Genomic DNA, 142,485 nt, shown 5'->3' with positions numbered 1-142,485 from the left:
AAGAGTCTTCTCTGCTCTCCCAGTCAATCCTAGCTCTGCCTCCGAAGCCTATGGGGACAATGATGAGTCACAGTGGGCTGAGGTCTGCCTGAGAAGGCTTCTTGGAGGAGCTGAGCTTTGAACTTGGGGTTTTCACTTGGTGCCAAGGCAAGGCCCAACTCCTAGAATCACCCTAGCCCCGGTTCAAATCCCAGGTCTGCTCCTTCCTAGCTGTGTGACCTTGGGCAGGTCCCCTCACCTCTCCAAACCTGGGTTTTCTTTTTTTTTTTTTTGCGGTACACGGGCCTCTCACTGCCGTGGCCTCTCCCGCTGCAGAGCCCAGGCTCTGTACACGCAGGCCCAGCAGCCATGGCTCACGGGCCCAGCCACTCCGCGGCATGTGGGATCTTCCCGGACCGGGGCATGAACCCGTGTCCACTGCATCGGCAGGTGGACTCTCAACCACTGCGCCACCAGGGGAGCCCTAAACCTGGGTTTTCTTATCTGTAAAGTGGGGATCAAAAGAGAACCCACCTCAGAGCATGGTGGTGAAGATCAGGTGAGACAGTGTCCATGCAGTGCTCCCGGTACACCTTTATCTTGAAAAATAAGATCTGGACTAATGTTCCTTGTCTGGTTGTTGTAACTACTTTCGTTGAGGCTTTGAGGGAACAAAGGATTGGGATGGTTATGCAGGGGGCAGCAGGACTCTCACAGCAGGATAGGGGTGGGAGGGAGTGCAAAGGTATATATGTAAAAGGGGTGGGGTCATCTTCCTGGCCGCCCAAGGGGATTTGGTACCCCAGGGCTGGGCTTGGTGTCGTGGGTGACCTGGTTGGGGATGGATCAGGGCCAGCAGGACCCCGAAGGCCGGCAGCACTGTCCATCCTCTTGTCCCCAAGCCCCTGCCCCTCGGTACCCCCTCACTCAGTTCAGTATGCCTCTGGTTCCCACGGCCCGCTGCGTCCTAGCCCACCATAGCCACGGCCACGGCCACGCTGTGGAATTTCCAATTTTCAGCTAATGTGCAGGTCGTGACAGAGGCTCAGAGGCCCTGGTTGGACATAATGGCAGAAGAATTGTAAATGTCGCCCCAGTGAATGGCAATGAGGAAGGGCGGGAAGGAGACATTTTCCATCGGCCACGCGCAGAGCCCGGGAATACATTTGCTCTCCGAGTGTGTCGCATTAGATTTCCAGAGGTGCTGGGGCTCCAGGTACATGTCATTAGTAACAGTTTGGTTGATAATGAATCCTTTTATTTCTTTTCCTCACAGCTCATGAATACATAACGAGGCCCCGCTCAGGCGCATCTGGCCTGGGCCCCGAGCCTCTGCCACCTAATCTCGTCCTGCTCCAATATCCAAGAAGCCCAGCTGGGGCCTGCCTTAAAGGAGCCATGTGCCCTTTCCTGCCTGGGGAGGACCAGCCAGGCCGGCCGAGGGGCTGAGCCCTAGCTGAGAGTTTAGCACCATTGAATCCCAGGACGTGGAGGAGAGCCGAGCAAGGAAGGGACCCCCAGATCCTGACTCAGCTGTGAGCGTCACACAGTGCATCTAGCAGGCACTCAGCAGTGCTGCTTAGTGCAGTGCCTGCCTGGCTAGGGGTGAACTGTATGAAAGCTTTCTAGAGATCCCCTTGTTGAGCCTGGCCAGCTGTTCTATCAGGTGAGGTTGTGCGGGGGTGACCCCATTTTATAGCTAAAGAAACTGAGGCTTAGAAGTGTGGGTGCTTCATCTTGGGCTTAGCAAGGCAGGCCAAAGCAGAGCCCAGCTCCTCCCCAGCTGGCCATAATTTAGGGAGGTTCCCAGGGAAGGACATTTTATCAAGTGATTCTTGGTTTTATAAAATGTTCCCTACCAAGAATTTGGTTTCTGTATTCATTGTAAATCTGTGTAGTTTTATCACTTAACTGAGCAAATGCTTCAAGGAGGAACAAAGCGTTAGTTTTTGTTTGTTTGTTTGTTTGTTTTGCTGTGCGCAGGCCTCTCACTGTTGTGGCCTCTCCCGTTGCGGGGCACGGGCTCCGGACGCGCAGGCTCAGCGGCCATGGTTCACGGGTCCAGCCGCTCCGTGGCATGTGGGATCTTCCCGGACTGGGGCACGATCCCGTGTCCCCTGCATCGACAGGCAGACTCTCAACCACTGTGCCACCAGGGAAGCCAAGGGTTGGTTTTTTAAAATTGTTTTCCGAGATGTCTACAACGTTCTTTTCCAAAAAACTCCATCCTCCCTCCTCCCCTCTTTGGCCCACCCTATTTCCTTCACTGCACCCCGTCAGGTCCTCACATGCTCTCTTACATCTCACATTATATTTGTTTACTGTCCCATGGGGATGTGAGCCCTGTAAGAGCAGGGACTTTGTTCTCAACTGGATCTTCAGGACCAAGGACAGTGCCCACCACACAGTAGGTGATCAGCCTACAGACACAGAACAACTAACCAATTTGCACCCCAGTCATGTCACCCCAAGGCTGGGCTCTGGACTCCATTGGCTCCAGGAGGAAAGACCTCCATTGTGGCAGGCCTCCAGGTGAGTGTGTGGCCTCGCATCTGAGGCTCTCTGGGACTTTCAGGTGTGGTCAGACCTGGGTGGCCTGGACACTGTGGAGGGTGGAGAGGCAGCAGGCAAGCATGTCTCCTGGGTGCGAGGGTGTGGAGGGAAGGTTCAGACGCTGAGATGACAATGCTTTGTGATGGCCTGGGTCTCAGCTCTCTGATGGTCCCTCCTCAGGCAGGAGGCACCCGCCCCCAGAGCCACAGGGATCTGATAATGTGAAGGTCACCCTGATGCTGGGACCCAGGCCAGGACATCCATCTACTGAGGGCTTGTTTTCTGCCAGGCAAAATTACAAACACATTAAAAAGATTAAAAAACACTTTACAGCTTAACTCTTCTGAGAGGCAAGTAGGTATTATCATGCATCCCATTTCCTCGTGTAAGGAAACAGAGGAAATGGGGTGTGTGAGAAACTTAGGCAACTCGCCCAAGGACACACAGCAGTAAACGGCAGAGGTAGGATCTGAACCCAAACCGTTTGGATTCTGCACGCAGGTTCTTAACGACAAGACCATTCTGCTCTTCTGATATGACGTTATCAAAAGGCAGATAGCATCATGAGGACCCTCTCTGCACAGCCAGCCAACCCGTCTTTCTGGATCCACTGAACGCTGAGAAACTCTCTACTATTCCACTCGTAAATCTGAGCTGTGTTGGTGTGAAGTCCCTAGTGGACCAGGGCCTGGGAGGCAGTGTTACAGTGTTAGGTGTGTGGGCCCTGCAGTCAGACAGACCTGGGCTGGGACCTTGGATCTGCTACTTAGTGCTCTGTGACCTTGAGCAAGCCACTTTGCCTCTCTGTGCCTCAGCTTCCTCATCTGTAAAATGGGGGCGATACAGCACCACCTCGTAGGGATTCTGGGGGGATCAACGTGCCAATACATGTAACACTTTTGGAACAGTGCCCGTGACGCTCAAGGAGTGTTAGGGTTTTCTAGAAAAAGCTTGAGGGGGTGCACTCTGGTTAGGGCTCCACCATGGCGTCCTCGTGGCGATCACCTGTCATGACCTCTCATCTCACCTTTCTTCCATCTTCCCATCTCTGCCTTCTGCCCCTGAACTTCCGCCCCGGCTAAGAAGCCTTCCCAGATTAAAGGACAGAGGGAGAATAAATGCCACCCCCTTGCCATCATCTGTACGCACTTGCCCATGGTCTGAGGTTTCTCTTGCTCAGACTTTGTGCCATAGCTTTCAGGGACATGCCTTAGGGCTGAGTGTCTGCTGGGCAGGCTCGGCCCAGGGAGGCTCAGGAAGGCAGGACACCGAGTGTCAGAGCCTTGGTATCCAGCCCTGCTTCTTATGGTGCCGGAGCCCTTGACCTAAACCTCACCACCCCAGCTTTGCCATCTCCACCATGCACTTGTGGGGAGGCAGTGTGATCTGGGGAAACTATACCCTGAGTGGAGGGAGAAGGCCTCGATCCCAGCCCCAGCTCAGCCACTTACTAGCTTTGTGACCTTCTGGCCAATGGCCCCTCTGATACTCCGTTTCCTCATTTATAAAATAGGCGCAATGATGCTACTTCCTGTGTAGATATTGCCTGTGCTCGAAACCGTGGTCGGCACTTGGAAGTGCTCGGTAAACGTCAAGCTATAATTATAAGGATTATTTTATTTCCTTCTCTTGGGATGTCTCTGTCCTGGGGCCCATTCATTCAGGGCCCTGCCTACACAGCCCTTGCTTGCCTCCCTTGCTGTGTTCAACTCTTTAACCCGTTTTGTGAGAGTTGCCCTGATGAGTCTTCTGAGAACCCCTCTCTGATCATGGCAATGCCACGCCCAGGAATCTTCAGTGGCTCCCTATTGCCTCCAAGACATTCACAGCCCTTCACACACAGTCCTCAGCCTCGCTCACAGGGCCCCAGGCAAAGCCTTCACTCCCCACAGGCACCCACCCCACATGTGGCCGGCGCTGCCTCGTTCGTTGCTGTATCCTCCTCCTGGAACGCATTCCCCCTTCCAGCTCGAGTTTCACCTCCTGCAGTAAGCGGTCCCTTCACCTGACCTCACTGAGCCTCCGTTTCCTCATCCGTCAAGTGGATGTCCACCGTGCCCATTTTGGTGGAGTTTCCATGACAACCGAATGTTCTAAAAGCACAGTAAGGGCTTTGAAAACTGTCACTATGGGACACCTTCTCGTGATCCCCCCCGGCCCCCTCTCCCGATTCCCCGGTACCCGGCAGGGCGTGCCGAAGCCCGAACAGCAGTGCTGCCCCTCGGGTGCTGTCTGGTGAGGACGGCCACCCGTGCCCTGCGCAACCTCTCCCGGCCTTGCTGTTGACTTTGGCACACAGCCCTCACCTGAGCTGCCGTGACCAGCCTGGAATTTCAAGCTGAGTTTGATTTGACCTGTTCCGCGGGTCTGGCCCCTAAACCAAACCATATTCCTGCTGAGGCCCCAGTGCCCAGTGTTCCCTAGGGAGCTGGGGATGGAGCCTGGCTGGGCTACCGCCTGGGGCCGCCTTCACCAACCCCTGCCCAGCGCTACCTCCTGAACTAATTCCATAATCCTACCTCCTGCCTGGCCCCGGCGGCTCAGGAAGGCTTCTCTGGCAGGCTCTGATCCCACCTTCCTGCTCAGCCTGGGCTTGCAGCCCCTCGGCCCCTCGCCAGCCCACACGAGGGCCCTGCTGGGGCTCTGAAACTCATTTAGGCCCTGTGCTCTGCTGCCTTAGCACCCCGCCCTGGACCCCCAGCCAGGCCTTGTAACAGGATCCAGATGTTCCTTCCCCTGTCCCCAGGGTCCCTGGGATAATCCGTGACAGTCGGGGGGCCAGTGGGGGCAGGCACAGCTGCTGGGATAGAGGACAGAAACCGGGTATGAGGCCCAGGGCCCAGGGTCAGTGGAGGGATAAACACACACCCCAACCCAGGCACCCTCGGTCTACACAGCTCCACCCTCCTCCAGAAAGCATCCTCATCTCCCCAGCCGAGGGTGGAAGTGCTGTGTGACCTTGGGTGGCTGGTGGACCTCTCTGTGCCGCATCTGCCTCACCTGTTTGACCAGCTCTGCCCTCACAGCATTGCTCTGCGTAGGTGAAGGGCTGATTTGGTGCAGGAGCCTGGTACATAGTAGGTGCTCACCAAACGGCCTCGGGGAAGTCACCTCATCACTTGGAACTTCTTTCCTTGCATTTCAGTGTTTCAGGGAGAACTGGCACAGAGCAGGGGTTCAGCAAATGGCAGGTGTTCCCCTCTCGCCTTCCAGGGTCTCCGGCCAGCACACATGTGGCAGAAGGAGGGGCCAGACATCTCCTGGAGTCTGCCTCAGAGGCTTAGACTAGCTCGGGGAGCCCCTCATCCAATGGGGAATCCAGGTCAGGACGACCCGGCTTCCAGTCCGAGGTCCACCCCCAGGTGAGTCCCTTCCCCTGAAGGCCTCAGTTTTCCCATCTGAAACATAAGTCCTTTTCCAAACATCTTCGAAACACAGTTGATGCTCCATGAATATCTGTTGAATATCTGTTCCATCCTTTTCTCTCTTCCACAATTTCTGTGCCCACTGCTGCCCCCGCCCCCGCAAATGGCTGAGGCACCCCTGGGCCTGACCACATTTCTCAGACTCTTACAGCCACCCCCGCTCAGCAGAGGAAGGATTGAGGTCCAGGTGATGGGCCAAGAGAACAGGCCCTGGAGGGACCTCCTGGCCTTCCCAGGCTCCCTATGGAAGACGCTGGGGGGGACAGAGTGGGAGACCAAGCTTTGGGTCGAGGTTGCGGTCTCAGCAAGTCATTCAGCCCTTTTGTGCCACAAATTCTTCCTTGGAAATATAATAAGAGCAGTTACCATGACCTGAGGCATCACAGGGGTCAGGCACCGAATCAGGGCCTTTATGAGTCTGTTCTCCTCCATCCTTATCTGGATCAGCGATGCTCAAAGTTGTTGGCAGCAGCTGGGAGCTGGTTAGAAATGCAAATTTTCTGGCTCCATTCTAGACCCGCTGAATCTCCAACTCTGGAGGTAGGGCACAGCAGTCTGTGTTTAACAAGCTCTCCCGATGATGCTTGTTGGGGACTCAGGCAGGAGAGCCACAGATCCACATCCTCCTCCTCTTCCTCGCCCCAGGCCCTTCTTGTCCACAGTTCCTCTGAGGCATCCTTTAACAAGCCCACCCCTTCCCCAACAGGCCACAGGGAACTTCCCCTACTTCTCAGGGGCTCCAGTGTTACGAGCTGTGATCTTCTCTGGTCCGGAATCAGCGGCTTTTTGCCACACACCTGTGAGGTCCCTGCAGGCAGATGCCCTGCTCCTCCCCCAGTGCATCCCCAGCTGCACAGGTACTCCGGTCTTTGAGGTGGGTCCGCTGCCAGCCTACCTCTTTACAATCTTTTTTTTTTTTTTTTTTTGGTGGTACGTGGGCCTCTCACTGTTGTGTCCTCTCCCGTTGTGGAGCGGAGCACAGGCTCCAGATGCGCAGGCTCAGCGGCCATGGCTCACGGGCCCCGCCGCTCCGCGGCATGTGGGATCTTCCCAGACCGGGGCACGAACCCGTGTCCGCTGCATCGGCAGGCGGACTCTCAACCACTGCGTCACGAGGGAAGCCCTTGGCCTACCTCTTTATACATGGACAAATGCCTGGCAGCCATCAACAGACCACTCACCCTGTCTCCCTGCCCCATCACTGTGACCTAGTGAAATGAAGTGATTTAAAGCACTCACAGCCTGGGTTTGAACCCTGACTCCTTTACTTACTAGCAGTGTGTCCTCAAATTAGTTTCTTAACCTCTCTGTGTCTCATTTTCTCATATTTAAGCAGAGATAAGAATACCTATTTCTAGGATGGTTGCAAGAATTAAAGATGATAATATGGGTAACGCTTAGGACAACACCTATCATGTAGCATGTACAGTATACGTGCTAGAAATTATGGTTCACTGGGTCCTGTCCGCACCCGTCCCCCCAGGCTTACCTGCTTGTCCTTCCCTCCATGTACCAGGTTCACCAGCCAGACTGAGCTACTGTGACTCCCTGAACCTGCCGTTCTTTTCCATGCCTCCCTCTGTATACACTGTGATCTCTGTCTGGAGCGTTTCTTCCTCTTCACCTGGAATACTCCTGCTTGCCCACCCTTCCTGTTCCTGGGACCGATGCTTCTCCTTTCACAGCCTGATTGGCTTAGCTGCCTGCCCCACACCACCCCGCACCTCGGCCCCATCAACATACACTCTGATCCTTCCCTCCAAGCCCTCAGTTCCCGGATGCCTAAATGCCTAATTTGATGTTTGGCTTTTCTCCTACCATGTAAGTTCCTTGACAGCAGAGTCTGGGTCTTATTTATCTCCATATTCTGGCTGGCTTTTAGTGGGTATTTAATAAATGTTTATGGAGTAAAAATTAGAGGTGAATTTACAAAGATGAATTAGAGTTACAGGGACTGACAAAGAAAGATCTTCAAGATATAGCAAGTGAAACTGGCGGAAAAATAACGAACGATATGATCCCATGTGATCACCCACCCCAAACTGCATATCTGTGTATATATTGAATGCCTAGAAAGGAATCTGGAAGAGTGAACACCAAAGTGACAACAGACATGGACTTGGACAAGGAGACTAATTTCAGTGGTGGGTGAAGGGGTCTCTGTCACCTTGTCTTATCTGAACTATTACAGAGAGAATAAATTGAAGTGTTATCTGTGTCTTAAAAACAAATTAAATAGTTCTCCTCCTGTAAAATGTTGACGGAACCCTTGCCTCACTCTGCTCTAGAGTCAAACTGGACATGCCAAGCCTTTTCTGCCACAGGGCATTTGCACTTGCTGTTCCTTCTGCCCGGAATGCCCTTCCCTAGCTTCTGGGTGGTTGCCTTTTCTGGATCATTCAGGTACCTGTAAATATAGCATCCTCAGAGGCATCTAATTCAGCCTGTCACCCTCTGCTCTTTCACCATGCTTAGTACACCTGCAATTATTATTTTCAATCTTTATTTGTTCAGTTGCTTACTATCTGTCGCCTCTTACTAGAACATAAGCCCTCTGAGGTCAGGAACTGTGACCATGTTGTCCCTGCCACACCCCAGTGCCCAACACAGCTCTGGGATATAGTAGGAGCTCATGTAATATTTGTTGAATGAATAAAATCCTCTTTGTCTTTTTTTTTTTTGGTCCAGTGTTCTTGAGCTTTTGGGGGGCGTGTGCATGTCTCTCTCTCTCTCTCTTTGTGTGTGTGATATGTGTCTCTTTTTTCTTAGCTTCTCTAGTTCAAACCTTGACCATCTAATACATTCCCTGCCCTTGGAATTCTGGGGCTCTCACTAACTTAGGCTCCCTTAAAGAACTGCCCAATGGTCCAAATAAGCTTTTCAAGCAACGACAGCGAGGAAATGCAAGCCTAATGCTGTGAAACCCCAAAGCTTCTCAGAAGAGATGGTTCAGAGACTGTTCTGATGAGCACATGGTTGATGATGACAGCATATCTGGCTTTCAAGACCAATGTGTCCTTTGTTTTCCTTAAGTGTCAAAATTTTTAGCTATTGACTCATACATCCACATGATTCAAAAGGACAAAGGCATCTCTCCCTGTCCCCCTTTCCACACGACGACCCATGTAACCAGCTTCTCATGGAGCTGCCAGAGGTTTTATATATGTTCAAGCAAGCACATGTATACATGTTCTGTTTTCCCTCTTTCATACACATACACATGGTGATATACTATACACGCAGTTCTGCATTTTTTTAACCTAACTGTATCTCTTGGAGACCTTTCCGTGATTAATAACTAAAGGGCATCCACATATTTCCTCTGTATTGTTCCAATTTTAGTATATGTGCTGCCGAAGCGAGCACCACACATTTCCTTATGGCAGCAGAGAGACAAATGCTTTCTTACATGCAGGGGTCCAGCTGATGCTCACCAGGCTCCTGCCTAGTGAGCCGAGCCTGGTGGTAAAGGTCAAGAAACCAGGGTTTGGGGCTTCCCTGGTGGCGCAGTGGTTGAGAGTCCGCCTGCCGATGCAGGGGACACGGGTTCGTGCCCCGGTCTGAGAGGATCCCACATGCCGCGGAGCGGCTGGGCCCGTGAGCCATGGCCACTGAGCCTGCGCATCCGGAGCCTGTGCTCCGCAGCGGGAGAGGCCACAACAGTGAGAGGCCCGCGTACCACAAAAAAAAGAAACCAGGGTTTGAGTCCCAGCTCTGCCATTGGCCCTTGAGTGAGCAGCTTAAGTGGAACCTCCGTGCAGATCTGCAAAGGGGACAATCCCAGCACCTGCCTCATGAGTAGTGGCCAGGATTAAGTAAGGTCATGCGTGTCGGAGTCTTAGTTCTTACACATAAGGTGCTCAATAAATGGGGGCTGCTTTGACAAGTATTATTAATTATAAAATAAGTATTATTGTTCAGTCCCAATTGCTCAGCCAGGGGGTGAGGACTGTGCAGACTGTGGCATGAGTGTCCTGTTGAAACTGGAACCCTCTATTACTATTTTTTTAAATAAATTATTTATTTATTTATGGCTGTGTTGGGTCTTCGTTTCTGTGCGAGGGCTTTCTCTAGTTGTGGCAAGTGGGGGCCACTCTTCATCGTGGTGCACGGGCCTCTCACTGTCGCCTCTCTTGTTGCAGAGCACAGGCTCCAGACGTGCAGGCTCAGTAATTGTGGCTCACGGGGCTAGTTGCTCCGCGGCATGTGGGATCTTCCCAGACCAGGGCTCGAACCCGTGTCCCCTGCATTGGCAGGCAGATTCTCAACCACTGCGCCATGAGGGAAACCCTGTTACTATTTTTTTAATTGAAGTGTAGTTGATTTACAATGTTCTGTTAGTTTCTGGTGTACAGCAAAGTGATTCAGTTATACACACACACACACACACACACACACACACACACATATATTCTTTTTTCATATTCTTTTCCATTGCCGTTTATTACAAGATATCAAATATAGCTCTCTGTGCTATATAGTAGGACATTGTTGTTTATCTATTTAATATTTTATATATACTTGTGTGTATCTGCTAATCCCAAACTTCTAATTTATCCCTCCTCCACCCCCTTGCCCCTTTGGTAACCATAAATTTGTTTTCTATGTCTGTGAGTCTGTTTCTGTTTTGTAAATAAGTTCATTTGCGTCATATTTTAGATTCCATGTATAAGTGATATCACATGGTATTTGTCTTTCTCTGTCTGGCTTACTTCACTTAGTATGATCATCTCTAGGTCCATCCATGCTGCTGCAAATGGCATTATTTCGTTCTTTTTTGCAGCTGAGTACCATGGACTCCTCTGTTTGGAAGAAGCCATGCTGATGGCTCATGGGAGGTGGCCTTGGTGCATCTGGGCAAGAAGGGCCCTGGGAGGCCATCCACACTCCACCCCTTTCATGCGAGAATGGGACGAGGAGCAGAGGCCACCAGCCCAGGAGTCCTCCTTGTGTATCGGGAGACAAAGGGCTGAGAGCTTTCCTCTGCAGCCTCGCAGCCTTTTTTGTTTCTTGGTCACTGGACACATTTAGGCTTGAAGCTTTTTGGATTTTGTTAAATTCCTTCACTCCATTTTCCTTTCCCGTGTAGAGGCAACTTCTGCTCATTAACAAGAGGTGATAACCAGGAAGAGGGCATTTTTTTCCTCCTTTCTCCCACTTACTCGTCTGTCTTTTGTTTTATGAATTTCTAGTTATCAGAGTAATAGAGCGTCTTTTGGAGAGTAAAAAGCGACTCCCCGCAATCCTGTCCTCCATGGCAATTTCTATGAACACGTTCATACTGTCCCTTCCGGTCTACCTTCTACGCCCTTCAACACACTCGAGATCACATCAGAAAAGCCAGTTTTCTATTCTAAATTATGTGGATCATTGTTGGGGCATCACCTTTCCCCGTGTGGTTAAAAATGTCATAAATGTCCATTGTAATGGCTACAGGATAGCTTATTGAGTGGAAATACCATATTTCCCATAATTATCTTCCTATTGTTGGACCTTTGCGTTGTTCTCGTTTTATTTCAGTTTCCTGAGCATTCACTTAAAAGAGCTTTGCCCCCATCACAGGTTTTTTTCTCTGAGGCTTGGATTCCCGGGGGTGGAATCCCTTGGCCAATGATTATGAAGGAGTTTAAGGATCTTGATTCTCCCCCATTATCCCCAATCAGTTTTATTTTAATATGTGGCTTAGCAATTCCTGCTTCCATAACAGACAGGGCTCTGATCTGAGTGACATAAATTTCACATTTGTCTCCCCGAAAGCATCTCTGAGGTCCCTGAATCCAAAACCATTAGAACTTGGTGGAAACGACTTTCCAAGGCATCCATGATGGCCCTGCCCAACTGTCAAAGCAGCTGAGTTAAGGACAGAAAATTCTGCCACGTGCAGCAGACCTGTGTTCCAACCATTCCCACCTACCACCCCATCCCTGTCACTTTGTAGCTGTGTGATTTTGCAAAAAAGCTTAGCCACTCTGAGCACCTGTCATCTTTAAAACAGAGTTAATCCTCCACTCATCTGAGTCTTGGTTGGTGATTTCCTAAGGTCGCTACAGTTCTAAGAGGACTGAACATTCACTCATTCGTTTACTCAATACGTATTTAATTAATGTTGTGTCAGGCTCTGGATTTGATTCCTCATTCCCCACAGTTCCATCTATACTCATTGGGTCAACAGAGGCATGAGCTGAGGTCAGACAGTCAGCGGTGTGGTACTTGGGCAAGTCATTGAACTTCTCTGAGTATCCATTTTCTTACCTGTGAACTGGGAACAATAATGGTACCTGTAAGGTGGTTGTGAGGATTAAATGATGTACTGCATGGACTTAGAAAGCATCCAGCGAATGTTAGCTATAATAACAATTGTTAACCTGCTATTACATTGCGTAAGAGGGTTTCAAACAACTTATAAGATAGTCACTTTGCTCCATATTCAGGATGACCAATTGTTTTGTTTTTTGCTGTACGCGGGCCTCTCACTGTTGTGACCTCTCCCGTTGCGGAGCACAGGCTCCGGACGCGCAGGCTCAGCGGCCATGGCTCACGGGCCCAGCCGCTCCGCGGCATGTGGGATCTTCCTGGACCGGGGCACGAACCCGTGTCCCCTGCATCGGCAGGCGGACTCTCAACCACTGCGCCACCAGGGAAGTCCCAGGATGACCAATTGCCTTAACTCTGTTCCACTTGTGTGGCAGAAGAGGGAGGGGAGAGGCTGATATTGCCTGGGTACCTACCAGAAGGTTCTCCAGGGCTTGATCATGGGGCTTGTTTGCACCGTCCCACCGAGGGTCTGGCCACCACCCTGTCCATGACAGAATCAGATACAGGTGAATTGAGGATTAGAGGGCTTCAGTGGAGACCAGACAGATTGAATGTTTGAACGAGGCAGCGCCTGCATTTTAGAATAATGTTATAATCAAGGGTGACGGTGTCATAACGTTAGGATGTTAAAATGACTCAATGTGTGGATATTATAATAACCGATAGAACGTTATACTAGAAGAACTTTGTCTTTGGAAGGGCTTATTGAAGAGGATCTTGTCTTTTGCTGAATCTGTAGATAGGCAAAGCCATAGCAAAAAGGCAGTATAACTTTTTGGGGGCTTGGTAGTAGTAATTATAGACAGAATTGTGAGGGGAAAATTCAGAAGTGAACTGGCACCATCTTTACGTTACAGCATGCACGTGGGAACAGAATGCAAAATTAGAATGCATTTTTAAAATTAGTTCTTTATTTGGTTTCACTGTGTCTTAGTTGCGGCTCACTGGCTCCTTAGTTGAGGCACTCGGGCTCCTTAGTAGTGGCATGCGAAATCTTAGCTGCAGCATGCATGTGGGATCTAGTTCCCTGACAAGGGATTGAACCCAGGCCCCTTGCATTGGGAGTGTGGAGTCTTATCCACTGTGCCACCAGAGAGGTCCCTAGAATGCATTTTTAAGATTAAAAAATGTGACCATTTAAACGAATGTTGGTTTGGGGTGGGCTGTTTGGGGTTATTCGCCTTCTCCAAATGCCCTGGGCACAGCACCCATGGTCCCTCTTCTGTACCTTGGGAGGCTTGTGGAAATATGGGCAGACCATTGATTTCAGGTCAGACCTTCATTTTACAGATGAAGATGAAGAGGCCTAGAGATACCCTGTGATCTGGTCAAGCCACATGGGAGGCTGTGCAGAACCACAAGTGGAATCTGATCTCCTCCTAACTATGCATCCCCTATCCCCCCACACCTACTGCCTCAGCTGCTCCCTAGGTCATGGTCTGACCAGAGTGCCGCAGGGGTGCTTGGTAACACTGCCTCCTATACTTGGCATCAGTGAATTCTGTCTTGGAATAAAGCTAATTGTGCACATGTCATTCTCAACCCACTAGCTGTTGACATGCCTTTGTTTCCTGGGACAACCACAATGTTCATTGCAGCTCTATTTACAATAGCCAGGACATGGAAGCACCCTAAGTGTCCATCGACAGATGAATGGATAAAGAAGATGTGGCACATATATACAATGGAATATTACTCAGCCATAAAAAGAAACGAAACTGAGTTGTTTGTGGTGAGGTGGATAGACCTAGAGTCTGTCATACAGAGTGAAGTAAGTCAGAAAGAGAAAAACAAATACCGTATGCTAACACATATATCTGGAATCTAAAAAAAAAACAAAGGATATTTGCTCATATCTTTTTACTGACAAAAATAAATAGTTGGGAAAATACAGTCATCTGGTCTACCTAGAACACTTGACTATGGCAGTTTTCAAGAGCCAGGTCTCCAGTTCTGCCACTTCCTAGCTGTGTGATCTTAGGCAAGTAACATAACCTCTCTGTGACTCAGTTTTTCCATTTTGTTAAATGGGGCTAAAAGTAGCCTCATAATATTTTTGTGCAGATTAAATGAGAAAATGACCCTTGCGCAGTGCCTGTAACAGAGAGCAGATACTTAATAAACATTATTCTATTTATAGCAATAACTTGTAATAATTTAAAATAATAATCTTTCCTTTCTGCTTCCCCTCAGCTCCTACCACCCCTCCCTGGACCTTCACACATTCATCTTTCAATACCCTGGTGTCTGCTTCACGCATAGTAACTTGACTCACTCCCAAATTCCAACATGTTTCTAAGTGTTAGACATTATGGGGCTTGGGGTTTCTTGATGAACTGGAAAGATTTTTTTTAATATCTCAAAATCCCTTAGCAAGCTGGGAGCCACTGCATGAGGGGAGGAAGTTCACACCTGCTGAAAGCCTGCCACATGCTCTCAAAGTTAGTTCTCACGGCCTCCATGTAGAAGTATCATTACCTCCATCTTCTGGGTGAGAAAACAGAGGCACAGAAACCAATTTCTTTGGCCAAGGTCAGAGAGCAAGAAACAGATGGAGGTTAGATTCTGAGACTCTGAATGCTTGACCCTAAAACCCATTCTGTTTCCACTAGGACAGCCCATTCTGCTTTCTGAGCTGGAGTATGACCCAGTTTTCATCTGGCCCTGGGGTCAGAAGGTAGGTGAGTGAGTGGAGCATAAGATAGGAGGGAGTCAGAGGAAGAGGATATGGTCCAAGTTCGCAAAGCTCCATGAAGTATCTTCCAGAAAAACAGCTGGGAGCCATGGCAATGGGTATGGAATTGCTTTGGCAATTTCCCGCAGGGGTCTAGAATACCTGGTTACTTCCTCGGTAACACGCTCTGTGTGTTCCTTGTGGGTGAGGTCCTCCACGCAGGGCAGTTGCAAGATGGGATGGAGCTGAAGCAAGCGAAAGTGCTTGGAAAACAAAAGCAAACACGCTAAGAAAAAGCCAGGGGCTCTAAGCCCGGCATCTTATGATCTGGGTTTCTCCTCAGGCTCCTTTTACATCTCAAAGAGAAGGTAGAAGGCTGACCATGCTGAATGGAGGACACCCGGGCCAGGCTCTTGACTAGCCCAGGATGGACTGCTGCTGAGCCAGAATTACCATCAAGGAGGGAAAGGCAGGACGCAGCTGGCAGAGAGAGTGAAGTGAGAACACACAACTGATAGGAACCAAGTCTTGAGGGCGGCGGCGGGGGGTTTGGGGGTGCTGAGGCCCCCACAGCAGACGATGGGTCAGGGCAGGAGGCTCAGAACCAAGACCGAGAACCAGGTGAAAGGTTGGAGGTCTGCTCTTAGGTGATTTGGATGGTCCAAGAGGTCCATCCACCCAAAGCTCAGACCAAAGGGATGGGTTGTTCAAGATGGCGGGCTTACAGACACAGGGAAAAGACGGATTAGCGTAGGAATGACCTTCATCAAAGTTACCCAGCTTGGGCATGGAACAGAGAGCCCCACCCAGGAACTAAGACCCACTGGCCGCCTGCTTCCCCCACCCCTGCTGAACCCCACAGTTCTTTATCTAAACCATGGGGGCTGGAGCAAGCCACAGGCAGCGGCTGCTCATCCTTTCGTCTTCAGCCATAAAGAGACAACAGGATGGAAAAATAATTAAAAAATAAGACTGGAGGTTGCAGAGGGGGGTGCATTGGTAGGGGAGAGCAGGGGGCTGGGGAAGCGATTTCCAGAGAAGAGAGAGATGGCGGGTCGGAGTGGCTGGCGTTGAGATAACCAACAGATGCGATTCTTCAGATAAGCGTAGCAATTTAGATAAATCTCAGGCTTTGGAGCGGGTCGCCTGCGTCCCCTCTCCTCCGTCTGCCTTTTTTCAATTTTATCTCTGAGCCAAGGCAGGGGGAGGGGGAGGGCAGGGAACTCTGAGGGGTGAGGAGATGGGAGATGGGGGGGCAGCGAGGGGGGCCAACTTCATCTTCGGGGACTTTGGCTTTTCTTTTTAATGTGTTTTTCCCAGAAGGTGGGAAATGCCAACACACACTCGGAGACCTAGAAGGCGGCCTATGTTTTTTAAAAAGCGGCGGACGAAAATCAAAATATTTGAAAATGTATTTCATGGTAATTATGTCATATTTCATGGGCTGGTGCCACTACTGAAAGAGAGGCTGAATGCCTTAATTTGTATAGAAATTGTAATCATTTGTTCATTTCAAGGTGAAAATTGCATTTTTTAATTTAAATTGTATCCTGCATGATAGTCTATTATCTAGTAAAATTGTCTCCATGTCTGAATGCCTTATATGCAGCTGCAATGCTTGTTACAAATCCACTTATATTCATAAAAGCAGGTGGACATCTCAGGAAATGGAAGCCGTTGTGTGTGTGTGCGTGTGGATGTGTGTGCGTGCGTGTGGATGTGTGTGGATGCGTGTGGATGCCGTAGCGCCTCTTGCCCATCTCACTTCTGCCCCCTCCCGCCCCCCCGCCCCCACCTACGACTCTCATGTCAGCATTTCCAGATCTGCTTAATAAATGATCATTAATTGGAATAAATGAGGAAGCTACACAGTGTGGAGGAACAAGCCCGGGACTGAGTCAGGGGGCCGGGCAGGGCTCTCTCTCCACCTAACTTTGCACCCCTGAGCAGGTTGCAGCCTTGATCCCCACTCCGGGCCTCAGTTTCCCCGTCTGTAAAATCGGAAGCTTGACTTCCCCCGAGGGAAGTTTCTGTGCTCACATGGCAGCAGGGTGGTTAAGAGTCTGGTTGTCTTTGCCGGACTGTCTTTGTCACTAGCAAGCTGTGTGATCTGACACAAATTCTTTAACCGCTCTGAAACTCAGTTTCCTTATTTTGAAAATGGGATAAAAACCAAATCTACTTCATCTGGTTGTTATCAACAAACGATGGCCGGTGGACCAAATCCGTCCATCGCTTGTCTACACAGCCTGCCGGCTTAGAATGGTTTCTGCATTTTTTAATGGTTGAAAAATAAATCAAAAACAGAATAATATATTGTGACATAAGATTATATAGATTCAGATTTTTGTCTATAAATAAAGTTTTACTGGAACACAGACACGCTCCTGGGTTTATGTATGGCTGCTGTCACCCTTCGTCAGATTGAGTAGTTGCGACAAAGCCCACAGGGCCTGCAAAGGCTAAAATATTTACTGTTGGCCCTTTATAGGAAAAGTTTGCCAACCCTTGAAACAGCATAGGTTAAGTGCTCAGCCCAGTGTCTGGGATGTCAGAAGCATCAATTCTTGGTAGCAGTTACTACAGGGTGGGAGATTTAAGGAAGTTTGGGTGTCAGGAAGAAAATCAATCAACCAGTATTTACACAATAGTTACCAACAGTTTGCCATCTGCCTTATAGACACAGAATTTCTCATTGGGGCCAAAACCATAACTGGGGCCTTGTTTTTTCAGAGGAATTTTACCCAGAGTTACCAAAAAAAAAAAAAATTATATAACATTTAAAATAAAAAACGGAAGTGTCAGAAGGGGCTCTGGACAAGAAGTTAGGTGCTCTTTTCCATTCACCTACCCTGGGCCTTAATTTTCCACGTAAAATGGATCCCTTCTAGCAAAGGTACAACTTCAAGTGCCCCATGTCACGTGTAAAGGGTTAGCATGTTCCTGGGCATATAGTAGTTGCCCAGGTGGTTAATTCCTTGCTCTCCTTTCACTGGGACATATTCCTTGGTCATTGGAGGACCCTGTTTAGAAGCACCTACTCCCATCTTTTAGCCCAGCTCCTTCCCTCCCTCCCTCCTACCCTCCCACCTTCTCTATTTTCCTCCCTCCTTCCCTTCCTTCCTTCCTTCCTTCCTTCCTTCCATCCTTCATCCGACAATTTCCAAGCATCTCTATGTTCCAGGCACTGTCTTGGAGGAGACTATATGTGGTTCCTCTTAATTCCAGGCTCCCTTTGGCAAAGGAGAAAGACACCTGCACTCAAACCCAAGCTGAGTGTCCTTTGGTGAGTGACTTTGTCTCTGAACCTTGTTTCCCCAACCAGAAAATGGAACTAATAATTTCCCTCTCCCTCACAGGATTATGGGGGAGAATTCAAGGAGATTGTGTGTCAAAATGCCTTGTCAACTGTAAAGAGTCATGCAATTGCTATTTAAGGATTTACCTTTTCTAGGACTCAAGTTGGGGATGACTTGCCCAAGCCACACAGCTAAAAATTAACCTAGTTTGGTTTTTCATCAATGCTTCAGTTACGGACTGAACGTTTTTGTGTCCCCCCAAATTCATATGCTGAAGTCCTAACTCCCAATGTGATGGTATTTGGAGATGGGGTCTTTGGATAATTAAGGTTAGATGAGGTCATGAGGGTGGGGTCCCATGATGGGATTAGTGCCCTTATAAGTAGAGGAAGAGACCAGAGCTCCAAGTGCACAGGGGACAGGCCATGTGAGCACACAGTCAGGAGGCAGCCATCTGCAAGCCAGGAAGAGAGTCCTCACCAGAACCTGACCATGCTGGCACCCTGACCTCAGACTCCCAACTTTCGGAACTGCGTGCAAGTAAATGTCTATTGTTAAAGCCCCAGTCTATAGTAATTTGTTATAGCAGCCTGAGCAAATGAAGTCTCTTGGGCTCTCACCACCCAGCACACTTCTTCCCTGGACATTAATTTATGAAGGGAAGAGAATGCCATCCTTCTGTTTGTAGCCTGGGGGAATTTCAGGTAGGAGAGATTTAGGGTTAGAGTTCCAGGGTCTCAGTTTCCCCATTGATTGTCAATATTGGCTGTGTGACAGAATCAACTGGGGAGCTAAAAAAAAAAATCATAATAACAGCAGCAGTAGTAGTGGTAATAACGATGCCTGAGCTTCATTCCCAGAGGTCCTGATTTAATGGGTCTGGGGGGGCCTAGACATTGGTATGTTTTGTCACCCCACCCCACTCACCCATCCCTCTGTGATCCACACAGAATAGTTGTTGGGTGGAGGCCCTTCCCCAAGCAGCAGCCGTCTGAACATGTGATGATCCTCATACTCTCTCATCGGCCCAGGGGAAGTGAACAGGTGCTGGGGTGGTGGGACCTGTTCGCATGGCAAGTCCATCCATGCCTCATACACACCCAGAATTCCTGTAGGGCTCCCAACGCTCTGTGCCAACTCCTGGGAGTCCGAGAATGTTGAAATGATTCAACCAGAGTGGATCCTGGGGCTGGAGGGGTGGAGCCTCAAGCCTGCCTGCCTGGCTGGGGAGAATCTGCATCGTTGAAGAGGGGCTAATAGTGGACTGATGGGCAGTGGCGAGGAGTTTGCATGTGGGGTGCTTTCTTGGCAATCTTCCAAGCATGTTTAAGCATTAATGATGGTATTTACCAATTACTGCTGGCCTAGAATCTTCTAGACGCTTTGCTTATGTCATCTCACTGAGGACCTACTATGTGCCAGTGTGTTGCCTCATCCCCTGCCTCTCCTCTTGGCTTCCCGCACCATCCTCCCCTGCTTGTCCTCTTGTCCCCAGCTGCTCCTTCACGGATTCTTTCCCTGAATTCTTCTTCTTCTTTTTTTTTTTTTTGAACTCTAAAGGCTGGAGTAACTGCAGCCCAGTCCTTGGCTCTCTTTTCTTTTCTTTTCTACCTCACTCAGTTTGGTCTCAGACAAACTTTAATACCAACCAAACTTCCATAGTCACCCGTGGAGCATCACCCTCCCCTCCAGATACAGGATTGTCAAGCGGCGTTTTCTCCACCTGGGAATTCTCGGCTCTAGCGTGGCTGAACAGGCCTGTTGAATCTCTACTCCATAATTTATTAAAATAAAATCCAAACTCTTTGCCAGAGTCTACAAGGCCTCCCATTATCTGGCCCCAGCCCATTTCACCCAATTGGCGGACTGAACAAATGAATGAACGAATTTTTTGGGAAGGGCCTGGACTGAGATTTAAGACACGGACTCAAGCTCTGGTTACTCTGGAACTTTGGAGAACCACCCTTGTCCTCTCTGGGCCTTTGCTTTTGATATTTGTTGGAATAAATTCTCCTATGAAGTAGGTATTGTCACACCTATTTTATACATGGAAACAAATCATCTTGGAGGGGTTAAGTCCCATTTCAAGGTCACCCAGTGGTAACTGAGAGGGCTAGGATTTGAACACAGGTCCATCTGGTTCCAAAGCCCATGCACAATTTTCACCGCGCTTCTGCTCTGATTGTGCCTCCCATCCCAGACCCCTCCCTTGGTCTCCAGGTTGGGACCAGAGACACATACGGCTGCTAATGGAACTTCTCCTCCCCCTTCCTTCCGGCTGGGAGCTGGGGCCCCTCATTTTGCAGCATCCTCCATCCTCCAGGACCTGGCCACTCCCAGGCCAGCTGCACAAGCGTGGAGAAGACACTTTGTAAGCCACAGCATACCCGACTGAAAACAGACACGTAGCCCCATCCATCTGCCTCCCGGAAAGGACCAGATCAGCTGCTACTCTGTCTGATAAAGATGGGAAAATTCCGTTAATTTAGTGAGTCTGGACACAGTGTGGGACGACTGAAGTCTCAGTCTCCCAGCCTCTGTGTGATGGAGCTAACCCCCTCTTGATCCTCCTCTAATCCTGAATTTCTCAACTTTGGCACTATTGACATTTGGGTCAGATAATTCTTTGCTGCAGGGGCTGTGTGCGCATTGTAGGAGGTTTAGCAACCTCCCTGGTCTCCACTCGCTAGATGCCAGGAACAGGCCACTCACCCAATTGTGGCAACCAAAATGATCTCCAGGCTGCTAAACGCCTCCTGGGCGGACCCAAATTGCCCCTGGTTGAGAATCACTAATCCTCAGCATAGCCTGTTCCTTATCTGTTCTATCTTACAGCATGAAAACCATTATCCTAAATGGTTATTGTCCATGCATCAGGCTTCTAATGCTTAATAGCTCATGTTGAGCACCTACTAAGTGCTAGGCATAGACAAACTCAATCCTCACAGCAGCCCTTTGGAATGGGTATTATTATTATCCCATTTCACAGATGACGAGACAGGCGCAGAGAAATTAGGTGAGTCACTTGACCTCTGTTCCTGCAGACCACCCGCTTCAGCTAGGCTGTCTGCTGGGCATGTGCCCATATTCATGTTCTCGTTCACGCCTTGCAACTTTGCAAGTCACGGTGTCATGATGCTCAGATTCCGAGGAGGAAACTGAAGTTCACGTGGTGTCCGTGAGCTCACCCAGTGTCCCACAGCCATTGCAATGGACAGAGCCGGGTCTGAACCCAAACTTTATGGTAAAGCCCATTATCTTCCCACCTCTCCCGGCTGCCTTTTAGAGACTTGTAGATATATTTTCAGCTTGATGGGCCCTTAGATATCATTCACTTACTCAACAAATATTTATTGATGCCCATTCCGTGCCAGGCCCTGTGGTTAAGAATGTGGGCTCTTCCTCATCTATTAGAGACACTTCCTGAAATATCTAAGGATAAGATGAGGTGGGATCTGGGATTTGCTCCAAAGCATGGATGTGGAGGGGAAGTGGGCGAGGGTACAGATGAATGAGCTTGGTGGTGAGTTGATAATTATTGAAGCCAGGTGATGGCTACATCTTTACTCTTGTAGGATTTCCCATCATACAATGCGTTTAGAAGTGTGGATACTGATTCGTTGTCTGGGTTCAAATCCCAGCTTCACTACCTTTGGTATGATCTTGGGTAATTTTCTTTGCCTCTCTAGACCTCAGTTTCCTCATCTGCAAAGTGAGGGGATAATAATTTGTAGCTTGCAGGGTTGTTGTGTGGATTGAATGAGATAATACCGAGTATATGCGATAGTTCCTGAACAGAGTAAGGACCTGGCTGAGAGCAGGGCTCCTCTGGGGTCATAGCAGCTTGTCTTTCTTCACTGCAAGGACCTCAGTGTCTGCAAGGGGATGGGGAGACCCAGCTTCACCACAGAACTCCTCCTAGCAGTATCCTTTGTCCACCTCCAGCCCTGGTCACCAACGAAGCTCTATGCCCTATGGTGGCCCTGGAGGGACTCTAACCCCAGGTTTCCCACAGAGCTAGGTGAGGACAAAACTCCTAATCCCCATGAAGGACTCTGAGTCCATGCAAGTCCCCTCTTGGCCTCAGCTGTGACAAAGCCTCATCTGGAGTTCCTAATGGCCAAACTGCTAGCAAGATCCTTGCAGAAGCCACAGTTGAAAGGCCGCTCCTGCCCATTCAGCCCTCTCCCTCACTCCCTCTGTTCTCCTGGGGGGACAGCCCCGTTCCTTCATCATCAGCTGTCTGCGCTGGTTGAATTATTTCGATGTTCTCAGCCTCTCAGGAGTTGGCATGGGGTGTTGGGAGCTCTCCAGGAATTCTGGCCAGTTACAGGGCATGGATGGACTGACTCCATTAGAACTGTTTCCCAATCAGTGCCCATCTACTTCCCCTGGGTTGATGGGAAAGGATGGGGATCATCTCATGCTCAGAAGGCTGCTGCTGGGGGAAGGGCCTCCACTCAACAAATATCCCACGGGTGGCCCTACATCTCCCAGACTGCCTTACAGCAGTGAGTTGGAGCCATGCGGCCAATTCCAGGAGAGGAGACGATGGGTAGCTTCTGGGCTGAGGCAATTAAGAGCCAGTGTGCCTTAGCCCCACTTCCCTTCTCAGCTACAGTGACCTGGGGGCCCAGGCATTCCAAATGGTGTAGGAACACGAAGGAGAAAACAAACCTTTATTGTGTAGGGCCACCAACCTTTGGGGACTGTCTGCCTCTGCACAGAGCCACGTCTCTCCTGGCAGATATAACAGGGGCTGTCTAAAGGATCAGCCTTTAGTGTCTGGAGACTGCAGGTAAGCCACGTGGGCAGTCAACCTCGGCTTCCCCAAAAATCTCTGCACAGCAAGGCTCAGGTGAGCTTTCCTGGTTGGCAATAGCCTGTGTGCACAGGTATTGTCATACCTATTTTCCAGAAGGAGGTAGCATGATCTGTGACTCCACAGGGCAAGAAGCTCTGTGTTTGGAGCCCTCCTGGATTCTGTCCGAGCATCTCTTTTCTAGGCTGTTTTTAATCTGCATCCTTGAGCTGTCCTAAACCATAACCGTGGGTGGAACCACTTTCAATGAGTTCTGTGAGTCCTTCCAGCAAATTATTGAACCTAAGCATGGTCTTGACCCCCAAAGACTGAAAGAAGTGAGAGTCAAAAGCAAGGGTGATCTTGGGGACTATACCCCTACCTTCACAGTGTTTGTTCTTCTGTCATGGAGGAACTATAGTTGAATGTGACACTGTGTGAATGGACTTTGTGTGCTCTGGAGATGGGATTCATGGGCCAATCTGTCCTCCTGGGACAAAACCACCAATGTGGAAAATGGTGATGAGATCCCTCTAGGACAGCCTTGGGCTATCCGGCCGTACCTGATGGCCTCACAGTTCCACTGCTGGGTGCTAGGCCAGGTCTGCAAGGGGGCTGGCGCTGCGATGTTCATTTAGCACTGTCTGTGGAGTTGTGGGGTGTGTGGAGCTGGAGGCCACCCGGGCGTGCACCCCTCAGGGGTTGGAGAGGTAACATCTGATGGAAGGCTATATAGCACACAGAGCTGATGCTCCAGCACAGTCACGTGGATGAAGTTCAGTGTCACCTGAGGACGGAAGAAACGGAAGACAATCCGCAGCACAAAGATATTTATGTAAATTCGTAGCGCACACAGAGCCGTTTTTCAAAACTCTGCTGAAGGATGTACATTCAACATGGAGGATGCTAATGGATGAAGAAAATGATAAAATAAGACAATGAGAATTAACATCTGATTGGAGATTATAGAGCTATCAACCATCGTTTATAAAATTACTCTTGCAACTTTGTGGCTTATTTGTCTTGGCCTCTTTGGGGGTCTTTGCATGTGCACTGCCCCCTTTTTCTTGACTTTCATTTCAAGCACGCATGGCAGCCAGCATGGATTTCAATAAAGTTCCTATGTCTTATGTTTCCCTGGTTTCCCACCTTCCTTCAGCACCCCATGAGCCTAGATACACTGTTGGGTAGACCTCAAGCCTCCTCCCAGAGAGTCAGGGGGTCTCAGTCCTGATCGCAACTTCAGAATCGCTTGGGACACTTCGAAAATTAGCCACCCCACCCCACCACAATGTTGATGTAATTGGCTGGGGTGGGGTCTGGTATTGGCCCTTTAAATGGCCTCCAGGTGGCATCCAGGCATGGGAACCACTCATCCCCGGGCTTCCCTCGGTCAGAGCCCCACTCATTGCCAGTGAAGTTTTCTATGTGTCTCTTCCCAACTTCCCAACTGTTTCTGAACCACCTTGAACAGGACCTGCCATAGACCAGCCTCTCAGGAAAATGTTTCTTTGAGATGAATTATTTTTAAGTTGCTCAAACAGATGGGACACATATGTCCTTCTTCAGTTCAGCCTGGCACTGCACTCATAATTTTTTTCAGCCACCCCAGATTCAGCTTCTAATTCCCACTGGGATCCTGGTCCTCTTTCTGACAGAGAAAGAAATGTCTTCTCTTTTGTTTTAAAAGTTTTAAACAGCTGGGATCCACTGCCTTGTCAGTCCGCTGCTTCATGGGGAGGTTATGGCTTTGAAGTGGTAAACCCAGTGGTTCAGGGCAGGCTCTGGGATCCTTTGGGCCTGGGCTTAACTCTGCTCCACTACTCCCTAGGGATGAGACTCAGAGCAGCACCCCAACCTCTCATCATAAAACGGGCTGCCTCGAGAAGGAAGAGCGATAGTATATGCAGAATGCTTAGTGCAGTATCCAACGCATATAAATGTGTCATTAGCACAATTCATTAAAATATTGAGTCACTATGTTGTACACCTGAACCTAATACAATATTTTAAATCAACTATACTTCAATTTAAAAAAAGCTATATGAGCCCCCAATCCCCCCCCCCCAAAAGCATCATTAAAAACCCACTATTTTTAGCAGCTTCTTTTGGTGATGTTAGGCACTTCCAAGCATTAAAACTGCCTGCAGAACTTGAGGTCCAAGAAGGCACAGAAGCCTGGGGTCCATGGGCAGAAAGGTTATGGACCAGTGGCCACCCGGACCCCATTCACCTGCAGGTGGGAAGCTCTAAAACCTTGTCTTTCTGGCCATAGGACCAGGAAAAAATGTCCCTGTGAGCCAGAGGTTATGAGAAAAATCTCTATTTTCTTCTTATTGTTTTAAAAAGCTATGCCCTGAGGCCAACCCTTGCAGAGTTGCTGCACCACCATGAGGGCAGTGGTGGCAAGTGGATGCCTAAGAGTAGGGAAAATCTACCCCTCTGGACAGAGAAAGCAGGCAAAGGGGCCTCATGTTGCGAAGAGTGTGGAAAAATCCCAGGGTTTTATTATTTTAAAATCTTTTGTGCTGTCTCCCTGAAGGTGGGTGAAGTCACATGCAGCTATGTGACATCCTGGGAGGCTAAAACACTGAGAGAACCCTGTTTTTCTGGCCGGAAGGACCAGAAAAGCGGGCCCCTGGGAGTTAGAAGATATGGCGGAAATCTCCAAGAGGAGAGAAATGGGGACGGGGAAAACCTAATTCTGCGTGTGAACTGACGCAAACACCTGTTCAGGCTGCGTGTGCATGGAACACAGATGAAAACACAAAACAACATGAAAACACACAAAACAACAAGGACCTACTGTATAGCACAAGGAACTATATTCAATATCTTGTAATAACTTATAATGGAAAAGAATCTGAAAAAGAATATATGTATATCTAGATAGATAGATACTTATAGATATATCTGAATCACTTTTCTGTACACCTGAAACTAACACAACTTGTAAATTAACAATACTTCAATTTAAAAAATGGTTAAAAAACCTACAAAAAGGTATGCTTTTCAATTTGTTCAAATCTTATTCTGTCTTCCAGTAAGACTTCAGTTTTCTTCACATAACTTCTGTGGCTTTCTTTTAAAATTTATTCCTAAATAATTTTTTTCATTACTGTGAATGGAATATGTGTTCCTACTTCTGCTTTTAGGCAATCACTGCTTAGAATAAAGAAAATCTACTGTCTGTTGTATAGTTACCTTATACGTAGCCACCTTAACAAATTGTTTTTAAGTCTAGTTGATTTTTTATTAGACTCTGACTTTTTAGATTTTTCTATCAGCAACCAAAATACAGTTTTATGTTCAATTTTCTCATCTTTATAGTAAGTCGTTTCTCAGTGCTTTCATTAGCGTTTGCTTAATAATAAAAAACATAGTTCTGACTTTAAAAATAAACAAAATATAGCAAAGGCTTTGAAGACTGATATAAACCACTATTCAAGACCCAGACCCACCCCTGAATGGCACGTGAACAGGGCAGACCCAAACAACATAGCAAAGGCTTCGGAGTGAGGTTGAAACCACCATTCACAGAAGACAAGACAGACATTGAGATCTGAATTTAAATGGGTTGATTGTCTGCTAAATTAAAACAGCAAAACAAACAAACAAACAATTCTTCAGAGGATTTTTAACAGATCCAGAGACTCAGAATGTAATATTCAGAAAGTTCAAAATTACTTGGTATATCAAGAACTGGAAAACTCTAAACCAGTTCTCAAGGGAAAAGACGTCAGATGCTAACTTCTAGATGACCCAGATATTGGAATTATTGAAGACTTTGTATTTATTATCGTACCTCATGAGGTAAAGTAAACATTCTTGAAATAAAGGGAAAGGTACAATAGAAATTCTAAGCAGAGAAATAGAAACTACAAAAACAACCAAGTGGAAATTTTATAAAATACAATATCAGAAAAAAAGTCACTGGGTGAGTTTAATAGCAGAATAAAGATAACAGAGAAAACAGTCATTGAGGTTGAGAACAGATCAATAGAAATTATCTAATCCAAAGAACAGAGAAAAAAATTTTTAAAAATTAACAGAGCCTCAAAGACCTGTGGGACTAAGAAAGAAAGGATCTAATATCTATCTAACTAAGGATCTAACTAAGAAAGGATCTAATATCTATCATTGGAATCCCTGAATGAGAGGAGTAAGAGACAATAGGAAAAATATGAAATAAAATTTAATGGCTGAAAATTTCCCAAACTTAAGTGAAAAACATACACTTACAGGTTCAAGAGGTTAGTGAGTCCCAAAGAGGATAAGCCCAAAGAAAACCATGCCCAAATACAACCTAATCAAACTTCTGCAAGTAAAAGATAAAGTCATTAAAACAGTCATAGAAAAACTACATGGTACGTAAAAGAGAACAGCAGTTCAAGGAACTGTGAGTGTTCCATCAGAAATCATAGGGACCAGAAGACATTGAGACAACATCTTTACAGAAAGAAAATAACCATCAATCCAGAAGTCTATATCTAGCAAAAATATCCTTCAGATATGAAGATGAATTAAAGATATTAGATGAAGGAAAACTAAGAGAATTCTTAACCAGCAGACATGCGCTAGAAGAAAGACTAAAGGAAGTCCTGGCTGAAGGAAACTGATAGAAGAGGGAAACCTGGAACTTCAGGAATAAAGGAAGAGCAGCAGACATGGTAGATATCTGGGTAAATATAACAGACCATTTTTTTCCGCTTAAGTTCTTTAAAATATATGCTTGTTTTTAAAAAGTAGTACATTATTTGGGAAGGTTCGATGTATGTACACGTAACACATACAACTATAATATCAAGGGTTGTAGGCATCTATGTTTTATAAGAAGTTGTGAGGGGCTTCCCTGGTGGCGCAGTGGTTGGGAGTCCGCCTGCCAATGCAGGGGACACAGGTTCGTGCCCCGGTCCGGGAAGATCCCACATGCCGCGGAGCGGCTGGGCCCGTGAGCCATGGCCGCTGAGCCTGCGCGTCCGGAGCCTGTGCTCTGCAATGGGAGAGGCCACAACAGTGAGAGGCCCGCGTACTGCCAAAAAAAAAAAAAAAAAAATGAGGTTACAAGCAGAAAAATAATGAAATAGCAGACCTAAATCCAACTACATCAATCATTACATTAAATGCATTTCAGGAGTTTATTCTTGAGTTGTTATTTATATCACCCTGTCCTATTTAGGAAGATACCAGGGAGCACCTTCCTTTAGCAAGTTTCTTAGTTCTCATTGACATTGGTACTTGGGTAACTTACCGGGTTTCCCATGTTACATTGGATGTTAGGAAGCTACAGGAACCTCCCCATAATGTTAATAAGCACTCCTACAATAAAAGATTCTGTGGTCACATACGTCTGTGAAACACAGGGCTAAAGAAATTAAATACATTTCTTTATTCTGTCTCATTTAATCTTCGTAACTACCTTGGGAGTTGATATCATCATCATGCCAGTTTTATAAATGACAAGAAAACTGAGTCTTCAGAGAAGTTTAGACTACTTGCCCAAGATTAGCTGGTTGTGACATTAGGATGGGAACATAGGATGTCTGACTTCAGAGTCTGCCCTCTTAAAAATGTAGAAAAAAAATGATGTATGTAAAGTCCCTGGCACGTAGGAAATGCTTATCCTTATGGCATGGGTAGCTCAAGGGCTGGCCTCAAGCCTGACTTCACAAGAGGAGGAAGTTCTATAGGGTCAGACAGGTGTGGCCCAGCCCAGAGAATCAAGGAATCCAGCCATCCCTGCCCCACCACTTACCTAAGTCCTTCTGCTTGGGGATGCTCGTGCCAACACCAGTCTTATCCAAAGCTGCTCCTGATACACACAAACCTCATACTGATCCCCTAATCCTCACCCTAACTTCTCCTAGATCCCACTTGCCTCTCTTTGAGCCTTTCTTCAAGAGATAGATTTGCAGGGCTGGGGAAGGGGGCTTCACGGACTTCAAATACGTGGAGGTAACTGCTTATTGGTCACCTGTGTACCCATGGAAGTAGAGGAGGTAGAACTAAGCAGACAATTTTTTTATTTTGCTAAATTTCTTGGATAACGGGTCCCAGTCCTTAACTCCCCTGTGATAGAATTTGACATCCATACCCTTTCTGTGCTTCAAGATGTGTGGAATGGACCTCCCCAGCCCTTGACTTTGGGCTTGCCCATGAAACTTGCCGTGGCCAGTGGGTTGTTAGTAGATCTGATAAGAAAGAAGCTTGAAGTGGGGCTTGAAACGGGACCACCGCACACCCACAATGCCCTTAGAACTCTGGTGATCTGTAATCATGGCCCAGTATCTTCCTTCTTCATGGTCCTCTCAGAAAAGTTGTTGTCAGACTTAGAGCCTAAAGCCCAGCTGCCCATCTGTATTATTTTTCTATTGTTGCATAAAAAATTACTACAAACTTAATGGCTTAAGGCAACTCATTTATTATCTCATAGTTTCTGTAGGTGAGAAATTTGGGCACAGCATAGCTGGGTCCTCTGCTTAGGATCTCACCAGGCTGAAGTCGAGGTGTTGACAGGGGCTGTGATCTCAGCTGAAGGCTTGATGGGAAAGAATCTGTTTTCAAGCCCATTCAGGGTTTTGGCAGAATTCAGTTCCTTGTGTAGGACTGAAGTCCCCACTTTCTTTTTGGCCGTCAGTCAAGGGTCACTCTCAGCTCCTAGAGGGTGACCTCATATCCTAGCAATGGCCCTCTCATAACATAGCATCTCATTTCTTTAAAGGCAGTAGGAAAAAATCACTCCACTCTGCTGTGATGGAGTCTTATGTAATGTAGTGTAACCACATGAGTGACTATCCCATCACCTTTGCCAGATAACATGACCATGTCATGATAGTGACCATCTCATCATCTTCACAGATCCCAGCCACACTCAAGGGCAGGGGACTATATAGGGCATGTACAAAAAGGGGCAGGAGTCTTGGTGGAGAACAGAGAGTTATGCCTACCACACCATCCAAGCCAAAATTAGCCAGACCATGGTCAACCTCCCCACAGGTGAAGGTGAGAATGAATGCTTGTTGCAAGCCACTGGATTCTGAGGCAGCTCATTATGCAGCATTATTGTGGCAATGGCTAGCTGATACACTTCTTTTCAAGAAGCATTGCCCTCCTAGGTCATATTTCCATTCTGGGGTGGCAATGGCTAGCTGATACACTTCTTTTCAAGAAGCGTTGCCCTCCTAGGTCATATTTCCATTCTGGGGAGGCAGCTGGCTATGACGGGCAGGGCACTGGACCAGAGAGGTCTGGGCTTGAATCTATGCTCCTCCCCCTCCTGGTTGGGGGGCTTTGAGACAGTTGCTTCACTTCTGTGGATTCATTTCCTTACCTGAATAGTGGGACCCACAGTGCCTACCTCATCTGGATGCTGGGAGGGTTAACTAGAACAATAGATGAAGATCACCTGGCACATAGTAGGCACCATAATTGTTAGTGTCTCATCTCTCTAAAGCTCATAGCCAACATGCCCCTATTTTCAGAGGATGAATATGATACGGATTCTGGGAGGGGCCACTGCATTGCTGATACCTGTGCATTGCCTGGGTGCTGTCTCATCACCAGATGAGGGGCTGACCTGCAGGGCTCTTTGACCTTGAAAGGACTCTCCGTTTGAGCCAGATTGTAGAAGGCAGCTCTCCCTGGTTTCTGTGGGGTAGGGACCCTGGGCATCCACCCTCAGACGAGACCCCACATTTATTTTGAAATGTGACATGGAAGCCTTCTTTTGGAGAGCTCGGTTTCTTCCACTAACAAACAGTGTGAGCTTGGGCAAGTGATCTTAACTTTCTGACACTTGGTTTCTTCTCCAAACATTAAGGGTGAGATCCCCACCTCACAAGGTTTTTATGCTGATGATATGACAAAAATTGTGTGCCTGGGCACATCACAGAAGCTTCGTAGACTGTGTACCCATTCCCACAGAGCAGAGACTGTCTATGTCTGTCCTTTTAGTGTTACTCCCTGGCCCTCCCTACTTGCAGGAGAAGAGCACAGAGCAGGTGCTTAAGGAGATGTTTGCTTTCATTTTCTCATCTTTAGCCTCATGTGATCCTAGTGTAAACCCTCTGTGGCAGGTGGAGGTGGTGGTCCTGAGGGTTGCTTCCAGTAGTTCCGCTTCCCACCTCCCAGGCACAGGGTGGACTAGGTTTCCCTGCTCCCTTTCAAGTCCATGTGGACATAGGACTTGCTTCATCAATGGAGGGTGAGCAGAAGTGTCCTGTGTCACTTGGGTGGAAGCTTTAGGAGGCAGAGCATGATTCAATACCTCTCTCTTTCCTTCTGGTGCCAGCCCCAAGTAACACTCAGGATAATGCCCATTCTCTAGCAGGCTGACTCATCAGAGTCTTGAACGTGAATATGAACAAGAAAAAAAGTAAACCTTTGGTATTTTAAGCCACCGAGATTTGGGGTCCTTGGTTACTGCCTTCCAACCTGATACAGTGGGACAGACTTTATCTCTGTTCAAAGGATGATGGGAAGTGGCTTGCCTACAGTCACACAGAGGGCATCTGGGACCAAGGGCAGGGCTTTACCTGAGAAAGCACATTTGACTCATTCCAGGGGAGAGAGTGGAGGTGACAGGAGGCTTGAATGCTCTCTCCCTGGTGCCTCTGGGAAGTGACTCTCTGCTCCCTGCCATAGCTGTTTACATGATCAGAAGCAGGAGTGATCCTCTGCTCAGAGTGAGTCAATGACAGCCTGGGGAGTGGACAGGACAGAGTTCTGGAAGCTGAATTCTTGGAAGGACTAGACGTTCTAGACTTAACTTTGTAACAGACAGGACTATACCCAGAAGCCCCAGTCTCTGTTCTGTTTCCCTCCTCATCTCAATGGCTCCATTTATCTCCTGTCTCAGGAGACTCTTTCCTTCATAGTAAATTTTCTCAAGGAAAGGCAGTGAAACTCACCCACCATAAGGTGTGCCTGACAAATGAGACCAGGAACAGAGATGGCTATGTTATGTGGCATTGCTGTGGCAGTAGCTGACTGATACACTTATCTGATTAATATCCATTCTTCTCTTTTCTCTTAGGTACAGAAACCTGACTTGATTCTGGATAGTAGTGTGGCTGGGCAGGGGGCTACGTTTCTCAGTTTTCCTTGGAGTTATAAACAAAGGTTGTTGAGTGGGATCCATAGGAAAGCTCCCTAAGAGGGGGTCAGAGAACTCTCTGGGGGTCCCCAAGGGCAGGTCTGTGTCTGGAGCAACTTGGCGTCCTACATTCAGCACTCAGCACATTGTGTTTCTTCCCTAGCACCGGTGATGGACAGCTCCAAGCCACTCTCTGGACACTCTCTGGGCTGCTCCAAGACCAGCCTTTGGCTCAGTTTATTGTCTTGGTAAACTGGAAGATCCTTAGATATCATCTAGCCTGCTTTTTTTTTTTTTTTTTTTTGCGGTACGCGGGCCTCTCACTGCTGTGGCCTCTTCCGTTGCGGAGCACAGGCTCCGGACGCGCAGGTTCAGCGGCCATGGCTCACAGGCCCAGCCTCTCCGCGGCATGTGGGATCTTCCCGGACCGGGGCACGAACCCGTGTCCCCTGCATCGGCAGGCGGACTCTCAACCACTGCACCACCAGGGAAGCCCCCTAGCCTGTTTTTTAAAAAGTATACTGAAATAAGGCCTGAGAAGGGAAGAAAATTGTCTCAGGACCCACAGAGAGTCATATGCAGAGGTCAGGATGGAACTTGACTAGTTCTTGACTCTCCCCCATCTCTTCCTGATTTACTGAATGACAATTGCTTGGTCGGGGTGGTAGGTAGGGAGACAGACCTGGGTGAAACGTAGTTGGGAGCCCTGGTTCTGACATAAACTGTCTGGATTCCATAGGGGGCTGCTACAGAGCTCATCACACTGCAGGGATTCTATGTGGAGAAGGATGCGTGGCAGCCTTCCGATCGGTCTGAACTTGGGAAGAGAACTTGGCTGGACTGGATGGACTCAGGTCCTTCCTTCCCATCCACCTTACCAATGTTTCATCTACACTTTCTCCCCAAAACTCTTCCACCTCACTGCTGCCCCGTTCAGATTACCCACTGGAATGACACAGGTGCCCTGGCGTAGAGCCAGGGGAACACCTGTGGAGTAGATGGTGCTGGCCCTGCCCAGAGGCCCTTTTACTGGGCCAGCGCACCTGTCCCCTAACTGATATGAATGTTGTTGCTGAGGGCTCATTTCCACACCTTTCTCTGGAGAACTGCCCTCAGCCCATAGGAGCCACTTTAACCAGAGGTGCTTAGCCACATGAGCCCTTTACCCACCATCCACATCCCCAGGGACAGCCAGCAGCCAATGAAAGACTGACTTGTGCAACAAGAGTCCCCTGGTCTTAAGGTGAGACTGACTCCATGCTACGATTCACACTCCAGCGTTCCCTGCAGTATCAGGTGGGGCTAGACGCCAAGTAAGACCTCCTCTTTGCCAGCTCCTTCCCCAGCCCTATCTTGCTTCCTTTACTCCCTTACGGATTCCTCTTGAGGGCTTTCCCTCAATAATTCACCTGCCCAGAATCTCCACATCAGGCCCTGTTTCTACGGCAACAGGTAAGCTTCTGAGCTCTCTCCCACCTTCCAAATTTTATATACTGGGACATGACCACAGAGGGTTCTAAGTTTAGTGGCAGGAAAATTTTTCCTGGTGAAGAGAACTGAGGTTTTCCCAGAGAGATACTTGAGAATGGCATCCATTAATGAAATACTGCTGAGGCTTTCGCTACATGTCCAGCATCTGCTTAGCACTGGGGGGCCAGGTGGGGTGCAAGAGAAATGCAGTTCTAACTCCTCCACACCCAATAAACTAGGTCAAAGCTCTTGACGGCCCCCAGCCCCTTTTAAGGGCAGCCGCACCATGACGATCAATTGAGTACACGGAGTCTCGGAGATGCTTTTAATTTCTCTTTAATGTATATGGAACAGTTACGCCTGAGTTACAGAGGAAGCGCTTACAAGCAGGTAGTTAAAGCGAATGCCAGTTTCTCTTTCTAGTCTACTACTTCATATAGCTGAATAAATTATGGTGCGATTATATTTAAACACACACCTTCGCGCCCACACACGCCCACGCGGACACACCACTCACACGCTCATGCACACACACTCACTCCCACATGGAGGAAAATGGCTGTGAGTCAAACACGGAAGCAACCAGTTACTAGGAAGAAGGAATGATCTAGAGTGCTATGCAGATAGTTCCCAGGTAGGGGATTGGCCTCGTTAGAGCTGGCAGAGAAAGCATTCGATATACAGATGTCTTTGAGCATTTCAAGACGGCAGCTGAAGGACCCCCATTTGGCCTCGGTTCGGTGCCTCTGCAGGAGGGGAGAAGATCTGTCAACCTCAGAAAGCATCCAATAGTGAAGGGCAAATTCGGGAGCCTGAGGAGAATATCAGCCTGAGAGAGGCCCCAGAGCGTGTCTTTTTGGGGCCATCACGGAGTTTCCCAAGTCCCAGGATCCGAATCTCAGAATTCTTCACCCGTTCCATCGCAAACAGCATAGAATTTCGGTGGAGTGCTCGATGTCTGGGACCCACGGTGTTCTCAAGCCATTGTCAGATTGGAAACCTGACCTTCTCGTTTTTCTTCTGGGCAAACCTCTCTCGATTCTTCTCTCATTCCTCTAGCCCTCTTCTCCTTCATGTTCCTCTGGCAAAAGAACGGCAAATGTAAATCAAGGAAAACGTAAGAGTATAAAAGCATAGCTTGGTTCTTACATATCACTTCTTTTTTTTTTTTTTTTCCCAATAGCAAGAGAGAAATACCAAATGAAAAACAAAGCAATAAAAATGAAAGAACCCAAGAGAGCCCGGAATGTATAATTTGAAACACACGATATGCAGATATATCCCTACAGATGGTCCCTGGCACTAGCATACACGCACTGTGGGGGGTTTCGTTCCATTTTTAGTGTGTGTGTGTGTGTGTGTGTGTGTATATATATATATATATATATATATATATATATATATATATAAAGTCAACTTCCTATAAACGAATAGCACATCACCACATTTCCAACTAATGTACAATGAGTTCAGAAGAGGGGGCCCCCATTGGTAGGACCAACAGCTACTTGTGATAAGTTGGGGGAAATATCTTTTATTTTGCTATGGAATCTATTTACAGGGATGGATGGGGATTGTTCCGGGCTGGCCTAGCCACTGGGATTCAGGCCTTCTTCCTCAGCCTGTGATCAACCCGCAAGCGTTTGAGGCCTTGTAACTCTCACCCAATATCATCTTTCTGGTGAAGTTGCAAGCTGCCAACACAAGACTGAATTGTATAGACCGAGTTGGCTAGACACATTAATACGCTGGGTTTTAGGAAAACCTGTCAGGGTCAGGGTCTATTTCTGAGGAGCGTGGAGCCCCTGGGGGAGTAAGACCCATTTTCTACCAAGATGGTGGCTTGGGAGAACTCCAGAGACAGTGGACGTAATGGGAAATCATTTGGTTTATTCCCATTTCGCCATGGGGGGCAGATACTTGTCATTGGTCCTAGCATTGGAATGTCACTTCCTGGGGGTAGGGCTGGGTGGTTTTGATGTCACCTGCCTGAGATCCCTGCTCCTGGGTAACCTAAGGCGGCTCAAAGGATTTCTGAGACAGGCCTCCCGGGGGAAAAGATTGACCACTTAAGGAATGTGGATGAAGATTGCGGTTGATCTTAAGGAAGAACTGCTTCCTGGCCGTGACAGCTACAAAAGCCTGGACCGGGTCACCAACACACAACACGCCCTTCCTTTTTGTCCAGAGCGTGAAGAAGCCGAAGTCTCCTGCCGTGGAGGCTCCCCTGAAACCTTGGCTCAACTTGATGGGCCACATGTCTGGGTGTCCACGGCTACCAGAGTCTGTTCGTCCCCAATTAATAATAGGTTCCTCAGAACCAGAGATACAAGCCACCTTGGTCACGGTCCAGGACAGGCTTGGTATTACTGAGTCTGAAGATGAGAAGCAGGTGAGCATTTGTCACAGAGGTGATGTCCATGCAGGAAAGTGTCCTAGTATCTTGCCAACCCAGCTCCCCAGTAGGGAGGAACTCAGGTTGATTCTCAAAGCAGCAGCCCTTCCCTCTGGGAGTGTCTTGTTGGCTGAGGGCAAGAGGCATGGGTTGAGCAAAGAGGTGGCCTCAGGTGCCCAGGTAGGGCCAAGCAATTTGGTCCGGTCTTCATGGATTCAGTGCTGTGTCTCCCATCTCAAGTGCCTTTGACCCAGCAACACTTGATACAGGTGATCTAAGTGTAGATTATAATGATGGCGATGGAGAAGATGAATATAATTTTGCTCAACAGGTGAAGGTGGTGAAAAGTTCAAGGGAGGCCACAGTCAGGGGCTGGAACCATTCCCCAAAGGTCTCAACTTGTAAAGAGAGGGGAGCTTGGGAGAGCAACCGGAGTGGCCAAGGAAGGCAACTTTGCCCTCTTCTCCGGAACCTTTGGTGTCCCCCTCTGCCCAGGGGTGGTGGCTCAAAGATTGGCCACATCTCTTCACCCAGCTGTGCTGGCTCAGAAGACAGAGGCATCTTGGCTGAGAATGTGTCAACACTGAAAGATGCACCTCTGGGTGGGACAGGGACATGCCTCCCCCGCAAATGCCAAGGAGAATCTGTGGTCTTGTCTGGGGGGCAGCCAGTCCCTGATGATCCAAGAACCCTCCTCCAGAGCCCCAAGGGAAGCTCTCTGCACCCCCAGCAGCTTAAAGGGATTCCCAGACCAATGGAGGCCCCGTTCCTAGAGGGTAGGGCATGCAGGGGATAGGCCTGGGTCTCTGAGGGAGGCTCTGTGAGAAATCGAAGCTCCATGGGCTGTGGACTTGGAGGCATAGAGCTGAAGCCTTTGGCAACAAAGGTTTGCTGCCCACAAGCAGAGGGACCGCAGTTACAAAAACCCCTTCTGAGCCTGCCTCTTCACTTATGTGTCCTCAAGACTTGATCCCCTCCCCCCGCCATCTGATTCAGTGAATGAGAAAACTGGAGGTTCTGTGGGCTCCCCAGGCCCTAAGTGGGGTGGGCAAAGTTGGAACTGGGGCTTCAGTCTAAGAGCCCAAAGCTGCTTCCGGATGCCTGGCTTGGGTCCTGGTACCCTGGGCTGGCCCACTGCCGACAAGCCCCACCCACATGGCCCCGCCCCCGGCTAAGGCTGTTCCTGGTGGTCCCAGTCCCCCTGCCTGGGCTGGATTCCCCCCTCCACCCAGCAGAGGTGTGTGGAGAGGCTCCTGAAGTCCTCAGAATTCCTAGGTGATTCCCTGGGAATGCCTCAGGGCCGGGGTCCCCCCTTCTGCTAAAGTCCCAGTGTTCAGAGGAGGAATGGCCGCGGTTCTGGCCCTGAGCCGGACACCCACCCGGGAGGGCCGGCTCCCAGCACTCCCAGAGTGGCCCTGTGAGCTCCACCTCCTCCTCTGGCCAGGGGACCAACTGGAGTTGGGGCCAAAGGGCTCCAGGACGTCATCCCAGACACCATCCTCCTTTGGGCGCTCAAGGTACTCTATTCAGGGTGAGCTGTGATCTCTGTGTCTGAAATGGCACAGAGGCCACGACAGGATTTGGCTGGGGGAAGACTGCAGGCTGACCAGAGACCCTCCTGGGGGGACAGTGAGGGGGCAGACTCCAAGGGGGTCGCTCCAGGTCCCTAATCACAGGCAAATGGTGGATGGGCTGTTCGTCTCCAGAGCGCTGGCCATGAGAAGGGAATGGGCTCCTTTCCTGGCCTCCTGGGACCCCAGGGCAATGAAGGGACTGAGGCTGGGAGGCTCAGGGATCAGTAAGGGTTAGGCTGGGACTTGGGCTGGGGCAAGTCGCCCCAGGGGCCCTAGTAGGCCTGGCCAGTTTCCACAGGCAGGAGTCCCAGCACAGCCGAATGCTCCCCAAGCTTCATGCGACGCTGTGTGGAGAGGCTCACGTTTTTGGCCAGGTAATCAACAGCAGCTGGAAAAAAAAAAAAAAGATAAACTCCTAGAAATTGAGGTTCTTTTTGCCTATTATTCAATCTGCCCCACATCTGTTCACCCATCCATCCATCCATCCATCCATATATCCATCTATCCATCCATTTATTCCTTCATTAATTTATCCATCCATCCTTCTGTCCATCTATCCATCTCTTCTTCCATCCATCCATCCATCCATCCATCCAATCATATATTTATCCATCTATGCATTGTCCATTTATCCATTCATCAGTTTGTCCATCCACTCCTTGCCTCTCCATCTGTTCATCCACACATCCACCCATCCACCCATCCATCCATCCATTTCTTCATGAAGCTCTTTCTCTCACTTCCTCTCCAATCATTCAGCACATATTTGCTTAACACATTATTTACCCAGCTCTTTCGTGGATTCTGTAGGGAAGTACAGAGGGTATCACATTGTTTAGTGAAGAATTAGTTCCTCTTTCCACTTATCCCTGCTCTGAGGGACATCCAGTGAGTCCCATGGCATCCAGGTAGTAATGAGGACAAGGTCCTTCTGCCTTTTTTGGACCCTAAGCCCAGCTCATGGATGAGGCAAAGCAAGACCTCGTACTCAAAAATCAAAGGAGATTTTTCCGGGGAGCTGAGGGGTCCACGCAGAAGGAGGAGCTAGAAGCCTGTAATGCAGGGAGTTGAGACGTTCAGCCTTGTCATTTCCGGTCACCCAGAGGAGAAGAATGAGAGTTTGAGGGTGTGTACTTGCGTGTGGTGAACCGTGGAAACGAGAATCTCCGGGATGTAGTAATGGGCACGAACAACACTAGTACATGTACGTGTGCACCGATGTGGGTGAGTGGTGTGCACCTACATGTGTAGAAAAACAGTGGGAACACCTGTGCATGTACAGGTAACTGCGCAGGTGAGCTCTACCTGAGCCAGGTCCATGTGTCCGGGTGAGTGCGTATGTGTGTGCAGGTATGTCTACGTGTGTTCTGTCCTCACTGTCCTAATTGTGCCTGCCTGGGGCTGCAGCAGAAATCATCCCTGACCAAATGACGACTGGCATGTGACCAAGGCCTCCTGAAAGGCACAGAGACGCCACCTCCCAAACCAGAATCTGTGGCTGTGATCAATCCAACGCCCTGGACCCCTCGGATCCAGAGGCGAGAGGAAGATGGAGAGGGGACTATGGTAGGAATCACGAGGCCTGGCCCAACACCCTCTCTGTCACTTGCCCGCTGAGGGGCCCTGTAACACTCTACATGTCTCCTCAAAGTTGGGGGCTCCTGCCTAGGATGGGTGGGTAGAGCCAGGAGGTGATGGGCATGGCTGGAGTGCAACTGGGGAGGTGAGATGGGCTGTATCAATAATTGAGCTCCAGTGGGACTTCCCTGGCAGTCCAGTGGTTAAGACTCCACGCTTCCACTGCAGGGGGCTCAGGTTCAATCCCTGGCTGGGGAACTAAGACCCCGCATGCCACCCGACATGGCCAAAAAAAAAAAAAAAAAAAATTCTAAAAAAGAATTTGAGCTCCAGGAGGCTGTATTGCCCAGGGGCTCAAATGACCTAGATGCAAACTCCGCTCCTGTCAACTCTCAGCGTGTGATTTGGGGCATACCAACTCACCTGTCCAAGCCTCAGTTTCCTTGGGAGATAATAATAGCACCTAGGCTGAAGGGTAATTGGGATTAAATGAGAAAATGTATATAAAGTGGTTAGCTAGCACTGTGCCTGGCACATAGTGAGTTGGATAGATGTGGGCTCCCGGGATTGGGGCTTAGTAAGCAGACATGTCCTTTGATGGTGGCAAGAAGGAAAGGAACAGTGAATGGCGCAATTCAGAGGCCCAGTTACCTCCTGCTCACGTGGCTTTGGGCAAATCACTTTGCCTCTCCAGCCCTGTTTCGTTGACTGTAAAATGGGGAGAACAAATTCCAGACTCCTCAAGGGCTGTTACGAGAATCAAATGAGATAATGGGCTTTAAGATGCCAGGCACAGAGTGTTCAGGGCATGGCCTCCTAGATTCCTAAAGGATGTACAAGAGCCCTGGGGTCTTTCTGGAGTGTGTGGACCCTGTGCCCCTCAGCTTCCCAGGCTCTAGGGACTGAACTGGGCCCCTTGGGTGCTGCCTCTGAGGTCATTCAGCCTCCAGGCTCCCAGCAGGTAGGACAGAGTGGTGGTGGCCTGCCTTGTATCTAGCCCTTGCTCTGAGTGAGGGTGGGAAAATCTCCCATCTCTGGCCTCAGGGGGACCCGGCAGCTGTGGCCACACCATCTCAGCTACTTGGAGCCAGTTCCATCTGGGCTCCAGGTCCTGCCCACGAGAAGGCCTCACTGTCAGGGTGATAATAGGAAGGGGAAGAGGGGAAGCTAACGTTTCCCCAGAGCTGGCTCTCTGCCAGTCCTGTTTTAAGCACTTCATGTGCATCATCTCATTTAAAATTCTTGCAACAACTCTGTGAGGTTGGTATTATTACTATCATCCCCATTTTGCATATGACAAAACTGAGGCCCTGCCCTGAGAGACTGCATAACTTGAAAGATCCCAGGGCTCCTAAATTATGGAATCGTAATTCAAATGCAGGCAGTCTGATGCCAGCTGCTACTCAGCCCCGACCAACCCCACCCAGCAGCCTCCTATAGCATCACCCTTGTTCGTGTACAGCACTTCAGAGTGTACGGAACACTCTATACCCCAAAGCCTGCAATGGCCCCATTTTCTACTTCAGGAAATGTACGTGACTCGTCTAAGGGCACAGCTCTTCCTGCAGGTGGGGCAGAAAGTCCTGGCTTTGAATAACAATGATGGATGGGAACCACTAGGTACTAGGCGGACAAAATCTCATCTGATTCTTTCAACAGTCCCATGCTTTAGATACGGTTGTTCCCATTTTACAAACATGGAAACCGAGGCTCAGAAAGATGGCTGGCCCAGAGGCACGCGCACGGCAGTGAGCTGGAGGAGCCTGAATTTGTCCTGCTTGTGCCTCTGGGCACTCTGTCTCTTCCTCTTTAGCCTCTCCCTGTCACCAGCCACAGCCCTGCGCACAGTAGGTGCTTGTTGTCAAGATGAGCGAGGAAACACCAAGCCAAAATTTACCTACGACCCAGCCTACTTCAAGGGCACCCGTCATCCCGCAGAGTCTGCCTCTCCCTGGGGTCAGGCCGGGGTCCAGCGAGGGGCAGGGCTGTGACATTTCTCATTATGGCGTCTGTCAATGGCCCTTCCTGTCCTCCTGTCTCTCTGCGTCTCCCCTCTTTTGCCTCGCGCCTGAGCCTGGGCTCTAAATGTCTCAAATTAGATTAATCGGGAGTTGGCAGGAGAGGTGGCAGCGATGCCAACCAGTAAACAGATCTCAGCCGTCAGCGTCTCGTCAGCCCACGGCCCCAGAGGAGGGCCCTTCTAGACACAAATTCTTATTAGACTTGTCAGATCTATTAAAATTCTTTTCACACTTCTGCGTTCTATCAGCCCCATCATTAGTACGGCCCTGGCCTCTGGGAACACCAGAGCCGTATTAATCTGCCGTGTGCCCCGTCCCTGCCCCCCTGCCCCCACCCCCTTTAGGGACGGAGAGAGACGGATGGATGGACGATGGCAGGGAGCAGGAAGGGAAGGTGTGAAGGTGTCCCTGGGAAGATGAGAGGCCCGGGAAGAGGAGGTGGACTCTGCTGCTTAAGAGTTTGGCCCACGTGACTCCAGGCACACCTGAAAGTCATGCTTTCCGTGGCTAAAGGTGTGGCCGTGTGCACGTCGATACGTACCACCGGGTGATCTCAGGCAGCCAATCTCTCTGGGATCCTATTTCCTCATCTGCCCAATGAGAATAATCCTGCACCCTGCACAGGGTGGCCGTCAGGATGGAATGCCAGACCCATAGTAGATGCTCAAGAAACCATCATTTCACCTTTCTTTATACACATACATCTTGAATAGTTCTACCTTGAAGCTATGTATAGACACACATTAGTGAATACCCACAGAGAAAGAAATCTCTGTCCATGCACAGGTGCATGTGAAGCTGTGCACATGAACCCACACCCAGGTGGGTCAAGGTGTGCATCGTTACTCAGGATCTTATACAGGTTTGTGGTTTGGCCCAAAGAGAACTAGGTTTGAAGTTAGGCGACCTGGAGTCCATCACTCACTTTCTGTGTGACCTTGGGGAAAGTTCCTCGTCTCTCTGAGCCATAGCTTTTGCATCTGTAACCTGAGAGCAAATAACCTGGGATTTTTGAGGATTACACGAAATGAGGAACATGCATTTCGCCCAGTGCCCAGTGGGCTAACCTCATGCATGGGACGGATGTGAGAAGATGACAGGTGGCCCTGGGCATACACAGCACGGCTTGGAACATGAGGCTCTCACACATGAGCTGTGGGAGCCCAGTCATAGGTGGGTCTGGCCACCCATGAACATGGGGCAGTGGTCAGTGGGAAAACCGTGTGTCCCTGGGCTGTCCCAGGATGTCAAAGGTGAGGGGGATGGTACCAGGGGAAAACATCAAGACGATGGAGTCTAATCCCTGGGCCCCCAATTCACAGATGGCAAAACTGAGGCTCAGAGAGGCAGGTGACTTGCCCACACCGTGGTGGTGGAGGGGCAGACTCTCCCTCAGGCCCCTCCCAGCCTGCCCCTGGAGCCTCTGTGGGGTGGGTGGAGGGGTATGGGGTCTGAGTTGGGAGGGCAGGAGAAGGTGGCCCAGGAGGTGCTCTGAGAGACCCTGGAGGAGCCAGGGGAGCAAGGGTGAAGCTAGAGGGGGAGTGAGTGGGAGGAGGGGGAGCCAGAGGGAGGAGGGAGGAGGGAGGATGGGGGGGTGAGTGGGAGGGTGAGTGGGGACAGGGGAGGAAATCACTGGCCAGCTTTTCCCCAGCAAAGGGGAACAAAACTCCTTTCTCGCCTCCTGGGCCCTTTTCCTTTTGATCCCCCCTCCTTCGCAGCCCCCGTGCTGACTTTGGGGTTAATTTTATTTCCGAGTTGGGCAGGCGCCCCTGGAGTGGGGCACAGGGCTCCGGGTGTGACTAACGCCTGCCCCAGGCCAGGGCTGCCGCCGCCGCCACTGGAGCTGCTCTAAACTCTTTATCAAGAGCATGTGTGTCCCGCTCCGTGCCCGGGAACACGGGCTGGGGCAGGGGGTCACCCTGGCCCCTCTGGAAACACTCCCGTGCACATGTAGGCACCCTGCTCGCAGATATACACGCACACGTGTGTTCTATGACCCTATGCACACACATTCACACAGACACAGTTATACACACAGACAGCATCATGTGTTCACACCCAGATGCACAACTGGACACCAGTACACACAGCCACACCTATGCACACACTCAAGCAGACCCACAGCCATATGTACACTCTGCACACACACATACTCCCCAATACACACACTTACACACTCCAGCGTATGTACATGCTGAACACACATGTACATACTGCAACACATATTCGTACACTTACACACACCCCTACGCACATGCACACAGATTTGTTATACATTCCACATAGCGACGTAGGTCAAACACAGGCACCTACATAGACACTGAGCCACAGGTACACACTTCAACACGCGTGCATATGTGTCATAGCCACATATACTCACATGACCAAACGTGTGCAGGAGTGTTAACATACAAACCCACATGCAACCACGTGCACACGATATGCTCATTTATACTCACACGCGTGTGTCATATACACATATACCCACATGTGCCACTCACACATTCACATGTATACATATAAACATACTCACCTACACGCAAGATGTGTGCACTTACACGTGCATGCCGAAACACACACACACACACACACACACACACACAAACTGTAAGGTATCCATGACGCATGTATTCGCACTCGCCCAGATACACGTATGTGAACACGCACATATACAGGGAAGGGGCTGCGAACACGGCTGGGAGGCGGAGGCCGGCACGGCTGGCCCTCATTTAGCCGTGGAGGCCAAGGCTGCGTGAGGATGGGTGGGTGGGTGTGGGCTTAGGAAGCAGAGGTCAGTGGGGCTGGGTCAGGGCTACACTGAGGGCAGAGAAGCACAGAAAAGCCCTGGGGCTGGAAGGTCACACCCTCTTGTCACATGCCCTTCTGATTGGTTTGACACCAGCAGGTGATGCCTTTGCCGGGGGCGGGGCAGGAGGGGCAGCCTGTGACCTTGGCTCCCCGGGCTGTCTTGACTGGCCCTGTTGCTGCCCCGTCCGTCTGTCCGTCCATCCCCGTCCAGCTGGAGGCTGTGGCCCAGCCCGCCTTTTGCAGCCTTTGGTCTGAGGGTCTGCCGTCTCTAACCCCAGGCCAGGTGCCAAGGGTGTGGCAGCTGGGATGGGCGCCTGAGACCAGCTCACGGTTTGGGGAAACCAAGGCTGAGGATGGGCGCCGGGGAGATAACTCAAGATACTGCCTTGCCCTATAGCGGAGGTGGGGCGGGGAGAAAGGGGCAGGATCTCTCACGCAGGCGCGGGCGTTGTCTGACACCAGCACACGCGGCTCTCCGGAGCACTTGAAATGTGCCTGGGGCAACCGGGGAACTGAATGTTACCTTCTGATTTCATTTTATCCAACTTAAATTTAAAAACTGAAATTCGCTTTAATTTAGTGGTTGGGAAACTTTTCAGTATATTTGGAACAACTTGGGTGTGTAAATCTACTTCCTCAGTTGTAAATTTGATGCAACTTAAATGCAGATCAAGTATTTCCAATGAAAACAGCATCTGAATGAAAATAGGCTGGATTTCAAAGACAGCGTACGAAAAAAAGAATGTAAAAAAAACCTTATTACTAATTTTGTACGGATTACACATCGAGATGATCACCTCTTGGATATACTGGGTTACATAAAAAATGTTAGTAAAAATCATTCCACTTGTAAAATGTGGCTACTAGGGAATTTGAATGACACTGGTGGTTCGTATTATGTTCCTATGGGGCAGCGCGGCTCTAAGACAGTAGTAGTGTCTCAGCATCATCTTAGGACAGCCGTTCCGCCTTCTTGGAGCTCCATTTCCTCACCTGTGAAATGGGCAACAGCACCCCAGCACCACCTTGCTGTTCTCTACACATAAGCGGGAGGTCCTTGGAGGTGGGCGGGGCAGGGAGAGGGAGGGGGACGCCCAGGGCGCCAGGCACTCACTCTGGCCATACTGGCCGTACTGGTAGCCAGCCACGGGGTCCACGCTGTAGCCGGGGGTGCTGTAGGTGGGCGGGCAGTAGGACTGGGAGGTGGGCAGGCTGTCTCCCGGCTTGATGGAGTCAGCCCGCTGGCTGCAGCTGGCCGAGATGGAGGTGGCAGAGTCCAGGCCGCCGTGCAGCGGAGAGATGGAGAAGTCGGCCTGGGGCTGCGGTGGCACTGCGCTGGGGTTGCTCAGAATGCTCATCACCTGCGGGGGAGAGACCGTCAGTGCTGGCGCCATGGCAGGCGGGCGGGGCTCGGAGGAAGAACCTGGCAGACGCGAGGGTGAGCAGGGGAGATGCCAGGCTGGCCTTGGACAGGCCTTTGCTGGAGTTGCTCCCTTGAGGCCCCTGCAGCCTTGAGATCCTCCATTTACGTGGCTTGCTTGCCTTTGTGGGCAAGACGGTTAGCAGTTTCTCTGGTCAAGTCCTGGCCCATGGAGCCTCCCTCCACTGAGAGCTTTTGGGGGCAGAGGGCAGGCATAGTTCCCCTCTCTATTCCTAGGCCTGGCTCTGAGGGGCACCTTATTTCTGTCTGCTGAATGAATGAATGCATACATGCATAAACAAATGACTGACTGAATGAATGAATGAACCAGCTAATTATGCCTCTCCCATCAGACTGGGATGCCCCCATCTTCCAACACAAAGGTTAAAGACTCTGGATCTGTCCAGCTTTACTCCCCCATCTTGTGCTACTATGCTCTTGACTTTGAGCTTCTGCCCCTACATGGCCAATGCTTTCAAATAGCATTGATTCTGGCAGCTCCCGGATGTCTGTGACCATCACCCCCTTCCTGCTTGGCCTGGTTTAGCAAACAGGAACTCACCATCAGTGCTGGCAACCCCAGCTGACAGGGTGAGGCTTGTCTCTAGAAACTCAGCTTAAAAACCTGGTGTTGGTTCATTGGTGTGTTCACTTATTCATTCAACAAACATGCATTGATGATGACTATGGCTCTAGGCCTCAGGCCGGGCCCTGGGACGTCAGAGGACGAAGAGCCATGGTCCCTAACCTTGACCGGAGGAGTCTCTGGGTCTGGTGAGGGTGGCAACTAGCAACAGATCATCAGAATATGGAGTGATGAGGGGCATGGTAGAGGCAGCAGAGGGGGCTGTGGGAGCCCAGAGGAGGGCGCCCAGGCATCCCGGTGGCCCAGCTACTGGAGATAGAGTGGGAAAGGTGGTGCAGGCAGCAGGTGCGGGCGGGGGGAGGTGCAGGTGGGGTGTCCTGGTCAATCCAGGAGAGATGACGGGGAGGGGGATAAAGAGGCAGCCCTTGTGGACCTGACCTGCAGGGCCCAGGATCCTGATGGCCTCCTGGTAATGCCACCCTTTATGGGGAGGGAGGCCCCAGGGCCGGGGTGGTCAGTCTGGCTGATACTCTGCTCAGCACGGAGCTGAAGGGCCATGCTGCAATCCATGCTGGGCACACGGTGTGCTCTCTGATGTCCCCACGCACCCCCCTGGGGAGAAAGCAGGCTTCGGGCATTGGAGCAATGATCTTTTTGCCAACTAGACACCTTGTGAAAATTTTCACCTGCCCATTTTTGACCCATCCCTGCCACAGGCATGAGGCATGGGCGGGGTGGAGGGCATGGATGTGGAATCCTCAGGCCAGGGGCAGACACTGAGCTCCTCCACTTACTGGCTGTGCAGCCGCCAGGGGTCCCTTAACCCCTGTGACCGCCCCCATCCTTAGAGTGTGGCTGGGAGGTTGAGACAGGCTCTGTGTGTGGAAAGTGCTCAGGTATCAGCAGCCCCAGATCCTCTAATGCTCCTCTTCCCCTTCTCCTTACCTTTCCCTCCTCTTAGCAACAGACTCGTGTGACTCTCCCGGTGCAGAGCCCTGCAGAGAGGTGTGAGGTGGAGCCATAAGGCCCATTTCTCGGATGGAGAAACTGAGGCCTGCGAAGGGCTGTGGCTTCCCCAGATCTCATAGCAGGTCTGCCAGGGAGCAGTCCAGGCCTGGCCCCACTCCCCCGATAATGGCAAGTCTGACTCTCCAAGATGGGTTTTAACCACGGTAGGGGTTCTCACCCCAGATGTTTGTTCCCTGGCAGCTGTTGATGGGGGTGTGCAGTGGGGTCCCTCACCCCTGGGGGGCCTGGTTCCTCCGGAATGCCATGAGCACAGCCTCCCCCTGACTCTTCGCACAATGTACCCAGAACGTTCCCCTCAGCCCTGGGGGTCACCCCCCTGTGTCCTTTCTTTCTCACCCTCTCCCAGAGCCAAAGTCAAGGGCACCAGGCCCACTGGGGCTGGACTTTGTCTCCACCGCAGCTGGGGGGGTTTAGCTGGGACTTCATGGGGTGTCAACCCAGTGAGATGGCAAAGACACACGGGGATGGGTCTGGGAGAAGGAGACACCTGGACTAGTTTGGGTGTCTTTAGGGAGCTGAGTTCTCCCAAACTCACTCTTTGTTGAACATACTTCCGAGGCCTCTCTCATGGCAGGGTCCACCCAGGGGTGCTGGTGAGAGGGGCCCGGTGAAGGGGGTGGTGTGTGAGGACGTCTGACACCGCTGAGCTGGGTTTGTTGTGTTGAGATGGGGTCCTGGGTCTGAGGAATTTGCTGGTGTGTGTGTTTGGTAGGCCTGGCGGGGGGTGGGCGCCGTACTCAGGAATCTCACACTGCCCTGGGGTTAGGAGACCCGATTCTCTTCCAGGTTGCCTGTCAGGTTCCCACCTTCCATCTAAATTAAGAAAATCACCATCATCTCATTCCCTACCCCATATCAACACTAACCCTGCTCTTCCCTTCAAGGAGGCCTGGGCCCCAGGAATAAACTTAGAGGTTTGGGGAAAACACACAGGCCCCCATTTCTTTTCCTTCAAAACGACAAGTGTGGGGCTGGGAGACTCTTGTGAGGGTTTGTCAGCTCTGGTGAGACCCCAGTTTAATCCTTACCTCCTGCACAGCACCCAGATGCCACCCCCAGAAAGGATGGGATGGAGGGGACAAAGCGGTTGTGGTTAGGGAGAGGAGGTGGGTGCTTTGGGGGATGGGCTGGGAGCTGTGCATAGACCCAGCACTCATCCTGCAAGGCAGAGCCCTGTAGACAACCACCACCAAATCTGACGACATGGCTTGAATTATCTGTGGCTCCTCGTACCTCCCAGATAAACAGGGCAAAGTCTTCTTGTGACTGGACCTCTACCTGCCTGTCCCAACTCCTCCCACCCACTCCTACCTTGCACTTTATGGCCCAGCTATCCCAAACCATATAGTGTTTCCTGAAGACATCCTTCATTCATTCACTTATTCATTGATCAAACGTTTCACAGACTGCTACTATGTGCCAGGCTAGAGATAGGGCTGGACTGCGAGCTCTTTGAGGGCAGGATGGAACTGTGTTTCATCCATCATTGCAGCCTCAGTGCCTACATTGTACCTGCTACATACTATGAGCTCAGAAAATCCCATTGAATTCATGCATATTCACTTAGCAAATATTTATTGAGCACCCAATACGTGCCAGACACTAAGCCAGGCGCTGAGATGCAGTAAATGAACAGCAGCAGCTCCACGGCCTCCTGGAGCTGCCAGTCGAGTGAAGGAGGCTGACAACAAATAAAGGAACAAATAATATAATTTATGATACTGATAAACGCTCTGGAAGGAAAATAGAGTATGTGGAGTAGTCAGGCAAGACCTCCCCAGAGAGGTGAGATTCAGCAAGACCAAAAAGAACCAGCCAAGGGAAGACAGAGCAGAGAGTTTTCCAGGCAGAAGAGTCAGCAAGTGCAAAGGCCCTGAGGTTGGAACACCTCAGGTTTGAGACATAGCAAGAAGGTCAACGAGAAGACTGAAGGTCCTCGGAGCTGCAAGCCTTCCTGGAATGCTTTGTCAGAGGAGCTCATGTGGTGCCCAGGGGCTTGGGGGGCTTGGACCCTGGGTCATTAAGAGACAGCTCAGTCAGCTCAGGCCCAGGGAGCGCTCCTTGTAATGGCACTTGTTCAATGGGATTTGCCCTGGGACATCAAATCAAATCCACGTCTGGGGTAGGTGTGAATGGGGATGTGCAGCATGTGCCCGCTCTCTTCCAGAGTGCCTGGAGGCCTGGGGATCAAAGGGTTTCCCTTGCATCCAACCCCTGTCTCAAGGCATGACCACTTCCAAGCTGATGGGATTGGACCCATCGAAAGAGCGGTGGGAGCTTCCCTGGTGGCGCAGTGGTTGAGAGTCCGCCTGCCGATGCAGGGGACGCGGGTTCGTGCCCCGGTCCGGGAAGATCCCACATGCCGCGGAGCGGCTGGGCCCGTGAGCCATGGCCGCTGAGCCTGCGTGTCCGGAGCCTGTGCTCCGCAACGGGAGAGGCCACAGCAGTGAGAGGCCCGCGTACCGCAAAAAGTAAATAAATAACTAAAGAGAGGTGAGAGAGGGGAGCACTGAATGACTTCTCCAGCAAATGGGCTATTACCCCCATTCTGCAGATGGGGAAATCGAAGCACAGGAACGTGAAAAGGAGTGCCTGAGATCACACTGCCAGTAAGTGGCAGAGCTGGGATTTGAACCCGTGTCTCCCTGACCCCTAGCTTTGTTCCTTCCCCACAGCAAGCTGTGTTGGAGAGCATGAGAGAGAGAGGCCCTCGGCAACCGCACTGCACAGAGCCCCGCAGGCCTGCGTGGCCCTCGCCGGCCTGTGGCTGGCCCATGGGCCCCCGGGAGTCCCTCTTTGCCCGCGGAAGCAGGAAGCGTTTGCCCAGAGTTAGGGGCCCAGCTGAGGTCTGGGGCCTGCAAACTTTTGAACTTGAGGAAGTCCTGGTCTGATGCGGTAATCCACCCCCCTCAAGTATGCTAAGGCCTCTCCCCCGGTGGGTTTTACTTTTTTCCCCGGTGACCTTGCTTTCACTAATGTATCACTTCTTGGTACGTTACCGTTACTAACTCAAAATCAATACCGACCTCCACATCTGTAAGGTTTTATCTGAAGGCAAATCTCTGGGCTGTCTGTCAGGCTGAGTGACAGCCATCCCTTCCTCTCCCCCTCTACCCGCATGCCCCCCCCAAGCCCCTTCCTCTCCCTCTGCTCTAAATCAGTCCCAGCCTCCACCAGACTAAATCAATAAGGGGCCGGTCTCACCCCGCCACCTTCTGCCGCCGGGGAGAGGCTTCTAGGTTTTGGGGGGTGGGGGCTGCGGGAGCCAAGCACCAGCCCCCCTCCCACATCCTCTGCTCACCGCCCCCTCCCCCGGGACGTGCCGGCGCTCCCCTACTTTAAAAGAAGGGGATGGGAAAAATGTAATTAATTCCCTCCGTTCCTGAGCTGGCCCCGAGGGCCTGGGACAGAGGAGGCTGAGCTGTGAGATCTGCACCCTCTGTGATAACCGAACGTGGCTTTGGGAGCGAGGCTGCAATTAGAAGGGGTGATCACCGTCATCGGGGCTCCACGGCCAGGTTCAGGGTGGGTGAGTGGGCCCATGGCAGGATGCAGGGGGGGAGGGAGGGGCAGGGGCCGAGACTGGTGAGGTCGGGACAGTGGACCTGGAGATGAGACTGGGGTTAGAATGAGGCCAAGGACCACGGAACCAGTGACCAGGCAGCAGGTGGGGAGCCCCTCTCTGCAATGCCAGAAGGGGACCCTGAGGCCTCAGAGGGACAGCGGTTTCACCAGAGACACTCGGCCAGTGAGTGCTCTGAGGGGCTTCCCTGCAGCATTGGGGGCCAGGATATCTGCATGAGCATCCCTGCTCTGCCGCTGACTAGCTGTGACCATGGGCAATTTCTTTAACTTTTTGGACCTCAGTTTTCTCATCTGTATAATGGGAATGATAGTAATTGTAGCTACCTATAGGGTTATTGGAAAGATTAAATGAGTCAATGCACATAGGATGCTTACGCAGTGCCGGGCGTGTTATTTGTTCTCGGTAAATGTAAGCTCTCCCCCTCCTCTTCCTCTCCCCCTACATTCCACCTGGGTTAGATGGGACATGGCTTGAGACGAGGCAGACACAGGGCCCTCCTCCCCGTCAGGGACCTCCTCCCTGTCAGGGACCCTGTCTTTTCTATCTCTTCTCCCCCAGGGGGCCTGGCACACAGTGGGTGCTTTCTGCAAGGAGCATCACTCTGCCTGCACTCTGGAAAGGGAGCAAGGCATGTGTCACGTGGACACATCATACCCCTCCGGGGGATGGTCTGGGGAGGCCCAGTTCATGGCTTGCCTTGGTCCCCAAGGGTCCCTGAATGTGCTCATTTGTAGAGAGTGGCGAATCTATGAAGTCTCGAGCTGAGAACTAGCGAGGCCCAGAATTCACACACCCACACAACACACACACTGCACAGAGCAGCCCACACTGCACCTCCAGAGGGACACAGATCTGCATCCCAGAAGGTGAGACAACTCAAAACACCTCTTCTCCAGACCACCACATGGCTTTTCAGCAAAACTCCGATAAACTGTCATGATAAACTTCACGTCCACCCACCTACCCTTCTTAAACTCATCAATGCACTTTTGTGCACACACCTGCACGTAAGCACATCTAAATACACACATGAAAGCTGGGAGGCACCTCGGAGATTCGCACATCTTCAGAGATGGGGAAACGGAGGCTCAAAGAGGGGCAATGGTTTGCACTCGGGCAGAGTTGTCCCCGCAAACTAGCGGCAGTGTAGCCGGTCCTGGGGCTCACGACGGCCACCCCTCCTGCCGGTAGGCTCCGGTTTGGCCCCAAAATGACCAGCTGGCTTGGCACACAGCGCTTGGCACACAAGTGCTTTGATCTCCAAGCCTTAGGTCTGATTGCAGCCCTGCCTGGTCCACCCGCTTACTAACTCATCCTCCTGACTTCCACAAGAGCTGAGAGGGGCATGTTTGGGGAGCAGCCTGTTCCCATTGTCAGGGAGAGAAGGTAAGGGCACAGCTTGCCAGGAATGGAACACAATTTCCGTCTGCATTACATGAAATATGTCTCTTTGGACCACAGACTGTCCCAGGCTGAGGATGAGCCGGGGAAGCCCAGCTCAGGACTTGCCCTGGTCTCTCAGGGTCTGGGGTCCGAAGTCCACCTCTGTGTCCAGATAAACCCCATAAGGGCAGGCTAAGAGCTGGGGAGAAGCCACAGGGCGGCTCCCCTGGGGTTTCTCCGCCCGGAGACCGCTTCTCCATGTTGGTTGCCCAGTGCAATCACCTGGAGAGTCTTTTAAAATGTTGATGCCAGGACCCCACCCCTTAGAGCTGCTGATTAGTTGGTCTGAGGGTCTGGGAATCGAGATTTTGAAAAGCTCATTTCTCCAATGATTCTAGTATGCTGCCAACTACGAGAACCACTGCTCTCAGATCATCACTATTATTGCTACACACACAGTATGACTACACTCCACACCCATGTGGGTGAAATCACGGGCACGCACACAGAGTACACACAGACACTCATACCGGGATAAGCACGGCATTACACAGACAAGCCAACACGGACACACAAAGAATGAGACACATGAACAACTGCCCGCCCCTACGCCATCCACACACTTCGCAGATGCACACAGGCAAACAGACCTACACACACCACACAGCGCAGGCACACATCACACAAACGCACACCCGCCCATCCCGCTGCCTGTTCCCAGCTCCATGCTGGGATTAGTGCAAGCGAGAAATCACCCACCCGGATAGCCGCCCACCACCGCTGCTCCCCCTCTCTCGCGCTCAATTCTCCGCTAAGAGGATCTGGGCCCCCTCCCCTCTCCCTGCCTCCTGTGGACAGCGGTAATGGGCTTCGGGTGCTGACTTGGAGTATCCGAACAAGATTTCCCGCAGGCCCCCCTGTCGCCGCCCCCCACTTCGCCTTCCATCTTTCTGCTTGTGGCCCTCGCCTGCCACACCCTCCACCAGCCACATCTCACACAGCAGCCCCCCGCCAACCAGGAGAGCTGGTGCCCAAGCAAGGATCCCTCCCCTGCCCGACCCCAGCCCCAGCCCCCTGGCTCCTGTTCCCCTCACGCTTGTCCCCACCCAGTCTTCCATGAAGGCCATTCTCTTGCACGAGCACCGCACCTTACAGTTTCGAAAGCCATCTCCCTTTAAGCCTCAGAACCATTCTGTGAAGCGCTGTTACCTCATTTCTCAGATAAAGAAACTGAGGCTTAGGAGGGGCTCACCCAGAATCACCTAGGGGATGAGCACCGGGGCAAGAACCCTCGACCCCTGACTTTTAGTCCGGTATTCTTGCCCTGCAATGGCTGTGGTCTTCACTTACCATATGTGGCTCTGGGTCATTCTTAACACTGTGTATGTGTGTGTGTTGTGTGTGTGTGTATTATACGGGAGCATATGGGGGATACTGCATGTGTGAGACTAGCGTGGGTGTGTACGCACGCAGGTGCACGTGAAAGTACTGTGTGTATGTATATTTGAATTTTGTATGTGTGTTTGTGAGTCTGTGTGTGCATGTCTCGTACGTGCACACATGTACCCATGAGAGTACGTCTGCAGATGTGAGTTCTGTATGTGTGCTCCTGAGTTCGTGTGATAGTATTGTGTGTTCATGTGTGTGAGTATCGTTTTTGATTCTCACGTGTGAGTGTTGCTAATGGGTACAGCACGTGTGTCTGGGCACATGTCCAGTCTGCCCCTCTGGCTGATCTCACCAAGGGCACACACTGGGGCTTGGGGACCTCAGAAGCTCAGAGGGCGCTCGGGGAACAGGTTGTCCCTGAATGTCACCTCTGGCCAGGAGGGCCCTCCCCACCGCCAGGGTCCACCAGCTTCTCTCCTCCCTCCACGTGGGAGTTCCACAGACCGCACCCAAAAAGACTCAGGAGTCAGGCTCTGTTTGATGGGAGAGGAAAGCAGGGAGGATCATTTCTGCAGAGGAAGGATTCAGCCAAGACTGTGGTAAGAACCTCCTGGTGTGTGAAGGGAGATACTCTGAGAGACAAAGCCAAAAAAGGGCATCACTGAGAGAAAACTTTCCGCCCTGCCATGGTCCCCCTTTCTCCCCTGGGCACAGACTGACCTTGACCTTGGATTGGACCAAGAGCCGCTAGGGGCACATTTGCTGTCCTATTTACTCCCTGGGCCCATCACACAGTAGATGTCTAACAAATATTTATTGAGTGAGTGAATCCGTGAATGAATGAATTTACTTATCTTTTATCCCCAGCACAGGGCCTGGCACAGAGTTGGGTGGATGAAAATAAACAGAAGGTCCCTCCTCTCCCCAGGGGTCCCTGCCGGCTTAGCTAAAGGCTGTTTCGAAAATGGCGGGATGCACAGAACGACTTCCCACTCATTGTCCAAGAAGCTAAGACTCTCTCTCTCTCTCTCACACACACACACAAATTTCCAGTGTTTGGTCTACAAGATGTCAACCTCCAAATATGTGGAAACTTCTAGAAGCATCTAGAAACACTGGTGGGGTGGGGGCAGACTTTGGCTTCCCCCTCCCTAGGTGGATCCTGGGTTGGCCCCAGTCTGAAGGGGTCTGTGCCAGGATGGGTCCAAGGGCTCCTGGTCCCTGGTGGGTGCTGGAGCTGATGGGGTGCGGTGGGATTCAGAGACCATTTCTGATGGCGTGATAATGGCGGATGGGGATTAGCGCAACTCCGCTCTCAGAGCGGTGGTGGGGTTGGAGAAGGAAGGGGCCGATCGCCGGGAAAGATATGACTATTTAAAGATAATGATTGCATAAATTTAATTAGCACACTTTCACGCGGCAAATGGCCGTTTTGTAATTAATGTATCTGGCCTTACTAAGCATGAAAGATCCCATCTCCTCCCCCTCCCCTCCAGCTCCCCCTCCTCTGCGGCCCTAATGAAAGACAGAGAGCAAGTGACAGAAACAGTTTGTCAGAGGCTCCAGGTGTCAGGGGCCTAATTGGCTGAGCTGAAGGGAGGAGGGGGAGCCGGGAGGGCTGAGTGGGGAGGGGGGGCCTCCTTGACTTTGGCCGGGCCCAGGTTGGGAGAGGAGGAGGGGGACAGGGTGGCCCCCTGGCGTGGTGGGAGTTCTCCCCCTCAGTAATTACCAGAGACGAGGACGCAGATTGGCCATGGCAGGGAGTGAGTGGTGGCAGGGAGGCCTCGTTAGTACCTGGGCAGACAAGCTGGCACGTATCACAACGCGTTAGGGACTCACGGCCATGATGGCTCAGGCCCTGCTGGTCCTCTCCAAGGAGCAAAGTCCCTTAAGTGGAAAGAACGAGTGAAAAAAGGAACAAACCTCAGTGTCCTCTTGTATAAAACAGCCCCTGGTTATCAAGAGGCTCACAAGGAAACCTGATCGTAGCCTTCCGTAATTAAGCACCTACTATGGGCGGGCGGCACAGCCATTCACTCCTTACCACAGCTGTCAGAACAACGTGGACGTTCATCTTTCTAGAACTGGAATGCCTTTCACCATCCATTGCACCTTGCTACGGCTGTGGTAGCAATGACACCAGCTGTGTGCAAAGGTTTTGTTGAGGTCTTCTGAGAAGATCAAGAAAGGGCCAGCCTTAGGTTCAATGAACTATGGGTATTGGCTGTTCCAATACAGATCAGGAAACTGAGGCTCAGGGGAGCTAAAAAAAACTCACCCAGGTCTGTACAATCAGGAGGTGGTGGACTGGGGCTTGAACTCAGAAGGTGTAACTCCAAAGTCGATTCTCTTTCCAGCATCTATCTCCGGGACCCACCGCAGGGCCAGCTCGGCACCTTTCCTACACGCATGGTACCACGCCCTGCAGGCTGCCTAAGGTGCTTGCCGGGCCCCAGAGGGAAGTCTCTTTGTTAGGTGGGTATAGCAGTCAATTGCAATAACGTCCCCCAAAGTTAGAGCTGCCTGGTTTTCTTGTAGGGTGAGCCGGTAATGGGGTCGAGAGGGTTCCAGCCGCCGTGCCTGACCCTTATGCCTTGGCCGCCTTGGCGGCTGTGTTCTCTCCCACCTCTCTGACAATGACCCTCCACCGTCTTCACCAGCTGCCCTCTGCCAGCCTCAGCCACCAGCCCCTGCCCTGGACAGCCCAGCCCCTGCCCAGTTTTCTTGGAGGAAGGCAGGGCGGGGAGGCCTTGAGCCAGCCTCGGCTGGGTGGAGCAGGGCCCAGCCGGCCCTTTCCCAGACCAAATTCAATTTCGAAGTTTAATGAGTTTGCGGAGGAGCCGGGTGAGCTCACTGACGCCACTCCTTGCCGGCTGGGTGGTTCCGGCCCGGCCACCGAGCGAGCAGCGGCCCGGGCTGGGAGAGCCCTGGGCTCCATCGAGAGTGGCGGGGGCACTGAGTGAGTGAAAAATGTCAGAGCAAATTGCTCTTGACAGCGTTAATATCTGCACCTCATAGCAATAATTACATGTAAATAAATAGCAAAATCACACTCAGCTGGAGGCAGCTTGGCGAGGACAGACGCTGCTAAGGACCAGCTGGGGACCCGGGATGCTCTGCTCCATCCTTTTCTCTCCTTCTTAGAGTCTCTGCTCCCCCCTCACCCTCAACCAGATTCTTGCTGCAGCACAGAGCAGGGACCTCAACATCCCGGCCACCCATAGAAGAAGTGAAGGGGGAAAAGAAAACATGTGGGTCCCCCGTGTTCTCATCCAGCCTAGAGGAACAGCTGGACCAAGCATCCTCCCAGCCGCTTTCTCTCCTCTCCCCTCTGAGCATATCATTCCGTCTCCGAGTCTCTATAGAGAGAGGCCTCTGAAATCCACATCTCCGCCCTGAGCTCCCTCCTGGGCAGCCCCCTGGCCTTGACCTCCATACATCTACCCTGATCCAACCCTCCTCCTGCACTCCCTGTATCTGTCTACGATTACATCAGCCTCTTGGTCACCCAAACTCCACACATCCAGTCATCTCTGCCTCTCCCTCAGTCTCAACATCCATGATGTTGCATGGCGTCATGTACCATATACCAAGTCACGAGAGAACGTGGCACAACTTCCTGGAGTGTCGACTCGCCCTGACGCTAATTAATTTTATTGTGATGGTCAACAAGTATAGCTCCACAGTGGCAAAGCATGCAAAATGAGCCTGCATTTTAAAGCGAATACATACAAATCTGTTACAGCCCACCTCCGGGGCCTCGGGGGAACACACTTTGGACTTCGGAGAGAACTTTGAGAAGCCCAGTGTGCAACCAGAGTTGCCTCTTGCTGCCATGTTTGGAGGCTTCTGGGTTTGGTTTTGTTCTTCTGTCTGTAAAAGCAAGGACCACGTCTCATCCGTGTCTGGGTTCACAATACTTAGCAAAAAGCCTTCGGAGGTATTTGAGGGAGGAAAGAAAAGAAACAAAAGGGAAGCAAAAGGCTAGGAGGAAGGGGAGGAGGGAAGACAAGGGCATCAGAAGGTAGGAGATAGGGAGGAAGCTGCCGCCCAGGGACGTGACACTCCAGATGAGCCCAGGGATGACAGGTAGCTGGATTGAACCCGGGGTTCCACTCTCTCCTCCCCAAAGGGACCCTGTTCTCCGGGGACCCAGCCTCCCTCCCATTTCCTGCTTGCCCTGTAGGGAGTTCCCAAGAGTTAGGGCTCCCCTGCCCCGGGAGAAGGAGCTCAGAGGGCCGGCCCTCCAGCTACTCCACCGCCCTGCCTGCCTCGCCTGCACAGGGAAGGCAACGCGGGCTCCATTCTTTGCGAAACAAATATCTTCTCCGGAGCAGCCCCTGCGTCCCACACCATCTTGTTTAGCTCACCGACTAATCCACTTATCGAGGATAAAGCGCCTGTGAATCCCCATTTGATAAAGGCAGCCACAAAATTAGCAGAAACGTGCCCACGGCTCCGATGTACCAAACAACAAGAGTCTGGGGACGGTCACGGAGAGATGCTGTCTCTTTGCAGGCCCCGGGCTGGGAGAGATGCGGGAGGAGACAGAAGCTTTCTGATGGTGCAGCGGGCTGGGAAGGCGGTGCCCTGGGTTATCTGAGAAGGGGGCTGGGCAAGGTGGGCTAGGAACCAGAATGGAGTGCCCACCCCATCCTCTACCACATGCACCCCAATGCAGCCGGTTTCCCAACTCCCAATACAATCCAACTCCATGACCCTGCGCTGATGGCACTTCCAAAGGTAACCATCTGCAATCCCAGCTAACAGGCTTCAGTGCTTGCTCCATGCCAAGCAGGGTCCTAAGCATTTCCCGTGTTAACCTATTTTCTCCTCACAACAACCCTGTGAAACAGGTACTGCTGTCATCCACATTTTATAGATGAAGACACCAAGGCCCAGAGAGGTCAAGTCATTTGCTCAAGATCACACAGCTCGTAACCACCCATCCCAGCTGGAGAGGTATTATCTAAAATAAAGCTCTCCCATTCGACCACGACCAATTTGAACTCAACCTGCATCTCCAACTGTGGTCCCCAACTCCGACAGAAGTCCCCAACGCCACCTGGCAGTACCCCCAACGATCCATGGTCCCCTCCCCTGCCACTATGTATAAGATCCTTCAAATGGGTGAAGCCTGTATGCCCCCTACATGGTTTGATGACTGTCTAATTCACCTCCCGGGGTCACTGTCAGAGCCAAAGTTGTTCTTCTATGCCCTATGTCCACCTTTAGTGCTTCTGTTATCAGGGCTGTAGGGTCCTCCCAGCAGGCTCCCAGAGGTCTCTCTGCTTTGCCCCAAGGGATTCCGGGCCCTTTGCTGACACAGCCTCCTAACCGTGGCTGCAGATTATGAATGTCACACAGATGAGAAAACGGGGACTTGGATGAAAACTCAGCTCATCTGAGTTTAACTGGCTCCTCTGAGGGTGGCTTTGAGGAAGGGTCAAGGAAGAGGGAAAACCAGGCGGTGATTCTGGAAGGTTCGGTCCCTAAGCTGCCCACACACCCACCAGCTCTGGCTTGGGGAAGAGGGGCAGGTCCCAGGCCTTGGGGGTGGGGACATTAATCACAGGGGAGCCCCTGTCAGGGTGGCATCTGGAACTAAAGGGAAACACTCATCAAAAGGCCAAGACTTTTCACCCTGGGCTCTGGGGGCTTGGAGACCAACCACTGCCACACGAGGAGGCCAGGGCTGGGAGGAGGGCATCTGGGGTTCAGGCCTGGCCTTGAGGAAAGGCCCCTGCCATGGACACCTGGACCATAGGGGAGAGAAGGAGCATGGAGAGGAGCTGGGCTCTGGCAGGTTCCCATGTCCCACTGGTGCTTGGCAGGAACCCCAGGTAAAGTTCCTTCCCTCCCCAAGGCCACACAGCTAGGAGGAGGTGGGGCTGGCATTCACACTTGAGTCTGACTGCAGAGCTGGGTATGTGTCTCCCTCAAGTCCTCTGCCCCTTCTCTCCTCCAGCTTTGGGGTCCTCCCTCCTGTCTGGGCTCCCTTCCCCATCCCACTTCTGTGCGTTCATCTCCCTCCAACTGTGCCTCTGACCTCCATCACTGCCGTCACCCCGGTGTCTCCCTGTTTCTGCCTTTTGCTCCCCATCCCAGTCCCTGTCTGCACACTCTCTCTCCTTTTCTTTCTCCCTGTCTTTCTTCCCATTTCTGTCTCTTGGTCTCTGGGTGTCTCTCTATTTCTCTCTGTCTCTTCTGTCGTCCTGCCTCTCTCCCTCTGCCTCCGCCGCTTCTCCATCCCTCCCTTTCCCTGACCATTCTGCACATCTGTCTGGACTGACCTCCCTTCTCTCCACCAGCATCTCACACCCTGATTCTCTCTATGGGTCTGTGGGTCTGTCTGTCCACGTTCATGCCCCTCTGCCCTCCGCTCCTACACACCTCCAACAGGGGGGCCTCCCAAATCAGCCCTGGAGCCTAGTGTGCCAGGATTGAGGCCCCCAGGCCGGGAGGCCAGGCCAGCACCCTGGTCGAGCTGGTTGTCAGCCCAGCACTGGCCTCCAGGCTGGAGGAACCCTCAGCCCATCTCCTCTGCTCCCCTGCTTCTTCCTCTGAGGGATTTCGGCGGCTTCCCTCCAAGGCCCCTTCCTTTCCCCTTCCTCTGCTGCCCAGGGTGGTCCACTCTGAGTCACTCAAGGAGCTTATGGGGCATCTGAGAGCTGGGACGGCATAACGAGCTCATTTTAGCCAGTACTTCTCAAGCTTTCCTCAACATGGGAAGCCCCTGGGCGCCTGTTCAAGTGCAGACCAGACCTGGAGAGGCAAGGGTTCTGTTCTGGCAGCCCGGCACAGAGGACAGAACTGAATCTCTGGCGTTGGGCGGACCTGGCTTTTGGATTCCAACATTGTCCCTTGCTGCTGACCTTGAGCTTTGCCCCTCTGCCAATTCCAGGCCCTCAGGGCTCAGTGAGGACCGAATAGCTAATGGGGGCAAAAGCACATCGTGGACTCCTCTGGTTCTGAACAAATCGGGGATCTGTTGTAATTATTATGAACAGTAAAGGTGCTAGAGAAGTAACTCCATTTCTTTGGGAGCCAAAGCAGGGTGGGACCCCAGTTGGGACAGCCGCTTCCTCCAGAGGCCTAGAGAGGGAGACTGGAGTTGGCTGGGGTGGGAGTCAGCATCCAGGGGGCTCAGGGAAGGATGCCTGGGCAGTTAGGCGTGGTGGGGGGCATTATCTGTGATAGGGAAGGGAAGGCAGCCCCTGGGGGAGGCTCAGGAACATCTGCCCCCAGGCTTCACGTCTCAATTTCAGCCTGGACCATCCCCTTTGTCAAGACACTTGCCAGGGCTCTCGTGGGACCTTAATCCTCCGATGCCGCAGGTCACACCCCGGTCTGGCAAGAGGGTCGCCCGCATGCTGAGTCTCCGTGCTCTCTGCTGGCCCCCAACAAACGAGCAGGATGGAGGGACGGGAGCCAGGCAGGGATGGGTCTCCCTCTCCTTGCCTGGTGCTCCATCCTTGGAAAGGTTGCCCAGGGCTTTGTGTCAAAGCAGGGATTGCCCGTGCCACTTGGAGCAGAGGCAGAGAGGACTGTAAATGCTGTCCACCAACCCTCTGGAAGGATCTGGCCATTGCCACGCCCACCGTGCCGCGGAAAAGCCCAGCTAATCCCTGAGTCTTCCTAGGCGGTGAGAAGTGTGGAGGGCTACCGCAGGTGTCTCTATTATAACAGGAGGCAGTGGGTTAACTACTTCAAGGGAGCCTTCCAGCCCAGAGATTGCTGGAGAGCGGTCTCAGTTCAATTCAAACAGCCCTGCCCCTGAGCCACTTCCTGAAGAAAGGGGGTTGAGGGTCAAGGTGCTGATGCGATGTTGACAAGGTGAAGGCTCGCTAATCCGGTGCTTTCCATGTGCCGGACCTCACCCCAGCTGCCTCAGATGGCGCCTTCTTTTAAAATACAGAAGAGCTGTATTTTACACAGCAGAGCTCCTGTATTGACCCATCAGGGTGGAGCCTGGGAATTTCGATTTTTAACAGGCATTCCAGATCATTCTCATGCACAGCGTTGGGAACCACTGACTCTAACTGAATCCCCCACCATTCTAAGAATGCACGCTCCAATAGTCTTGACAGAACCAGATCCTGCCTGCACCCCAGAGATGGGGATTCTGCCTCCCCATGACTTCTGTCATCACCCGATCACGCTGGCTCTCTCTGTCCCAAACAGACAGCGCCCTGGGGCTTTAGGCTGGGATTGTGAAGGTCCCCTTTTGCTCTCCCTTTACATAATCTGACCTCTCGTCACCTCCTGAACCTCCAAGGTAGACCCCAGTTTGCCAAGGAAGGTGGTGGGAAAGCCACGGTGGACCTCCAGCTGGTCAGTCCAGTCCAGCCTAGCCTGGCATCCCCGAGAAACATATTTCTCTTGTCAGGTGGGTGTGAGGGCCACAGATGCTTCCCTACCTCCCCACACCCTCTTGTCTGGGGCATCCCCTCCTCTGTGGAGACTTCTGGCGCCTGGTTTCCTTTGCTTTCTTTTGCCAAAATAACTGGAAGGTTTTTGAAGGCAGGGACCGTGGGGCTGGGCATACGATGGATGCTGTGTCCAATGCGGGCCCACCGCTGTTTATCAGACCCCTGCTGTGAGCCAGGCTTTGTGCTGGGGCCACGCGCCCCCAGAAAAGCCTGGTTCTTGCTTTAGGAGAAGAAAGCAGTATCCAGAAAGTTAGAATTCAGAGGCAAATCTGTTACCCTGGGAAGGAGTGCGGCCACCCAGACTGGAGGACGGGAAGCTTCTCAGAGGAAGTGAAGAGGGCTTGGCTAAGGGATGAGAAGGGAGGGTGAGAACATCCCAGCAAGTGCATCCTTGGCTAAGAGGAGCGACTGAATGTTGGATGGGAATGAGGGAGGAAGCCCTCACTGGAGGCGCTACCAAGCAAGGAAGTGCCTGTCTGCGGAGTGCACTCGCTCCCCTGGCCCTCGGCCACCGGCCACCAGCCACCGTGCGCGCGTCGGCTGGGCCGACGGAGGCAGAACCCGCAACCGCAAGCCCCGCGCCGGGCCCGGCGTTCCGGGCGGCGGCCAGGCTCGCTGCTGCTCCCCGATCTCAGGCCCGGGCCGCAGGAATTAAGCAGGCCGCCGAGCCCGAGCGCGTCCTTATCTCGGGGAGACAGTTGTTGGGAATCACTCTGACTGAGTGGTTTTGTCTCCCCGCATTTTCCACTGTCAGGCGGCCTCGGGCCATGGATCAAAGGCGCGCGGCGGCGGCGGTGGAAGCGGCGGAGCGCGGGGAGGGGCGGCCGCGCGGATCCGGCCCGATCCCCCCACCTCGATGCCCCCGCCCCGACCCGGGTCTGCCGGGCCGGAACCGCGCCCGGTCCCTGCCTGGAGCTCACCATCAGCGGGCTGGAGAGGAGAGAAGGGGAGAAGAGGGAACACAGAACGGGAGGGGGTAGAGGGTGAGGGGGCGGGGAGGGGCTGGACGGGGAGAAAGAAGAGGTGTTTGCGGGAGAAGCCGGAAGAAGAATGAGAGAGATTAGGGGGAAGAGAGTGGGGGAGGGGACTGGATTTGAGAGAAGGAAGGATGGAGCAAAAGAGGGTCGGATGCAGATGGGGCTAAAAGGGGAAAAGGGGCAGGAGAGCTGGGGATTGGGGGGAGGAAACGGGAAAAGGAGAGAACAAGGAAGCGGAAGAAAATCAGTGCAGAAAAGAAAGCAGCGGTTAATTTCCCATCAGCTGGGCCCAAGAGAAAGTTCTGGGCTGAGGGAGGGCACATGGAGAGGAGACTGGCTGGAGGAGGACGGGGGGAGGGCAGTCTGGCTGCGCAGGGCTTGGGGTGGAGACTGTCCTCCCTCCAAAGAAAGTGCTGGCTCTCGTCACTGAGAAGGAAAGGGAAGCAGAGAGTGGTGGTGACTGGCTGAATTACCCCGCAGGAGCTGGGGTGGCACTCAGGCCTGACCTTCCAAAGGTCGCTCGCGATGCCTGGGGGACACTAGCCCAGGTCTCGGATACTCCCAGAAGCCCCAGGAGAGGAGCCTCCTCTGCCCATTTCCTCCCCATCAGCCTCAACCCCACAGCAAAACTCCCAGGGGAAGCTCGAAATACCTGTCCCAAGCCCTTGAAGGTGTTGGAGAAATGTTCCCAGCTGGGGCGAGGGCCAGCAGAGAGAAGGGACTGGTGGGAGGGTCTGGAGAGAGGGGGGAACCCTGGGGCTGAGGCTGGGGCAGGGCAGGAGGGTAGACAGGGAGGCAGGAAGGAGCAGGGGAACTCAAAGGTGCTGAGAAGAATTAGCTGGGGGCCTGGTCCTGCGCCAGCTCACTGTGTGGCCTTGGGAGCCCCCATCTGCAAACAGCTACCCGGCATCGTGCGAGATGCCAACCTGCTCTGCATCTATCAGCACGCTTACTCCTCAGACTGGTTCCATGAGATGGGAAGTATTTATTAGCCCCACTTTACAGAGGGGGAAACCGAGGCAGAGAAGAACCTGTTTGGAAGCACCCAGCTAGGAAGTGATGGTCCTGGGGATTGGGCACAGGCCCAGGGATTCCAGAGCTGGTATCCTGACGCCTCTCCTCTCCTGCCCCTTAGGGCACTGGGAATAGCCGAGATCAAAGAGTTTGCGGCCCTCAGAGATCTCACCAGCGAGTGGGAAACAGACCATTTTTGTGACATGTACTGGCTAAGAGCATGGTCACTGGGGCCAGGCAGTCTGAGTTCAAGTCCAGGCCCTGACACTTGTTAGTTCCTGACCTTGGACAAATTGTTTAAACTGCATGGTGCCACTGTCCACCACCTCATTTGTAAGACAGAAATCATTCCAGGCCCTCCCCGTCCAAAGGAGATGTTATGAAGATTAAATGGAATAATCCGTATAACGGGCTTAGCACAGCACCTGGCCTGTGGTATAAGGGCTCAGAAAATGGAACCATTATTATTATCACTTAGTATTTGTCTACCAACACAGGTACTTTTAATATACTGATAAAATGTGATCAATGCACAGGGAAAGCACAACTAGCCCAGCATAAGGGGGTGCAGGAGGGCTTCCTGGAAGGGACCAAGTCTTTAAAAGTAAGTAAGAGTGAGTCTGAGATGATGACAGGATGGTGGAGGAGACCCAGGCCGAGGGAGCAGTAGGTGCCAAGGCTTGGAGGCAGGGGACAGTATGGCCCTCTGGGGACCCTCAAAGTCACTCCTGCCTCTCCTATCTGGGTACGTGCCTGGCCTCCCAGGTCCGGCTGCCCTGCCATCCCAGAGGCCTCCCTCCTGCTGGGGACCCCAGGGACGGGCCTCAGCAGTTCTGAGTCTGCCTGCTGTATTAAATGCTAATCTCTCTCATTTTCTTCCCCTCTATCTGCCGGGACTGTCTGGTTCAGAGGCCCCAGCCCCGTGCTAATCAGAAAGAAGGACAAATCCGCTATCTGCATTCTTTCCCACCAAGCCAGGCAGGTCTGGTTGGCTAAAGCCCCAGCCTGTTGGGAAGCTCCCCAGGCCCAGGCTGGGGCCCCAGGAGGGTGAAGAGGAAGGCTGGCCCCACCCAGAGACCTAGAGGCTGGGACTCACGTGCTCATACAAAGAACCCACGGGAATCACGGACTCTCATCAGGAAGGTTCCTGACTAGAAGTTGGCCTCTCACTTTCATTGCACCGATAGGGAAACTCAGGCCCAGAGCAGAGAGGCATCTACCAAGGTCGCACAGTGCGTTAGAAGCAAAGTCTGGAGGGAACTCAGATTGCCTGACTTTCCAGCCAGTGACCAGGCCTGGCCTGGGCTGAGCCGGACCTCCAGTCCCAGAAAAGAATGGCTAATTCAATTTCTCCCTTGTCTGGTACGGTTTATTACAGGATATAATGTAGTTCCCTGTGCTCTACAGTAGGACCGTGTTGTTTATCCGTTCTATATATAATAGCTTGTATCTGCTAATCCCAAACTCCCGATCCATCTCTCCTCCCTCCCCTCGCCCCCGATTTCTAATTAGGGCAGGGAGAAGCGAAGAGGGAAAAACTGTCACTTATTAAGCTCTCCCTCTATTGCCAGGCATAGTTTTAGGTATTTCACATGAAGAGTCTCATTTATTCCTCAAAATCCCACAAGGTGACCAGTATTGGCCCCATCTTCCAGATGAGGAAACTGAGGCTCAGTGAACTCATGTAACTTGCCTGTGGTCACATAGCAAGTAAGTATAGAAGACCTGGGATCCAAAACCTGGTCTGTATGATCATTTCACTCAGCCCATGATGTATCTGAATTAGACACTGTTTTAGCATTTGCCATATTATTTGCTGCTGTCCAGTCTGCACCAACCTCTTACCCCTTCCCTTATTTTCCCCTGAGCAAATGCTACCTTGTCCTTTGAGACTCCTCCTCCAGGAAGCCTTCTTTGACAATGCCCTCCCTTTTCCAAACTCCTCTGCTCTTCCTATCCTGTCTGACCAGAAATCCCTTTCAACTGTCAATAACTGATTCTCTCATTGCTCTTTGGTGGTGCAATGGGGGTAGTACTGTCTCCCCTAAAACATACTCGGTAAGAGCAGAGACAGACACGTGTTATTTCCTTTTTGTGCCTCCCTATACATTGTGTTAGTAACAGGAGCCAGAGAAATGAATTTGAAGGCAATTGAACATACGAACATTCAAACTAACTGATCAGCTGCCTCAAAACTCTCTGGGGTACGGACCACAGCTGTGTGTAGTCAAGCCTGCAATACTCCTGGGGGTTCACCAACACTTGCTGGAGGCCTACTATGGGCCAGACACTGAGTTCTGTGTGTCGCTAGAATGAATCACCATGCAGAGTACCACTGCCTCGCCTGGGGTCCTACTGAAGACCGTGGTCCCTGACATCAAATGCTGTGTGGAAACATCTAGGTCTCCTCTTTCCCACTTGTTCATACCAGGCCTTACTCTGCTCATGGGGAGGGGCAGAGGTCAGCTCCTGCCCACATCTTCTCAAGGTATAGGGTCTTGATTGCTATAGATGTATCAGTAGTGGACAAAAAAGAGGCCCAGAGCATCCCTTGAGGGCAGCCCTCAATCCACAGCCCTTGTCCAGACTCAGGGAGATGAGCTCAAAATACCGTCTTCCCAGAATCCCACTCAGTCCTCTAAGGAGAAAAAGCCAGGGTTGCCCTCAATGGTAAAAAGACCCCAAAGTTGGGGACTTCTCTGGCGGTCCAGGAGTTAAGACTTCTCCTTCCAATGCAGGGGGTGCAGGTTCGATCCCTGGTTGGGGAGCTAAGACTCCACATGCCTTGGGGCCAAAATACCAAAACATAAAAAGCAGAAGCAATACTGAAATAAATTCAATAAAGACTTTAAAAATGGTCCACATCAAAAAATCTTTAGAAAAAAGAAAAGATCCCGCAGTCACCCAGAAGCCAGGCCATAAGCTAGACCCCCCAATTCCTAGCAGGGCCTGCACACAGGCATGACCCGCCTCCATCACCAGTATTCTGGAAAGTTCCTGATTCCGGTCTCATCTTTCTGTCCACCACCCACTCAGTCCCCTCCACCCAGGAAAAGGGGTGAGAAAGGCAGAGACATAAACACGAGTCTGTTTTCACAGGAGACGAGGCTCTGCCCAGGCCTCTCCCTGTGGGCTGGAGCTGGGCCTCTGATTGACGTGAGCAGGTGGCTTTGTTTGGCCAGCCGCCCGGGGGGAAATAACTCAGCTTTTCCCACTGGTGGGTTAACCATGGCCAAAGGCAGAGCTGGACATGAGAGCAGGGTCTTGGCAGGTCTGTCTGCCCAGGGGCTGGAAGGACTGAGGACGCCTGGGACCCCACGGCTGATTCTCTGAGCCTGCAGCTCACCCTCGCCCCGGGGTGGGCCTGGCCGGGAGTTGTGGGGAAGGGGCACTGGGGGTGTGCGGAGGCCTGAGGAGGTAAGCGGACGCTCCTCACGACCTCCAGTTAGTACCCTGATCAGGGCTGTGACTCAGGCTGGCAGATGTGGCTGGCTGATGTGGGGGAGGTCTGGGAGCTGGGCTGTTACTGGTGCAGTGAAAGCCAGTCAGGGGGGGGCAGATACTGCAAAAGGGCATTTGGCTTCAAGTCCAAGAAAATCTGGCCACAGGTTCTCGGTCCTTTCCACAAGCTGACCCCTGACCCCACACCATCACCAGTGGTCACCATGAGCAATGGGTAGGTGGCTGAGGTGATTCAGTTAGCTTTCCCCTAATCCTGGGAAAAACCAGCATCACAGCCTGTCCTTCCAACTGGAGCCGGTCACTCCTTCCATCCCAGCTCATCTTTCCCTGGGACCTGAGGGCGGAGGGAGGAAGATGGCCTTTCCTGTGCTTTCTGCGGAGAGGGGTGCTACCTGCACCCTGTCACCCTCTCTTCCCAAGACTGGAAACCAACTCAGGCATTTTCCAGGTGGGAAGGAAAGGGGGAAAGAGATAGAAGAAATGAAGTGGCAGTAAAACAGAGTTGGGAGGCCAAGGCACAGACGGGGGAGGTGGGTGGAGAATTTATTAAGCACCTACTACGTGCCAGGCACTGTACTCAAATCTCCCTTAGTCCTCACAGCACCCCCTGAGAGGTAGGGATTATCACTCCCTTTTACAGATGAGGAAAAGGAAGCCCAGAGAGGTTAGGCAAGCTGCCCCAGGGCCACACAGCAACTTAGATAGTGGCAGAACCAGAACTCCAACTCAGGGCTGCTTGTTGGCAGAGGTCAGGCCGTTTCTCTTGCCCCAGGCTTCCCAGGAGAGACTTCCCGGGAAAGGATGAGCCTGGAAGAGACCTGAGAAGGCGAAAGGAAGGAAGCTGGAGGCAAAGGGGCCGCCGGGAAGGGAGGAAAAGGAAGGGCTGGGCGGGGCCCAGAGGCGCGCTCACTCGGCTGGGGTTAAAGCCTCATGTTCCTACAACCCGCTAAGCCGGAGAAATGAATTCTGATCCTTCCAAAACCCAACCTTGGAAAATGTGCGAGAGAAGGGTCTCCTTTCAGGGGAGCAGGAAATCCTCCACACCTCCTCCCGACGCCCCAGTAATGCCAGGATGTCCCCAATCTGCTTTGAGGAATGGAGAGATTAAGAATAATAAAAAAATTGCAATAAAATATGTGTGAAGGAGGGGGTAATTGTGGACAAACGCAGCATTCAAATTCATTTTTCAGCCCTTTTACACACCATTTCAATCTTATTTTCTGCTTGTTAATGAGATCTTGTTGCCTGGGCTAGGCAAAACCTTCCAATATCAGGACGTAATTGCACATAATTTTCTCTCCTACCAGTGATTTGCATCAGTTTTTTAAAAATTCTGGGCTATTTAACACCCCACGATCCCCCTCCCCGTCTTCTTGCCGACAAATCTCTTACGGCCTCCTCCTTCCCTGTCCCTGGTCCAGCAAGACTCATTTTAAATGCTTATTATAAACGCGGTGTCGCCAATAAAGGGGAAAAAAACACACAGAGGAAGTGAGGGGAGAAAAAGGCAAAGGGAGTTTCCAGTGGCCACCGCGCGAAGGGCCCCGGCTCAGGTCCGCAGTGTGAGAGGTTTCTCCGTCTCATCCCGCTGAGGGTGATGAGAAGGTGAGGTGCGTGGGTCAGGCACATCTGCCTTAGAATTGCATCGCCACCACTCACCTGCTCTGTGGCCTTCAGCAAGTTACTTAAGCTCTCTGAGTCTCTCTTCCCAAGTTCTGTGGGGCCAGAGTAACTTCACAGAAGCAAAGTGCTGACGGGGGATGTGGCATCCCGTAGGTGATCAGCTGATGGGGTGTCTTTCCTTGCTGGACTGGCTCCCCTGGAGGCCTCAAAGGATGCCAGGAGGGCAGTGGTGGGACTCTACCATGGAGAGGCGTTCTGGAGACCCCGTTCATAAAGAATTGAAAAGCCCTGCGCTTTATTCCTACAGGTCTAGGGAGGAAGGGGGAGCTTGAAGGTGTAAACCATGAACCTGACCATGCCGTTAACTGCCACTGTGGCCTCAGACCTCAGTTTCCCCATACGGACCACAGGACCAATCTTACGGGGCAGATAAAAGAGAACAGCCTAGTGGGCTCTGGAGCCAGACCATCTGAATCCTAGCTTTGCCACTTTCCAGAACCTACCACGGGGCCTGGCATGTGGTAGGGCTTAATTAATACTTGTTAGATGGGCGGATGGATGGATGACCCTGGACAAATCCATTTCCTCATCTGTAAACCAAGGTCACAAGGTAGCCGCCAAGACTGGCTGAGTGAGAGCTGGTATGACACTTAGCCCATTCACGGCTGGCCCACGGTAAGCGTTCATTCTACGTAAGCCGTCACTGTAACTATTATAGGAGGGAAAGGACAACGAGGCTTGGCGTACTGTGATCACAGCCGTGTGATTAACTTCACACTTAGAGACTATCTTTCATTAATTCCACATGGGGGAAATTGTAAATATGTAAATCCCTTTACAGGTTCCTCCACGTTAAGCTCCAGAGAGGAACAAAGGGGACGATGCGCAAGGGACGTCATGAAGAGGCAAGAGGAGGGGTGGTGGCAGGAGAGAAACGCCCCCTTCCCATGAAGCAGCGGCGGGAGCTGTGGGTGAGGTGTCCGGAGCCCTGGGTGCGGGTCCCAGCTCAGCTGCTAACCTGACAGTGTGATCTGGGCAATTTTCTCCCCCTCTCTGGGCCTCAGTTTCCACTGCCAACTCTGATAGTCCGCATCTAAGAAAGCCTGGGGGAGAAGGCAGCTCCTGCTTCGGGCTGCCCCTGGTGACACATCTGCACAGGCCCCGGAGAAGACCCCAGCACAGGGCAGCCTGCCTGTGGCCTTCAGCTCACATGACCCCGGAAACGGCAGAACCTTGATCCTGATGCTTTGCTTGGGAGCTTTGACTGGTCAGTGCTGCGGCTATGAATGGCCCCCGTGGCCTGTCTCCCCCATCACACTGGGAACTCTCCAAGACAGGGCTGTGCTTCCACCACCAGACTGGGGCGTCTAAGGACAAGGGGTTTCCTGAGGACAGAGTCGTGTCCCTCCTCTCAGACTGAGAGCTTCTCAGGTTGGGGGCTGTGTCTCCCCCATCAGACCGGGGCATCTCTAAGGACCTGGGTGTCCCCTTTCTACCTCTGCCCACCGCCCTTAAAATTGTGCCCTGCTCGTGATTCCTACACGTGGGCTGGTATGAACTGATCCACCTGCAGGAATCAGATCCCTCGAAGTGATGTCACAAAAGGGTCCTTTTGTCCTAAGCTGTCCTGAGCTTGTTTCTAAGAGTTGTTTCCAAGCAAAGCCAGGGCCATCCACGTGCTGAGTCCCTAATCCTACCAGGCTGGGTTCTGGGGGTGGGTGAGGGCCTAGGCCCCGAGGGAACCAAGCCTCAAGGTCATCTAAGCCTCTCATATGACTCAGCTCTGCCTGCTGGCCCCTAACCTGAGTCAGGCCTCAGTGTTCTCATCCATGACATGGGCTGAAGGAGCTTTCCCTTCCACTGAGAAGGAGGGACTGGCTTCCGAGATGATTTCTCCTCGCCGCCAGCCAGTCTCTCAAAAAGAGAGCATGTGTGGGCGTTTCTGAGAGGCAGGAGGGCAGTGCGAGTGGGTACAATCTCGGGTTCTGGAAACGACGGGTGAACCCAGGGTTTGACGCTCAGGTAGATTAGTCTATAGGAAGCACTGAGAACAGGGTCAGAACATCACAGCGGCTCAGAAAGCTTAGCTGTCCTCATCCCCGTTGTTATTAAACATGCTGCATGCCTTGCTGTTTTATTATGTTTATTGTCTGTCTGTCCTGTTCACTGCCAGCTCCACTACAGCAGGGCCCTTCATCCCTGTGTTCACTGATTTACCCCAAGTGCCGAGAACAGTGCCTGGCCCATAGCCGGCACTCCATAGCTGTGTGTTATGTTAGAGCCAGAGGACAGGCCCAGAGCTTAGATGAGTAAATGGCTTTTCTGTGAGATTCTGCTGGGCAGACTCTCCGTGGAGGCTCTGAGGTTTGGAAGCACCCACTTCCCAGGCTGGGTCTGAGGCCAGGACCCGGGGCAACCCACAGGGAGGAGGCAGGTCCTCTCCAGGCAGCGGCAAGCCGGTTGGTGAGACAAGCAGGTGCTCAGCAGAGCCCCAGCTGGGTCCCCGACCGCATCCCCTTGGGCTTCTCTAAGAACAAGAGCCGAGGCTATCTGGGCAACCGTGGACCTGCGATCCTGGATGAGGGAGGGGTATGCTGGCCCCGCAGCCCAAGTGGGGCCCACCCTCCCCCTGTTGCCCAGGTGAGCTATGGAGAAACCCCTCCTGCTGGGAAGACAGACATGGTAATGAACCTCTCTTGGTGGAGAACCCCAAGACCACAGAGATTGCTGACCATGTGTAGCTGGCCTGTCAGATGGGGGAAGGAGTACAGGGAAATGCCAGGGATTTCTGTATGAGACCCTAAACACCCCCTCGCTGCCCCCTTCCTTCAGGAAGTGTTTGTAGCCTAACCCGGAGGTTCACACACGCAGAAGCACACACGGCCTGACCCTGCCCTCACGTCCGCCCCGCACGCAGCCCCCTCCCTGCCCTCTAGCAGCTGTTCACCTCCTGGTCCCCTCGGCCCCTGGCAGACCCTCCATCTGTCTTCACACCTTTGGTGGGAACCTCCCGATGGGTATCCAAAGTTCACGCAATCCGTCACGCCCCGCACAGCCCCTCTGCCCTGAGGAACGGGGCGGAAGCCTTGAGGGTCTCTCAGAGGAGGGGTGAGGGTCCAGCTCAAGTGGGGAAAAGGTCGGCTTTGGTCTGGCTGCTCACCTTAGTGGGTCAGACTCTCTCCGTTCTTCTGCTTCCCTCCCTGAGGTTCAATTCTGGGCTCAGACAGTGCGTGGAACATCTTCTCTTTAATACCATTGCTGAACCATAGGCTCCGGAAGCCAGGGGCCCCTTAATTTGCTAGTTTCTCCTCTGTCTTGTGACAGAAGTGCTGCTCTGGGGACGAACCTCAGCCCACGTGGAGATGGGAAGAGCCGTGGTCAGGGAGCCAGGTGCCCCGGACTCTCAGGCCCAGCCGCCGTGTCCTAGCCCTCCACCTGTAAAGTGAGCTGGAGGCCCACTTGATCTCAACACCCCTCTTCAGATTTCCTCCAATATGTTTTGTACCATAAGGCCAGGCCTGGACCACATTCTCGAGTGTGGACACTGTGGGTCTCTGCAGCCATCCTTACCCAGCCCGCTCTGGATCCTGTCATGCCTAAACCTGGCTCTGGAAGGTTAGCTTGGCCAGTTAGTCCTCGGCACTAATGAGATGGCGCTGGTGGCCTTGAACCCCAAAGAGGCCAATTAGGTTCTACTGGAAAAACATTCTGGTCTACAGGCTGCATCACCCTCCCAATGTGGGGCCCACGAGGACCTGCTGCTTCACCCCTGGGAGCTCTCCCTTCAGCTGCGTGGGTTCACCGGGCATTCAGCTCTGCACTGGACCTGGCCTAAGTGCTTTACCTAGGTCATCTCATTCAGTCCTCAGCAACCCTATGAGGTAGGGGCTAACATCACCCCATTTCACGGATGAGAAAACTGGGGTGTAGAGAGGGAAAGGGATCTTACCCATAAGTAAATGATGGAACTGAAATACAGTTAGTCCTCAACGACACACGTTAATTGAGGCAAATAGGAATGACCCCCAAACATGCAGAAATCGAACATTTGGGGGAATATTTTAGACCAACGGTAGCCAGTTTTTTCTATAAGGGCCAGTTTTAGGCTTTACGGGCCATGTGATCTCTTTTGAAACTATTCAACTCTGCTCTTGTAGCACAAGGGCAGCCATAAATAAATACGTAATGAACGGACATGGCTGTGTTCCAATAAAACTTTACTTACAAAAACAGGTAGCTGGGTGGAAGTGGCCTGGGGGGATGTAGCTGACCTTCTCTTTGGTCCTTTTCTTTAGGTAACACATTTCTCATACCAACTATATTGTCCTGGAATGGCCGGGGTGGTGGGGGTGGGTGCGGGGCAGGGGTGAGAGAACTAATGTTTATTTGGCCCCTATTCTGTGCCAGGCTCTGTGCTAAGTGCTTTGACCTGTTAGCACATTGAATGCAGAGAACACCCCTCTTAGGAGGTTAGCAGCTCTCTGTTTAATTACTCTTTTGTTTAATGGGAGATAAACGAAGGCTCAAAGATGCTTACTAGCCTAACACCCTGAGCAGAGGAGCTGGGATTTAAATCCCCTCCAAGCCTCACCTTTTCTACCACGTTACAGCTGTTCAGATAAGTTTGCACCCCATGTGTTCTCACCACAGACATGACAGAGGTGTCTCAGAAAATGGGAGGCAAGGTAAAATGAGACTTGGATTCAATTCTTTCCCCCACAGATATTTGAGAGTCTGTTATAGCGACAAAAATGAGCTCAGCAGTTCTTCCAATTTACTAGGATTTCGAGCATCACTGAGTCCTGTTCCCCAAACCCTCCAATAACCACATCAGCCTCAGCCTTGTCTTTCTGGCTTCATCTAAAGATGGTCCCACCGCTTCTAATAGCACCGTCAGGCGATGAGTGACTTAACCAGCAACCAACCACATGTGAGTAAACAGAGTTCCAAGACCCAATGAGAGTAGAGTTCCCAGGCTAGAACCATCCCTCCCCTCCCCACCCATTGCCACAGTTCTCTCCACCAGTAGTACATGGTCCTTTCTTTCACTCATTGGTCACTCCTAGTGACCAAAGTGGGAGACGGAGCCCAGGATGGAATCCAGGAAAGACTCCCGATTCTAGAACAAAGCCCCAACCAGTCAGCATCCCATAGGAAATGGTGCAAGGCTTCCATCAACGCACCGAAAATGCCTGACTTTTATGGACTGAACAGCCATGAGGGGGGTGATGGGCCAGTTTAATAAGCTCTGGGTGGTGAGAAATATGGAAACCTGTGATGGAAACCTTTTCTCTGCATCTGCCCGCTGGGTCACCCAGGTCTGTGGCTTGAAGAAGATAAACCCAGGGTGAAGGGTCACAGAATAGTGACAAGTGCAGGTGGAAGGAGCAACCCCGCCTCCCACTTAAACTCTCTCAAGGTGTCCAACAGCCATTCTTCCCCAAGGGAGAGTCAGCCCGTGTCCCCCAGAGCCCTCGCTGGCTGGACTGGCGATCATCTGGTGATGGGACCTTGGGCGGGGTGTGGGGACACCTACCTGAGGAGACAGGCCATTGCTGACAGGGTTCATGTGGTTGGAGGGCGCTGCCGGGTTCATGAAGCTCTCGGAGTAGCTGGTGAAGCTGTGGCGAGCTCCGTAAGCAGAGCTGGTGTCTGCGGCTGCAGCGGCCGCAGCCAGGCCCCCCTGGTGCATGGTGGACGGCGGGAGGGGCTGGGGCCGGTGCACAGTGCTGCCCCCATCTGTGGAGAGACCCAGGAGAGGGCCTGAGCAAGTGGCCTCACCCCAGAGGGCGAGGGAGGGCAAGTACTTCCTGTTTGGAAGGCAAGACCTGAGCCTCCTCCTTCTCCCAGCCTCCTTCCATCAGATGGAGCGGGGAGGGGACCACCTTCTCTTGCTACTTGGGATGGGACGACTGGCTTCCGGGCAGGACACTACGGACTGGCAAGTCTTGACTGACCACCAGTCAACATTCCAGACAACCTCTAGGCACCCACTACGTGCTGGCCTTGTTCCCAGTGGTTGGCACGTAGTAGGTGCTCAATAAACATTATCTGGACTGGAAGTCAGATCTCCGTGAGGACTGTGTCAATCTGCCCAGGCCTGTCCCCATAGCGCTTTATGAGTGCCGACCACTCACCAGGTGCTCTTACAAATAGTGTCTAAAGGTATGAAGCAATAGTGATTCCCATTTTACAGATGAAGAAACTAAGGCTCAGTGGGCTCAGGGCCCTTGTGCAAGGTGACAAGGCTAGTGAGTGGGGGGTCAGAGTTTGAACTGCCGTTCTGTTCCTAGCTGCGGGGCTGCTCTTCCTCTCTGTCCCAGCCCCTCCACGTAGGCCTTCCGGCAGATGGGACCATCACCATTGGCCACAGTTCAATTTCTCATCAAAAATCACAGGGAGGCCTCTCCTCAGCTTCTAGAACTCTAGCCTGCCAGTCCTTTAAGAGGAGGCCACGGGGCTCCATGAGGCCGAAGTCAAGTAGCAGGATTCTTAATGTGTGCTGGGGGCGGAGGGTGGGAAGGGGAGGGCAGACTGGGGGCCAGGAGCCAGGGAGGGAGGGGAGTTACTCTTCTCTGCCCACCGTCATCTCTTCTGCATTTTAATAAGACCCAGGAGATGCAGGTGACTTCACAGTTTGAGAAGCTCTGTTCTAAACAGGTGCATGGAGGCGACCTTGTTTATCTTCACCTGGGTGCAGAGCCTAGTAGTTCAAGGGCAGGACCCCATCTCTTCTGTCTTAATAGTCTGTCCCCATGAAAGCAGCCAGGCAGCCATTAAAGAGAAACCAAACACCCTCTTACTCTTTCTTTGTTAAGGAAGGAAGGAGTGGGTGGGGGTGGAGGGGAATGAAAAGGTGTGGCTGAGATGCCTGGATGGGGCTGCGCACTCACCTTGGGAGATGGTGGTGGTGGGGTAGGTGGAGTCTGGCAGCTGGTAGGGGGGCAGCGTGGGCATGCCGGTGGGCGGGAAGCCGCCTGGCAGAAGGTGGTTGAATGCTGCCAGCTGGTTGGCTCCTGCCTGTTTACGCCAGCGGGCACGGCGGTTACTGAACCAGACCTGGGGGATGGAGAGCGGAGCATGGACAGCCCTCAGCTTGGCTCCTGGCAGGGAGCTGAGGCACGGCTATACCCTCCATCCAGCCAGCATCCTCTTCCGTGGGAGGAGATCCTCACCTCCCTGCAACTCGGAACAGTTTGCAAAGTGATTTCATAGGTACAATCCCATTCTGTCCTCCCGACCGCCCAATGAGGAGGTCATTATCATGATCCCCATTTTACAGATGAGCAAACTGAGACCCAGAGAGAGTGGGGGACTTTCCACGTGACAGGGTGGGTCGGCGAGGCACAGCCGGGTCTGAGTGACTCTCAGTCCAGTGCTCTTTCCCTGCAGCTGCTCCCGCCCTCAAAGATGTGTGACCACCCTTGTTCATACACATGCTCACTCCTCACCTCCTCCAGGAAGCCCCCAAGGAGGAGGCCGCATATCCAGAACCCACCTGAATTGAGACCCACCTGCCACACTCAGATGTGAAAGTCTAGTTCTTTGTCAGGAGCCTGAGACCCTGCTTGGCTTTCGCTGCATGGGCCCCCTTGATTAGGAAAGCCCACCTTCCACAGACACAGGGATTGATTAAGCACCAGTGGGAAGATAACCTAACATCTTTTTTTTTTTTTTTTTTGCGATCCGTGGGCCTCTCACTGTTGTGGCCTCTCCCGTTGCGGAGCACAGGCTCCGGACGCGCAGGCTCAGCGGCCATGGCTCACGGGCCCAGCCGCTCCGCGGCATGTGGGATCCTCCCGGACCGGGGCACGAACCCGTGTCCCCTGCATCGGCAGGCGGACTCTCAACCACTGCGCCACCAGGGAAGCCCAATCTAACACCTTTGGGTCTCCCTTTCCTCCAAGACCTGCGCTAGCTCTTCGTACGTCTGTCCATACACAGACCCGTGAGGCCTTCTAGTCCCATTTACAGAAGGGGAAACTGAGGCTCAAAGAGGTCAAATCACTTGACCAAGGCCACACCACTAGTCTGTAATAGATGTGAGGTTCAAACTTCAATCAGTCTGACTTCCTAGAACCTTCGTGTCTGGATTTGCAGCAAATTCCCTGGGACAAACCAGAGAAATATTAATACAAGAATGAGTGTGAAAAACGGGGCTGCTGTGAGAGAATGCTTCTCCACCTCTGGACTTTGCACTCGATGTTCCTTCCAACCTAAACGCTCTTCCAGGGCTGGCTCCTCAGCCTGCGGGGCTCAGCAGAAATGCCTCCCCCCTGCTCCAATGAGGAATCCCTGCCTCAAAAGTAAGTCCAGGCAGGTCCCCATCCCCTTCTATCAGGAGGCCTCCAGCTGTGAGCTGCCTCATACAAACAATTATTGTCTTTATCTGTTTCTTTGTTTCCCCTTCAGGCCCTAAGCCTCACAGGCAGAAGCCAAGAATTCCTGGCCCATGGCTCACAGCTCTATAGGAATACTTGTTGAATGAATGAATCAATGAATGAATGAACGAACAAACAAATGAACAGTGGAAGGCAGAGATGGCTCTGGTGTGCCTTTGCTGGTGTTTGGCCACAAGGCTCAGTAGGGAGTCCCCCCACTGGTGGGTGAAGACACGGATCCCCTGGCATGGATCATTTAAGACACCCAAACCTCTGGACGATGTCTGCTGACCTGAGGGCGGTCTCAGCAGGGACGGAGGGGTGTTTATGGCCCCTGGTATCGGCTGTCCTTTCTCCGAGGGGAGAAACGGTGTTCAGCTTACCAAGCTGGATGAACAGGGCAGCTGTTCCTTCCGTTAAGGATTCACAGAAAAAGGAGATGTGGCAGCGAAATCAAGACCAAAAACTGGCTCCCAAATAAAATGAAGGTCCTGGCTTTTCCCCACCTCCCCAAGGCAGCGAGGGCTTCCCCACGGGCGTCCTGAGCGGGATAGATGTCTGCCAGTCCGACTGAGGCAGTGTTACCTGCTCCCTGCTTCAGACGGAGGGTGTGGGGAACGGCTTTGTTTTAAATCAGCATTTCCCAAAGGGTGGGGCTCCTACACTCCGAGGTGGAGAGACATCCCCAAAGGTGAGTAACACAGATGATAAATAACCCTGAACCACTCCCATCTCTTCTGGGCCTGGGGCGTGTGGAAGAGACAGTCTCAGCTTGGCGCTCAGCATCCTTCCTAACACTCGCCAGTCTCCCTGTTTAAAGCACAGGGAGGACGCCCTGGCAGGTGATGTATTCCGGCAGGACTTTCCCATGCTGTCTTGTTTTCCCTTGTGTGAGTGTTTCCAGTTGCCTTCCTTTTTATGAGAGTGATATGCATGTTTATTTTAAAATACACTGATTTGGGGCTTCCCTGGTGGTGCAGCGGTTGAGAGTCCGCCTGCCGATGCAGGGGACACGGGTTCGTGCCCCGGTCCGGGAAGATCCCACATGCCGCGGAGCGGCTGGGCCCGTGAGCCATGGCCGCTGAGCCTGCGCGTCTGGAGCCTGTGCTCCGCAACGGGAGAGGCCACAGTAGTGAGAGGCCCGCAGACCGCAAAAAAAAAAACAAAAAAAAAAACACTAATTTTATTTTAAAAAGTAAATGACAATACAGATAATACACAAACGTGGCCAAAATCCTGAAGATGGTCAGAGAAAGACTTAAGTTTGGGACGCCGTGCTCTAGTTTCACTGCATGCAGCTGTTTCTTCGGCATGGGTCATCTGTTCCTCAAACAAAGAGGACTCAACCAAGTTGGAAGCGTTCTCGCCCTTCCCCTTCCTTTCCCTTCCTTTTCCTCCTCCTTCCCGCCCCCTTACTTCCTTCCTTCCCATCTCAAACTGTTCCTGGGACTCCACTCTGTGTCAAGCAGGACAGTAAGGATAGAAGGTGAGCAGGACACAGTCCCAGCCCTCAAGCTGCCCTTGGCCTGGGCACACGACAGATAAGTCAAAGGACAGCTGCTCTCTGGTGCAGTCAGCTCAGATGAGGTGGCAAGCAAGGTGCTATAAGGAGGTCTGAGGAGGGGTTTCCAACTCCTCTCAGCATCCAGGAGGACTTCCTGGAGGAGAGGACACGTCTTTTGCTTTTTTTTTCCTCTCCTCGCTTCTTCCTCACTGTCCTGTCTCCCCAGGGCTGCCTCCACCACAGCAGGCACCTCCGTCCTCACAAAGTGTGACATGATGGTTAAGAGCAGGGACTCTGGAGCCCAACTGCCTGGCTTTGAAGCCTGCCTCTGACTCCTAGCTAAGATGGGCAAATTCCATTATTCCTCTGGGCCTCATTTTCTTTGTTGCTAAGAACCACCTACCTTCTTGGTGGTTCTGGACCTCAAAGGAGTTAACACAGGCAAAGTGTTTACTTAGAACAGCATCCACAACTCTTATTCTGCTGGAAAGCCTCCGATGGCTGAGCTGGAAAGGCTCTTAGCCAGTATGTACTTCAAGCTTCCTATTTACGTATGGGGAAATGGAGGCTCCAGGAGGGACAGTGGTGGCCCCAGTGTCCCACCCAGAATCCCTGCTCAGGGTTGAGTTCTTTAAAAGTAGAGGCTGGATTTTATTACTTACTTTTGGTCCTTCCCTCAACACCTAGCCCTGGTAGCAGGACACTGTAGGAAGCATCAGTTTACCGAGTTGAACATTTCACCTGGCCCTTCTTTCAATGTAGCACCGAGGAAAAGGACACGACGGACAGACTTGGGCTCGGGTCCCAGGACAGTCACTTATTACGTGTGTTGCTTCTCTTAGAGAAATCTCAGGTTTCTCACCTACGAAGTGGAGAGACGAATCGTCCCTACCTCCTAGGGTTACAGTGAGAATGATGAAGATTATGTATGTAAGGTGCCGAGCGTCGTGCCTGGCGCATAGAAATGCATCATAAATGTCATCTAGTGTAATGAAAAGATGTGGCGTAAGTTATTACTTAGCCAGTCCCTCTAGTGCCTCCAAAATGCAATTCTGTTCAGAATGTGCCCAGCCCACCCCCAGGCAAATAGCAGGGTTCTGATTTGGGGCCATATGTAAAGAGTTGCACACAGCCCTGGTCTCTTGGTGCTGGTCATCTGAAGGGTGAGATGGTTTCATAGGCAGTTGTGGGAGACACCTGGGGTGGCCTCGGGACCTATCAGACCTGCAGCCTCTGTTTCTAGAAGAAACACACAGGCTCAGGGATCTTGGAGCTCAGGACGAAACAGATTTGTTCACCTGCAAGGAAGACGTATGCAGAGGTTGGCTTCGGGACCCCAGGTGTTTAGAAATGAAGATTCTTCCAGGGGAAGGAGTCATTGGTCCCTAGGCATGCGTCCTCCTGCCTCACGCCCCTTTCCTACCCTTCATGGTGGTTGGGCTTTCTGGGGGCTGAGATGGGGCGTCTCCACCAGCCATCGGGGGTACCATATAACACCATATAATGCCCTGCGGGGCTCCACAAGGAGGCTCCCGACCCTCTGCTGGGGAGCAGGGCTGGAAGGGAGGCAGAGGGGGTGACGTACTTGACTGATAGAACCCCGCCTGACATATATTTACCTGCTTCCTTGCTTCCTTGGACATCAGCCCCATGACAGCAGGGATTTCTTGTCTGCTGAATCCCCTGTGCTTAGAACCGTGTCTGGCACATAGTAGGTACCCAACATGACTGCCAGATGAATGACCCTGGAGTGTCAAGGGTGGCCAGAATTGGAACCACTAAGAAGAGGTGGAGTTTAATACTAATGGCCCCTACTCAGGGCACTTCTGCGTGCCAAGCACTTCCTGACTCTGTGTCTGTGTGTTTACATGCAATCATTTAATCCTCAGAACAAAGTGGACCCTGTTTTTGTCGTCTCCATTTTGCAGAGGAGGGACCTGAGGACCGAGGGAGTAAGTGATGGAGCTAGAATTCACACATGGGCGTCTGGCCCCGAGACCACTCTGAACCACTCCAGTATCCCGTCTCCCGGCACCACTGAAACGTGATGGCATAGGACTGCAAAATCCCCGAATCATAGGTTATTAGAGTCAGACGCCAAGACCTTAAAAGTAATCAGCCCCAAAATCAAAGCAGTGCTCAGAGGGTTTCAGGTCCCTGCTCCCTTGTCCACAGCGGGAACCCTCTCACCAGGGTCTCCGATCCACTGGACATTACACTTTTCCTCGAACACTTCCGGTTACAGGGATCTCATCACCTCACAAGACAGCCCTGATAGTCAATAAGTTAGGATCCTAGAGCTTTAAGGAGGCTTAGTGCTCATTTAGCTTGATCCCTTTATTTATAGGTGGGAGACTGAGTCTCAGGAAAGGAAGCTGACCTGTTGAAGGTGACACAGCTGATCAGAGGCAGAAACCGATGGGAACCCGGCCTGTGGCTCCCAATCTTGTGTTTTTGTCCCTGCAGACCTTTCTATGGGATTTAGGACATGGTCCTATCGGCCCTGGTCTCCCCACCGCTCCGAGGGGCCTCTCAGAGCAGCTGTGTCCTCCAAGCCTTCTCTTCTCTGGGACAAATATTCTGTTATTCCTGTCTTGATTTTGGGGTCCGCCTTTATTTATTTTTTAAAAACTCAACATGTATTGATCCCTCCTCGGCTGGGATCAGGCCAAGTTCTCAGGCTAAGGGTTGTGGGGAGACCCCGCCCCGCCCCGGGGGAGCTCAGAGCCTGAGGGGGGAGGTGGAGGACGGCAGCCTTGGTCCCCTCACCGTGAGTCTGCCTGAGCTCTGGCTGCCCCCCCCCCGTTCCCAGGCCCCCCTCCATCCTTGGACCTTGAGTGACACCTGTTTCTGAGTCCCCTGGGCCAATAAAAGCACTGCCCTGACAGCCAAGAAATTTTACAAGGAGCGGTCAGGCTTCCAGGTGGTGGGAAGCAGCCATGGCCACCAGACGTGGGAATGAGAAAGCACCCAGGAATGTGCCCAGAACAGCTGCAGGGGGATCAGAGGCGGGGGAGGGAGGCTGGGGGCTGGGGGGCAGGCTCGGGTATCACCCCAGAGAGGAGGGGAAGGAATGAGATGAGCTGGCTGCTGCTGCCTGCCCCCTTCCCCTCAGGATCTCCCTCAGGGGCAGCCAAGGGTCCCCCACTCCAGGATGGGGGTGGGGAGGGCAGAGGGAGGTACGCGGGTCCCCGGATTGCTTAAATGCCACTTTGCTTCTAGAACTTTATTGCTTTGCAAATCCCAGGCTCTGAGTCCATTTCTTCCTTCTGAATGGCTAGAACCTGGCCTTGGCATCCATCAGGCTCGAGTTCCAGGCCCAGTTCAGCCTCTGCTGGGCTCTGTATCCCCCCCATGTCGCTGCTCTGAGCCTCAGCTTCTGTGCCTGCGGCTTGGGGAGTGGCCATCCCGACCTGAGAAGGCGGTCTGCGCTTCCACCAGGTCACGTGGGAGTAGCCCCCAGCACTGCCGCTGGCATAAGGTAGGTGCCCAACCAAGGCTGGTCCCCCTTGGATAAGATAGAAGCGCCCCCAGTGAACAGTTGGGGGCGGGACTTCTGTAGACCCGCCTCCCCCATTCACAGAGAAGCCAGGCCAAGAATGGGCCCCCACAGGAGCTGTTCATCAGACCCCTCTCTTCCTCCTCTGCACCCTCCCCGACCCACCCAGCCTGAGCCCGTCCCAGCCGGGCCCCTAGAGACTCTGACTTAGAGAACTGTAGACCTCGTGGAATCCGAGAGCACAGCTTGGGGAGCGGAGGCAAGTCCCCCCACCCCACTGCAGGCCTTGAACCCCAGACAGACTCTGCTCTTTCCATGCCCTCCCTTCCCCCAGGCCCACTGATTAGGAGGCACGCATTTTGAGGGTGTAGAGGGCGTGTTCTAGGCCTGCCCACCCTCCCCCGCATGCTTCTAACTCACCAGGAACATGCTCCCAGTCGGCTTGCATGCTTCTCATAACAGGAAACTCATTACCCATCTTAGGAAGCTACGTCTCTTCTGGAATGTGTGTCCTGATTACTTCCTCCCCTCCTCAGAGATTTGGAGACTTTTCTACTCCCCGAGCTCCCTCTCTTGTGGCTGAACCAATGTCCTTCCTTCCTCCCTCCCTCACCCTTTTCTCCTCTCCCTTTCTGTCTCTCCTCCATCCCTCCTTCCCCCCTTACCCGCCCCCCCACGATCCAAGTCCTCACTGCCGCTCCTGGCTTCCCTGGGACTGCCTAGGGATTAGTTAATCAGTCAACATTCGCTGCCCATTTACTCTGTACCAAGTGCCAGGGCAATACTTGCCTACACGGTTCCTGGATCACTTGCTGCAGAACCTCCATCCCCACCCTGGGGAGTGCCCACTAAACCCTCTGACCCTGGCCACTCCCACCTTCCCAATCCTGGTCTCCAGATGATGCCCACAGCACAAAGCCCCAGGCGCCCCCTCACCTGCACGCGTGCCTCCGTCAGCTTGGTCCTCTGCGCCAGCTCCTCCCGGGTGTAGATGTCCGGGTAGTGAGTCCTCTCGAAGGCCTTCTCCAGCTCCTCCAGCTGCTCGGCTGTGAACGTGGTCCGACTGCGGCGCTGCTTACGTTTCAGAGGGAGGTCGGGTTCTGACTCCACGTCCGAGCCCTCATCCAGACGGTTGCCTACAGCCAGGTGAGAGGGAGGAAGAGGGTGGGGGCCCGGTGAGATGGACGGGTGCTTTGTGCATACCTGCAGGCCACCACGGCACTGAGCCTCAGATCCCTCCTGAGCACAGGAAGGATGTTCCCCCCGGCACTATTTATCAGCGTGAAGGCTGGGAAGCAACCTCTCTGCCCAACCTTAGGGGATTGGTTAAATACCTTATGGCCCAGCCATTCCTTTAAAAAAATAACCCCTGTAGTTGGGCATTTAGGTTATTTCTACTGACACGGAAGGATGTCCATGACATGGCACTCAGGGGATGGTTTCATGAGGAAACACACTTGTCAAAATTCCTAGAACTATATTCTCCAAAAGGGGGAGAATTTTACTGAATATTCACTGCACCTCAATAAACCTGACTTTAAGAAGAAGGCAAGGGGGTATCCCTGGTGGCGCAGTGGTTGAGAGTCCGCCTGCCGATGCAGGGAACACGGGTTCGTGCCCCGGTCCGGGAAGATCCCACATGCCGTGGAGCGGCTGGGCCCGTGAGCCATGGCCGCTGAGCCTGCGCATCCGGAACCTGTGCTCCGCAACGGGAGAGGCCACAACAGTGAGAGGCCCGCATACAGCAGGGGAAAAAAAAAAAAAAAAAAAAAAAAAAAGAAGAAGGCAAGGTACAACCGGTGTGTGGAGATCAATCCCACTTTTGGAAAAAGCGTGCATAATACATCATAGAACACTACACTCAAAAGACCAACAAATGTTAACCTTCAGGGTGACAGAATTTTTGTTTTCTTTTTAAAGCTTATTTATAGTTTAGTATTTCTTAAATGATGATCATTTAAACAATGACACTATTGCATTTTTGGAAAATATTGCAAAAACTAACGAAAGGAAGAAGCAGGAAGAAAGGAAAGGTTGGAGGAAGGGAGCAAATGCTTGTGCCCAGGGCTGGCAGTCAGGAAGCCTAGATTCCAGGCTTGGTTCTCCCCCAGATGCCCTGAACTGTGACCCTAGGAAGGCTACCTTCCCTCCTTGGGTCTCAGTTTCCCCATTTACAGTATGAAGCGTTTGGACTACGTGACTTCCACACCCAGGCCCTTCCTGGGATGTTCCAGGATCACTGAGTGATCTTACAGGCTGGAGGAGACCTCACCTGATGACCTTGACCATAGCCATGGCTCCCACCACATCATCCCCATTAATTTCCACCCTGAAGCCTAGGGGTAGGTGAAGGCCTTTGCTTCTGTGCAGAGAGAGCCCAGGAGTCGGGCCCTGGATGGGCTGTCAGGACAGGAATTTACCTCTGTCCCAGGTCCAGGTGATGGAGGCTGCAAGAAGGGCTTGATCAAGCTCCTCGGCCGTCAGGGCTGAAGACACCCTGGGGGCTGAACTGACTCTCCACCCCCATCAAGCTTGGGCCTCGTGCCCATCCCTGATCCAGCAGAAGGAATGCTAGCAAGGAGCCCCCTAGCCAGGGCTCTGAAACTGCACCCTCAGGAGCATGGAGGAGGGGGCTGGTGAGAAGAGGAAATCAGGGAAGGGAGAAGAGAAAGCGGCAGAGATGGTCTTCCTCCTCCCCACTCCTGCTTTCTCCCTTTTCTTGTTTCATTTCTCTCTCCCCTCCCTTTCCATCTCCATCTTTGATATTTGTGGAGTACATCTAGGTTTTGTCATTCATTCATTCCCCAGAGCATTGACAGAGCACCCGCTATGTGTCACGTGCAGGCTACGTAAGCTGTGTTCTGGAAGCTCACCTGAGTCAAGCTGGAAGAGCCTCAGAGATCATGTGCTCACACTACAGATGGGAGAAACTGAGTCACAGAGAAGTAACATCACACACCCAAAGTCCCTCAGCAAGTGTCCACACCCACACTCAGACCCTGCTCTCCTGTCCCCCATCCTGTTCTTACTCAGTGGCTTCAAATGTTGGTTATACAGATAGGTCTAGGCTCCTCTCACAAGGGACAACTGTCCCCCATCCCTGAAAAAAACACAACACCTAATGCAACCTCTTAGATGTCAAGTGGAGGTGAAGGGAAAGGCATTCCAGGTGGGGGGAAGAGCATGTGCAAAGTCCTGGCGTCTCAAAGGGCAAGATGCGTGATGCCATCATGGGGCTGCAGCCCCCAGAGGCGATGCTCCTCTGCCCCAGACCCCCTTTCCCCCATCCTGCTAACACGGCCATCGGGAGGTCATCCCTGCTTTTCATTGGCTGCTGATTGTGACGCCACACAACAAGGGAACCAATGGCAAGGAGACCTGCCTTCATGGCTGCCTGCCTCACCCCTAAAGGCAGACACCTGGGGTCGGATCCAGCCACCCCCCTGCCCTTTCCCAGCTCCCTGTCACTAAGAGGAGGCCGGAACGGTCACAGCTGGCATGCTGGGGTGCTTTCCCCAGCACGTCTGGGGCTCAGAGCCAAATATAAGTAATCCCAAGGATTCACTTCCTGAAACTCACTGCATAACTTCGATTTTCTGACGTTGACAAGGAGAGAGCCCTTGGGGCCTCAGAAGGAGAGAGCTGAGATTGGCAGGCAGCAAGGGAGGCCAGCCTGTAGATGGGGAATGGGACACCGGGCTCTGTCCTCCAGTGGGGGCCCTTGGGCTCGGACAGGAGCTGAGATGGGCTGTTGGGGGCAAAACCTATGGGCAGAGATCGTACTCAGAGCTGTGAGGTCAGATTGGGGAGGAGATGGAGAGCCCCAGCCTGATGGAGAAGGCACAGCCCTGTCCTGGGAGAACCCCCAGCCTGATTAAGTCTCACTTCAGTTTAGAGCAGTGCCGTCCAATAGAACTTTCTGTGATGATGGAAATGTTCTAGGTCTGTGCAGTTCAATACGGTAGCGTCAGCCACATGTAGTACCGAGCACTTGAAATGTGTCCAGTGCAACTGAAGATCCGAGTTTTTCATTTTATTTCATTTTCCTTCAAATTTACTTAGCCGCACGGGGCTGGTGGCTACCCCACAGGACAGCGTGTCTTTAGCGCCGCTGGTCTCTCTTTTTAGCAAGGAGAGGACAGGCCTCAAGATCTTTCTGCGTGCACTAGTCTCCAGGTAGAATTAAACGACATTGTTTGTTTTTAGGATATTTGTTTTTATGGTTCCCATCTGTTTATAGGACGTGACAGGCATATTTCATTTACAAGAGAATTTGTTTCCTTGAATTCAGTGTTTTTTGTTTTTTTTTTTTACGGTACGCGGGCCTCTCACTGTTGTGGCCTCTCCTGTTGCGGAGCACAGGCTCCGGACGCGCAGGCTCAGCGGCCATGGCTCACGGGCCCAGCCGCTCCACGGCATGTGGGATCCTCCCGGACCGGGGCACGAACCCGCGTCCCCTGCATCGGCAGGCGGACTCTCAACCACTGCGCCACCAGGGAAGCCCTTGAATTCAGTTTTTAAAGATACTTTTGCACCAAGTAAAATATTAAGGAAATAACAGAACAGGCTGTAGGACTGTAACCAAAATCATGAGTGCAGTTAGCAAATGACCGACTGGAGATAAGTTCAAGGTGCTTCTGTTACTAGACCTTGCCCAGCCTCAGTGCCCAGTCAGGCCCCAGGTGCATTGGATGCTCTTGCCATCTAAAGTACTTCTGGCTTTCTAGGTGCCTCATGGAATTCTGTGTTTATTTCTTCCTCATCTCCCTGTCCCTCCTGCCCCTTATTGAGCACAGATCTGGGATCTCCTCGAGCCCAGAGAGACACCCAGATGGAAACCCAGACTAAAAAAGGCAGAGCAGGGCCCACAAGTCTCTGTTGATTGAAAAGATCTGGAATGATCCACTAGGATGATGGTGGTTGCCATAACAACCTTCTGGATGCTGAGTGGGGAGAGCAGGGCCGTGTCCCAGTAGCTGGGAGATCCAGAGAGATCTCAAGAGAGCTGGACTACAGTCTGTGACTGCAGGCCCCTGGAAGAGATCTCTCGCCTCCATCCTGGCCCATCCCAGCGGAAGAGCCCCCCCATGCTAGGTTGGAGCCACTCTTTGGTACGCCATCCTCATGGCAGGTCTATGAAGCTGGCACTATTGGTTCTTTTACAAATAGGGAAACAAAGCTCAGAAAGGTTCAGTAACTTGAGAGTGGCCACATAGCCAGTAAGCCCATGCTCATTCCTGGAGAGGGATGGGGCGGAAGGACAGGTTGAGAGGGAGTTTCGGGGACCCTCTGGGGCAGCTCTGGTCTAGTCAAGAGTCCTTCTCTGGGAGGCCTGACACCTGGATTCTGAGCTCTGTCTCCACCCTTGCTGTGTGGCCTTGGACAAGTTGCATCCTCTCCCTGGACCTCCACTGTCTTGGAGGTACACATGAGGATAATGATACTTCCCTGCATGCCTTACCGGACTGCTGTGAGAACAGAATGAAACGAAGACTATGGGAGTAATTTGGAACATGTAAAGGGCACATGAAGGATTATTATTATTGATGAGGATAATGATGATAATAACAGAAAAAAGGAGCATCAACGCACTCCTACTCATCCAGCAGAACCCAGATGGTGGGTGTCCTCCCCCAGGAAGCCTTCCTGGCCCATCCAGGCCAGGCTGGTTTCACTGCTCATCCTTGGAGCTCTCAAAGCTCATCAGGAGACATCAAACTTGACTGTTTATGGGTCTCTTGGTCCCACTGGACTGGGAGAAGGGACACAAAGAGCCCTGTTGCCACCACATCACCTTCACTTTGGTTTCCCCTGTGCTGCCTCTCCCCCTCCCCACCCCTGGGAACCCTTTAGCCTCTGAATTAAATTAATAGGGTTAGGTGGACTTGGCCACAGAGAGGCCCTGCTGGCTGGGGCTGAGTCCTCCATGCACTGGAAGCTGGTTGCCTCTTGGTGAAGCCTGGGCAGCTGGCACAGGGTGGGGGACATATAGGGAGGGGGACACGGGCTCACATCCATTAAACAGAGGCTGGATTTGGGGTGACCAGTGGGGGAGCAGCCTCCTGGCCATCTGCAGCCCCTGCCTTCCTGCTCTGAAGCAGCTCTGGATAGAAAGGCCCCAGTGGGGGTGGGACAGAGCCTGGAGCTGGTCTGGATAGCCCCAGGAGAGGAATATGATGAGGGACCCTCTCTCTGGGTTCCCAGATCCTGTCTTGCTTAGGGATGTGAGGAGTCCACTACAGAGCAAGGAAGAAACAGCCCCTCCCTTGGGGCCCTCCCGATCTTATGGGGGAAAAACAGTCTCTGGTTTAGGAAGCTTCCAATCTGATGGAGGAGGCCTCACCCCTGTGATAGGAATTTCCCAGTCTGATGGAGGAAACACTACTTCCAGATGAACTGGGCCCAGGACAGGCATAAACGAGGAAGACAGCTCCGTGATTTGAGAGCAGCCTGAGAATAGAATAAGGGATGAGCGGGTGACAAGAGCTGTCTGGCTTGTCAAAGCTTTAGGGTGGACGGAAGCAGGTCTGCTCAGGTCAGAGTCCAGCTCAGGCCAGGTTGATGGAAGTGGAGAGAAAATCGCTGGGGGGCAGCTCTCCTGTTCTCTACCCCAGCCTCTGCCCCCTCCTTTGAAGCGTGCTGAATTTCACAGCCACTGACATGGGGGGCCTCAGTTACACCAGCAAGGCCCCACCATCATTGGCCCTGCCCACATGTCCAGACTCACCCCACCGCTCCCTGTCCAGCTCTCAGAGTCCTAAATGACCCAGCTGGGCTGTCTCACACCTCCCTGCCTTTGAACTCCAGCCTCCTCTGCTCGGAATGCCTCACCCTTTCATCAGTGCACTCCTGTTCACCCTGCAGAACCCAGCTGGTGGGTGTCCCGGGTCCATCCAGGCCAGGCTGGTTTCACTTCTCATCCTCGGAGCTCTCAGAGCTCATCGAGAGACATCAAACTGGCCTGTTTCTGGTCTCTTGGTCCCACTGGACAAGGAGATCCTTGAGTCCAGCAGAGACTGTGCCTGGCACACAGCAGGGGCCTAATGAAGCCTCCTTAAATGAATAGAGCTTGGCAGAATGCTCAGAAAGTTCCTTTCAAACTCTGACACACTGCAGCAGTCACGAGCCTGTACTTGTGCATGCACTCTACAGTTTACAGGCCCTTTCATAGTTCCAACACTAATCTCTCCCAATGGAGTGTCAAGCAGGCAGGATTAGCCCCATTTTACAGATGGTCGGTGAAGTCTCAGGCCAGTGAGGCTGGGAAGAAAACCCAGGACTTGGGACTCTCAGCCCAGTGAAAGCCAACTTTGCTATAATTCCCAGGTGATGGAGAATTCCATTTCTGATCATGAAAACCCAGGTGGCTTCTTCTCCATCCCACCCTCCCAAACTTTCTCTGTTCTCCCTTTTGCCAAAGAAAAGCATGGAAATGAGATGGTCACAATTTCTGGACCTACCCACCTCTCCCTCAGGAGGCGGGAGGGAGCTGAGCCTTCTCCACACCAAGTCCTTGTCATCGAAGATCCGTGGAAGCCAGCAGTTGGCCCTGAGGTTTGGGGTCCTTATCTCAGCCCCCCCAACTCAGAGACGCCCTCCCACCCCGCTCCTGAGCTCCCCCGTCCCCGCAGCCTCCCAGCCCAGCCTTTATTACAGTTTAACATAGGCCGGCTCACAGCCGCAGCAGAGAAATGAATCACATAATAGTTGATATGCGTTTTAATCAAGTAATTCGGGCAGAGCCGAGAGCCAGCGAGTGTGGGCTGGGTGTCCCTGAATACCAAACAGGCCTGGGCGCAGGTCTTGGAAAATGGAAAAGTCATTTACAGCTCAGCTGGGGGCCCCGGGCCGTGGCGGGCGCCCTCCCAGCCCCTCCACAGGAACTGCTCAGCTGTAACCAGCGTGGGGTTCGTGCAGCTCAGTAGGGCCGGCGGGAGCCGGACCAGACAGCACACAAGGCCTGGTGAAGTGGGTGGATGGAGAGGAGGGAATCAGACCCCTAGTTACACCTCCCTGGAAGCGACCCCTCCCACTCACCTTCTCTGCCCAAACTTCTCTCGGGTACCCTTCCCAGCACCAGCACCCAGGCATCCAGGTCACAGACCTCAGGAGTCCTCAATAACCCCTTTGCTCTCCCATCAAGCCTCACAGGCAGTCAGCCCAGCCCCAGAAGTGGGTGACTCAGCATCCCGCTTAGCTGCGAACCCACCCCGCCACCCCACCCTGGCCCTGCCCCAGAACCTGTCCATCTCTCCCTGGACTCCAGCAGTTGTCTCCAGCCCCAGCAATCGTGGGCCTTCGCACAGGCTGTGCCCTCCGCCCGGAACACCCTTCCCATTCCCCTCTTGGCCTGCAGTTTGCTGCTGGCTGGAGCAGGGCATTGAAAAGCACTGCTGGGACTTCCCTGGCGGTCCAGTGGTTAAGACTCTGTGCTTCCACTGCAGCGGGCGCGGTTTGATCCTGGTCCTGGAACTAAGATCCTGCAAGCCCAGCGGCGAGACCAAAAAAGAAAAAAAAAAAAAGCACAGGCTCCCAACACAGTTTGCTTGGACTGTGTAGATTCCACACGTTGAAAATATGGATAACGATGGGAATCCCCTCCCCCCAAGAACCACGTTCCTTGCTTTGCAGTTTTTCTGCGGCACATAGCACAGTCAGATATGCCAAATATTCCATTTTACTGCCCGTCCCCACCCCCCTCCCCGCATCATCCTGGCCCTCACTAGAGTGCAAGCTCCACGCAGCTGGGCGTTTTTGTCTCTTTTGTTCACTGCTGAATCTCCAGTGCTTGGCATAAAGTGGACACCCAAATATTTGTTGAATAACGGAAGGAATGAGTAAATGAGTGAGTATATTAAGGCCAGGAAAGAGTGCCAGGGACAAGCGCGTGCTCAGCAAGTGTGAGCTTCCATCAAGCCTCGTCATTTTCCCACTCAGTTTGGGACCACTCCTCCAGGAAGCCTTCTGGAGGACGGCACCCTCTCCATCTGGGTCTGGGGTGCCCACCTCTGTGCCTTCACGGCTGGAGCTCAGCCAAACTGTCCCCGCGGATTCATTTCAGTCCTGCTCTCCAAGAGGCCTCCCGAGGGGTCGGGAGGCATTGGTGAGGTAGGGGTCCAAATAGGTTCTGTCTGACTCCAAATCCTATGCTATTTCTCAGCGACTGACGGAGACCCAACTTCACTCTGCCAACTCCAGGAGGAGAGGGAAGGGAGGAGAGTGTCTTCAGGACGACTGGGTGGAACTCTCACTTTGTTCATAACCTAAACGTGAGAAAACTTTTCCTTCTCCCGGACGTCCCCATCAAACCTCAGCAGGCTGCCTTTTTTAAAAACTCTGAACCTTTGGTAGCTAATTCGCATTACAAAATACGAGGCCCACATCGGGTATTCTCTGACTGTGGCTTCTATGCTCACAGTAGGGTCCTGTCCTCAGGCACTAGAGGGCACTCTTTATACATTCCTGCCAGGAAGGGGACTATCTAGGAAGAAGGAAGTAGTATTGTTTGAAATGGTACTGTGTAGTTGCATCTCCAGAATTCAGAGCCATGTTTTCTCATGATGGATCCAGAGCTCTGTCTGCACCAAACTGTGAACCAAGCCCAAGTCACGTGTGGGAGAGAAGAGTGGGTTGGTAGAGGGCTGGAACTGCCTGAGCCAGCACTCAGTCAGGGGAGACTTCCTGGGGACAGAGTTCAAAACTAATGTTTGCCTGCTTAGGGCAAGAGGCTGAAGCTGAAGAGTGGTGATGAGTGCTGGGTAGACAGCAGAGTCAGTTCCCGAAAGGGGCTTTGCCAGCGGGGCTCCACCTCACAGAGCGTGGCCGAGCCTGTCACCGGCAGACACTGGGAAGAGGGGGGCAGAACAGAAGCTGTGGGATCAGAAGCACCTGAGTTTGAATTCTGGCTCTGCGCCCTACTGCTCTAGATGCTGAATGTGTGATTGAATTCCAAGCCTCATTCTCATCCTTTCTAAAATGGGGGTAGTGATGGGAGTCAAGGAGGAAAGGAAGAGAGAAAACTATGTCCGGAGGCTGAGCTCCAAGAGTGGGGGTGATGGGCCCCCCCAGCCCTGGCTGAGCAGACCCCGTCTCTCTTCTCATTCAGGCAGAAGCCTGGCAGGCGGGGAGCCGGCACTCTGGGCTCAGTCCCCGACCTGCTGTGTGACCCTGAACGTGTCACTCGTCCTCGTGGCATCTCCATTTCCCCATCCGCCCACGGGAAGTAAGAACTGCCATCCGCCTGCCCCTCAGGCTGTTGGTGTAGCTGCACAGATGGAAACCTCGAGAAATCACCAAGGGGCGCCTCTGAGGCAGTGATCACAGCCTGCTGCCCTACTCACTCAGGAAAGTGACTTCGCTCCTCCGGGCCACAATTTCCTCATCTGTAAAAGGAGGAAAATCACATAGCGCTGACCTCACAGAGTCGTCATACGTGAAAATTAAATGAACTACTGCAAGACAAGGCTTACAACACTGCCATGTATACAGTAAGTGCTCAACATATGTTAGTTGTTATTATTATTGCTGTTACGACTGATGCCCGAATACAATGAGAACTTCCTCTACCTCTGGGGCAAAAGCACATTTGCCTGGCACAAAACTCGAAGGCAAGGAATGCAAGCATGCATGCATGCATGAACAAATGAATGAATACCCCTTGGTCATTCCTTCCTTATTCTCCTACGGTGGAGGCTTTGCACAACCCCAGCCACATCCACGGACCCCGCATCCCATCCCCAGTGGAGCCATCCCAGGAGCAAGTGGTGCCCATGGAGAGGAGAGGTGCAAGGGTCTCAAGTAAGCCATCAGCTGGGGCACTAATGCTGGCAGGCAGGAAGGGACCGAGGCAGGCACTCAGAACGCTGGGCTGGGAGAGGCCTGGGGTGAGGTCTCCAAATCAGGGAAGGAGAAATGGCAGCGCCTGGGGCCCCAGTGGCCAGACGAAGCCGCCCTGCGTGGCGGCAAGGAAGAGGTAGCTTGGCCACCCGTCAGAGCCCCACAAAGCCACTGTGAAAGGACCCCACGCCTGGGAAGTCAAGCCTGCCCAGACCCTCCTTCCTCCACCTCCCAACCTCCACTCCCCCTCCTCAAAGCTGGAGCCTGGAAGGCTGCAGCCACTGGAAAGTCGTCACAGAAGGTGGGATGGAAAATGGTTTCAGGACACCGGCTCCATCCATCAACCCTCCTGCCTCCAGGCTCAGCTCTGAGGAAGGGCTTAAACCCGGGGCTCACTGAACCCTGAAGACTGGGCTCTGTGACCACACAAAGTGTCCTACAGCACAACCGGGCAGGAAGGCCACAGGAGAATAAACATTAAAAGAGCTGCTGATGTGTTTTGAGCTATGTGCCTTTCTCGTGGTAAGTCACGTGGTCGGTCCCATGATAACTCTAAGAGGTGAGTGTTACTATGAGCCCCATGTTACAGATGAGGAAACTGAGGCTCAGAGGGACTAACTTAGTGGCAGACTGACAATTAAACCCGGGCAGCTTGCCCCTGAGTCCCTGTCTTCACCATCAAGGTGACTCCTGTGAGCCTGGCATTCAGGGTCCTCCCTGCCCTGCCCCAAATGTGCCTCCCCTGAAGGTCACTGCCAGGCCTTTGTACCCTGCGGTGGCCTGGGATGGTGCCCTCACACTAGTTCCTACTGTCTCACTTCCCCCATCCTTCAAGTCTGGACTTGAAGTCCACCTAGTCCAGGAAGCCCTCCATGACTGCCACACCCTGAGCGCTCTCCTGGAATCCCTGTGGCATTTGCCCCCCATGCCACCCTCTCAGCACATGGCCTCGACTCCTGCTGGGGACTGACAATTAAGTTTGTGGGGTTTTTTGTTTGTTTGTTTTTAGTTTTTCGCCACACCTCACGGCATGCGGGATCTTAGTTCCCCGACCAGGGATCGAACCTGTGCCCCCTGACCTGGAAACGTGTAGTCTTAACCACTGGACCACCAGGGAAGTCCCAATGTTTTAAGGCCTGTGTTCTGTTTATCTTATCATCCAGTTCGCAAAAGGTTTATTTGAACTTCTCGAGGATGGGAACGAGGTCTCCCCCATCAAGTTGGGGACGCTCCACAGTAGAGGCTTCACCTTCACAATAAGACTGGCAGCTTCTTAAAGTTGGAAACTATATTTCTTCTGTTATAACTGGGCATTACCCCAGGGTGGGGTGACTGGGCATAGCTCTGAGTTCCTATCATTCTAGAATGTTCTTAATAACAGTCTCCCATGGAAACTGCAGCTGTCAGTTAAACGAAGAAACCATGGACCTTGCCTTCCCAAACACAACAAGGAGAAATGACTCAAGCTTCCTCAAAGTCACAGGTTCTCTCTCGGGACTCTGGGCTGATTCCTTTTCCCTCGGGAGCCATTTATAGCCGTCCAACTTCCATCCAGCCCCACCTCCATCTTTCTTTAAATGGGCCTCCCAGAAAACTCTGAAACCTAACATCACATTGCATATCAAGGTGCTCCTTACTGGGTGCCCCACAGACCCACAGGGACAAAAGCCATAGCAGTTACCGTCCACCGCCACGCAAACAAGCGCATTTCTCAGAACCCTACCGCCTTCGAAGAGAACCACTCATACAGGTGGGCAGTGCTGTGAGCGTGGGTTTGAAAGTGAAGCAGGATCACTGGAAAAACAAGTCAGACCCTTAATGTCGCTTCATGGAGTCCAGCCTTCCTCCTTAGGAGCAGAAAGCTTTACCTGGGAAGCCCACCTAACAGAACAGACTTCCCCTCTGTTGTAAACCAACACCAAAGCCTTCAACGTGAGTTACTTCTCCACCTATTGCTGCCTCCGGGAACTCCGGATTAAAATACAGATAGTCACTGCAGACGTGACACCCCCAGGCCCGCTACAGGCAGCTGGCACCCCGGCCAGAGGAGGGGACCATTACCTTGCCCAGAGGAGGGTCTCCAGGGAGCCTGTGGGCTGCTTGGAAAGACTAGGGGATTCCAGACTGGAACCCTGAAGTCTGTTCCTGACTTTGTCTCCAACTTGCTGTGTGACTTTGGCAAGTCTAAACCCCTCTCTGGGCCCCCTTTTCCCCATCCCTGAAAACCAGAGGTCCTCCTGGGTCTCTAAGAATGACCCTGAGAAGGGGGCCTGGGCTGTATCTGATTTATTCGTTATGTCACACTCCAGAACCCAATATAGTCACTGGCATACGTAGGGCTTTGGATAAATGTCTGTTGCTGGATGAAAGAATGATGATGGGTGGGGCTAGTGAGGAGCTCCAGAAGGGATTGGGATTCTAAGCTGGGAGTGCAGTGTGGGCTACAAGACACCCCAAGGTCATCTGATTCCTGCGGGGGTGAAGGATGGATTTCGTGACCCTCGTATTCTGCCCAGGGCCAACCCTGCTTGCCAGTAGTCCCCAACGCTTCTTCCTCTCTTAGGGGAAGGAGGTGGGGGAAGGCTTTTCCCCTCCCTGCCCCTCCCCACTCCCCTCCCTGCCCCTCCCCCTCCCCTCCCTGCCCCTCCCCCCCACCTCTCCCCAGCCGGTCGTGGGCCCCTTGTGTCTATGGCTGGTCGCTGGGCAGCCCGGCCTTTCATGGTGCATTCTCCTGCTGCCCGCTCCCCACCCTCGCTCCCCACAAGCCCATCCTGTCGTGCCCCCATCAATCTACGGCAACCCAGCCTCTCCAGCTGGCCTGGCTGGGCTGTTCCCAGGCAGAGCAGGTCCACAGTGGAAGGTGGTGGAAAAATGTGGACAAATTTCTGATTTGCAACACTCTGGGAAAGAGTTTATTGCCATTGTTTGAGGACGAATGTATAAATAAAGCAAGGCGAAGATTGCAGGGGGAGGCTGATGAAAGGCAGAAAACGAGAAATTTTATGGCCATAAGGAGCGTACTCCAATGGTGATTTCTGAGGCACTGGACCATGGTAGTTACTTAGCCAAATGATCGCTGTGAAGCTGGGCAAGGCGGCTTATTTCTTAATTACTGTTACGTATTATGTCAGGCGGACGCCCCAGCCCTGGAAAACTTGGTCTTGAAGCAGACACCAGCTCGGAGCCAGGTCCCAGTGCTGGGATGCTGGTGGGTCCACGGCAGGCCATCGACCGCACCCATCAAGGGCAGGGGGTTCCCAGGGCCCGATGACCTCTCCTCCTGTCCAGGCTCCTGCCCCCAGATATTAATTCATTCACTCCACACATAGGTGTAGGTTCTGAGCCAGCTATGGGTGACAGAGCAGAGGATGAAACGGACAAGATGTCCAGCTTGAAAAGATATTCGTAAAAGGCAGCTAGGGAGGGGCTCATTTGGGGCTCCTCCTGCAAAGTAAGTGAGCAGGCAGGACGGAAGGGGGAAGGAGGCAGGCTGTGTGACCGGAAGGGGGTGGAGGGAGAAGAGGCACGCTCTGGTGTGCTGTGTCACATGGGCCAGGTCCACAGCCTCTGTGAACCTCTGTTTCTTCACCTGTGAAAAGAGGGGCAGGACTAACTTCTCCCCTTTTGGCTCTAACATAGTGTGGTTCTGAAATTCTAAGATGCTGTGATTCTGTTGCTGTTGGGGTTGGTGGGGTTGATTTTTCAAAGGTGATCAGCACTTGTCCTGTTAAATACTTTCATCTTTTGTTTCTTTCCGTCACGTGATGCAGTAATAGAAGCGGGGGGAGGTCACAGTTTATTTAGGGTCTGCTAGGTGCCAGGAACTCAACACGCATTGTGTCCTTTCATGAAATCCTCACAAGCATCTCTTAGGGCCAGTGCTCTTTGGTAAACGCTCAGAAAGGTGTGGAGACCTGTCGGGTGCTCAGTGGCAAAGCCTTCCTTTAGCCAAGGTGGGCTCCAGGCCAAAGCCAGCGCATACGTTTTAAGTCAATCAAGCTGCCTCCCCAGCATCTCCTACAGGAGTGGTTCTTAGGGCATCAGAATCCCTGGGAGGGCTTGTGGAAACACAGATTGCTGGGCCCCTCCCCCGGGGGGAGTTTCTGATTCAGTAGGTGGAGCCTAAGAAGTTGCATTTCCAACAAGTACCCCAGTGATACCGCCTCTGCTGCTGGGGGCCACACCTTGAGAACCACTGTTCCATAGAAATTCAAAGAAAAGTAGCAACAGCTAACAAACAAAAACCACGCTGCTCCAGGGAAAGGGAAAAGCATACTTTTCTTGCTATTATCAGAATGGAGGTAGAGCGGCTGAGAGCGCCAAGCCCACAGCCCTTCACGGCACCAAAACCCTAGATCTTTTTCACAATGATGGGGGAGAAGACACTCACCCAGGGGGACCCAGCGGGGGGCCAGTTTGGCAGGTGAACTTTCTTCTCTGCGGTCCTTGCTCCTGCAGCTTGCCACGGTGACTGGGTCATCAGACTCAGAACAGACCACCTGGGTGTCTGGAACCCTGACCAGGGCCCAGCCTGTCCCTGCCCTGCCCCAGTCTCTGGACCCACCTCTTTCCATTCCTATCTACCCTGGCTTCTGTCCTAAGCCCTCTTCCTTCTCCCACCATCTTTCCCTCCACCATCAGCAATCAGATGTGCACTGGTATTAACAGGGGAAAGAGCTGCCACAGCATCAAAACAGTGACTTCAAAAGGCTGAAGTCAGGGACCACGCCTGACACATGCCTCCTCCCTGACCCATCTTCCAGCCTCCCAGCTTGAGTTATTTGAAGAGGTGATGTTTCCGCTCCAGAAGAACAAGGACCTTTATCTGTTCTGTTTACTGCTTTATTCCCACTGCCCAGAAGAGGGCCTGGCCCATGGGAAGAGCTCAACACAGATTTGCTGAATGAATGAATGAGTGAATAAATGCACATTTATGGAATGAATGCACTGCCCCCCGCCCCCATATGCTGAGAGCTCGGCAATAACTTGCAACGTTCCGACAGATGCTGACGAAGGTTTGCTCTTTGGGCCAACGTGCTTATTGGCAAGTAGACTCATCCTGCACAATGATCTCATTAGAAATGTATTTATGCGTCGCCAGACACCTGGCACCAGGCTGAAAGCCCCAGCTAGCCAGCTGCATGGTTCCAAGAGGTCTGGAGGATTGACGCTCTGTAAAGCAACACACAGGTACTCCACTGAATCCCCTCATCCACATCCAGATGTTTGGTCCACTCAGAGGCGGCCCAAATGCTAATGCGGTGTCTGAAGGATGGTGGCAAAACAGCCTCCGCGGCCGCGGAACCCCTCAGGCACCCCGGACTGCAAGCACCTCCCTGCAAAGCCTCAGACATCTTTGCAAGTGGGCTGTTGGAGGAGCCCGTTTTTAAAGGAGTTAAAATCCAATTTGATCCTGCTGCTTACGCCTTTTCTAGTTTGATGTGTTTTTGATAAAAAAATTTTTTTTTGATCAATAAAAATAAAATCTGTCACTCGCACCCTGGGGTGCTGAATCTTGATAGAATAAATAATGTTATTTTCCCCAAATGTGGCCAGCTATAGGTTAGTTACGTTAAGCCAGCAGGGAGGGGGTGGAATCTGAAAACATAGTGGTTCTCAGAGGGCAAAATCATGCTTCGAGATGGTGAGGGACTGGACTTCCCAGTTCTGGGGAACAAGTGGGGATAAAACTCCACGGGGATAAAACAGTGATAATAGGCATTTGCGATGCTCTTACTGGTGCCAGGTGCTACGCCTGGCACACATAACTGGCCTCATCCCACAACACTCAGAGCTGGCAGGCACTGATATTGAACTGGTTGTAAGAATGAGACTCAGAGGAGGGGCAATGACTTATCCAAGGTCACACAGCTCTATGTGGCTGTATCAGGACTTGAACCCAGGTCCATCAGGAGTCTGAACCTATGGTCAGACCCCGTTGCCCCTCCATCTGCCTTTCACTAAGTGAGGGCAGTGACAAGGCCTTGGAAACTAGAGAAGGTTCACAATCCAACGCCCCTTTCTCTACAGTCCTTTGCTTCCTTCCCCTCTCCTTGCAATGCCGTACTGTGCTTGCCCCAAATCACCCTGATAGGGTTGCTGAAAAGACAGTGCTCTCTGGCATGGGGTGGCGTTGGTGGGAAGGGATGCAGCCCTCGATAAGTGGATGAACATCATGGGAAGGTCTGGATCCTGTGCGTTGTGAAATACACGTGGAAGGACCCACATCTGCTGTTAGCCGTGGTCCCGCTGGGTGTGTGCACGCGTGCTTACAGTTCACGGAACTTTTACTTTCTGTTATATATTTCTGAACAAAAAAGTTGATCTTACACTAAAAGAATCTGAAGTATCCTGCAAGAGGTCGAGGGAGAAGGTGAAGGAGGGGGGGATGGCTTGGCGACCTCAGAGGCTGAGCTAGACGTGTGATACCGGGAGTCTAGGGGACCTTTAGGCTAGATTCAGAGGGTCAGTGGTGAAAGAGAGGGAGATGGTGGCGTGAGATTCTGAAAGTCAAGGGGATGATCGAGGTGCCTGGAGATTCGGAAGGTGCCAGTGACGGAGGCGTGGAGACGGGTAAGGTAGTGGATGAGGAAGAACAGAAATATACAAACCCAGAGGGCCCAGTGTGGGTCCAGCTCAGATCATACATTCCCTCATTTCATCCTGACAACTACAGCAATAATGAATTTTATCAGTCCCCTTTTTTTTTTAACCGCACCATGCAGCATGCGGGATCCCTGTTCGCTGACCAGGGATCGAACCCGTGACCTCTGCAGTGGAAAGGCAGAGTTTTAACCACTGGACCACCAGGGAAGCCCTTTCATTCCCATTTTTAAATGAAGAAACAGATGATCATATCAAGCCTCTAACTCAAAGACATACGTCAGAGCCAAGATGCAAGATTCGAATCCAAGCAAGTCGAGCCTCCCGTGATGCTGGGAAGGGAAATGCATCCCCCAAACCCCAACTTTTACCCTCGCAGCCCTCCTCCCACACAGCCCATGGGGCCTCCCAGACCCAGCCTCCAGCTTTCATTCCCCCCACAGGCTGGGCCGCCTGCCCTCTAATTAGATTCCCCTGGAAATAAGAGTGCATTGTACCGTTCTGCTGAAGGCAAACTGATTTTACAATTTCTTTTCTTTCCTCCTCTTTAATAACTCACAATGTCTCAAGGAGGTTTTACTTAGGGCCTGCACACTGGAAAATTATTCTGTCTCTCGTGCACTCGTTTTTCTCTTGAGGAAAATTGAAAACTGGATTCTCCTCCATCACCGGGCCCCCTCTCTTGGCCTATCTTGTGCCCAGAATATGCTATAGTCCATTCCCAAACCCCTCCTGGGCCCTCCTCTACCTCGAAAGCAAGGCCCCCTGCCATCCTGCCCCACAGCCTGGAAAGGCTGGCAGCCCCAGTGATCTTGGGAACAGTGAAGGGTCTTTCAAAAGTTGAGAGAGCAGGCGGGCGGGCAGGCAGGGGGAGGGGCGGGGCGGGGGGAGCAAAGCCGTTCGCTCCACTTTGAGATACTTTTGCCTCCAGAGAACTGGACCGGCTCCAGCACTTTTGAGGTGGGAGTTGGGTGAGGGCAGGGCCTTTATTGGTCCCATCGGGTTCCCGTTAAGTGTCAGAGAGTAAATTATAAACAAATGGGTCCCATTTCCATTTCTGAAAGCATCCCCGGCTCTGCCTTCGCCCTCCACATTTAAGGGTACATCCCTTTAAGTGGAGCCTGATGGGACCAGGAGCCAGGTGGATGGTGTCACACAGGCGTGGGCGGTCATCTGTACAGTCTGCAGCCCACACGGGCTGCTGGGCACCCACTCTTCAGTCACTGGAGCCAGACCAGCAATGACGTGTGACGGACGGACAGACCGACGGATTGACGGACGCCCGCGGGGGGCTGCAGATCTGGGCTCTGAGTGGACAGGTTTCATAAATTAGAATTTGAGAGCTCTGGCCCAAGGGGAAGCAAGAGGGCGGAGTCGGGGAGCTGGCTGCAGAAAGAGGCCCGGGCAGGGGCTGCGCCAAGGGCGCGGCGGGCGTGACCACGGCCCCACGTGGGCGAAGAGGGTGGTGGAGCACAGCGGGTCCCCGGGGCCTGGGCACTCAGGACATGTGGGACGGAGTGTCTCTGGCACCCGGAGCAGGGGTACACCCCCTCCGTCCCGCCACTTCCCAGCTCCTACCGCCCCTGCTCCCATGATGGGGCTTGGAGATGGGAGAAAGACTCAGCTGCGCCCGTACACACAATTCAGTTTACAGCAACTGGGACCATGGGCCAGGCACCGAGGTCCAGGCACTTATTATCTCATTTAATCCTGGCAATATCCCCACCAGATAGGCACTGTTATCCGCACTTTACAGAGGAGGGCTCTGGAATGCAGAGAAACCATTCCCAGTGGTCATTACCGCTCCCACGAAGCGCTTTCCACGCGCCAGGCGCTGTTCAAAGGCTTTTTGCGGATTAGTGAACTCACCTAACTACGGCAACATGTTGCAATGATTATTATTCCATCTACAGGTGAAGAAACCAAGGCTCAGAGAGGCAGAATGTGAGTTGATTGCAGGTCTGGTGCAGGCACCGACCTCCCTGTTTGGGAAGGGGAGGCTTCCCCAGATGAACTTGGTCTCTAAATGTTTGAAATCTCCTTTTTGTTTCAAGAGGGTCCGTTGGTTCAAGCTAGGAGCAACCTGAGAGATCACTGAGTCCCAACTCATTGGGACTCAACTTACAGTTGAAAAAACTGAGACCAGAGACGGGGTGTGACTTGCCTGAGGTCACACAGCAAGTCAGTAGGAGAGCCGGGACTGGTGTCAGGCCCCCCTCTAGTCCCAGAGACCCGCAGACACTCTCAGGGTATGTCAGCAACGGGAGGAGGGGTGGTCGACAGCAGGCCTCCTGGACAGGGCTCTGGAGAGGGTGCTGCCAGTATGGTCATGGTTTTAGCTAAGTCCTGGGGCCACTGACTCGGGATGCGGGCTCTGCATTCAGACGATGCCCTGAATTCCTCCTGACCCTCCCCTGCAAACCCGGAAGCAATGCCATCAGCTGCCACCCCCAGTCTGAGGGTGCTCCAGGACTGAGAGGAGGGAAGGAGAAAAAGGAGAGTGAGGCCAAGTGCCAGGAACTGAGCGGTGTCGGCCAGGCTGGGGATCAGAGCATCACATCATTCTTTTGTTCCCCAGGTGGAACTAAGAGGCTGCCAGCAAGATATGGCTTTGGAGACCAAGAACTGGGAGTCTGAATCCTGGGTGAGCTCGGGCTGGTACTTAGCCTCTCTGAGCTCCAGCATACAGGAGGCAGGTGGGTGCTCAGGTGAAGTAAGTGTCTGAGGATGGGAAGGCAAAGGAGAGACCCGCTGTCCTTCACCCCCATCCCTCCCAAGGGCCCCCAAGGAAAACAGACACAGGCGCTTGCTACATCCTCATGGGCCCTGACATGTTGCAGGAAGAAACTTGAGGAAGACAGGCCTGGCTGGGGAAGGGACTCGGCTACAGCTGAGTCACTGTTTGCCGAAGGTTACCTAAGATGTGTCCAAACGAGAACCAGCCAGGGTCCTCCTCCTCCAGGGCCTCCAGACATACCCGCCTGTCCAAAACCGGGACAAAGGCAACCCTCCCCCTGGGAAAAGACGTGCCAACCCAGGAGTCATCCAGGTCCAGAAAAAAGCTTATGTAAATGCATGCAAAATACCTGGCACTGAGTGTGTGCTCCATGATTGGGAGCCATTATTATTTTAACAAGCATTTAATGAGCACCTACTAGGTACCACGTGCTTTCTCACATGCTCTCCCTTCTAAGCTGCCTTCCGGCCTAAGAGGGTTCTGATGGTGTCTGGTTTTTGCAGGTGAGGAGGCTGAACCTGGGAGGGTGTGGCTCAGGCGTCCATGTGGCTGGAATGCCCACAGCTCTGATTCTGGGCCAGGGGTTTTCAACCTGGGCCGCTCATAAGAATCCCCTGGGGAGCTTTTTAAAAACACTGCCCCCCTTCTGATGTAATGGTCTGGGGTGCAACTTGGGCACTGAGATTTTTTAAAGCTCCCCCATTGACTCTCCTGTGCAGCTAAGGCTCCTGGGCTTTGCTCCAGAATTTCCCGTCTCCTAGTTAGCTCTTGAGGTGGCATGGTTAAGAGATGGATGGTTAAGAGATTTCAGAGGAGAGGGGAGAATCAGGATCATGTGTCCCATTGACCTTGGCTGGGGGAAGAGAAGAGCAAAGATTGGACCCTTCCCAAGCCCTGGTGCTGGCTGGGCTGGCTCAGGGGTCCCAGCTGAAGGTGACAGGTAGGCAGGAGCTCCTGGGCTAGGCTGGGCTGGGGAGGTCATTCAGACCATCCCCCTGCCTCTGCCACATTCTCAGAGTAAATCCCACCCCCGTCCCCCAGCTAATCTTCCTCCTCACCCCCAGGACCTCACAACTTGTAGAGACTAATGAGCGTGCATTTCCCTAAATCTAACCTCAATCCCCGCGGTCGCATCCCTCGGAATCTACCTCCTGGAATTTGTCCTCCTTGTGCTGTGTCACTGTGTGAGGATCTAGGTTTCTTGGGAGAAGGACTTCCCTTTGTTGGGCTGCTGCAAGGTCAGGGGTGTGTGTGGTCCCAAGCATCCTTCCTTCCCCTGCAAGTCTCTGAAGGATGTAGACGAAGCCAGCCACAGAACAAACTTGTCCCCAGCCCTTCCCTTTCTGTAGGACTTTACACTTGACCAAGAACCTCAGAGTGGGTATTATTATCTCCTCCATTTTACAGATGGGAAACAGGCACAGGGAGGTAAAGCAGCTTGCCTGACAGCACACGCATCTAGCTCTGATCTGCAGCAGGAGGGAATAAAGTCAGACCAAAGGAAGAACTGCCCAGCCTTAGTAGTCCAAAGCCCTAGAACCAGCTGTTAGGGGGAAGCTGTAGGATGTCTCGGGGGCTTTTCTGGATGACCCCAAAGCACCCCTGGCCCCTAAGCCTACCACTGGAGCCAGGCTCCCAGGTACTCCCACCACCAAGCAGTCTGAATTTTCCCCCAGGTGAGTCGGAAGGGAAATTCAATCCTGTTTCCTTTTCTCTGAACTTGCCAAAAGCTTGCTTTCTCTGAGAGGCCCGTGAGGCCTTGGCTTCCTCGGTTTCAAATAATTGACTTTCAAAGCCTGTCTTCAGGTGGAACGCTGCCATGCACCACCTGGGCAAAGGGTTGAACTCCGAGGACTTTGCCAGGGAATGAATGGGGAGGTATCCGAGCTCCGAGATTGGCTGGATGCCTCCCAGAGTCGTCTCAGGGCCCCACCAACCCCTTCCTCCACCCCAAAGCCTTGCCCACAGTCACCGGCTGCCATGCAGTTGACTCTGATTGGGAGCCAAGATGGGCAGGCAGGCTGCAAGCCCCGGCGCACCCTGGAGCATCTTACTGGGCAGCTATTAGAGGGAATGCGGCACTTGCAGGGGTGTTCACCTGTGCCCTTAGCCCTTCTGGGGCTGGACACCCAACAACATCTTTTCTGGAGGGCGCATGAGGTCCCCACAGGCTAGCGTGCTCAGGGTCCCCCTGGACTGAAACCAGACCACTGTGTGGAGAACAGCTGGGGATAGGCCTGAGGTTTGGAGCTGCAGATTAAATGATTATTTTGAAACAGAATGAGTCGAATTAGCAGTCTCTGGATAAAGGAGGTGCAGGAAACTTCACCAGCTCTGCGGCGTTCCCCTCCCCAACCCCGAGCCTGCGCATGCCCACCTCTGTCTAGCTGCAGGCCCAAGACACCTGGTCCCTTGGCCTTCTGTGTTGGCTGGAGACCTGGGAAGGGCACGCACCACAGGCGTGTTGTCAAGGCCACTGGGGCCGAGAGCTGGGCCAATCTCAACCCCTCTCAGTCTGTCTTGGAAGTAAAAATAATCGGCGGCCACGTTTATCAAGAGGTGTGTCGAGGCTCTCTGCTGAGCTGTGTGTATGCGTCACACCATGTAAACCACTCAGCCATGATCTGTAATGAAGCTCCACAGGGAGGGAAGTAAGGTTCAGAGAGATGAGGTCGCTTCCCCAAGGACACACAGCACAGGACAGTCAGGATTGGAATTCGGGGTCTAGCTGCCTCTGGAGCCTGGGAGCTTAGCCACCACCTTCCACTGCCATGTTTAGAATCACTGGAAGTAAAGGATGGTATCTCAGGCTGGGCCTCATCAGGAAGCTGGCATGGTTCCTGGGGAAGGTAATGCATTGTCCTGCTTCCCCACAGGATTTGGGGTTCACCTGTCATACGTCTCGGGGAATAGTATGTGTCTAGGGGAGGAGGTCCTCCCCTAGTGAGCTCCTGGCCTCCCCTCCTCTGGGCCTTACCTTTCTCATCTGTAAAATGGGGGCAGAGAGCTAGATGATTCCAAAGCCCCATGCCCCGCCCCCAGCCCTGGACTGACACTCCATCACTTACTGTGTGGCTCTGAGCTACTGATGTCATCCTTTGGGCCTCAATTTCCCCATAGGTAAAGCAGGGTGACAAGGCTACTCCACAGAGGGTTGTAAAGATCACAGCCTCGGAAGAGCTTTGTAAACTGTAAGGTAATGGCCAAAGGCGAGGGCTGTGATAACTTCGTAAATGGACTCCCACCACGGCTGCCTCACCCTCAGCCCTGGGAGCAGCTCTTCTCCCCCACCCTCCCCCAAACAGGCTTTGTCTTCCCTTTTCCAGGTCACTAGCTCCCCATTTGTTATGCCTCCTGCCCTCCTCTGGGTCTGGAATACTCTCAACAGTTGGGAAGGAAAAACCCAGATGTGGCTATAGGCCGTGTGGGGGCCAGGAGAGAGGTCACCACTGCCTCAGAGGGATGAGATCTTCTTTCCAGGAAGATGGAATAGGTCCTGGTGCTGCCACTAATTAGCCGTATGACCTTGGGCAAGTCACTTAAAGTTTCTGGGGCCTTTGCCCCTCCATCTGTGAAAGTGAGAGGGTCAGACTAGATGCTTCCAGAGCTGATATATGAGATGGATCTGATGCAGGAGAAGCTTCTTTCAGCTCCAAATCGCAATCTTAGTGCAAGGACCTGGGGGAGCTGTGAGCTTCACCATCCTAGATGGGAAAGGGAATTGTGGCCCCAGGATCCCATGTTCTTAATGCCAATGGATGAGATGTGGGTTGACATCTTTTTTTCTCTCTGCTCTCTCTTAATAAGAGGGAGAAGGGAAGGCTGTGGTATTAGTGAGCCATCTTGGATGGGCTGGTACCAGCCGGCCTTAACTTCAAGGCCATGTTAAAGTCTCGTAACAGTTCCTGGTCCGTCAGGTGAATGTCAGCACTCCTTATCTTTCGCCATGGGGCCGGGCCATTCTTATCTGGAGTCTGTCCTCGGAACTCAGCAGTTGTGTTTTAGGATGGGACCAACTCCTCCGCACCCCCCAGAATATTCTAGAGGACTTAGAATCAGAAAACCCAAATTCAAATTCCAGCTCAGCTACATTCTAGCAAGGGGCTTGAAGGAACATTCTACCTCTCTGGTCCTCAGTCTTAACCATCTGTGAAATAGGGGCAGCAATGGCTCCTGGAGTTAACAGGTGAGAATGACAGGCACAGGGCCAAAAGCACACCAGTTCTCTTGTCACTTGTCACTTGTCAGTTCTCTTGTCACTTGTCAGATCAACAGTGACAGAACAACTGACAAAGCCCACGGCCCGTGAGGCATCACAGAGGAAGCAGCTTCTTGTACCAGTCTCCAGAAAACGACGTTTGACATTTTCTTGACCCCTGAACTGTTTAAGCCTAGAACAGTGCATACTGCCCACTTCGTCAAAATAAATATATGTACGGGTGTGCACGTTCCCCTGCAGAGGAATATCCAGAAGCTCTGACTCCCAAATTATTCACAGTATTTAACTCTGTAGGATAGAAAGAATGAACAGGAAGACAACTTTCTTTACTTTCTATATTCTTTTCGGGTGTGTGACTTTTGCGCTCACATGAAGCACGTTAATTCTTTTATAATAAAGAACTAATAGGATGTTAGAAACAGCTTTCTTTTGTCTAATTCTAAGCAGAAGTCTGACCTGCAGCTGTAGCCTCTCTTACAGGGCAAGAGAATAAGTGAATGAATGAATGAACTAAAGAAAGAACAAAGAAGCCACTACAAACTCCACGACGTCATAAAGATTACCGAATTTTTTCACGTCACTGAGCATCAGCGCATCCTGCAAGGGTGCTGGGGCAGGGTCCTCATCTTTAGGTCTGTTTTGAGGACAAGATCACTGAAGCTCAGAGAGAATGAATGACTTGGCCAGGGCCCCGGTCACACGATTCAGAAGTGCTTACTTCAGGCTCTGGGAAGCCAAGGCTCCTGCCCGCCACGCCCGACTCAGCGTTCTCCCCAGCCTGCCAGCAGCTCATGGAAGAGAGGCTGCCCCCCTCGCCCTTGAGTGCCCACCCTGTCCCTGGCAAAGCACCCACCCCTGCTGTCCAGCCCCAGAGCAGCCTCTGAGGACACCGGTGCAGGCCGAGACCAGGCTGTGCTCAACCAGGGACCAAAAAATAAATAACACCACTCTCTGGGCTCCAGCAGGCTGGCTTCTACCCCCCTCCCTGGAAACGTCCTTTGATTTCAAAACAGGCTGGAGTGTAAAACCAATAAAGCTTCCTGTGCCCGTAAACAAACAGGCAGCCGCTTAACACCCCCCCCTCCGGGAGCCCTCCGCCTACCCCCTGCCCCTGGAAGGCGCGGGCAGAGGGCAGGGCTGAGCGCCATTGTCCTGGGTAATTAATTGCAGTAATAAGGAGCTGCACTGAGCTTCAAAGGCTGGCCCGGCCACGGGAGCGGAGCCCTGGCTCCTGTGTGCAGCTGGAAGGCAGCTTGGGCTCCGGGCCCACCTCTGCACCTGCACCCTGAGGACCCACTGTGTGCAGGCCTGGCACCAGGCACTTGGCTTTTTCCAACACTGTACTTTGGGTGTCATTCACCCTATTTTACAGATGAGAAGACTGAGGCTCAGAAAGTTTTGGAAAGATGCACAGGAAATGTGAAAAACTAAAAACAAATTCATTTCCACCTCTTTTTTTCTTATTCTACCGTTTTTTAAAATTAATTTTTATTGGAGTATAGTCGCTTTACAACGTTGCATTAGTTTTTGCTGTACAGCAAAGTGAATCAGTTATAGGTATACATATATTCCCTCTTTTTAAGATTTCCTTCCCATTTAGGTCACCAAAGATCACTGAGTAGGGTTCCCTGTGCTAAACAGTAGGTTCTCATTAGTTATCTATTTTATCATAGTACTGTATATATGTCAATCCCAATCTCCCAATTTGTCCCTCCCCTCTTCCCCCCTTGGTAACCAAAACATTGTTCTCTACATCTGTGACTCTATTTCTGCTTTGCCCATAAGTTCATTTCCACCTCATGAAACTTAAAGCCTGAATCTCTCACGGCCCCTGTGCCCCACCCCAAGCACCTCCCACACTGAATGTGGGGGGGGGGCATATCTGTATGTCTGTCTGTCCCCCACGCCAAACAAGGGGCCCCTGAGGGCATGGATGTTCCCATGTTGTTCCCTGCTTCAGCCCAGCGCCTGGCATTTAGTTAGAGCTCAACAAAGACTAACTGATGGACTGACAACCGAGCGCCAACTACTTCAATCCTCAATCATCCCCCACCCCCATTCTGTGCCCCTGCTTTATCACATTTTTCTTTTCATCTTTCCCTTCTAGCACTCTTGAGCCCCTATTGTGCTCCAGGCTCATGCAAGCTCCTTTCACCCACATTATTTCACCGAATCCTTACAAAAACCCTATGAGGACAATATTTTTAGCTCCATTTTACAGGTGAGAAAACTGAGGGTCAGAGAGAAGAAATACCTTCTCATCTGGGGAGTCGGCTGCCCACTGCTTCTCCCCTAACTCTCTCCACCTCCCGGGTATCCTCCCACCCCCCCACCCTCACTTCTCCATCCCCACACACCCCCTCCTCGGCCACGTGCTCACAGCCTGGGTCCCGCCCCACCTCTGAGCTCCCTTCTGTTTTTTCACTCAGGATTCCTGAGCCCAAGGAGCCGTGCTTGTTTATAGCCCTGCCTGCCCTGTTGCCTGGGTCCCAGCCCAGGTCAGCTCTCTGGGGCTAGTAGGGACTTTTGAACGTGCTAAATACAGGTTACAGGGGTCAGGGGGTCACGGCCCTTCCTTGGTGGAAGTTTGACTTGAACCATCCATGAAATAGTGACTCTTATCTTGGGGGGCGGGGAAGGGAGGAGAGGCAGATTTCTTAAATATGATGATACTTCAACCGCTTCCCCACCCCACCCCCACTATGCCTCACTCCACCCCACCCGCTTTGGTCTCTGGATAGATTCGGCATCTGGATTTCCCGTTTTCTTCCCTCTAATTCTGTCCTTAAGCCAGAAAAAAATAAGGGGTCTGGGGGGACGAGCAGAGCAGAAGTGAAGGGAGGAGTTAACGTTCGTTGGAGGCCTGCTTTGTTCTGAGCAGACTGGGATTTGAGGGGTTCTCACCTCCCTTTCAACAGGCCGGGTGATGACTCCGCTGAAACCACCCAGGTGGCAAGTGGCAGAGCCCGGACGGGAACGCAGTCTACAGCTAAGGGCCATCTCACCAAACGGGAGTCAGGCCCACCCTGGGGGCCCCTCCCCGGGAAGAGGCTCCCCCCCAGGCTCTAGCCCCAAGCTCCACTTCCATCCATCCAGGGACCCCCCCTCAGCCACCCAGCACAAGGGCTCGTGCCCAAGAAGCACGCTCCAGACACAGCCTCACGAGCACACCGCTCTCCGTGCTTTCCCAAGTCCCTCTGCGGTCCCTCTTCTCAAAGCCGGGATGAGGCTGAGATAACCCTACTTGATGGTGACGTATCTGAGCCTCAAGGCCAAAGAGACTTGTCCCCTGCACCCCAGGATGTAGGGTGAGCAACCATCCCAATTTGCCCAGGACTGAGGGTTTCCTGGGAACATGGGACTCGCAGTGCTTAAACCAGGACAGTCCCAGGCAAACCAGGGCAGTCTGTTGCCCCACCAGGGAGGGAGGCCCGATGCAGAGGCCAGGCTCCTAGCTCCCAGGCAACAGTGTCTTCCTTCCACCTGCTACTTGCCTAAGCCCCCTTCCCTTCCCCTGTCTATCCCTTTCTCCAGGGAAAAACCATCAGGGAGGATGACTGCAAACACCCTCACTGCCACTGCTACAAGGGAAGCTGTTCAGAAGATAAAGGCAAGTAATCCAGGTCCAATTCTCTAGCCTATGGTCCTAAGGGATGCTCCCTTTTCAGGCCTCTCAGTACCCAAATTCAGACAGGTGTGGGATGGGGAGAGAGGGAGGAGGAGAGGGGAGGGGGAGGAGAGGGAGGGGCGGGCCTCACGCTCAGCAGAGGCCTGGTTGCCCCTTTCCCCTCCGACTGCTCACGTGTCTCAGGAAAGTTCCAGATTTAGGAAGCATGGATTGAGCACTTACTCTGTCTACAGCATTGTACCGACCAGAGGGGATCAAAACAGAATAACACACAGTTAACCAGTCCTTGTCGTCCAAGAAAGTTCTAAGCCGGCACAGGAGACAGAAGCGTGGAACGAAACGCACTAGGACAGTGACTCTGCGGGACACACACACACATGCACACACACATACGCACAAAGGCACACACGCTACTGCACACGTGTACCCGCATATATACACACATGCACACACAGCCAGACCCGTACACAAACACATACACACATACACACTCCCCATCCTAGTTGGAGGGAATCTGGAATTTTCCCCTTACAGTGGCTTATCTGCGTGATACGCAGGAAAGGATTCTCGCGAGGCCACTTCCAACCCAGCACCCCCGCCAGGTCTTCTCCCACAGCCCTGTGTCCTGGGGCTCGGGCCTCTTCCAGACAACTGCCCTCTCAAAACACACTGATGCTCTCTGAGCTGAGCTATGGCCTCCTGTTCACAAGCCCGCTGCCGTCTCACCGGGACTAAGATTTGCTTTGGGCTTCAACCCCTGTCCTGAGCGCAGCCCCTGAAAAACAGGGCAAGGCCTCAAGCATCAGTCAGGCCTGGAGTGCACCCCAGCTGGATTATTCCTTCTCTCTTGCCTCACTTTCCCATCCACAACTTGGGGGAAATAACACCATCATTGACGTTAAAGCTCACCTGAGGGATGACACACATCCGTCCCCCCTCCAGCCACCGGGACATAGTAAGTGCTCAATAAAAGTGGCTAGGATGATGGGGACAGACGGGAAGAGACCCCGGTCTCTCGCTCTTCTCCAGAAACACCCTGGGGTCCCTCGAAGACTCCAGCAGGCTGTGCTGGGCAACATATGGCTGGGGGGAGGGGCTGGAAGGTTGGGGGAGGAGGGGCAGCTGGGGGCAGGGAAGAGGAGGAAGGGTGTACTTAGGAAAAAAGAAAAACCCACACAAAACCGACAGAATTCCAGCCGATTATTTCTCCTGCTGCAGATGTACATTAATGCAGGAGAAGCGGGGACGGAGCTCTGGGCCGGGGGAAAGAGAAACAGTTCCTTTTAACAAGCCGTTGTCTGGCTTGATCTTGTCACTCTAAAGAGGGCCATTGAGGGGTATTCATGCGTCGGCCCTGGGGGGACAAAAGGGCCCAGTATATATACTGACTGCTCAGTTGCCCGCGGGCCTTGGGGCCTTTGTTTAACCTTCTCTTAATAAACTTTTGGGAAGAGTTCATCAATCCGCTTCAATAGCTGATGTTCTCATTTTCAGAGAGAGAAGAAAACTAGCAGAAGGCTGGCGTGGCTTTTTTTTTTTTTTTTTTTTTTTGAGGAGGCATTCTCAATAAGAAGGGGAATGGGAAAGAGCGAGAAAAGGAGAAAGCCCGCAGACACCCCACTTTAAAGGGAAAAAGAACACATCACAACTACAGCCACAAATCCTAGATGGGAGCCCAGACAAAACCGCTATTCATGGGGCCCCAGGTCTGCCTCCATCTGAGTGTCTCCGGGCCGCTGGCTCTGGGTCCCCTTGGTGGAGGCAAGAAAGACTGAGTTCGTCGCCGGTAGGGCGTCGGGGTGAGAAAAGAAATTTCTTATAAGGAAAGTGTGGCTTAGAAGGGACAGCAGGCAGGAGCCTTCCGTCCAGTTTCTGTGTGGGATCTGGGGTCACTTGGTTTCCTTCCCATCAGGCAGTTTTTAAAAACTGGAGGAGGTGTTTTTTCAGTCAAGGGGGTGGCGGAGCGAGGTGGGTGGGCAGCTTTTGCTCCTCTGAGCAGTTTTTCCTCCTGCGGTTTCAATCCCCAGCCCCAGTCCCCTGAAAAGCTCTGCTTTAGTTTGTAGGAAGTACCCCCCATGCTCCTCCCCAAAGGAGGAAGACCTAAAAATCCCCCCCCACCATTCCACGCTGCATGGTGAGGTGGGGGGAGTGGGCTGAACTGGGGGTGGGCAAGAAAGAAGGGATATTCCTAAGATTCCTACCGTGCCAGACACTGTGCTAGTTTTGACTCTATGTGTGTCAACTCACTTCTCACCACTATCCTATTTTCTAACACACATTTTTGTCCTCACTTTTTCTCATTTTACTTGGGGAAACCAAGGCTCAGAGAAATGATCCCTGATCCCGAGTCCCGTAACAGGAAGCTGAGGTCCAAACTCAAGTGTTATCAAATCCATGTTTTCAAGTTCTAAACTAAGCTGCCTCTTACATTTTAAGGTATTATTAATAGTCGTAATAGCCACAGACGTCGTGCTTTTAAAATGTGCCGGACATTGTCATAAGACTTTATGGACACTGTTTTCCCAAGAGCCCGGTGATATGGGTCCTATTATGATATCACCCATAATACAGATGGGGTGACTGAGGCACAGAGGAGAAGGAACTGTCAGACAGCCAGATGGGCAAAGGCAGATTCAAACTCAAGTCTGTTCTGACGCTGGGGCTCCGCCTCGGTCCCTATGCTGCTCTGCTTTCGAGGAAAGGCAAACGCAGGAGGAGGGAAGCAGATGAACAAACGCATGTGACTTCCACCCCAACAAGCCTGGAAGTGGGTCTCCCAGGTCCTGGTTCAGCTTTGCAGTGCAGGCTCCCAGACACACACACACGCGCGCACACACACACACACACACACACACACACACACACGTACACACACACCCTCCACGTCTCCCCAGTGGCTCTAGTTCAATGTTTTACAGGCCTAATGAGTGTTGACAAGTTTAATGAGTTTGTTTTAAAGAGGGGAGGGGGGACCTGGTCAAACTGAGATTTCCGAGTCAAATGAATTAGTGGAGGCCGCCAGCCTTCAGCTGACAGGCCTGGAAACCCTCCCGCCGACGGCAGCCTTGAGCCATGGACCCCGGCCCCCTCAGTGGGAGCAGGGCCCCATGCCAGACACTGGGGGCTCCGGGGGCCTCGGAGCGGTCCACAGGTGCCTGGGTCCCAGTCAAAGCCCACGTCTTCATCCCGCAGCCCCCCTCCCTGCCAGCCCACCCCGGTGGGCCCCCCTTCTGCTGGACTCTCCTCCCGCACTGTGTCCCCAACGAGAAATGTGACTCAAACCCAGTTTGGCACTTGTTTGCATATTGATTGCGTGGTAATTAAGTGGCTTCATCTGAGGAGGGGACGCGCCACCTGCATTTCAAAGCTTCCCAGTCATGGGCTGGGACAGGGCGCAGCCCTTGTGTCTGACCGCGCAAACCGGAATCCAGGGAGACCGGCTTCTGGCTGCTAGAAGGGACTTTCATCGTCCTTTAAAATAGTATTGTTTCATTTTTTTGTGGTGTGGAGATGAATTGGGAAGGAGCTTGCACAAACCTGACCAGCTGCAGATGAAAGAGCAGAGTTAAAATTAAATCGTAATTATGCCAAAAAGAAAGGAATACATATGTGCTTCTGATGTCACTGTGTCATGACAGTCACGTGCAAAGCAAGATTAGTTCTCCCTTTGATTGGCCCCTCCTGAGCCACGGGGGGCGCTGACCTGAGTCCTGGACCCAAAGCCAGAGAGGCCGGGATCCGAACTCCTTCTGCCTCTTTTTCTAGATCTGATCTTGGGCAAGTGACTTTACCTCTCTGACCCTCAGTTCCCTCATCTGTAAAATGGGCTTAATAAAGCCTGTGATGTTCTCAGCGTTGTGGGCCTAAAGGGGACTATTGCCCCCAGCACACAGTAAGTCCTCCACCATCCCAAGTTTGTTTTCCAGAGCTGCATCCCAGCTAGAAATGACCATGATCTGTTCATCTCGAATTATCACAGCCTTGCAAATTAGCACAGGCTAACTTCCAGCCTATCCAATGTTTTTTTTCCCCCTCCACTAGCCTCAGTAGCCCCTGAAATTCTCAAGGGTCGTCTGTCACCCTCATTGCTCGCCAAGAAGTGGGTGAGTGGAGATTCAGGAAGGAGAAAGGCTTTGCATCCCTGTGCGTTAGTCTTGCTTTATTGTACTGTGTTTTGTCGTCCGTTAAGGAGAACAGAGTTGGAGCTGACACATCCCAGGCTGGGTCACAGCGTCCAGCTGGGATTCCAGACCCACCCCGCCCCACCCTCATCCAGCTCTCTCTCTCTCTCCCTCTCTCCCACATGTGATTATTTATTGGATATTTCCCTCTGGGAGGGGATGCCCCTCCCCTTCTTTAACTGTCCCCTAATCTCTGGTCTAAGGCGGTGAACTTGTGAGAAGTGTTCTTTCCAGTGAGAATTTCTTTACAGACTGTTTTCCCTTTCCAGCTGGGAGCATGGCGCTGGGCAGGGTGGGGGGGTGGGGTGGGGGGAGGGGAGCGGGGAGAGGAGGGAAGGGAGGGGGGATGGGTCACTCCACGTCAAGTGGGCAGACGCTGTGAACCGACTCTCTGGACAGCGGCTGTGGTGCCTCTCTGGTGATTTCTTCACTTCCTAGGTCTTGCCATTGTTCAGTGCTACAGCCGGCTGCGGGCGTTAATCTTGGGCGTATTTGCAGTCCCAGGAAAGAAAAGCCCTGCGTGCAACAGGGCTGGGCTGGGGGCCCAGGGGATGGGCAGAGGCCGAGACGCCAGAGTGAGGAGGGGGACACGCATGTGACCGCACACACGTCCATCCACCAGGCCCCGGGACAGAAGGCAGCATCTACGCTCGCTGGCGTGTGAACCTTTATGTTGTCACTTAAATCCTTCCTGGGGAGCAGAGGAAAGAGGCTGGAACTCAAGGAGGCCCTGGTTTTCCTTCCTGGCTCAGCCACTTACTAGCTAGGTGATTTCAGGCAGATGACTTGGGCTCCCTAAGCCTCGGCTGCTGTCTGTAAAATGGGGGCAAGTGCATTTAGACCACAGAGAAACGCACTGACCTGCGCCGGCGCACGTTGGAAATGGTGTAGCCCCACGAGTACATAAACACCCAGGGCCATTCACCTCACAGTGCCAACAGACGCACACCCACATCTACACAACCACACAGCCCTGAACACGTTCGCACTCGGTCCTTACACTTCATATCACAAGGACATACTCACACATACCAATGACCCAAGACAAAGCCCCCCACCCAGTCTAACCAGGACCCACTCTACCTCTGCCCTGACTCCCAAAATACGATCCATCAGCAACCATGTAAACACAGTACACTGTACACAGTACACAGTGTTCACAGTACAAAATACACACAAGGAAAAACACTCCCTTAACAGCAATCCCAACATTTACCTTCCAACACACTCCCAAGGCCACTGGGGATTTCTCAGTTCATAATCCCAAATGCAAATCAGAAATGTGGGCACAGTACCCCATTAAAAAAAACATCAAGCCCTCTTCTTGCTGAATCTTCTGTTAATGACAAGCCCTTTGCTCTAGAGACAGGGGAAGCCACTCCCCAGGGACACAGGACCCTGTGAGTCAGTGGAGGACATTCCAAAGTCAGATGCCTGCCAAAAGTTGGTGCATCATGGCAGGAAGAGTTTGTGGTGCCCGGATTCTATTTGTCTCTGCCATTTGCTGGCTGTGTGACTCTAGGGAATTGAGCAAACCTCTCTGAGCTCTGCTTCCAACTGCAAAATTGGGATAACAAATACCCACGGGGCAGGGCCAAGGGTTAGGTGAGATGAGACACCTGACACAGTGTCAAGAGGTGGACGGGCTGAGAGCACAGGCATCCAATCTTCCAATGAGACATCCCTGCCTGTTTGTGCCCAAAGAGCTGAGCACCTCCTCGTGCCTCAATTTCTGTATCTATAAATGAGCATCTTAATAATCCCTCCTTCAAGGTGCTCTTGGGAGGATTTCATGCATTCATTCCTGTAAAGGGCTTAACCCAATACCTGACCCACAGTCAGCTCTCGGTGGGCTATTCTCCTAAGTAGATACTCAATAAATGGCTGCCTCTTTCCTGCCATCCAGGTCTCAGGTCAAATATCACCTCCTCCAGGCAGGCCTCTCTGATAACCCACCTACCATCACTTCCCTGTTCAGCCACTTTCTATTAGCACTCTCTGCTTTATCTTCTTCAAACCCTTGTCCACCTTCTGAAAGTATTTCCTTACTTGAGGACACGCTCATTGCCTCCCTTCCCCCAGGTGCCAGCCCCGGGAAACCAGGGCCTTGTGCGTTCCAGGTTGTTCTCCCAGCCCACGGAACAATGCCTGGCACATAGTGGGTGCTCAGTACATCACTGTAGGAATAAAGTGGTAGTTCCAGCTCCACTCTCCTGGGGCACTGGTGGTGGGGGAGGGGAAGGAGGATGGTGGAGGTTGCAGGTGGAGTGGCCCTCCTTCTCCTCCCCGTCCCCCCCCCCCACCCCCGGGGGAATGTGATTCCAGGCTGCTGGCCCAGCCTTTCTGCTGCCTGCTGCCAAGGGGCCGGTGAGCCTTGATGGGTTTACCTGGGTGTTAATCCCCCAACAATCCCCCCTGGCCTGACCCGAGAGCCAGCCTCCATTATTGTCCTGGGTCTAATTAAGTGCCTGAAATGCCACTTCCCCCTTTCAAGCCAGGCTGCTTTTCTCCGAGGTGAGTCAGGTAAAGCCCAGCCTGCCGCTTTGAAGCAGAGAAGGCCGGAAGCCCAGGCAGGTGCATGAAGGGGAGGGGGAGGCACTAAGGGGCCTGGGGGCAGGGGGGACTTCTGCCTGCCCCATCTTAGAGAGGACAGACACCTGCAAATCTCCTAACTCGGGATGCTTAACCTTTTGAGGACCCTGAGCCCTAAGAGACCCAGGAAAACTAAGGATTCCTCCCTAGGGAAATGCATATATACGGACACATACCCACGACTGAGAATTCAATTCTGGGGCTTCATGGTCACCCCTGAAGCCTCTATAGTGCCAGGGTTAAGTTGACACGACGCCACTTTCCTTTAAATATATATCTGTATCTAGATGGATAGAGAGATGGATACTGATATAATCTAGATATATATATATGAGACAGCTATACCCCCAATCTCAACAAGATTATCTCTGGGGAAGGAGAGGATTCTCAGTTTTTATTTTATATACTTTTTTTCTGATTTGAAATTTTATAAGTATATATTACATTTATAATATATCTTTCAAATTCATATGAAAAAATATATGCATATATATTTTAGAGCCCCTGATAAAACAATGTGTGTTTGGCTTGGGAAACCCTCAGCAAACTTTTTGGATCCCCTATCGCACACAGATTACTTTCAGGTCTTTTATCTCATTTTAATCCCATTCTCCCTATGTGCCAGCCATCTTTTCTGTGTTTTAACTCCTTCACTCCTTCTGTAATTTTTAATGTCCATCGGATGGATGGGAAAACTAAGGCTCAAAGATGTGAAGTAACTTGCTCAGGGGACACAGCAGGGAGGCAGCACCTGGGTCTCACTGATTCCATGTCCAGTGTTCCTTTTGTGGCCCAGCAGTGGCTCCCTTTGGATGTAAGGGCTGAGGGCCCAGAGCTGAGATGAAAGTGCGTGTCTGAAGGCCATCCCTATGGTGCAGGCAGGAGTTGGGGACACCAGGACAGGTAGGGGGCTTTCCCTGTCAGCCCCATGTTTCCTAGCATGGTGCCCTGGCAGATTATACCCTCAAGAGGGGCAGGTGACACTAATAAAAGGTGAGGGACCCAGAGACTTTGGAAGATGTTCCATTCATGGTGCCTGGTCTAAAAGTGTGGAGATTGGGTCCCTGTTCTGACTCTGTTCTCGATTTGCTGTGCAACAAGGAACAAGTCTCTTCCCTTCTCTGGGCCTCAATTTCTCCAACTACAAACAAGGCGTTGCACTAGACCAGTGGCTCTCAGGTGGGGTGGCCATCAGAGTGACCTGGGCAGCTTACCCAAAAGCCACCTCCCTCCGATGTCCCAAATCGAGAAAGTGCCCAGGTGCGTAGCCTTGGCAAAAACACCTGGGTGACTCTGGGGCACACCCTTCTGCCCTCCTGGCTCACGGGTCTTTCCATCTCCCCCACCCTGCATTGAATCCTCCTTCCAGGACCAAGCCAAGATGATGCTGCAATCCAGCCACACCACCAGTACCCCGATCAAGCACAGAGAGGGTAACTGCCTCCCCCTGGCCCAGCAGCAAGTGGGTCAGGGCCTCAAGAGGTAAACCCCACTGTCTAGAGACCAGCCCAGCTCTGCCTGTTTTCCCAGAGAGACCTCCCAGCCAGGAGAGAAAGTTCTCTAATCAGGGCAATGGAAGAGGAGGGGAACCATTTGTCACCAGATAAGCAATATCAGCTTATCTCTGAAGACCAATAACCACAGCCCCGGGGCTCTGATTCCAGGCATAAACAGAGCTTGTCCCTCCTCCCCTCCGGAGTAGCCGAGGATAGCAGTCTCATCTCCTCCCTAGGACAAAGCCCCGTCTCACCAGAGTTTCCTCTATCAATGGGAAACAACGCTGGTTTTGACTTCTTCCCCTCCAACGCAGTCACGCGCAGAGCACCAGAGCCTGAAGGATCCTCGTGGGCCGCATCACCCCGGAAGCTCTTGTTTGGAACCCCAAGGCTCCACGGAACACAGTTTGAAAACCACGAGGCTGATGGCATCTTGCCTTTGTTCAGACAACAGAGCAAAGACCGGAGAAATTGCGTCCAGAGTTACACAGCAGTTAAGTGTTGAAGCCGGGGCCTCTTCATGGGGCATCTGAATTCTAACCCCAGTCAAGATACTGTGGTTACTTTTCCTTGGGGCTGCTGAAAGGACTCTTCTCGGGAAGATGAGCAGACCCTCAGAGGACCGAATCTTCAGCATCTGTCAAGTCTCAAGATCCCCGTGGGGGGTACTGCCTTAAGCTAGAGTCTCCCTGGGGCCTGAGGATCTAGGGTTCCTGAAGGATGGGGAGGGTGCTGGGGGCTGCATGGTTCAGATGCGGCAAGAAGCACAGCTGGATCTGTGCCCTTCAGGCTTCGTAGGTAAAGGCATCAGGGTCCTGCAGACCCTATTAGGGAAGAACGCCCCCCTCCCTTCTTCCTTGGGCTAATTTCTCTGTGCCTCAGTTTTCCCCTCTGAAATGGAACTTGAAAGCGTGTATCGTATTACACACAAAGAATGACGTACTGTAGAGATGGGAAAGGGTTGTATTCGCCCTCACCCCAAGCCTTCGAATTCCTAGAAACAAGACTTCCACCAGCTTATTTTTCTCCTTTACCAGTGCAACTGCCAGCACACCGGGGTTACTTCTCCTCCTTTGGGCTCACTCAGGCCACGCCCTCTGGACCTCAGCTTTTCAATCTGTAAAATGACCCGATGACCTGTAAGGTCTATACAACTCTGTCTTACCCTTTGGGATCTCAGCGTAGAGAGGAATCCCAAGGTCCCTTTAATTGACCTAGCCAGCCATAGGCTCAGTACACCTGGGCATCAGGTGGAAAAATCTGGAAACAGCTGCTTCTCTCCCTTCCTCTCCATCCCAGGCTGGGGCCGCCCGCCCTCTTCTAAAATCTCTCCACTCATCCTTTGCTCTCCATCCCCTCTGTATCTCTCTCTCTCTCTCTCATTAACCTTCTAGCTGGTCTCTCCACACCTCCTAGTACATTCTCTGCTCAGTCCATCGCTTCCCTGCCTTGGCTTCCCACTGCCCTTGGAATAAGTCCTAACTCCTTCACTCAGCCTTGAGGAGTCCACAGCTGAGGCTCTGGTGGTATCATCCCCAGAACGGCTCACAGAAAGAAGGGTTTCATAAATACTTCTGAGATGAACGGATGAACAGCCTTCGAAGCGCTTCCAAGTCATTTGGGTCAGGGCCTGGACCCAGCCTATTTGGGGTAGGGGCAGCTATGACTGGGGATGGGGTGTGTTTGGGGGCCTGTGTCACATACCCGCACCTGCCTCCTTTACACCCGGAGGATGCTTCCACCGTGTCCTCAATCTGGACACGGTGCCCACCTTCCCAACCTGCCTGCCAAAGCTGCCCAGCCTTTATCTGGGAGTGAGGGTGGGGCAGAACTCAGGTGAGGAAAGTCCTTCCACACCCCTAACAAGTCTGTTGGGCTCTGTTTCTGCCTTCTTCCCTTGGCCTCTGTTGAATGAGGAGCTGCCCACAGGGCCCGCTGATTTCTTTTCGTTAAGGAAGAACACTATTCATTGGCACCGGCTGAACACCTGCCCTCACCCCCCGCTGCCCCACCCCAGTCCAGATATGGTGATCACTTATAGATTTCCATCCCCTATTATTTCTGAAGCCATAGAGGGGTGGGTTCTAGATTGAAAGAGGCCTTGGAGAAGAGGAGGTGGAAGGGATTGCAGAGCAATATTGATCGTCTCCCAATCGGTCCTGTGTTTTATGTAATTATATTGTTGACCCTTCCCAATGCACTGTGAAGTTGTCATCCATGGGACAGTTTTGCAGATGGGAACACTGAGGGTTTCAGGAGACCTCACTCAAAGCTACCCCGATCTTTCAGGCTCCAGGACTTCCCCTTCTCCTTCATTCTTCCCCCTCCCCACCTCCCACTCAGGTACCTCCTCTAGAGCATCTCACAGGGGTGGCCTCTGCCCACCAGACCTCACTGATCACAGGCCCGCAGGTGGACGCAGCGGGGGGTGACTTCTGGAGGCCTCTGGACCCGACTCCGCGGGTTCAGGAGGAGGAAAGCAAGGCCTGAGAGCCAGAGGCGTGCGCCCTAGCCACGCAGCACTTTGCGACAGACACCTTTCTCGCTTCCTCCACCACCCCCTCCCAAGAAAGCCAGCGACTCCAGGCTCTTTTGCGACACTCCCATCTCCGGGGGCCGCCGCGGGCAGCTGACCCAGCAGAGGCTCAGCAGCCCACCGGGGCCTGGCTTCCCCTGGCCCGGGGCTCGGTTTTGTTGTGGGGTTTTGTGCATCCTGTTTTGTTCGGTCTCCCCGCCCCTTCCCGCGCGGGGCCAGCCCCCACCCCACCCCCTCCCGTCCCTGTCCCCTCCCCTCCCCCTCCCCCTCCCCCTCCCGGGCTCCCAGCGTGCCCGCTCTTGACTTCATCCACTAAGTCAATAGCCCGGGCGCGGGCGGGCCGCTCCCCCCGCTCCCCCGCCCCGCGCCGCCCCCCGGTTTTCTTCTCGGGATAATGGGGGCTCTTTGTGGCCTAATCAGCCTCCTGAGGGGCCGGGAGGCCGGGAGCGCTTCCCCCGCGGCCGTCGGTGAAAATGAAAGCGGGATTAGGCCGGGGCCTCGGCCCACACCATAGTAAAGCGCCACCAGGCATTCGCCCCTTCAAAGCCCCTTTCGGGGGTTTGGTTACTTTATTTCTAAAGTTGTTTGTATTTCTAAAGTGGCCATTGAGGCGCGAGCGGGGACAGTGCCGGGAGGGCGTTGAGAGGAGGGGGCGGCCCCAGCGGAGGAGAAACTCTCGGAGCCTCCCTCTCCCCCTCCTCGGACCCGCTGACCAGTTTCCAAAGAGCCTCTCCAGGTCCTGATTTCCTCCTGCCCTGGGAGGTGCGGAGAGTCTCTTATCCCCACTAATCAGATCGGGAAACTGAGGCTCCGGCACTGATGCAAGGCTCCACGCTACAAAATGGGCTCCCGGGACTCAAACCCACCACGCAACCAGAAGGGGAAAGGGGGTTTTGTTTTTGTTTTGGGGGTCTTTTTAGGGGGAGACGCCAAGGGGCATTGATCGCGTTAATCGCCCACGGCGCACAGCTCTCAGCGCACCAGCTAAACCTCTTGTTGTCGCCTGCCTGTACAGGCCATCGAAAGGAACGTCCAAACCCGAACACGATTCGACCCCCTGAGGGACGGAAGTTTAGCCCCACTTATTAAAGAAAGTCCCACAGCCTCTTTTCTTAGGGTTCACTCTCAACACCTCCAGTAAATCCCAGAAATGCTGGCGCAATAATTCAGAATCTTCTCCCACCGCCAAAGATGGGAGGGAGAGAGATTTTGAATTTTGGCATTTGCAGGCAGCTGGAGAGGAAGGGGTACAGAGGGAGTGGGTGGGGGACAACGCGGCAGCAGAAGAGGGTTTCTCCTAGCTGCGCCCCTTCTCCCACACGCGTACATTGGAATTTCTTTTTTTCTGTCGTACTTTTTAACCCTCCGAAGGGTGGATCCGAGCTCAAAAAGTCCAGACGTGGAGGTAAACTGTAAAGACGAGGATCGCAAGGGCGGGGCGGGCGGCGCAGGGGTGGGACTTAGTGCAAATTTGGGGGTCAGGTTCTGGTCCTGCGGCTGCACCAGCGTTGTCAGTTGTATCCGTGGTTACAACTCCGTGTTACAACTCCGGGGGATAGAGGCGCTTCTGCAGCCTTTCACTGGGAACGAGACAGTTCCAGAAGGTTCCTTAAGACGCCCCCTGACCCCTCCCAACCCCAAAGTTGTCGCTTTACACAGAAACTCGAGCTTCAATCTGATGCTCTTGTCTACACAGCCCAGATAAATTCGGTGCGGACTTCCTGGACAAGTTTCCAGGGAACAGGAAGGTTTGATCCCATCTCCACGCAAAAGCATAAACAACACACCGGGCAAACACATGTCCACCCCACAAAACCTCGGCGGAATGTCGCCCTCTCTTCACCTTCCTCAGTCACCTAGAGACCCGCGGTCTGAATTCGAACCCGAAGCCGTAACATCCTCTTCACCTGTCACCCCGCGCGACCGTGGAGAGGGACCCGAGGAAAGGTGGCCGCCCACTCGTCTGGGGCTCTGTCGGGTCTGGGTCCCACGGAAAGGACCCCAGAAAAGTTCAGGGGGCGGTTTTCCAAGCTACTTCTCGTGCGGACGCCCCACCCCCTTTTCTGTCCGATCCCGGGGCCTCTTTGATCTTTGGTCAGACAAAGAGCGCAGCGAAGGCCAGAGGCTCCAGAGCCCCGCGGCCGGGCTGCTCCTCCCTCCTCCCCCCGCTGGAACCCGCGGCGCTTCGAGGCCCTGGTTGACGCCTGAGATTCCCGGGATCAGGTTGGAGGCTGCCTGCCAAACTCAGCAAGGGCCCCCAAACATCCTGCTGTTGTGCTCGCCCGGAGACTTACCCAAACACACACACTCAGACACTTCATTTTCCCCTTCCCCGGCATTCACAGACACCCAGACACACACAGGTAGTCTGGCAAGGAGGCAGGCGCACGGGGAGACATAATGGGTCGACACTCACACAGACACATGCACTGAAGCACAGTCTGTTTATTTTCTGTCTCCACCACCTGGCTCAGAACTCCACGAAGTCAGGGACCTTCTTGATGTCTCAGGTATTCCTGGGCACTTAACACAATGCCCGGGACACAGTAGGTGCTCAACAATATTTTTACAGAATGAATGAAGAAATTGACTCCCTGAGAAAATGTTTCTCTTTTTTTTTGTTCTTTTTTTCCCTTTCTTTTCTCTCTCCGTCTCTTTCTTTCAGACATACAAAAGGGGAGCACAGCACTTGTGCTTATCTCTGCATATAACAACCTCATAAAGAAAGAACCCTCCAACAACCAAATGGGGATGGGAGGGTGGGATTCACTGCCTCTGTTTTGGAAGGAGAAGGAAGCGGCAAGGGCCAGACAGAGGTCAGGCTCTCAGCCTCACCTCTTCCCCCAGCCCAGCCCAGCCCACCCCACCCCACCCACCATCCATCTCCCCCTCCTGGGCTCGGGTTCCTTCTCCTGGACTCAGATGCTCCCTCAAGGATACCGGAGTAACCAGAAAACATGTGCATGTGAAGTTCTTAATGGGGTGTGGCCTCTAGAAGCCCACACACCCCTCTGTACGGTCTGTAAAATTCCTCCTGTGTGAACCTCTGTGAATAGCCAATTTCTTAGGTTTTACCCCATTCTCAAAGGGGTCCAGGTTCCCCCAAAAGGATAAGAATCTTTGTCTTAGTGCAATTCTCTGGTTTTTCATGGAAGGAAACTGAGACCCAGAGGGGCTAAGAGAGTTGTTCAAGATTGCATTGTTAGTGAGTTGGGGGCAGGACGGATGGTATACTTCCTGGGCCCAGCGCAGTGCACTTTGCCCCTCCCAGATTCGTCCTGTTGGGCTCAGCTGGAGATTGGGAGAGCAGGCTATCAGAGGCAGGGATCGAACACTCAGCCAGGAACTGGATCAGAGCAGCACGAAGCCGTCAGCTCCTGCAGTGCTGTAACCTCACTCTTACCCTCCAGTCTGCAGCGTCCCGAAGCTGGGGAGTGGGGATGGTGGCCTGCGCGCCACCCCTTCCCCAACCTGGGAACTTAGAAGGGGCGGCTGCTAAAAACCATAAGGCGGTGAGCCTCACTCTCCCGGCAGTGAAACCCGGACTGGGATATTGATTTAGCGGCGCTCTGAATAAGGGTTCTCCGCCCCTCTCGCCGCTAGTCCCGACGGGGCCAGGCTCACAGGCCGGCCCCTTTCCAGCACCCCGGTCGGAGCGCGGACCCCGGACCCCCGCCTCGGGGTCGGCCTCCCGCCCGTCCCGCCGGCCCGACTGGCTCTCCTCTAATTAAGCGGCGGGATCGCAGCGAGCCGCCCGGCCGCGCTGTAATATGATGAACTGCCTTTGTGACGGTGTCACCGAAAGCGCTTCTGATAAGGAGAAGCAGCGGAGGATCAAAAGGACGACAGCGGCTCGCCCGCCTCCCGCCGCCACCCGGCTCTGCGCGCTCGCCCTCTCCGCCCGCGCTCTCCCGAGGGCCGTCTCTAGGTCCCGAGGTCTCTCCTGATCTCCCAGTCCCAGGCCAGCCTTTCGGTGCCTCTGCGTCTCTTTGTCTTTCTTCCGGCTGCTCTGCGCCTCCCTCGGCCCCGGCGCGTTTCTCAGCGTCCTCAAACGCTCTAGGCAAGGTTCTCCCGTCCCGCACTGGGTCTTTCTCTGAATTTTCTCGTGCACGCGCGCTCTCTCTCTCCTGAAGCTCTCCTCCTTTCTGACTCTCTCTCGTCCCTCCGCTGTGGCTCTGGGTCTCCCAGGCCTCTGCCCATCCCTGCCTTGCCCTCGACCCGGGCTCGGGCCCAGCACACCTCCAGAGCCCGGGCAACCGAATCTTGGAAAGGTTCACGAGCCGACCCGCAGTCTCAGAAAGTCGAACCAATTCATCCTCAGCAGGCCCGCAGGGCTCTCCGGCCCTGGCAACCCGCGCTCACTCAGCTGCCGAATAGAGGGCTGGGCACGAGGGCCCCAAGGCTCCCTGGCCTGCCCGCGGGGCCTCTTTGGAGCGAGACTTGGGGTGCACACAACTTCCCCTCATCCCTCTAGAGGCTGCTGCGGCTCGCGACGCTTTTCCTCTCCCCCGGGGCTGAAGTTCCAAGTGCAGCCCACCCCTCTTTGGCATCCCCTTCCCTATACCCCTTCCTTTGGCCCTCACCTCCCCTTTGCCCTCGACCCCTTCTCTTCCTTCTTCAGGCCCCTCCCCTTTGCTTGCTCCTAGCTCCCCCTGTGCTCCCTCCAGACTCCCTCCCTGCCTCGCCTCTCCCTTCCCCCCACTTTGTTTGAAGTTCTGGAGAGATCTATCTACTAATGGGGAAGTTTCCCCCTTAGGTCACCGTTCTGCCTTGATTCGATTTGGGAAGGCAAGTTCCCTCCCTCCCCCGCCCGACCCCAGCCGGGGCCAATCGCTCCAGAGCAGGTCAGAAAGCGCTGACCCCATTTCCACCTTTCCTCTTTCAGCCAGAGTTGGGGGAAGGGGGAAAGGAGAAGAAAGGCCAACGACAGCAAAAATTGGGGGGGGGTGTCCCAACCTTCCAGTCCCTCTCATTCCCATCCCCAACTGGGTTTCCTAATTACCTCATTAGTCTGGAGTGGGAGAGGGAGACGAGCTATTTTTCTGGAATTCCTGGAATGTGCCCCCCCTTAGTCGTGGCCTTCAAGGCCCCAAAGCCCCTGGAGAACCTCCCCTTTGGGGTGTCTCTTCTGTGTTCTTCTTGGTAGCAGGAAGGCTCCCCCTCACCTGGCACTGTCTATTATGTGGTGTGAGTTCTATCTGGCTTTAGACTATGCGCTTCCAGGACAGAGCCAGGGAGGGGTCTTGGACATTTCATGCTTATATCCTTAGGTGCCCATTAGGAATGAAGCCTCATCAACTTTGCTGATGATGGTAAATAGAAACTCCAAAGAAGCAGCCTAGAAGGAAATCTCATTTGCTCAGTCCTCTTTCCCTATATTAAAAAATATGTGTGTATAGATTATTTATATAAAATGTAGTATGTGACAACTATCATTTTCAGAAAGACATTCTTAAAAAAAAAAAAGCCCCAATAATCACCATACTGCTTTAAGGCTACTGTTATATGTGCTTTTAAATCCTTCCATGTAAATTCCACTGAAAAATTTGGAAAGCTGTGACAGGGGAGGGGGCCGCGGGGGTAGGAGGGGGGAGGTTAATCCGGGTTTAACGCTGCGATGCCGTCTTAGGACCAGGGTTAGCCTGATTGCGTTATCTCTTCCCAACATTTGAGACGCCCATATTTCACCCAGCCAAATAGCTCGGAGAGCAGCGCAGACGGCTGCCGTGGTCGCGCCTCAGGAAAATGTGTTATTAATATCTAAATAACTTCCCAATACTGTCTGGTAAATCTCCCCTCCACCATTCCAAATGATGAATTCGTTTGAAGTCTTCCCCCAGCCTCATCTTTTCAATGTCCCCTCTCTCTTCTCTCTTCTTAAGAGCCAGGCTTATTTCAAACTGGTAAATATCTAATTCCTTTAACGGCTGTGCCGTGCACACGAGTCTTTTAGACGCCTGGAAACAGCCGGTGTGTGGCAGTGCGTGCCCGGAGGTGAACAGAAAACCCGCATGCCCTCGCAGCGGGGGACCCCACCCTGTTTAGAAATGCGTTTGGGAGACTGGGGCTGCGCGGGAACCTCAATCTGGGAGCTGAGCCCTTCCTTTGCGCGCCCCGGACACCCTTCTCCTGGTCCCCCGCGGAGTCCCAAAGGCATCCCCTCTCCCTAACGCGCAGCTCTTCCGCGGCTCCGGTCTCCGAGACCCCACCCGCAGCCCTCCGAAGGCGTCCCTCTCTCTCTGGGGCGGCTAATTACCCTCCGCTCGCCTGTTCTCTCTTGTTTAAACTTTGTTTTCTAAATGTCTTCTATTAGATTATGTTCGTTCATTCCCCCTCCAACCTTATCTCCTTCTGTCTCTTCTCTCCTTGCCCGTCACACTCCATTTAGGCACGAGTTTATCTGGCAAACAGTTTGCCGACTTTGTTTATTTACCGCGGGTTCTGGGGCTGCGAGCGCGCGCGCGCCAGTGTTCGCCTTTGTAATAGTTATCTCATTGTTGTTCTTCGTTAGTCCCAGCTCCCTCCACCCTCTCTCTCTTCTTCGGTTGGGGGGATGGAGGAAAGAAAGGGGGAGTCTTGTCAGCCCAGTGTGGGTTCGGCCCCTCGCCCGGAGCCCCCTCCCCCGAGATATCTGCCTCAGACCCCCGCACCCCTCCTCTCCGCTCACCCCATCCCCCCACCACCCCGGCGCGGCGGAGCCCTCACCCCCCTCCCTCTCCCCCTCTGGTCTCACTGAATATCCACCGCCGAGCTCTGCCTAAAGCCGGGGAATTGCCTGACACCCTCCCATCTTCCTCCGAGCCCCCATTATGCGAAGCTGATCCCACTCTGAACAGCCTCAAATCCCGCCTGGACTCTGTTTGATTAGATTGCCAACCCGGGGTAATCCTTTGATTTGGTGGAGTGTCAATTACCTTTCTGTAAACACACATTTACAGAGGAGGGAACTTGTTGGTATAAATCAATGCAGATTGTTTCTTGATAAATGGACTATCTTCGACCCCTCCCTCGCTCCCTCTTCCAAGGCCCCTCTCCCTGGAGGCCCCTCCCCTCCCCTCTCCCGTTCTCGCCCAGCCAGTAAACAATGCCCCTTCCAGGTGTGAAGCCGAAAAAACGGTGTGGGCTGAGGGGAGCCGTGCCCCCCTTCCCCTATTCATTCGCTCCCCCGGAGCCTAATTAAATTTGGCAGGTCCTTGTACACACAATCAAAACAGCTTCCTCCAGTGTAGCAAACGACCGAAAACCGCATTAGCAGCGATCGCAGCTCTGCCAAATTAAATTGTTTCCCACCTCCTTTTACAAGTGTCTCAAACCGACACTTCGGGCTCTCCCCTCCTTTCCGATCCTTCTCCGTCATTTCTCACTCCACACCTGTAAGTTTGCTGCTTTAAAAACAAATTAAGGAAAAATGCAAAGAAATACAAATCTGCCTTTCACGCACGCACACCCTTGGCCTCCACCTCAGATGGTCTTTCAGAGCGGGAAGTCAGCATATTCCCGGGTGGACTTTGACGTCGCCACTCCACCCCTCCCGAAAATACACACTCTTCTTTTTAATCTTGTGAATTTCCACCTTATTTCATATTGATTGTGACTGGCTGGGCTTCTACCCTAGAGACCTACGTGGCCTGATCTGGTCAGTTTCAGCCTAAACTTGAGCCTTGTCAGATGCAAGAGGCATTGGTGCTCTACTCTTTATTACTGTTGTTACTGCTTTTCTAAATTATTGCTTATTTCTTCACACTCACTCCCTCGGCTCCCACGGAGGAATGGTTTGACTCTTTGCAAACCCCTATCAAATTTCCCACAAGAGTCTCCCTGGACTCAGGCTGGGAAGATCTTTTTCTTTCCCCATCCCTCCTCAAATCCTTCACCAGTCGAGTCCCTGCCTGTCTCTCCCCTGATCCTCGGAGAAGGGGTGAGGAGGAGAGAGTCCAAGTGGATGAGGGCAAGGAACCTTTCCAGGTGTGCAGAGCATGGCCGGAGCCCCTTTCCAAAGCGGTCTGAGAATTCTCACAACCAACAATCCTGATAACTCAGTCTTAACAAGGATAAGAGCAAAAAAAAAAAAAAATATGAACAGCCTCATGAATATCAGCCCAAGGGGAGCAGGAGTGAGCTGTTCAGAGATGAAAGTGCACAGAAATAAAAGCTCAATTTAATCGCTTTAAAACCCTTCAACTTAACGTTTGTGCTTCAAACTCTGAGAGTGAGGACTGATTGCGGATAAATAGTTTCTTACCATGCCTGGAAGCTATTACACCCCTCTCCAACACAGTTTCCTATTCAGCAGTCCCAGTTTTCATTACCAGCTCTAATAAGTCTTAACATTATTAAATGCCAAGCGGACGATAGGAAAAAACGGACTCAGGGAGGGATCTCTCTTTAGCGCTTAAAGAGGAGAGCTCTTAAACCCCTTCTTCGGCGGCTCCCCGCCTTGAGAGAGGCAACCCCCGGAGAAGGCATTTGTCAAGAGCAAGAAGCCAAAACAAAGTTTGTGGGTGTGCACCCCTCCCCCTGCTCTGCCCAAGGGTATCTCTGCCTCTCCCCATCTGGCCCACTGGGGTGGAGGTTGGGAGGTCTTTTCACCTTTAACTTGGCCATGAAACTGACATGCAGGGCCTGGGAGAGAGATGAGAGTTTCCAACTGGGTGGTTCACCGAGATGCCAGCCACTGGCCAAGGTACTCAAATGCGGAGCTGATACCATTTGTCCACAGATGGAAAGACAACCCTCTCTCATCCCCCCTGTCATACTGCCCATCACACCCATCTACAATCATACTGCATATCCACATAGAATCCACGGCTCCGATCCAAAGGCCCGTGGGCAAACCGCCACACCGAGAGACATGCGCTTACACCGCCGTCCAGCTCCCAATCACAGGGCCCAACATGCCCACTGTCACTCAAAAACCACGGGGCTTTCTGGACATCAGGCCCACCGCTTTCATTTCATTTCTGCAACTCCTCTCCAGACTCAGCGCCAGTACTTTCAACCTTCCAATCTGGAACCTCCAGCCTCCTCCTTAAACCCTTGGAGACTTGGAAGTTCCTGGTTCTACTGCAGGGAAAACCTCTATCCAGCGAAGTTGCCTTTCTGCTGGTTTTATAAGCCCAGATCAGCACCGGAAACCCCTGGACTCCTTTGAGCCAAAGGGATTTCCAAAGCGAACTTGCTACCCTTTTCCTTTCCGTTACTTCCCTTCCCATCCCTTCCCATCCCTTCCCTTCTATTCTTCCTCAAAAGAAATTTATCTATTGTGCTTCCTTACAGACTGAATTGGAAGCACATTGGGGTATCCCTGCCACACACACACACACACACACACACACACACACACACAGTGTCTCCAAATAAAACCAAACTTCCTTCACTTCTCCTGGGGTACCTCTCAGAAGCTGTATCTGCTGCGCTGTATTTCGCAGGGAAAGACTATTCAAGTTCTCTCCCCCCCCCAAGAAAAAGAAGTTCAACTAAGTCCCTTTCCAATGTGAACTGAAATAAGGAGTGGGTCTCCTCCCCCCCCAACCCCGCCAGGGATCCCCGGGCTCTAGGCTGCCTCTGCCGAGCCAGGGGCTTACTTGGAAGCCCCAGGCCGCCTCCCGCTGCAGCCCCGAGGCCCTCGGCAGGCCCGCACAGCGGGACGCCAGGCACAGCTCGCTCACTTTCTTCCCTGCCCTTTTGTCCCCAGTGGGACTGGGCTCCACTTGGGGCCCTGAATGTCAATAGCCCGCTTCTTCCCCAGCTCCAGACTGCTCCCACACTGGGCCGCCCGTACCGCCCCCCCCCCACCATCCTTCCCCCTCAGACCAGGCCTGTGAGGGCTGGGCCTGGCTGGGAGTTGTCTTTGGAAGCGGGCTTTGTCTGTGAAGTTCATCTTCAAGGTTGGGAGAGACTACTGAAAGCTGGAGGGAGACCTAGGCTAGGAGTTCCAGGGAGGCGAGGAGAGGAGAACCCCCTGGAAGGAAACTCAAATGAAACTGTGCTCTTTTACAAGTTTCAGGGTTCAGAACACTCCCCCACTTTTTCCAAATCCACCATTTTTTTTTGCAGGTTATAGTGGCCACTGCCGTTCCTGTCTGCCTGCTGCCTCCCTCCGTGTGTGTCTGGAGGCTTAGCTTCTCTTCCCGTAGCTTCTTTTCCCGTCAGTCTACGTGACTTTGGGTCTTCCGTTTTTCTTTCTTTACCCGCGTCCCCCCTTGAAGCACACTTAACCAAGTCTCAAAGAGACTTGCGAGGGGAGTGGTATTGAGGAAGGACTCTCCCTTCTCTTGAAACTTACCCCGTCAATAAACAAAAGCACAGTCCCCTTTCCTGGGCGCGCAGGCGCTTGAAAGATAAAACGCCTTCCCTAGTCCATCTCCAGAAAAAGCGGGGCTCAGACTCCAGACCCGTTCGGCAACCACGCTAGCAGCGGGGAGAGGGCGTGTGGAGTCTGAATCTCTCTCCCGCACTGGGATCCTCCGACCCTGGGCATCTGAGAACTCGGCCTCAACTCCTGGCCCCGCCTGCGCGTGCCCAAGAGGAAAGCACCTCAAAAGTGCACCCTTCTGCCCCCTCCCCCGCTACCTCCGCGCTGTCTCGGTTCAGCCCCGGCGTCACAGGACGGAGAATTAGGCGGCGGCCCACGCGGCCCTCGCTAATTTTTATTGATTGCAGCGGTCAGTCAACTGTCAGGCGGGGTTTCAAGGGACCGTTTAGAGAGCGTGTGCGGGTCTGCTTAACAAATTCATTTAGGGAGCCGCGGGGCCGGTTCCTCTTTCCTCGCCCCCCGCCCCCTTGCCCAAGTTTCCTATAAATAATAGATCGACACGGACACCCGGACTAGCAGCCAAAACGCCAGCCCCGGAGGACACACGGCCCGGAGTCTTCAACGGGGTGCGCAGTCCGCGGCGCCCGGAGCCCTAACCCGCCGCCGGGTTCCCCGGGGGCGCAGAGGCCGTCAGGACCCCGCTCCGCCGTGCAACTGAGTCGCGGGCTCTGCACCCAACCCGGCCTGGGGGCGCACCGAGGGGGCGCTCTCCGCACACACCGAGAGGCTCCCGGCTGCTCCGGGGGCGGCGAGTCCTCCCGCTAAAGATCTGTCCGCCAGTCCGGGTGGCGGCGGCGCCACCACTGGCCCGCACCCTGGTGAGCTGGAGACACGGGCTCGGGCGTCGCCGGCCCCGGGACGGCTCCCTACCTTTGTCGCCCAAGATGCCGTCGATGCTGTGCTTGGCTTTCTTCTCGCCGTCGTCCTCCTTCTTGTCCGCTTCGTCTTCCTCCTCCTTCTTCCCGAACTTGATTCTGAGCACGCGGCTAATCGAACTCACTAAACCTCAGAAATTCAAAGGCAAAAGAGCGAGTATAAGTCGTTGGGGCCGCGGAGCGGGGCCGCGTGGGACCCTGGGAGAAGTAGCGGAGCCCATTTCCCCCCTAAATACACTCAGGAGGATTCACACCCATTCCCCCCCACCCCCACCGTTGAACATTTACGCCTACTGGGAGGCACAAGTACAGTCACTCACATAGAGACTCACACCTGGGGCACTCACACGGTCGCAAGGCGGTGGCAGAGGAACCCACCTAGTGCATTCCTATCACGTCCTTGCACACACTTGTGCTTTCCACTGTCACGTACCCTAGATGCACTCACACCCACACCCACCTCCCCAGGACCTCCCTGGAGCCCCTCCAGCCCCTGATGCTGTAGTCCCTACACTCAGGTGTGCATCCCAGCCCTGCACACTTGAATGCTCAGGTACACACACAGACACCTGGGGCCACTTTCTCCCACACAGGCAGCAAGATTCAAGGCCTCCACATTTGGGACCCACTGGTGGCTGGTGGCAGCAACAGAATAGAAATGGTGACTTGGAGAAAAAGATCCAGGGAGATCACAATCTATCCTCCTAGGATGGACTCATCTCTCTAGGCCACTTCTCTGAGAAGGCGCCAGGGGAGCTTCCCTTACCACACAACTTTATAGGATAACTTTTTCCGCATTTCCCTCCCCCTTCTCTCCCTCCCTCCCTCCCTTCCTTCCTTCCATCCTTCCTTCCTCCTCTCTCCCTCCCTCCCTTCCTTCCTCTCTCCCGTCGTCCTTCTCCCTTTCTTTCTTCCTTCTCCTCCTCTCTCCTTCTTTCCTAACTTCTTTTCTTTCCTTCTTCCCTCTTCCCATCTTCCTTTCAGTTCTGATTCCCTCCTGTGCCCTCACCCTCTTTGCGCTCTGGTTCTTTTCCTTCTCACTTTTCTCTGAGTTCCCTGTCATCCATCATCTCCCCTCCTCTCCCACCTCCAGCCCCACATGACCTGAGCCCTGGCCAGACTCCGGGCAAGTTCTGCTGGCTCAGCTGCCTTCTCACCTGAGGGCACGGTGCTGCGGTCACAGTGCCCATCCTTCAGCAGCCGGTCTCGGATCTCCCAGCTGAACATGCCTGGGTTTTCCCTCTTGTACTCCTCTATCTTTTTCTCCACATCCGGAGTCGCCACCTGCTTCAGAGGTGGAGGTGGGAGAGTAGGAGTGGAAAGATGGGGTAGGGGGAGGGAGATACTTTTAATATCAACCTCCCAAGAGCCCCAGGCCAGGCTGGTGGCTCTGGTCACCATGCCTCCATTCTGAGATTGGCTTTATCCTTTCAAGAAACCTGTTACTGGCTCCCAGGAAGGCGGCCGGGATTGGGGGATGTGGAATAGGGTAGTGATAGGTAATAAAATAGAAACCTAATTAGGACTGGGGTCCCCCCTCACTATTCCAGGCAAGACTGGGGAAAGATTACCCCTGGTCTGGGATGGTGATAGGGGGTCTGGGAAGATGTAGGGACAGCACAGGAATGCCTCATTGGCCTCTCAGGCAATCGGGACATCAGTTATCCCCATCCCTGAGAAATTCAAATAATGGAGGATGTCTGGGAGTGGGGACCCTCTTCCACTGTCCTTCCCATAGGAAGCATATAGACCCCCTCCCCGGTGCTGCTGGATGACACAGGGTAGAGACAGGGGCCACAGCCAGGATACCCCAACCACGGGAAGGCTGGCTGCCAGCTCTGCAGCAAAGACACTCACTCTGGGTTTGCTGCCGCCAATGGCCCCAGGCCGGATGGACCCGGTCTCCTGGTAGCGGCAGAGAATCTTGGAGACGCAGCCATGGGAGACACGCAGCTGGCGGGAGATGACACAGGGCCGGATGCCATGGTGGGCCATCTCTACTATCTTGTGGCGGATGTGGTTAGGAAGGGGTCGCCCGTTGATGAAGACCCCACCAAGCTGATTGACCCGGCCTTGGCCAAGTGGGGTGGACACTGGAGAAGGAAGGGGGAGATGAGGAAAAAGAGAGGCACAGGGTGAGGATGGGAAGGAGACACTGAGTACACAGGCCTTTTGACTCCAGTTTTGTTTGAGCCCCAAGACCCCTGAGAGCAGATCTCAGTTCCCCACGTTTGAAGCTGTGGTAGTTCGGAGGTCAGGAAAAAACCTGTCATGAAGCCAAGGGAAGGTCTGGCAGAGATGGAGAGAGGGGTCAGGGTTGGCTGCAAGAGTCCCCACAGATGCTGTGTGTCCCCAGTCCTGCCACACTATGGGAAATGTGGACACACCTGGGGGATCTGAATGCCTCTGAGAAGGAGAGGGAGAGAGACAGAGGTGAGAGGGCAGAGCCTAGAGACTGGCGGAGCCTGGGGACTCTGGGACCAATGGTCCTCTGGACCCACAGCTTGGGCGGCAGGTCCACTTGCCTTTTATAGAGGCCGATAATGGGTGAGATGTGGCCCATCTGGTCAGTTCCATGCTCTAAGTGGTCAAGTCTGATCCATTTTATTGAGGCCCAGAAGAGGTTGGTTGATTACTAGTAGTTACAGCCCTGGCCTGGGCAGCAGAACTGTCCTACCCATAACTGAACAGCCAAGGCACAGCAGAGGAACCAGCAACAGAATGCCGTTGGCTGCTGCTTCTGGGGGCACCTGGCTGTCCCTTGAGGGACTCTCCTTCCTTCCAACCCCTCTCAGAGTTCGAATTTCGTTTTGGGATGATTTGGGGACATGCCCCATTGTCGGCAAGCTTCTAATCAAATACTCATTTGGCCTCAAAAACCCATGAACTGTCCCTGCAGGTTCAGAGAGGCTGGTGCACAGATGGGCCAGAGTCCCTAGGTGTGGGTGACTTTGGGAACCAGGAAGACAGGCTCGCCTGATGTGTGCCAGGGAGGGGAGAACGCCTGGGAAGCTTTAATGTAAAGTCCACACAATTTCCTCCCAGAAGGTTGGAGGACACCCGGTGCACTAATCCGGCCTCGATCCCCCCAATTTGGGGACTCGGCGGCTGCGGAGATCTGGCAGATTAGAACGATTTCACAGCCGCCCGAGTGGAGGGAGCTGACAGTATAATTGGAAGGGAGGAGGCGGGAAGAGGCTCCGTTGCTGAGCTGTTCCTACCGCCTCCTCCCTGGCTCTGCCGGTCCCCACACCCCTCTTCGTAAAAGTAGGTGTCTGAAGCCACCCTCGGATTTAATCAGAAATCGTGCGTCGCCAAGTCCGAGTCACTCGGTCTCCGTGGCGGGATATGCCATTAGCGCTGGAGAGCTCTCCAGCGCACAACTTTATATTCAAGAGCCTCTTTAGCGACCGGCACTCGGCTCTCCTCAGTATTCTCCGTCATGTTGGGCAAATATTGTCCTAATCCGCTGCGCGTCCTCGGCCGCCTGTTTTACTTGCATTCGCTACAGGAGAGTGCTACGGCAAATCCCCGGGCTTGTGCGCTCTCCCGCCTGCGTGGTTGCTCGCGCGCACTTGATCACGGAGCCACTCTCCTCGCCTCTGTCTAATTCAGGGACCCGCGCCGTCTAGCTGCTGGAGGGACCCCCCCCGCCGCCTCCCCAGATCTCAGGCTGCCTGTCCATCCGTCCCCTCCTTGCCTTCTCTCTCCTTCACGCACAAGGGGCTCATATAATTATAAGAAGAGTAATTAAAAAATAAAAGTCGCACCTCTCTCTAACCACTTCTGACATCCTGGGCTACCTACCCCCAGAAGCCAAGTGATCCCTCAGTTGACAGGTTGAAGGCCTTCTATTAGTTTAAAAAGAAAACAAAACAAAAACGCAGGAAAGGTGCGCTCCCAGCCCTTGCTGGAGCCCGGAGCCGGTTCACCCCGGATGCCGGATATTTAGGGAGGACACATCACAAAACTAACACTTTTCCCTTGTCTGTACATTTCCCTGCCCTCTAGCCGTCTTGAGATCTCCCCCGAGAGATTTCCGGAGTTCAGAAGCCCGAGTGGAAACTTTTGGGCGAAAATCGTTACTATTTATTGTTTCAAGTTAGTTTCCAGACCCCAAAGCAGAGTCCTAGTTTAGACATAAAATATCACACATTGTTGGTATTTCGAAATACAAGGGGCTGGAAGACCATCCCAGAGGTGAAAAGAACAATTCAAAAGAAGAGTAGAAAGCACGTAGCTGGCGAACGCAGAGAGCAGAGAAAATGTTAGGTGGAAAGTATCTAAAAATAGCGTACAGAGTTGAAACTCACTAGGACTTGAAATTGACTAGGAGCCGAAATCTCCTCGGAGTTCAGCCCCGCGGGTAAAGGCCAGAGTCCTGGACCTGTGAAGCTGAGGCCGCCGGTGGGTGAAACCCACGCGTAAACGGACAAGTGTCGGTCCCAGAAACTTCCTGGGTCCGGCGCCCGGACTTGGATCCAGAAGGGAAAGGGACTCCCCTGCTGCCGCTGGCGCCGCCACCACCCCGTGAAGATCGCCACCTCTCCAAGGACCTCGAGGTCCTGGCGGAGGAGGGAAGCGAGGCAAGTCCAGACGCTCTTACCTTCCAGAGGAAATCCCGTGCGGGGATAGTTCTGCCCGGGAGCCGGCCGCATCATCCTCGGTACAGTGCCGGGAAGGGCCGCCATTCTTGCGCACGCCGGGGACGAATCCAGAGTTGGCGAAAATCGCTTCCCGTCCGCTCCCTTTACCCCTGCTGCGATCTCTTTCTTTCCTTCTTTTTTTTTTTTAAACCTCTTCCTCCTCCCCTCCGCAAACACTCCCTACCCCCATCCCCCCACCCCCGGCTGCGGTCGCTCGCGTCCAGAAGCTGGGGAGGGGGGTGAGGTAGGGGCGGAGGTTGCGGGGGGGGGGGAGGGAAGGTGGCGACAACGAAGTTCAAACAAACAAACACACCAACCCCAAGGCCTCCTCTGCCCGCTCCGCTGGGCCAGAAGTTGTGCGGGCGGATGCGCCGGGCAGGAGCCGGAGACGAGACCGCGCCGCGCAGCGGGGCTCGGGGGGGGGACGCGGCCGGAGTCAGGGCCCCCAGCCTCGGACTGGCGAGCGACGCGCTCTCGCGCTCCGGGCCAAAGTTTCTGAGCCGAGAGGCTGCGGAGTGGATTTCTTTTTCGTATTTATTTATATATTTATTCCCTCGCTCTCGCTCCCCTCCCTCCCTGTCCTCTCCCACTCCTCTCCACGCCTTCTTTCTCAGACCACACTCGCTACTCCCTTAAACACCAGCTTTCACACCCCCGCCCCCCAGAAGACTTGGGGAGGGAAGAAGGTGCCTCTCGGGTTTCTGGGCTTGAGGGGAGGCGATAAGGGGTGACGAGGTTGGGAGGAGAAGAGGGAAAGCGAGGGGGCGAGCCATCCGCCGGGTAAGTTGTGCAAAAGTGCTCAACTGGAGTACGAGGAGGAGGAGGGGAGGCAGCGAATGAGATCTGATAGGTTCGGACGTTTCTTTTATTCATGAGGAGGGAAGGGGGCCAGGGCGGAAGGCAGCCGAGGACCAATAACGAAAAGAAACCTTAAACGAATATTTTTTTCCTCTTTTCTGATCCCCGGCTCACCTCGCTTTTGGGGGAGAATTTGGACTGCCGGTTAAAACAGAGGGAGCAACGGCGGGGAGTGGGGGCTGGGGGAGGTAGGGAGGGGCCAACTCAGTCCCAGTGTCTTCCTTTGACGAATGGGCCGGGTCCGCGGAGTCCCCAGTCCCCGGTCGCCCACGGCCCCGCTCTGCAGTCCGGCTGCATGGGAATGCCCGCCTCCCGCTGGTGGCTCTCTTGGATTCTCGCGTCTTCTCGAGCCTCCCAGAATCGGAGTCCGCTGTGTTTCACGTCTTCACCCTCATCTCACTCACAACACTCTGAAATTTCCGCCGGTGGGGCCCACCGGGAATTGGCCTAGGTGGCTTCATGGGAGGGGTTTATGACTTTCTCTGGGAAATAGCCTCTGAGCCCCGGTGTCCCATTCTTGCCTGGCCCCCTGCAGTCTGAGAAGCCCAGAATGATGGCTGGGCCTAGTGCTTAGAAAGAGGTCCGCGGAGTGTTAGGGACCCGTTTCTTTCTTTCCTCCCCTCCCCTCACCCATCCCCAGCCGGGATTAAACCCGTGCTCCTCTTCGGGCCCCCAGCCCACATCCAGAGCCCCTCTCCAGCAGGTAGTCCGGTGCCCTGAGGCGGAACAGCAAGTGGGTGCCCGGGATCTGGGGGTCCAGAGGGGTGGGAAGTTGGGGGGACGGGGCGGTCAGGATTTGGTACCACCCTGAGCTCCCCAATTCGGAGCTCCTCCACTGTTGGATTGAGGGGGAGGGTGCCCGAGTTAATCAGTGGGGAGTGGGAGTGGGGTGATGGGAGGTCCTGCAGCTCTCTGCTCTCCCCCTGCCAGAGTGACCAGACGTCCCTGCCCGGGGATACCGAGTCCTGGGGGCGAAACGCCCTCCCAGCGGGGCAGGACGCCATGACTGCAGGTCTTTTGTCTCCCCCGGGAAAGAGTGTCTCCGGCCCAGCGCTGGAGGCAAAATACAATAAAATAAACCCAGCCCTCAAACTCGCCCCCAACCCCGCAGCCTGCCCCCTGCCCGCCCTCTCCCGGTGCTGGGGTCAGCCTCTTCTTGGCCTGGGAGCGCTCCTCAGGCTGGCCCCCGCGTGCCCCTCTCCCCTCCCATTTTCCTCACCTGTGACCTTTGCCCCTCTCAGCATGTGACAAACTCCCTCCTCTCCCCTCTATCCCAGTACCAGGGGCTTCTCCGGCTGGGGGTGGGGATGGAGGGGTGGGGGAGGCCTTCTGGAAATGGGGGCGGCCTTCTGGAAATGGGGGCCTGCTGAAGAGCTGTTAAACACGCCCCCAGTGGCCCCAGGATTGAGGTGGGGGGAGGCCAAGTTGCTTTAGAATTGGAAAGGAGGACATCTGAGTGCCTTTCCCAAACCAGGGTGCCAGGCTACCTGAGTTATAGGGACCCTACAAGGTTTTCTGGGACACTTTCCTTTTTGGAGGTGCTACCCCACTGTATCCACTGGCCCCAAGAGAGATTGGAAGATGACTTTTAAGCTCTGATGTGTATGTCTGGGGAAGACGAGTCAGCCTTGAGTCCCTTTTACATCTCATCTTCCTGGAGGGTCTGGCCTGTCTTGACCTCCAGAGGTGGCTATATATACACAGATACGCACACACAAGCCTAAGTATGTAATATACACACACACATATACACACATATATATTGTTCATTCATTCATTCATTCATCCACCAGTAATTTCTGTTTTGGTGAGTAAGAATTTAAGGCACCTCTTCTCTGTGTCTGTGGGTGGAATGGGCCAGTGTGTTTGTGTGTGAATATAGGCTTACGCCCACGTCTGTCTGTACCCAGGTGAAGGTGGCTTGTGTGTGTAGGTCTGCTGTCGGCTTGTATGCCAGTCTGAGTAAGTGTGTGCTTCTAAGTGACGGTCTGTGTCTGCATTTAGACTTTGGAGTCTCTTCCTTATTGCCTTAGCAAAGCTCTACGCGCCCATCAAGAAGGTGTGAGCTGTGATTTGGTCCGTTCCCCGTGGTGAGAGAAGCCCTCTGGGGCGTGCCGGAAGCGGCCGCTGAAGACTCAGTCCCTCCTGGAGGACTTGGCCGCTGGCGCGGGCTCGGCAATGGGGCTAGCGCAAAGCCGGACCCCTCGGTTCAGGGCCACCACCGATCGGCTGCAGCCGGGCACACTGGAACCCCAGGCAACCCGCGCGGGGGCCACCTAACTGTTGGCCTGGTTCCCGCCCTTCGCTGCTGCAGAAGACTCAAAGCGGCGGGTCCAGTCGCGAAGGAGACACCCCCAGAGCAGACTCCCCTAAACCCCGCGCAGGCAGCACCAGCCCTGCGTTTTCCGCTGCTGGGGGATTCCGTGGCCTCCCGCTGGGCAGGCGGAGGGGGAGGGAAAGGGGGGTGTCTGTCGGAATGAGCTTGGCCGTTCTCGCCTGTTGGAGACCAATTTCACAAATGATTTTTGCAACAATTAGGAAGTGTGGCGGAGTGAAATGGCGGTTTCACATCCAGCAGGGGAAAGGGGGGTTCACTTGGGAGCTGGGGCGGCTGCAGCTGGAGGGGGGATCTTTCCCCCTCCTCTCAGTTCCCTTCGCTAACCCCCTTGCCCCATTTCACTCCCCATAGGGCGTTAATCAACTCCTAAGACCTCCAGTCGTTGCTGTAAGCGCGATGGTGTGTGTTGGGATGGACGTGGCTGGGAAAGTTTTCCCTTCAGCCCCTCACCCCAAGCTCTCTCTCTCCCTGTTTCTTTCCTCCTCCCTCTCCTTCTCTCTCCCTTTCTCCATCTGTCTGTCTGTCTGTCACGCACACTCTTCTGTCCCTCTCTGTCCCCCTACAGTCAGTTTCATGGGCTCCTCCATCATTTTGTCCCCCACTGTCTCATTTCCTCCTTGCCTTTCTGACGTCTCCCCGGAGGTTTCCTCTCCTCTGCTGCCCATTCTGTCCACCGCTTCCCCCAACTCCATGGTTTCCTGAAGTATGTACGGGCCTCCCTTGCTCTCCGTGCTGTAACTCAGACCTGAATCCCTGGGGAGCCCTTTGGTCAGATGGGACTGGACACAGACCATTGGGAAGGGACCCTCCTGTGTTTGGCATCTACCTCAAACTCTTGAAAGCAGATTGTCCAGGCCCAGCCCAGGCTGATTCCAGCACACAATCATCCCACACCCCACCACCACCCACTCCTTGCAGAAATCAGTCCGTCCTACTGCTCTAAAGGCTTGAACCACGGCCCCTACCTCCACCTGTCCCTGTCTGGTCTGAGATCTCCCCCCACCTCTTTTTTAAGGGCCACAACAATGCTAAAACTAGGAATTCTTTCCCCAAGTTCCCAAATGGAACCCTCCAACCCCAATTAAAATGGGAGAGAAAGACATAGGCCCAAGGGTCGGGGCAAGACCCCAGGTTGACTTCAGCTGGGGAAGTTGGCCTTCCTCTGGCTGTGAAGTGATGGGAAGTATGAGACCAGTAAGGGCCACCACTGGGGCTCCTTTTCCAGGCTCCCAGGTGGCCAGTGGTCCCTTCCCCCTGCCCAAGGGAGAGAACACTCCTTTCAGAGCCCTGTGCTATGAGCACTTTTTGAAAGCGATTACCCAATAAATCTTCCTTTAAAGAGTGATAAATCCACCTTGAAAACCAGCGGTTTTGATTTCGGCAGGGCCTTTTGCATTTTCAGAGGCTGCGGCCAAAGACATCGACAAATGGAATTATTCAGTCTTCAAATGTTTGATAATGAAAGAGGTGGGGGTGGGGAGAGAAATGGGATATCCGTGAACAAAGGCCCCTCTGGAGGCTCCCTCCAGGCGCTCCAGGTTCCGGAAGCCAGAATTCCTCAGGGCCGCATTGGAAGAGGCACCCTTGGGAAAGAACACCTTCCCCTCCCCACTCCCCAGCATCTTTTATTATTTTTTCCTCTTAAGAAGTAGCGCTAATTCTCAGAGTGACCTTGAAATATATGCCCAAACCCAAATAGGAAGAAATGGAAAACTGGGATGTGTCCCTGCTTGACATTTTAATTTTCCCCAGAAAAATAGAATCGTATGCATTGGATTCCAGTTCCCAAAGTAAATAAAAACAATAATCATAATCAGGTTTCTCCCAGGCCCACTGTTCATCGGGATCTCAGGCAGCCTCGTCCCCCCCTTCTTCTTCCTGGCCCTCCATCGTCCTTTTCCCCCTCCCTTTCCCTCTCCTCCCTCCCCACCTATTCCTTTTCCTCCCTCTGTTCCTCCTTCCCCTCCCCCACCCCCCCTTCTTCTTTCTCCTCTTTCTCAGGCTGGTCCTGGGAACCTCTTACCTCCTGAAATTCTGGGAGGTAAGACAGGCTGAAGCCTAGAGGTGCCAAGATGCCTCTGTCACTCACCTGGATGTGGCCGACTGCTAGGGCGCCCCCCATCATCCCCAGCCTTCCCCACCCTTCTCCTCTGCTCCTCTGGACTTCCCTCTCTTGCTAACTGCTTTTCCACTGGCTTTCAGAAATGCAGTCAAGGCCATCTTTACAGTGTGTTCCCCAATATCTGTGAAAACCTTTCCTCTGCCCATTAACCCCTCTTTCCTTTCCATTTCTGGCTTGGGCAAAGGGCCTCCCCAGGAAGAGGAGAATGCCCCTCCAATCTGGCCCCAATGGC

At 52.9% G+C, this 142,485-nt stretch overlaps 1 protein-coding gene across 2 annotated transcripts; it reads right to left on the bottom strand.

Moving 5' to 3' along the window:
• Window positions 1-37,851: 37,851 nt before the first annotated feature.
• PAX7 (paired box 7) lies at window positions 37,852-136,980 on the bottom strand. Of its 2 annotated transcripts, none has more exons than XM_060035260.1 (9): window positions 136,896-136,980; window positions 134,147-134,382; window positions 133,447-133,576; window positions 132,285-132,419; window positions 83,208-83,407; window positions 75,781-75,946; window positions 74,424-74,626; window positions 45,101-45,347; window positions 37,852-37,967 (listed from the first exon to the last, which is right to left on the bottom strand). In XM_060035260.1, exons 1-9 carry the CDS (start codon window positions 136,978-136,980, stop codon window positions 37,852-37,854), a joined length of 1,518 nt encoding a protein of 505 aa, XP_059891243.1. The 2 variants fall into 2 exon arrangements, with proteins under 2 accessions (XP_059891243.1, XP_059891288.1); XM_060035305.1 differs by having other exon boundaries at window positions 132,285-132,413.
• Between the last annotated feature and the right edge of the window lie 5,505 nt (window positions 136,981-142,485).

This window comes from Delphinus delphis, chromosome 1, assembly GCF_949987515.2.
Source record: "Delphinus delphis chromosome 1, mDelDel1.2, whole genome shotgun sequence".
NCBI lineage: Eukaryota > Metazoa > Chordata > Mammalia > Artiodactyla > Delphinidae > Delphinus > Delphinus delphis.
The sequence above is the reverse complement of the archived record's forward strand: the minus strand, read 5'-3'. Positions and strand labels throughout refer to the sequence as shown.

Coding starts and splice junctions, on each gene's coding strand:
- PAX7 (XM_060035260.1), bottom strand. CDS start 136,980: ATGGCGGCCCTTCCCGGCACTGTACCGAGGATGATGCGGCCGGCTCCC. Junction 133,577..134,146: donor TTGGCGGCAGCAAACCCAGA/GTGAGTGTCTTT, acceptor CCACCTCTGAAG/CAGGTGGCGACTCCGGATGT. Junction 75,947..83,207: donor TGACGGAGGCACGCGTGCAG/GTGAGGGGGCGC, acceptor TCCATCCCCCAG/GTCTGGTTCAGTAACCGCCG.